The sequence below is a fragment of the Myotis nattereri genome (assembly GCF_964212035.1).
Source record: "Myotis nattereri genome assembly, chromosome: 16".
NCBI lineage: Eukaryota > Metazoa > Chordata > Mammalia > Chiroptera > Vespertilionidae > Myotis > Myotis nattereri.
Window position 1 is genome coordinate 34054693 of NC_138091.1, and position 121896 is coordinate 34176588.

A 121896-nucleotide genomic window follows, 5' to 3' on the forward strand; every position below is an offset into this window, starting at 1 on the left:
ATCAGTGCAGCTGCCAATAGTGGTGCTGCTGGCTGGGGTGCTGTGTGGGGGGAGGGGGGGGCGGGGGGCGGGGGTGTAAGGTCTGTTTTTTAAATTAAACTTAATGATGGCCATTAAGGGGGCATCCCCTGCACATAATTAATTCCCCTTTGCAAAAAGGGGCAGGTGAGAATTGGACAGCTCATGATGCTCACCGTGTGCCTCCCCTCGTCCTTCCACACCCTCATCTTCTCCAGGGTCTTTCTCTTCGGCCCTACAATCAAGGCTGATTCTCTATCCATGTGGTGACCTCACCAGAGTCTGAGATTTGTGAGGTACAAGATCCATATCACTGTCCCCCCTCTTGCTAACTCCGTCCTGGTCTCCCAACTCCTCTGCAGCCATACAGGGCCCCAGAGTTCCTCTTTCACCAGACCATCTCCACTCTTACTGGCTTGACATATTAAACACAAGGGTAGAATTTTGCTCACAGGTGCCATGGCTTTAAGGGGTGTGTCAACCCTGGAGCTGAAAACCCAAACCCCAGGTCTTTCCTGTTCCGACCAAGGATGACCAAAATCCCGGGGCTCTGGACTTGGGCAGATCAGGCCATACTTCACTAGCTGTGTGACCCCAGACAAGTTCACTCAGCTCTCTGAGCTTCATTTCCACTGCTCTCAGAGGTGGGTGACACCACCTATCTCTTAAGGTCATGGTGGGGATGAACAGAAACTCTACATGAAAAGCACATAGGCAGCACCTGGTACATATCAGGGCTGGGAACACATTCCCCTCCCTACTACATCCACCGTGTGGGCTCCAGATGGGCTCAAATGGGGCTCATCCTCATTGATCCAGGGATATCTCTGGGTTGCACCAGCCCCCCTCTGCCCTCATTCCATTAGTAAATCCTGGAGCCTAGGTGCTGGGCCAACTTTAATGTGGTTCAACAAACCTCTCATGGGCATCTGTTGTATGCCAGGTGCCCTGACAGTATCTGAAAGGACTTTGTACTCTCAAGTGTGGTGGGAAAGGCACATCAACAATGCATCCTTAAGAATAAGGGATAGAGGAGGAGGGAGGAGGCAAAGAGGTGCCAGAAAATAGCACAGCTTTAGAGACAGACCTGGGTTCAAACCTCGGCTTCATCACTGAGTAACCAGGTAACCTTGCACAAATTACTTAACCTCCCTGTGTCCCATTGTCCTTCTTTATAAAATGGGGGGGAGGGAGGGAATAAGAACTTCAAAGGATGAGGCTTACAGATGTTGTGGGTAAGCACCTGGCACATGTGAAGGCTCAGAAAATGGTGTTATTATTATTAAGGCTTCCTTGCTCTCCTCGAGCCCACCTCACCTCTGCAGGGTCAGGGTCTGAACCGTTTTGGTGGCCCTGGGCTTCGGGGTTAACCAGATGATCCTTTAATACACAAAGAAACCCCAACCAGCTTAACCTCAGCTGAGGCACAGAGGGCCCAGCCACCCAGTGAATGCTGGCCCCAAATCCTGTGCTCCATTATTGCATCTGAAAATCCGTTAAAATTTCACACAATTTCCTGCACAGCAGTGCGCTTCATAATGCTGGGAGCCAAGCCGGCCCAGTAATTGGGACTGGAGTGGGGCAGAGTCCAAAGCAATTAATCCAGCCTCTTTCCTTGTTTGCGCCAGGATAAGCCTGACGGGGTGGGGAGTAATTGGAAAGGAGCGGCCTCCGTCCCCAACTCCAAATTAATATTTTCCTGTCCTGATTTAATTCCGCCCGGGAACAGTGACACAGAGACACGCCATGTCAAGCGCTAAGTAATCCGCCACCAGCCACCTGAGGAGGAGGAAAGGACTTTTCCTTTTCTTTGCAGTTGGTAGGGAGATAGACAAGAATGGCAGCTAACAAGACAGAACCGCAGAAGTTGGAGGGCCTTCCAAGGACATCTGTAGTCCCACTTCCTCCCAAAGCAGGGACATGCCACAAAGGAGGGAGGAAAGCAGGAACTTGAGAAGATGAATGCACCTGAGTTCAAATCCTGATTTGCCACGCCGATGTGTGATCCTGGCAAGTCATTGAACCCCACTGAGCCTTCGTTTTCTTGTCTGTAAAATGGGAACAATCATGCCGACTATGAATAATTGTCATAAGAATTCATTACAGTAAATGTAAGGCACTTAGTGCCTAGTAGATGACTGTCAGTGGTAGCTATTTTCCCCATTATTCTAGGCTTTATGACGAGGAGCTAAGCATAATGCTAGACCCTGAGAATACAAAGGAAAATAAAATATGGGTCCCAGCCTTTAAGGAGTTTGCATTTTAGTCCCATATATCCTAGGCTGGTACACAATAGGTGTTTAATATATGCCAGCTCCCTCCTTCGGCCGATGGCATCCCTGGGCAGGTGATCATTCAACCTCTGCTTGGTCACTGTATTATTGAGGCATGTGCCTATGTTTCTAGCCTTTCTGTCCCCTCGTCCTGCTGGTTCTACCTCCTCTCTAGAGCTAGCTGGAGAGAGGGGTACAGGCACATGACTTGGACTCAGGAATCTGTAGATTTCTGCTGGTGATCTCCCTGTCCCGACTGAGCCCTTCTCCAGTTGGCTCAATAACCTTCTAGTAGTGAGAAGGACTCCTAACTTGATCCTCCCTCATCCTGGGTGATCACCCCAGGAGTTCAGGTATGTTGGGTAACCTGGGGAACTGGGGTTGAATTAAGTGTAACCATCCACAGGGTATCCTTCCCTGACTCATACATATCCCACCCACTCCCAGATGTCCCTTTCACCTCCCAAATAAACCACTTCCACTGAATTCTGGTCTCGGGGTCTGCTTCTGGGTGACATCGAACTAAGACAACCAGGTATTCTGTAAACCCTGAGGCCTGAGCAGCCCAGCTGTGGGATAACAAAAGGCAGCACCAGGGGACAGAGGAGACAGAACATGCCACCTCACTGCTGGGTAGCTCTGGGCATCCTAAGGGTATGGTGAAGTCGGCAGAGGTGCCTGATAGAAAGGCAGAGGTTAACCAGTGGGGGCAGGGCAGACTTACTGATGAGCACTCTGAGTCCCCATCCACCCAGGTAATTCAGAAACACTTGAAGGCTACTAGCCGGCAGGAATCTTATAGACTCACAAATAGGCAAGAAACTGGGAAATATGGTTCTTTATGCTCCCGTCCCACACTGGGTGGAAAGAAAAAACCAGGGTAGGGAGGGAAGAAGATGTCTCATTGGGCTCCAAACTCCCCGAATAAAAACCATTGAAGCCAAAGCATGAAGTTACCAGAAAAAAACGTGTGTTCGACAAAACTGCAGGGAAACACTATGCAAATGTCAAAGTGATGAGGACAGGAGGGGGGAGAGGGACAGGAATAAACCAAACATTAAATCAAATCAGTAGGAGAATAATAGCTAAACTCCTTCTTACTTGTAGCACTCAATTCTGCAGTCGATATGGTCAGGAATGAATGAATGGCCTGCTCAGAGCCACATCTAATTCAATGTGTGTAGCACCCCAAACACCACAAGGAGAGCCAGCCAGGAGTAACCCTTCCCCACCCCACATCTCTCACCCACAGAGGCAAATGGGCACAGGGAGGGGGCCAAATCTAGCCCCCCAATGCAGCTGGTGTGTAGTGGAGAAGCCCTGCTTAGGGACTGGGTGGCATGGGGCAAGTCACGTCCCCTCTCCGAGACTCCGGGAAGCCTGGTGGTGGCTTATCATCAAGGTAGTGGGCTTCCTTGTCCTCCAGGAGCCCCCTGCCTCTGTAGGGTCAGGTCTGAACCACTCTGGTAGCCCTGGGCTTTGGGGTTAACCAGATGAAGAAAGGGATGAAGCAGGTCAAACTGGGCCAGATGATTTGTGTCCTGTCAGATTTTATTTTGCTGTGTGGATCCAAAATGAGGGTTTGAATTTGGTTGGGTCTTTCTGTTTGTTTGTGTTTTAAGAAACTGGAATTGGAGATGACGGGGGGAGTGCTGTCTGGAAGGAGAGAAGAGAAGCCCAGTGTGTGATTGGTTTGACTAGTTTGGAGTGTGACATGTGACGTTATCAACTCCCCTGTCTTTCCATGAAAACTTTAGTGAAATCCACTCTGCTCACCTAGGCTTTGGGGATGGATATACATGTGATGCCTGCTGCAGAGTGAGTGTGGGTAGAGTAGAGGCTGAAGGGGGCCCAGCTGCATTCGGTTCCCACCTGTGGAGGATCTCCCAGTCGATGCTCCATTACTCCATTTCACAGCCATCTGTGGACCACGGACAATGCCCAGGCATGGTGCTAAGGCTGGGAGCAACCATGTACATGATGTGGTCCTGCCCTCAGTGAAAGGCCAGAGGTGAGGATACAACAGGCATATCCATTCAGAACCTGGGAGAAATTCTGCAAACAAAGCCAGGTTCTAGGGCCAGAGGGCAAATGAGTCTTCTCTGAGCAGCTTCTCACTCAATCTTCAGAAACTTGGCTCAGAGAGTAGGGGACTGGCTCGGGGTCACACAGCTGGGAAGGGGTAAAACTGCATATGAACACAGGTCTGTAACTTGGGAGCATTGCTTACAACTCACCGACCTGCCTGTGTAGAAATGAAGATGCTGGTGGTGAAGATGAAGCACTCTGTCCCTTTGCCCAGGGCAGCCTCAATGAATGCTACATTGCTGTCCCCAAGCTCCCCCAACACATGAAGGACCCCTGGCCCTCAGCCTTGGGCTTTATCCCAACTGTCTCCAAAGTTCTAGACATGAGTTGGGGCCAGAAGAGCCTCACCTCTGCCCTTGCTCTGCCCACTCCTCCTGCCCTTGACCTCAGGGATTTCAGTGGACATCTGTAGCTTTTACTAGTATCTGCCTAGAACAGGAGTGGGCAAACTTTTTGACTCGAGGGCCACAATGGGTTCTTAAACTGGACCGGAGGGCCGGAACAAAAGCATGGATGGAGTGTTTGTGTGAACTAATATAAATTCAAAGTAAACATCATTACATAAAAGGGTACGGTCTTTTTTTTTTTTTTTTTTTTTTAGTTTTATTCATTTTAAACAGGCCAGATCTGGCCCGCGGGCCGTAGTTTGCCCACGGCTGGCCTAGAATCTATCTCTTGATACTGTATCTCAGATTTCCTTTGGAGCCTCTCTCTCTCACTCTGAGTCCATGTGGTTCTCAATTCCACATGGCTATGGGCCTGAAATCCTCCCACTGCCCCTGGTTATAGGGATTGGTTCATGGGTGGGCATGTGACCTAAGCTGAGCCAATGAAATTCAGTCTTGAGAATTTTACTGTCACTATTAGGAAGGAGATGTTCCCTTTGTTGAACCATTAGGCTGTGGGCCTAGTGCTACTGGCAGCCACACTGTCACCATGAGGGAGCATGCCTGAGAAAGAGGCAGCCTCCAGGAAGACTCCAGATAAGAGCTGAGAGGTGAAGACCGATCTTTGGTGTTAGCTGAACTCCTGGATCACACTGCACCTGAAGACTCCCTTGGCCTCTTCAACAGTCAATCACTGCCTTTTCATTTAAGCCAGTTTGAAATTTTCCCCAAGCTGAGAAGAATTGGGACTGATATACTCATCAATATCTTGTGGGAATTGTGCCAGTGTGCTAACCACTGCACACTTTAATCCCCTGGAAGGAATCTCAGATGGATTGAGTCCAAATCCATTTTTGACAGCAGAGGAAACTGCCCCCTCTTTTTTTTAAGTAACATCCAAAGCCACAGAGGCAGTTAGGGGTAGAACAGATTCAAACTCAAACCGTACAACTCATTCCTGTGTCCTTTCTGAACCATCATGTGATCCATTTTGTCTAGTTATGAAAAGGTGTGTGCGCAGAGTATATACATTGTGTGTGTGTGTGTGTGTGTGTGTGTGTGTGTGTTTCTGTGTTGTCAGAAAGATGCCGAGGTCCCTGAGGGCCAGGCTGTGCAACTGAAATCCCTGACATCTCCCAGAGCCAAGTTCATGTGGGAGGTCCCCTCAAGTGATCCCTGGGCTTCCTGAGAATGCCACCCTGACATGCCTGGAGCTGGGCAGTAATGTGGTTCTGGGAGTGACATGCTGCATTCAGGGGAAGAGTTCAAATTCTCTGAGAGTTGGGCTAATGTGATGTTGAACATAATAAGAACTATTCTAGCAGGAGAGATAACTTACATGAGTTCTCTCTTGTGAAATAGTAAGATACTTGCTAACAAGAAAGCTACTGTGTTCCACTTTAAGAAAATCAATACACAAAATATAAACTTACCCTCTGAATTTAGAGGATAAAGGACAGTTTTATAAAAGAATTCTCTTTCACCAGACACCAGTTCCATTGAGGAACCCTGGCAGGTGTTTTCAGGCCTCCCTCCCCGGCAGGGAGGTAGAAATGAAGGAAACAAATCATTATGAGGCAAAGGGCTGAAACCATGACCATTGAGAGGAAGGCCAGGATCTTGGAGTAGATAGAGGAGGTCAGTGGACAATGGTCATGGAGACAGTAGTGTAATGTGTGCACACCTGTGTAAAGCAGCAGCACCATTCCTAACTGAGCTAGGCCAAACCCCTTGGTCCATCCAAGCAAGGTCTTGGACCCCAAATTCTGGAGTGGCCTGGGCCCAAGCCCAGGAGGCTACAGTACAGTATATTACAACATCTACTGCCATCTCTCCCAACCCGTCCCCGAAGGCTCTCCCTGAGGCCCACCTCCTGAGGGAGGAGTGTGCTTTCCACTCCACTGACTTTGGACTTGATGCTATGACTCCTTTGGGTGAATGGAATGGGAGCAGAAGTGACATACACTATGTCCAAGCGAAGCTTTAGAAGCATCACATGTTTCCACCATCTTTCTTACTCTTTTCCCTCTGCCACCGAATAGCAGGTCTTTGACTGGGGCTACTTGGTCTGTCTGAACCCCAGAATGAAGACAATCAGAGCTGAGCCACAAACAACCCACAACAGGTATGTACCATGAACAAAAAACAAACTCATGTTGCCACTGAGATTTGAGGATTATTTGTTATTGCATCATAAACTAACAAAAGCTGATTAATACAGAAGTCAACATTCACAGCTTTAAGGCCACCTCTGACCACCCAGTGGGATAAGTGGCTCAGCTATATGGTGTGAGATCAATGGGTACAGTGGTTTATATCCAACATATGGGACACTTAGTAAAATGCAGATTCCCAGATCCCCCTCCTGAGATTTGGAGCCAGTTCATCTAAGGAGGGACCCAGGGATTCATATTTTCAACAAGCTCTGAAGATGACACGTGGGTTCTCAAAAAAACAGACTTTGAGGAACCCTGATCTGAGGAGTCCAATCTTTTTTGTATCCAGAGAGGCACAGTGACATGCTTAAGGTCACACAGCAAGGTGCCAACAGGAAACAGGTCTCCAACTCTTTCCCCTGAAGCATACAGTCCTTCCCCAGAGAAACAGGGGCGGGGGGTGGGGGCAGAAGGGAAAAAAGAAACTCACAGGTTGAAAATGCAGCTCCAGAGAGAAAGACCAGTAGAGCCTAGGAACTCAGGTTGGGCCATCATCCAGGTTCCAAGCTGAGAAAAAGGCTACCCTGCCATGGATGGCTAGGGGGTCCCTGGGGCCTTCCCTGGAAGAGTGGAGGTGGAAAGAAAGGAGTCAGATTACAGAGCAGGGAAGCTAGAGGAAAGAGAAAGAAAAACAGAAGGGGGAAAAAAAGTCTTCCGGCCTTGGTGAGCCCAAACATCCCCAGCATCACTGCAGGAACCGCCCCAGCCCGCTTCGATTTTGATGTACAGTTTGAAACAAATCAATAGCGGTATAATAATACTCAGCACGCTGTGTAATTTTTATATCATTAGTTTTCATTTTCCGCTCCCCATGCATCAAAAAACTTACAACGGGCTCGTAAAGTTTATTTAGTATTCCATGAATTCCTAATCAGTTTCATTTCATAATGATTCAGGAGCCGCCCGCTGCCTAGGCCCCCATGTCAAAAAATCGATAAAACCAACACAGTTTTCCTGATGGCGGCTGCAAAAGGATCTATTGTAGGGAATTATGATTTATGCCCTGGCCTGAGCCGTGAGCAGCAGCCTCCACCCGCAGCTCAGGGCTGAGGTCTTCGCCAATAATGATTTATGCACCTTCTGCTGGCCCCACCCTAGATCCCTCCCTGCTCAGCTGGCCCCTGACACTGGGGGGAGGGAGCAGGGCCCAGCTGGGAGGGAAGGAGGAAGGCCAGAGAGGGAGGCCCGCCGGCTGTCTGAGCTCCCCTGCATGGGCCCAGCATCCTCCTCTAGGTCCAGTCACCCCCAGGAAGGCCTGGGCAGAGAAGTAAGGTGTTTAGGGAGCCCCTCTAGGCCCAAGGAGCTACAGAGGGCACAGGACTGGGACAGGTGTGCATGAGTGGGGTGGGGGTAACCTGCCTCTCCAACTGGAACCCTCACTCCCGTCCAGCCTTCTTTTCTGACCTCGCAGATGAGCTCTTGGCCCCCACCTCAAACCATGCGGTCACCTCTGCCCTCACGCTGGCGCTGGCCCAGGGAAGCTGAGTGGGAAAGAGGTCCCAAGAGGCATGGAGGCAAAAGGCCCTCGTTGGACCTCATGGGATGCAGACACAGCAGGCTTCCAGGAATTCTGAGGCTGGAATGGAAGTTTGCAAGACTCCCAAAAGGGAACAGGGGGTGGAGCTGAGTATCTCTGGCCCCTTCTCTTCTCCATGAGGCAGCCTGGGGCTTGGTTTTTCAGAACCTTCCACCCCCACCCGCACCTCCCATCCCCTTTCCTCCACTGGTGGGTGATTAATAGGTCTGAGAGACATGTTAATGGGATGAGCATTTGGGCCAACAATTGGTTTAATTAACAGCAACTAACCTAACCCAGAAAGGGAGATCTCAGGGTGACTTCATAGGGGAGAGAATGCCATCATGTGACAGGCAGCCACCGGCATCTGGGCCGCCAGCATGTGCACCCTGCCCCCAGGCTATCAGCTGGATCTCTTGGCCTCCACATAGTGTGTGGGGAAGGCAGGGATCTGACTCTTTTGAAGGGCTGAGAGATTCAGGGGCTGGGTCCCTGCAGCACCTCTGTCCCAGATCTGAGGTAGCACTTTAGCCTTAGACCCAAGTTAGAATAAATGGGCTTCCTCCTCACACCTTCACTTGCTTTTTTATTCAATCATTCACCAAATATCCAGGAGACAACTCACAGCCACTCCATCCATATCTGGCCTAACGTTCCCCAGATGGAGAGTGGCAAAGCCAGGGTTCTAACCAAGGTTTTCTGGGCCTGGATACTAGGGCTGCCTGCCTGCCCTGCCCTGCTTCACCCAGACGAATCTCCCCACTCCTGGCCTGTGGCACTCTCTTCAGACCCAGTTGGAGGGTGGCTGCTCTCCCTCCATCCCCACTCTTAATCGCATGCACACAGCAGCATGAAAGAGTCCAGATTTGGGGGCCAGACCTGGATTCGAGTCCTAGTTTTTACCACTACCAGATGAGCACCTTGGGCAATTCAATTAACCTTTCTGAGGCTAACTTTCCTCACATGTAAAATAGGGATAATCATTTCTGCCCTACAGATGCTGATGGTCAAAAGGGCAGGTACATCAAATACCTGTCCCCTGGTGTATGCTTCCTGCCCTTCCCCCACTCCCTCAGGGCCTCTCAGCCTCACTCACTCCCCACAGAAAGAGGGCCTGGATAGGTACCCCCTCCTCCCAGGATAATCAGGAAACCAAAACCCAGCCAGGACTTGGGCATCAGTGGGCTCCAGGCTGGGCCACTACTCTGAGCTGGGGCTGAAGGAGGTGAGCCCAGAGCCATCTGGGCAAATCTGAGCCTTGGTTTCCCCATCTGTGAGACAAGGGCTGATTCCTTCGAGGCTGATGCCTGGCAGCCCACTGTCCTGGGCATCTGGGAACTAGCAGCTCCTCCCAGGTCTGAAGTCAGAGGGTGGGAGGGGCTGGGTGAGGAGTGAGAGCCCCTGGATCTGGGTGGGAGAAGAGGAGGGATCCTGGCCCCTTCCACCCCCAGTAGGGACCTGAGAGGAAACGCTGCCCCCCCACCCCTCCGTCCCCCAAGGATGCAGCTTTGCCTGTCCTGCCAGGTCCCGATGTGCAGCTCAGGTCAAGCTGCCCCTGGGCTCCCGGGTCTCTTTCCTTCTCTCCTTGCTTCTGTCTCCCTGTCCTTGTGTCTCCAGGGAGTTTCCAATCCTTCTGCCTCTTCTCTGCTCCTTCCCTCCACCACCCACTTCACCCACCTCACTCTCTAGGCCAGTGGTTCTCAACCTTGGCTGCACATTAGAATCACCTGGGAATCTTTTTAAAATCCTGATTTCTGGGCCTCATCCTCTGGAAATTCTGTTTCTTTGTTATGGGGTGGGGCCACAACATGAGTAACAAAGAAACAGAATTTCCGGAGGATGATACCCAGAAATCAGGATTTTAAAAAGATTCCTAGGTGATTCTAATGTGCAGCCAAGGTTGAGAACCACTGCTCTAGGCAGAGGGATTCTAACGCCTCCCCACCCTGACAGGCAGTGCTAAAAGCCCTGAGATTCCCAGGGAACCACCTCTCTCCCCTGCTCCCCTCTCCACTGTCCCCCCTTTGTCCCCTCAACTGTTCCATCACCCTGGGGCTCAGTGTCAGTCCCACTGGGAAGGTAGCAGACCCATGGCCGACCCAGGCCCAGAGCTGGACACACGCCTGCCCACCACAGCCTGGCTCCCACAGCTGAGGGCACTTGAAGGGCCAATGGATCTCAGTCCCCTTCTTCAGACGCCCACAAACACACACCAGCTCCTCCACCCCAAGGAGCCAGCTCCACATGAACTTTGCTTCCTCCATACCCTCCCCTCTTTCTTTCTCTGTCCCTGCACTCACCTCTCATTCTACCACGGGCCAGAGCCAGACAGACAGCCCAGTCTCAGCTGCTCCAACTCAGCTCTCTGAGCATCAGCTGCTCCACCTGGCAATGAGAGTGTTCCTGTCAAAGGTAAGAACCAGGATTGGATAATGTACCAGGGGCTGTGACTCCTTTAACAATCCTCAGATGCCACTGCACAGAGCATGGCCCCCAGGACTGTGCCCCAGCAAGCACTCTTCCCACAGCGACACCACAAGTTACAAAGCTCCCCAAACTGGCAGAGTCCCTGGAGATCAGAGGCTGGTTCAGGGACACAGAGGGTCACAAAGAGACTAGGACCAAAAAGCATCCATGTCCCACAGGACGAGGGGGAGCAAGGGGTCCAGGGCAAGGGAGAGATTTGGCCACCTGTCAGTGGAAGGGTTATGCACCAGGTATTTAACCTCTGCTCATTTGTAGGACCAACAATAACCCTGGGCTCCTAGGAGCGCCCTGTGGATTCAACAGGAAGTGAGAGGATGGAAGGAATGAGAGATGGGGCTTTGGAAACAGAAAGCGGATTCTAATCACAGCCAGATGACTATCTTCCCATGTGACCTTTGGCAAGTTTCCTAAGAACTTAACGCTGCACTGTCCTCAGCTGTACAGTGGGGTGACCATCACCTCTCTTGAGGGTAGCATGGGTTGCAGGTATCATGTGGCATTTAGAACACAGAGCTGGCACCCAAGTGCTACTGGTAACTTTTGTGTCATGGGCACAGTGCCTGGCAAAAGAGAGGGATTCAATAAGTGGGGTTTTTTTCAATTTATTAGCAGGGAGTGAGGACAAAGATTATTATGGGGGGCCCATAAGGGACCCCATGTGAAGAGGGCGGGGGTGAATTTGGTGTGCTCATTTCCAGGCATCTACAACATTTCTAGCCATTGATGTCTCTCTGGCCCCAGAGCAGAGCAAGGACTTGGGTCCCATCTGGCAATTAAACTGAGACTCAAGGAGGTTTAGTGGATTTTCCCCCAAGATCTCACAGAAAGGATCTACCCACCACTGAGCTCTACCACTCAGCAGTACCCAGGCAGGACTCCAGACTCAGGAAGTCGCTGATGCCTCCGGCCTTCTCAGACAAGTCCTAACAGTCATCACCACGTACTGGTGATTTCAACGTGCCAGGCATTTGCCTAAACACTGTAAAGGGTTTATCTCATTCAATGCTTGAACCACCTATGACGCAGGTTTCCTTATGCTCTCCATTTTACAGGTAAAGAAACTGAGGCACAGGAAGTTAGGTGGCTTTGCTTTTATGTCCGCACAGCTGAAGGTCAGATTTCATTATACCAAGAGCCATTACAACCAAAGTCCCAGTGCTACCAAAATATTACCAAAACCAGGCCAGGAGGCAGGTAGCCAGCTCAAATAGTGCCTCCTCAAAGAATTGGGCAGAATGGTGAACTGCAGCCCTAACTGGTTTGGCTCAGTGGATAGAGCGTCGGCCTGCGGACTCAAGGGTCCCAGGTTCGATTCCGGTCAAGGGCATGTACCTTGGTTGGGGGTGTGCAGGAGGCAGCTGATCGATGTTTCTCTCTCATTGATGTTTCTAACTCTCTATCCCTCTACCTTCCTCTCTGTAAAAAAATCAATTAAAAATAAAAAAAGAATGGTGAGCTGCATGTTCCATTTCACAAACAGAGAAACTGAGGCTCCAAGAGGGCTTCCAGAGAGGAAGGGGTGAGTCATCCACGTGGGTCTGGCCATGAAACCTCCAAGGCTCTTTCCATCCCTAGCCCTTCCTGAGCCAGACCCTGACACAGGTATCTGGGGCAGATGCACTGACTCACTCTGAGAGGGACACACACAAGGGGGTGCTGATATTTATGCATCCTGGCAAATTCACATGGCACGGTGCTTCCCCCCATCCACATGCACATGGCACACACCCAGCCACACATGCACACATACTCTCACAAACTCAACACTGAATGCACACTGGTGTCATCTAGGGAGCTTTTAGTCACACCTGTGTCCTGCCCCACCCCCAGGGATGCTGATGAAATGAATGTATATTAGTCATCATTGCTGCATAACAAATTACCGCCCCAAAATGCAGCACCTAAAAACTACATTTCTCCTCTCATGTGGTTTCTGAGGGTCAGGAATCTAAGGGCAGCTGGCTGGGAGGCCCTGACTCAGGATCTCTCATGAGGATGTAGTTCAGGTGACTGCCAGGGCTGCAGTCATCCAAAGGCTTGACTGGGGCTGGAGGATCCGTTCCCGGGATGACTCAGGTGGCAGGATTTCTCAGCAGAAGGCTTCAGTGCCTTGCCACATGGGCCTCCCCAAAGGGCTGCTTGAGTGTCCTCATGGCATGGCAACTGGGTGAGTGATCAAAAAGAGTGCAAAGAAGAAACCTAGTGCCTTTTACACCCTAACCTCCTAAATCACACACTGTCACTTCTTCTTTGTTTGTTTGTAAGAAGAGCCCCCATTCTAGGGGAAGGGAATTTGATTCCATCTTCAGAAGGGAGAAGTATCAATGGATTTGTGGGTATATTTTAAAACCACCACTGTGTATGAAGTGGGGCCAGGGCACTGGGAATGTAAACACTCCCCAGATGACTCCAAGTCAGGCTGAGACCCACTGGGATGCAAAGTCACCAACTGGAGCAGGTAGAGGAGGGATACTCTGTTGGGCCTGGCTTCAGGGTTGAGTCAGTCTGCAAGTCCCCCTTCCCCAGGGAAGCCCAAATCTGTAGCCTCAGCCCAGGCCCTGGGTCCCAGTTCCCACCCCTCTCGGGTCTCCCCCAGAGGCCTTCTCAAAGACCCTCACCCATAGACTCCGGGCCAGACCCCCAGCCCAGCACCACCCCTGCACCACCCTGCTTCTAGGTCTGGATTAAGGGCTGTGCATGTGTGTTGGTTTTGGGGGACATGTGTGTGCGCATGTGTATGTGCATGTGCCCACAAGGCTTGTCTGCTCACAGACCAGGGCTTCCTGACAGGAGGACCTCAATCAGTCTTCTCTCCCTCCTGTCTTCCTTCCTTTCTTTCACTTTCTCTCTTCTCTTCCCTCTCTTTTCTTTTCTTGCTCTTGACTCTTACCTCCTCCCTGTCTCTCTTGAGTCTCTCTCTCCCTCTTACTTGTCAGGAGGCCCAATGGATCCTTTAAATATTTGGATGGAGCAACAAGTACAGAGCAGCCCAGAGTGGAAGGGGAGTGGCCCTGGACTTCCCTGCCAACCTCCAGAAAGCCCAGCCCCAGCCATGCTACATTCCTACGTCATCGACTCCCATTCAAGAGGGCTGAAGGGTGGTAGGTGGGAGCCAGAAAAGAGCCAACGCTGGGGCCATGTCCATTGCCCAACTCCTCTGTTACTCTCTCCCAATTGCCCCTCTGCCATAGGCCTGACCAGCCGGCCTCCAGAACCCTCCTTCCTCTCCGTATTCTCTCTCTGTTTCTCAGTCTTTCTGTCTCCAGCTCCCACTCTCCCTCCCGGTTTCTCTGGCTTTTTCTTGGAGAGAAGCAGGCCTGGCCACAGCTCCGAAGGCTGTGGAAATGAAAGTGCTGCACCTCACGAGGAGAGCAGTTCTGCCCTAGTAATGAGGAGGAAAGAGAACTCTTCCAGGGAATTAATGAGACCACCAAGAACAAAAGAGGCGACCAGCAGAGGCCAGAGAGGCGGGGCCCAGCTAAGCCGTCCCGCAGAACCGCAATAATAGAGTGAGGAAAAATGGAGTAGAGATCCCTGTGGTAAAAACTATTAGAGGAGGCGAATTATAAAACTATTAACCAGAATGTAACTCCCAATTAAAAGATGATTTAACACTGGAACCTGATGGATGAATTTTGATTAAATGGAGAACTATTAGGAGCCCAGGGATAAGACTGCTCCTGCCAGTTCTAAAAGTTAAAAGGCAGTTTGATATAAAAATTTATAAATTAAGGTTAATTACTTTAAATAACATGGCTGGAAGCAATGAAAGAAAATTTGTCAGAATCTCCAGAGTTTGGGGGCAAGATGGATACAGATGTTCAGCTGGCCCCAGGGAATCCAGGGGTCAGGGCAGGGGCAGCCGAGGCCAGCAAGAGGGCAGGTGAGGTCAGCACACTGGCCAAGCCCACCAAGAAGTGAGGGGCTGGCCGAGGCACCAAGCGGGGATGCCTGCATTGCCCTCCACCCTGAGGCCGCACCAAGAGACCTTGGTTCTGGAAGACGGACAGGAGGAGACCTCAGGGCCCCAAGCCCAGCCTGGGGAGCTAGGCTAATGGAGAAGGCATGGCCCCGGCCTGGTGAACCCTCCCTCTGTTGGAGGGGACATAGCAGGGATTTCCAGTCTGTGACCCACTGTTTACTGAGCACTCAGCAGGGGGACAACTCACACTACCTTGGTCCTGTCCCAGCTGAAGGGGTCACCCACATCCCCACGCCTGACCTGCGAGCCCTGCTCTGCACCCTCCACCCCATGGCAGGACAGGGCCCCATAAGGAGAGACTGCAGGGTCTGGGTTGCTCTTCACCAATGCCCCAGAGTGGGGGGCCATAGCCACACAGCAGGGCCACCCCCTGCCCAGGCTCTGGGTCTTCCCTGAGCTGAAAGCCATGCTTCCAGGAGGCCCAGGCATTGCCCATACCCAGGGTGGTTAGAACCCTTTACCTCCAGACAGACCCCTTAATGCTCTGCCCTGGGAAACTCATCCCCTCTCCAGCCCTCACCCTTGACAGCAGGATGTCCCCAGCATGTCAAGGGGACAGCCCTGTGATTGGCCCTGTCCTTGGGAGGACAGGACCATGGCAAAGGGTGTCCACTCCAGAGGACAGTACTGGGCTCGCAGCCACAGCCACACGGTGAAAGGCCGTGGCCCAGGAGACATTAACGTAGGCTGGCCCGATGGTTGGGAGCATAGGAACTCCAGCCACACTCGGGTTCAAGCTCTGGCTCCAACACTTACCAACCTACGTCTGTAGGATTTACCTCTCTGGGCTGACTTCCTCGTCTATGAAATGAAGATAACAATCCCGCCCTGGAGGATTGCCAGGAGGACAAAGGTGGAGCCGTAATGCTTAGTAGGTGCTCAATAAATGGTAACAATTCTCAACTCATGTCTGTAAGTCTCGCCTCCTAAGAAATGAAGTTACCTGGCAGATCGCTACTGAGGTTCCTAGCACAGGTGCACAGGAAAACTTTGCCGGCAGAAGGTAAAAATACCTTATTTTATCTTCCAAACACCCTTTAAAGTCAGTCGTGTCAATCCCATCTCACAGAAAAGGAAACTGAGGAACAGAGAGGTTTAGTCACAAGCCCGGGCCCCAAGCTGGCAGTGGGCAGTCAGATCTTTCAGCTCCTGACCCCAACCTCGCACTGCCCCCAGGGCCCTGTGCTGAAGACTTTTTCATTAGCCTTTGCTGCACCTTTATAACCCTCAAGTAAACCATTTGGAAGCAGAACCAGTGGGAAAGGAAGGAGGGAGTGAGGGGGTAGAGGAAGGAGTGGGAGGAGAAGGGAAGAAAGGAAGGAAGGAGGAAAAAGGAAAGGGAAAGGCGAGTATATTCCTTAACAAACCCCTGTGGGTCAGAAGTCAGGAGAGTTTCACTGGTAACGAAGGATGCACCAGGGAGATTCTGCTTCGGATATGGGTGCTGCTTACACAGGTGGTTCTACTTTGTAAAATGTGTCACTCTCTGCAATGATTTGTAGTCTTTATGTAAAAAATTATTACAATAAACAATTTTAAAATAAACATAATGATCAATGAAGTTTGTTATATAAGTTATACCTCAATAAAACTGTTTAATAAAATAAATACAGAGGAAACCAAGATGGTGGCATAGGTAAACACCGGAGATTGCTGCCTCACACAACCACTTCAAAAATACAACTAAAAGACGGAACGGACATGACCCAGAACCACAGGAAGGCTGGCTGAGTGGAAATTCTACAACTAGAAGGAAAGAGAAAAGCATACTGAGACTCAGAGGAGGTGCGGTGCGGAAGTAAAATACAAAGATGCGGAGATGCGTGCAGAGCGGGCTGGCGGCTGAGGGCGCGGTTGTCTTTTTCAATCGGGAGGGAGTCTCAGACTCTGGGCTCCAGTTTCGGGTGAGTCTCTGGGGACCCAGACTCAAACGGGAGAAGCGGGACTGTCTGACATCGGTCGGAACTTGAGGGCAGCTTTCTTTCCGAGGTACTTGCAGTGGTTGCTGGGACACTGCGAGGCAGAGCCTCTGAGGAAGGGACTGAGAGCAGCCATAACTGCTCGCTCCACCCGCCCTATTGATCCCCTGGGATCCGCCCTGCCCAAGCCTTGCACAGAGGCATTTGCTGGATAGCCTCAGGCAAAGGCTAGATTAGCACCTCCCTAGAGGACAGAAGTTCTCCCACTGCAGACACAGCTGATTCTCACAGCCAGTTGGCCTGGAGGTCAAATCCCCCCCAGTGTTACCTACAACAACCAAGGCTTAACTACAACAAGACTGCGCACAAAGACCACTAGGGGGTGCACCAAGAAAGCATAAAAAATGCAGAGACAAAGAAACAGGACACAAATGACAGAAATGGAGGAAAGCAAAATGCTGGATATAGAGTTCAAAACCACACTTTTAAGGTCTCTCAAGAACTGTCTAGAGGGGGGGGGGGGTTGGGGTTAATGGGGGGGATGAGGACACATTTGTAATACCTTAACTAATAATAATAATAAAAAATAACAACAACAAAAAAAGAACCGTCTAGAAGCCACCGATAAATTTAGTAAGGTCCTCGAAAAGACTGGTGAGACCGCCAATAAATATAGTGAGATCCTCAAGAAATCTAATAAGACCCTCAATGTTGTGATAAAGGACCAACTAGAAATTAAGCATACACTGACTGAAATAAAGAATATTATACAGACTCCCAACAGCAGACCAGAGGAGCGCAAGAATCAAGGCAAAGATTTGAAATGCGAAGAAGCAAAAAACACCCAACCAGAAAAGCAAAATGAAAAAAGAATCCGAAAATACGAAGATAGTGTAAGGAGCCTCTGGGACAGCTTCAAGCGTCCCAACATCAGAATTATAGGGGTGCCAGAAGATGAGAGAGAGCAAGATATTGAAAACCTATTTGAAGAAATAATGACAGAAAACTTCCCCTAACTGGTGAAAGAAATAGACTTACAAGTCCAGGAAGTGCAGAGAACCCCAAACAAAAGAAATCCAAAGAGGACTACACCAAGACACATCATAATTAAAATGCCAAGAGCAAAAGACAAAGAGAGAATCTTAAAAGCAGCAAGAGAAAGAAACTCAGTTACCTACAAGGGAATACCCATACGACTGTCAGCTGATTTCTCAACAGAAACTTTGCAGGCCAGAAGGGAGTGGCAAGAAATATTCAAAGTGATGAATACCAAGAACCTACAACCAAGATTACTTTATCCAGCAAAGCTATCATTCAGAATTGAAGGTCAGATAAAGAGCTTCAGAGATAAGGAAAAGCTAAAGGAGTTCATCACCACCAAACCAGGATTATATGAAATGCTGAAAGGTATCCTTTAAGAAGGGGATGAAGAAGAAAAAGGCAAAGATACAAATTATGAACAACAAATAGGCATCTATCAACAAGTGAATCTAAGAATCAAGTGAATAAATAACCTGATGAACAGAATGAACTGGTGATTATAATAGAATCAGGGACATAGAAAGGGAATGGACTGACTATTCTTGGGGGGTAAAGGGGTGTGGGGGATGCGGGAAGAGACTGGACAAAAATCGTGCACCTATGGATGAGGACAGTGGGTGGGGAGTGAGGGCGGAGGGTGGGGTGGGAACTGGGAGGAGGGGAGTTATGGGGGGAAAAAAGAGGAACAAATGTAATAATCTAAACAATAAAGATTTAATTTTAAAAAAAAAGAGGTTATAACCATTACACACAAAAAATAAATAAATAAATAAATACAGTGCACCAGAGAGAGTCTTGCCTTTGCTTTGCACCGTGTATAATATGAACCACATATTGTAAGACTGAGAGATGCAGACTAGCCCGTGGTGGGCTATGGGGTGAGTCCTTCTGGGACGGCTTCTCAGAAGAAGGGTGTTCTGTGGAGGTGAGGTGTGGAAGAGGGGCAGAAGACACAGGGTCCCCGTCTCACCACACACCCTGGCCACATCACCTCCCCTCTCCACGCCTCTCTCATCTTCCTCAGAACAAGGTCAGTAATCTGGTTGTCCCAGCCCCTCCCTCTGCACATCTCCCAGAATCCACCACCACCACCACCATTCCCTCCCATTTCAGACTTCACAGGAGGACTTTCCCAAGCTAAAGAACCACTGTCATCAGGGCTCTGCTGGCTACGGAGGCCTGGGTTTGGGCCACCTTTGACCCTGTGGGCAGAACTAAACTGATACAATCATTTTCTAGCCTAATGAGCCCCCTACATCTCCTACAACAAGAAGCACCCTAAGATATAGTTCTGGAGTTAAAGGTCAAGGGTTAAAGGTCTAAGTTAGGATCAGATTCACCGTTTTCCTTTTCTTCTTCTCTCTCCACTCAATGTTCCTAAATTCTCTAAAACTTCATTTCCTCATCAGTAAGATGGGATTCCTAGCTCCAACCTTGCAATGTTACTGTAAGAACTAGAAACAAGGTAGGTGAAGGAAGCTCCAGGCCCCAGGGCAGGGGGCCCCCAATGACAGCATACCCATCTAACTCTGGGCCATCCCGTGGCCCATCTCCACAGTGGCTGCATTCAGAGAAAACAGTCCATTGCCCAAACACATGAAAATACAGTTCCGGTCCTTAGCAGGCATCCCAAAAGGCACTTGCATTCCTAAGACGGAATAACACTTCCTAGAGGTCTCTTTGTCCAACTGCACTCCCTCCCACAGCTCAGTCACAGTGCCTCAGTCTCCCCTCACCTCCCGCCACACCCAGTCCCTGCAGGTGCCTGGGTCCCCTTGCTCTCCCTCCTGCCTTTTATCCTCTTCTATCCTTTTCGCCCAGGAGGGACACTCTGCCTTCTCTGAAGGAAATTAATCTGAGATTTCTAGGCTTCCTTCAATTTTCCAAGCCAGAGCAACTGAGACCCAAAGAGGACCGAACACAGGTAAAGCCTGGGGATCCTTGGGTACAAACTTTTTTAAGTCATGCACTAGGCAGTTGTTATTATCAGGTATGTCAACACATGATTATTGCCATCCACAGCTTACTCCTCCAGGAGCTTAGAGTCGAACTGAGGAAATAACCTGAAAGAGACAACCTGAGAATCTAAGCTGCACAGAACAGACATGCTGTTATGGACTGAATGGTTGTGTCCCCTTGAAATTCATATGGTGAAGCCCTAACCCCAATCCCAATGTGATGGTATTTGGACGTGGGGCTTTGGGGGGGGGGGGTAATTAGGTTTAATGAGGCCACGATGGGATTAGTGCCAATGTCACCACCTGCAGGCCAGGAATCAGGACCTCACTAGGGAACCAAATCAGCCAGGGTCTACCTGGGACTTTCCAGAACTGTAAGAAGAAAATGCCTGTTCTTTAAACCACCCAGTCTATGGTATTTTCTTACATCAACTTGAGCTGACTAAGATATATGCCTTCTGGAAGGAGTGGTCAGGGAAGGTGTTCCAGAGTTGGAAAGACTTGAGGTGAATACACACACACACACACACACACACACACACACGGCCTTTGACTAAGGGATGAGCAGGGGCCTTTCTTGAGGGCACAGGGGTAGATAAGAAAGGGCACCAAGAACTGACCAATCTGGAACAGGAGAAGTTGATAGAGGCAAGACCAGAAAGTCAGGCTGAGATCTGATCATATTGGGAGCAGGCTGGGGGTCTTGGTTGTACTCTCTGGGTCATGGGGAGCCATGGAAGGTTTTGGAGCATAAGAATGAAGCAATCAAATCTAAGTTATAGGAGGCTAACTGGTGGCCAGTAGAGGAAGGTGGGGGAAGGGGATCTGGGGTAGGATCAGGTTAGAAAGGCTGCAGAGGTCCAGGCGAGGGGTACTAAAGGCCGCCGAGGGCAGAAGCCATGGGGCTGGAAATGAAGGGCTGGACTTGAGTGTTGGTGGTGACCACACAAGAGCAGAGGAGGAAAAGGGAAGGGGGAGGTCTGGCTCTGAGTGACAGCTGCATTCCCAGCCTGGCTCTCATACTTTGCTGGCAACACTCTAACTCAGTTCATCTCAGTGGCCCCACTTCTTTCCCAACCTTTACCCTCCATCCTTCTCTTTGGGGACCCTAGACACTAATCTGTGACATCTCTCCTCACCAAAACTCACTGAACTCACAGGTAAATCAAGTCTGTTAACAAGAGTTGAGGGGTAAGAGTGTGGGCTTTGGAGTCAGACTGCCTATATCTGGATCCTGACTGCCACCTACTAATTGTGTGACCTTGGGCAAGTTAATTAACTTCCAAGACCCTCAGTTACCACATCTGTTAAATGGGGGTGCTGATGGTACTTACTTCATAGGACTAGTCTAAGACCAAAGCAGTTAATAACATGTAAAATGTTTAGCACAATGCTAGGCACACAGTATTTATAAATGTTGACTCATTTTTATATAACAGGTCCTGTGCCAGACACTTATACATATAAGCAGGGATCCCTGCTTTCACAGAACTAACAGGATATGCAAATAAATAAATGTCTTTTAGTTTGGAGAAAAGAAAAAAAGGAAAAGATACCACCCATCCTCAGGGCACCTCTAGTCTGGAGGGAGGTACATAAGGGCTCAGTCCATTTTTAAAAGCTTAGAGTCTGAGAGGGGAGACATAATCATCCCAAGGCCTTCCAGCCTATTGGAAGGTATATCAGGGTCTCTCCTCAGGGGCTGCCCCTTCCTATTTGACCACCTGGAAAACTCCTAGTTTTCTCCAAACATCACCTCCTCTGAGAAGCCTTCCTTGGTCCTCATCAGACACCAGGAGGCTCCCATCCCATCCCCAGAGTACTTTGCTCCCTCCTCCATCAGAGCACTTCATACTCTGCACTGACGGAGATTGTGTGTCAGTGTGTGTGCGTGTGTGTGTGTGTGTGTGTGCGCGCACACGTGCGTTCACGCACATGTAAGCCTGCTCACATGTGCACACTTGGGTGTCTGTCTCCAGGTGTCCTGTCCCTGGGCCACAAACCCCCAGATTTGTGAAGGTGGAGACCAGGGCTGCCTCTGTGGTAAGAGTCCTGGCCCACTTCATGCACTGAACAAGGATGTGATGGCTAAGTGATTGAACGGATGGATGGATTAGCTGATGATGACAGAGACAATCTGGAAATACTGGTCTGTTAGGGAAGACGGACACTAGGGCAAGCCATGTATGTCTCTTTGACACAGAAATAAGATGAAAATAACACCCCCAGGGCCTCTGAGAAGGACCAGGGCTCCAAGGACAATGGGGTGTACCCCGGCTTGCCCCTTCGACACATGCCAGCCTGACCTCTGTTACCCACTCTAGATAGCAGCAGCAATGCCCTCCATCCTAGGACTGGCTATCTTCCCCACCTGGGCAGCATGCCCTGGAAAAGTCACCAGGAATATAACATAAATCCATCATCAAATGAAAAATAGGGGCATATAGCCAGAAAATCACAAGAGTGTCCCAAAGCCTCTAGAAATAGAGCGCCCCCTCTCCGCCCATCCTCTGGCTGGTTCACAGAACCAATAGCAAAGTAGGTGTTCAAAATGCCTAGAACACATAAAGGTCTGAGGGTCCAGAGGATGGAGAGCTGGCTGGGCTCCCTTCCTCCTAAAGAGGCTTCTCCCAAGAACCCTGAGGGCAGCTCAATCTTGGACAAGACATCTGGCCTCCATGAGCCTCGGCTTCCTCATCTAGAAAATGGGTATGACCACAAGTAGGCTAAGAGCTGCAATAAGAATACATATGAGCTTGCATTTGGAAGAGCTTTGTGAAGGATAAAGGGCAGCACAAACAAGAGGCTTAGACCCTTCAAATTGTTTTCATTTATTGTTAATTAGCCTAGAAGAACAGGGACTCAAGCCAGTGACCCTGAGACCAGTGCTGTGGCCCCCAAGGGGTCCCTGGCATCTGCTCTGAGCTGGATTTTCTAAAACAAGGTCCAACCAAGGCATGAAATAACTGGGAAGAGGAAAAGGGAAGAAAGGGTAAGTGTGTGCATACGTGTGTGCATGCATGTGTATGTGGGTGTGTGTCTGCGTTAGTGTGTGTGCATGAGTGTGTGTATCTATCTGCCCCAGGTAGGGAGAGGAGGGGATGAAGGGAATAAAGGGAGAATTGAGAAGAAAAGAAGAAAAGCAGAATAGCACAGGGAGAGAACTGAGGTATTTGGTTACATGATCTAAATTCTAATCAAACATCATTTAAAGCGTGTTTTATTTCAGCCTCGGGAGAGCCAGTCCCTCCTGGCTGCTCACCATGGCAACGGGCCGCTCATTTCAGAAGTGTCATGCCACATTATCGTCCTGCCGCCTCACACGCTCTCGCCGCCTGACAACTTCGCTCTGCCCCTTGCGACAACCATCCCCGCTCCGCTGGTTTATTTTTGGTGTCGGCCAGCCCCCCTTCCCTGCCCCCTCCCCATCATCAGTGGATTGAAAGACAACCCAGGCCCTCCAGCCCGTGAGCACCACAGTCTGTTTGGTGATAAGAGATAATTTGAGGAGATATTTGCTTACATGTGTATGAACAATTTACTGCATTAAGACAATTCTGCCTGGTGCATGGGGAAAGGGAGGGGGTGGCCTTTGCTCAAGCTGACAACACCCCAGGAAACGGGAGGGAGGGGACACCCCTCACTTCTCAAGTCTCCAAACTGGGGGCCCTATGAGATTCTCATCTGGCTGCCTTCTGCAGCGTCATCTGGAGACAGTAGGCCTACTACTGATTTGCTGTGTGACCTTGGGCAAGTCATTCCCCTTCTCTGTGCCTCCCTTTCCTTATCTATCAAAAGATGATGTTGGACCAGCTGGAATCTGGGGTCCCTGCAAAGTGTGGCACTGTGGGGCAGCAGAGGGTTTGGACCCAGAAAGAGGACAGATCTCAGGTGTTACCAGCAGTGTGAAGATAGAAGAAGGCAGAAAAAAAGGTCAGCCTGACAAAGCCTACATTTGACCGTGTGAATATCTGTTTCCCTCTCTGGTGGAGGCTGGAAAAATCTCAGCCCTAGGATCAGATCCTGGCCTGGGAAGGGCTTTTCTGGGACATCCCTTCCCTGCACTCCGCCTGGCCTCCTTCACAGGACAAGAGACATCTCTGAAGCCACCCACCCGCTCTCTACTATGTTCACATGCCACACACATGCCCCCACATGCATTTCCCCAGATCAAGGCCAGATGGAGGTGCAAAGGCAGATCCAGAGGAAGGTGGGAGGGAGAGGTGTGCCCTGAGACCCCAGGTAGGAAGATGGGCCCTTGGCATTCAGAGTCCTGCAGAGAGATAAGATAATGGCCTGAAAGGCAAGGTAGCCCCACCTGACACCTCCACCCACTGAAAGCCAAGAATAATAAGAGCTGCATCTGCTGAGGGCTTTAGGAGCCCTGTGCTGAGATGTAAAGGGTTTGGAGCCCCCTCTCCACATGCTGTGCCCTCCTGCCCCTCCCCCCTGAGGGTGGGGAGCTGGTCTGGGAGAATCTCAGCTGAGGGGCGCCTGTGCCTCTGTTTACTCATCTGTTCCCACTGCATATAGTGGCTGTTTGGATTACGAGAAGGCTTACTTGGCTGGTGTGGCTCAGTGGTTGAGCATCAACCCATGCACCAGGAGATGGTTGAATCCCCATCAGGGCACATGCCTGCGTTGCAGGCACAATCCCCAGCAGGGGGCGTGCAGGAGGCAGCTGGTTGACATTGATGTTGATAATTCTATCTCATTCTTCCTCTCTCTCTCTAAAAAAAAGAGCACAGTGTGAGGCACATAGTGAGTGTTAATAGTAACTGGGGTCTGAGGAACTAGGATTTTCTGATATTGGGCCTCACTTCCCCACCACGGCAGCAGCTGTGCACCTGGGCCCAGTGGCAGGCTTGGCTCATACCCAGGCCCCGTCCTAGGAAGGAAGCACTCCCTGGGATGTCTATACCTGCCTCCCAACCCCAACCCCAAGGAATGTCTCTACTTGGTTTTTTTGGCCACTCCGGGAGTGCTTCAGACCATCAGAGGTGATCTCCCTCCCACCCCAGGCCCCATCCAAGGCACCTCAGAATCCACAGCCTCACAGGTCACAGCCCACAGAGTGACCCTCTCCTGTTTACCTAGGGTTGAAAGTAACCCTCAACCAGGAGCCCACGGAGTAGCCGAGAACTGAGACCTCCACTTACCTCACCCAACTACCCTATGCCGCGACCCAGGCTCCTTAGGAGAGCTGGCCCAGGGAAAACCACACTAGGAAGGTAAGTGCCAGCCTTCTCTCCCAGAGAGCTCTGGGTGGGCTCTCCTAGGCCTCAGCAGTACCCCCTGCCCAGGACACGGTGAGTAGCGAGGCGGCGGCTACAGAGAGCAGAATCTCTTTAAGGCCGATGGAACTCAGGTCCAACCCCCAGCTCACCACCTGTCAACAACAGAGTCTTAGACCAGGGGGCCTAGCCTCAGTGCTCTCATCTCGAAAGTGGGGATAACAACACATACTTCACAGGATTGCTGGCATGCTGAAAGTACACCGAACACATAGTAGGTACCCAATAAGAGGCAGCTATTATGAATAAAAACGACCAAAGCTGCCCCAAGTGGAGCCACGGAGCCCTTTCCCTTCCACCCACTGAGGCCTCTGTGTAGACTGGGGGCGCTGAGTCCTCCCCCACCAGCTAGGACTCACTCCCTGGGCTGCTCTTCCCCCACCTCCTCCCTACCCTGCCTCTCTCTACAGCCCTGCCCAAGCCTGGAGAGTGATGGGCTGGGGTGACTCTACCCTGTCATGACCCTACTCAAGCACTGCACACATGTCCCAGCCTGGCCCTCTTTGTTTTTCCCTCTCCATCTCAGCAAAATAACAAAATAAGTCAAATAACTCATCTCAACAATCCATTCGCCGTGTTTGACTCAGAACTGGGGGTTTGGGGGCCAGGATAGGGGGCCGAAGGGACTCAGCACTGTGGGGTCTCAGGAAGGAATCTTTGGCCCAAAAGGAGGAAGGGGTAGAGTGGTCAACATGAAGGGTTACCTAACCCCACCATGTGTCTGTATGTTTTCAATATGAAGAGCGTGTACTGTTTTGATTATTTGTATAACCACACACCAAAGCAGTGGGAGGTCTGCTGGATACCATTTCCTGCACCCACAAGCCCCCCACCCCCACCCAGATTCCAGAGCTCTTGGAGGTAATGTCTTGGGGGCAAAGGGGGCTCAACACAAGCTGGGGAGTCACAGACACCTTCCCTGCCTCCTGGCCTCCGGCAGGTCACTTAACCTCCTGAGCTTCAGTGTCCACACCTGCGCTGCCTCAGGGCCCCTGTGAGGAGCTACGGAGATGGGAGGTGTGAGCCTCCTGAAGCCCCTTTGGGAGGAGGTCGGGGCGGGCATCATCCTTGGCGGCTCCTCCGAAAGGAGGGGCTGCGCTAGGGCCCCTCCTCTCGCACCCGGCCCTGGGCTGGGCGCCGCCTCGCTGCGGGGATTCAGGGCCTGGGCGGGTCTGGGGAGGTGAGCCCCCCATCCGCAGCCGGCGGGGCCTGGGGGGAAGGGAAGGGGCCGGCGCCTGCGGCTCACCTTCTGACGGTGAAATGTGGCCATTTACCTTCACGCTCCAGTGCCAGCACCTAAATCACTGTCTCCGCGCCCGCGCTCAAGGTTGCTCGGAGCCGCCGCCAACAAAGCCGCCCCCGCTGCCTGGGACCCCGCGCCCCCCGCCCTGAGGACCCCAGGAAGGGCCTCGCTGCCCCCTCCGCCTTTCTCTTCCCTTCCGTTCCTTCCCGTCCTTGTTCCTTCTTTCTTTCTCTCCTTTTTCTTTTTTATGGGGTGGATCTCAAGGACCTATCTCAGGGACCAGGTGGCCACGGGGTCCCCACCCGAATCACCGAGAGCCTAGAGTTTGGTTTTCCATCCCAGAACGAGGTCGCTTGGGGACCTCTGCCCAGCTGCGTGCCTGGTGTGCGCGGTCCATGAACAGTTTTTAATCCAGTCACTGCCTGTGACTATCACTCGCAATGCGCAGAGCGTGTGCGTGTGGTAGGAGTGCTCAGTGGAGGAAGGTAAACATTGAGCCCATCTCAGTGACTCAGGCTTCAGGAGCCCTGCTCCCTTCTTTCACCTCCTTTTCCTTCCCTGATCCCCCTCTTCCTTTCCCTCAGGGACCTCCACTTGACACCATCCGGAGGGGAAGAAGGAGAGAAAAGGGGGGATACAGGAGAGACCCCAGGTTCTGGCACACAAAGCACGGGAGCCTCTTTGGGAAGAGGAGCAGGGGGAGGGGCAGGGGGTGAGGGGGCAGGTGTTGGTGCAGAGAACCAGCCCATGAGGAGCAGGTCTCCATCCTCACCCTGGCCTGAGCACCTGCCCACTGTGGGAGGGGTCAGCCAAGGGGAATAAGGACAGCATCAGCCTAGGAAGGGAGAGGAAGGCATCACCACACACACACACACACACACACACACACACACACACTCTGCTTGGGCCCCTCCCCAATCTGGCCCTGCGGTGCTGGACTTGCCTTGGGCCCAAGTCCTGCCTCCTCCTCCGAGCACACTATCTGCAGGGTCCATTCACTCTGCCTGGCATCTCATTCATTTGCACCTTATTTCTGTTTTTCTCTGTGTGGATTGGTGGGATTGGTGTCTCTCTTCCATCTGACAGGCTGATCCAGGACACAAACTGTTTTCCTCACCAGACTAGAGAGCCCCCCTGGGTAGAGGTTGTATCCCTCCCATCAGACTGGGGGCTCCCCAGAATAAGGGCTGTGTCCCCCATGTGCCTGGGAGCTTCCTCTTGGCAGAAGATCTGTCCCCTCATCAGACTGGGGGCTCCCCAGAAGAGGGGCTTCTATCTTCCCCAAGAAACTGAGGACTCTGCCAGGTCAAGAGCTGTGTTTCTCCCCTCCTGACCAGCAGCCCTGCCGGGACTGTGTTTGACCACAGCTGATCCAGTGTCCAAAGCCCAGAGTCCTGCCCCACCATCAGGTACTATGGTTCTCGGAGCCCTCAGGTCTGGGTGCAAATCCAGCATCATCGAGCTTTAGCTTGGTGACCTTGAACAAGACACATGACGCATAGGGAGAATACTGCCACTACTAGGGGTGTTGTGAGGCTCCAAGGAGCAAGCATATGGTGAAAGGGCCTGGCATATAGCAGGTGTTCAATAAATGCTGTCTCATTCTACTCCCTTCATCAGTCTGAGACGTTCAAAGCCCGATCTGCCAGCTCAGGCTGAGAAGACAGAGGGGAACCAGAGTTGTAAAGGAGCACCCACAAAATACGCACGCAGACACCCTCCCATCAAGTAACTGGGTAGTGGCCTCCTTCGTTAGGGGATGGGGCGGTGGCAAGGAGTTAAATGTATTAAGCAATTTACAATTAATATAGAAGTCATTCCAGAGATAGCTACTAGAAAGAGTACAACAGGGCAATTAACCCACTAATACACTAGGCTATTACATCGCTATGTCTCTTATTTTAGCCCGAGGTGATTTGAAACGCATTGGATTAGAGGATATTACAGGAGATAGCATGAAAAATAGCTTAATGTAATGAGCCATCCCGTGATGTCTGCTATTAAAGATGATTTGCAGTTGAAAACTACAACATACAGTAGTTCAGCTATTTGAGGACCGAGGGGGTGGGGGCTGGGGTGGTGCTGTTAACCCTTCCCTCCTTCCAGCTGCCCCGACCCCCAACAGGCCCTCTGCTACCTTCATGCCAAGATTATCAAGTGCATCTTATTAGACGACAATGGCTTCATTGGAAGATTAGAGATTGGGGCCTGAGGTTGATAAAGAACCAATAATCTGCTAATAACCTTTAAAAAATAGCTTCCCCCAGGGAGCTGTACTAATGGGCTGATGCTCGGGAGGGAGGTTGATTGGCAACTGGGCAGCTAATGTAGAAAAGGGTGTGGGATTAGGATGGGGGGCGGGGGAGGTTAACATGCCCCCACCCCTGGCTCCCCTGAGTGAGAAGTCAGGAAGGTGTGTGGGTTATGGACTGTTGCTTAGGGGGTATGCCTAGGTATATGTGTGGGAATAATTACAATACACAAATCTGACTTTATTCTATTTAGCTGGTCTTTGTATGGTGCATCCCAGCTTTTAAAGGGCATTTCTCATGCATTAGTTCTCTGGACTTTACAGGCAGGAATATAATACCTGCCTTCAGTGTACAATAAGCATCTGACCCAGAGAAAGCAAGTAACTTACCCAAGGTTAACGCAGCCAGTTAGTTATGTAATGAAGCAGGAATCAAAGAGAGGTTTTCTGATTTCAAAGCCTATGCTTAAAGCTGTGCAACTTCAACTTACAACTGTGCTCTACCTAAGAAACCACTTCCTACCCCAAGGTCGCAAAGATCTTACATTTCTTCTGGAAGTTGTATTGTTTTTACATCTTACATTTAGGTCTGTGATCCATTTTGAGTTACCTTCTGTGTATGGTGTGAGGTAAGGGTCAATGCCGATTCTTTTTTGACAATGGCTTCACTGGGGGATTGGAGATTGGGGCCTGAGGTTAATAAAGAACCAATAATCTGCTAATAACTTATTCAGGTGGACTATGAGTGCATTTGCACACCCATGTGTAGGTACATGTATATGGAGAAGAGTACACATACGTGTGCTGGCTGCTGTGCAGAAAAAGTGGCCTAATCTAGGGGCACATACAAAGAGACCATCTAAGGCAGATTCACATAGAGATACACTGAAGGTCAAGAACAGGCATGAGCAATGGGCATGAGGAGGGAGTGAGTACCTGGGGTGGGTGTGTGAATGCAGGCTGGTTTTGGTGAGTGTACGTGTCACATGAGTAGGTGCTGGCATGTGTCTCTGTCTATCTCTGTACGTGTTGGTATATGTGTGTGCATGTTGGGTGTGTTCCTGGGCATGCATCATACTATGTGTAAGTTCTCAGCTTGGGTGTCCCTGGGCATATATATGTGTGATCAGTCATTCATTGTTGTGTACATGTCACTGTGTGTGTGTCAGGTTGTTATCTGGTACTGGGTGTTTGTGTCTGCATCTGTGTGCACGTGTGTTGGTGTGTCTGTGTGTGTGTGTCACTGTGCCCATGTGTTGCTGTGTCTGTGTCTGCCCTGGTGCTGCCACCTCTAACAGCTGCAGAGCCAGCCAGGGACAGCCCCCCTCGCTGCTGTCTTTTATCATCATTTGCCACGAAAGGGAGCCCAGGAGGACGGTGATAAATAAGGGCCACTTAAAATACAAGACGACCACTCTGACTTTGGGGAATATTTCTTCTGTGGAGCAGCTGGTGCCGCCTCTGTCCTTGTGGAAAGGGGCCCCAGGGGCCGCCAGCCCCTGCCCAGCTTCCTCAGACTCCCCTGCTCCCACCCTACTAGCTTGGGACTTGGAGGCCTTAGGAGGCCTGGGGAGGGGGGCCCACCAGAGGCCATTGCAGGCAGGGCAAGGGTGGCCCTCAGTCTGCCTTTCTCGGGTGCTCTGTGGAAGATGGGTTATCATGGGGAAGAGGTGATGGACCAGGAAGAGGCTAAGAGGACACTGGAAGATACAGGGCCTCAGCCTTGTGGAGTTCCCCTACTAATACCCTGCTAATTCATTCCCTCCTAAATTCAGGTGAGGGAATGAATGGTTGGGGGGCTCCAGAGAGCTGAGATACACACAGAGACACAGATGAACACACATAATCTGGTCACACAACTTTGAGCACCTACTGTGTGGCATGCCCTAAGACAGCGATTTTCATATCATGGCACACAAACTAATTATGAAAATTCTGTGGCACACAAAAAAAATGTATTGTTTGCCTGACAAAAAATAGGTATCATTTTGATTCACTCACACTGGCTAGCTATTGTTGTATCATTTTTTTAATTTGACAATCTAAGGGAAAAGAGGTCAGTGTCCCCGGCTAAATAGTCAGGTATTGCACATTTTAGAAGTTCTTGTGGCACACTAGAGTAGCTGAAAACCGCTACTCTAAGACACAAAGACACACCCTGTGGAAGAGATAATAATGTACACGTGCTACACAGAGACACGAGCAAACATGCAAAAGACGTGTGTAAGGCTTGTTCTGGGAAGAGGAGGAGAAGGCAGAGGAAGAGAAAGAAACTGAAGAAGAAAGGGAAGAAATATAAAAACATGGATGCCAAGGATGTGCACCTGCATCAGGATAGAGGTGGCCCCTAGGTGGGAGGGGCTGAGCAGGGGGTGAGGGGGGGGGGAGGACTGCCTCATGTGGGTGTGCAGGCTGCTCACTGCACAAGGGGGCAAGCAAGAGCTAAAGTCCAGCCTTCACTCTACTGGCCGGGCCATGCCTTGGTCTGAGGCTGTGTCCACCAGAGGAAGGATGCCCTTTCTCATTCACGGAAGAGCCCTCAAGCAGCTACACCCTGCACCCACAGTGCTAGGTCCTCCGGGAGGGGCCTCCTTGTCCAAATTCTCACAGAAGCACAGAAGCTAGCCAGGTCCTGAGGGAGGATCTCTTCCACTATGCCCGTGAGACATTATTTCCTTAAAAACAAAAAAAAAAAAGAAAGGAAGAAAAGGAAAGGATGTAGAAATTGAGACAGAGAAGAAAGAAGAGACAGAAAAAGAGGGAAGGTAGGAAAGGGGAAGAGAAAGGAGAGGAAGAAGGGAGAGGAGGAGTCCAAGGAGCGGGGATCAAACACAGAGGCTTTTCTAATCAAAGCGCTTGTCACTGCCACTCTGCCCGTGAGGTGCCAGGACTGACCTGGGTGTCCCATCATATTTGGGGGTGGGGTGAATAGGGAATAGCAGGTGGCACTTGATCTCTCTCTCTCTCTCTCTCTCTCTCTCTCTCTCTCTCTCTCTCACACACACACACACACACACACACACACACACACACATAACCGCTTCCGCTCCCACACGCCGCCCATGCTCTCCTTGTCTCCCTCTCAGTCCTTCCCAAGTGGCCAGAAACCTGTCATGCCTCATTTCCTTCTCCCAGGACTAGAGATGGGAGCCGGGGGAGAGGTGAGGGAGGCCCACCTGAGCTGGCTCTTTCTCCTTCAGTTTCCCTCTCAGCCATCAGCCATGGTGCACTGACACCCTCATCTTCCAGAACCCCCACCCAATACACACACAGCCGTGTCACCCCCATCAGGGGCTGTCCCTGGAAGGAACAAGGGTGGGGCAGAGCTGGCCTTCTTTCTCATCTACAGCTTTTGATCCCCAAGCCCCCTAGATGGGGGCCCTACAGCCCACCCACAGCCTCTCCCCTTGAGCTCCAGCTCCCAGAGGGCCTCCCCGACATTGTCCACATCCCTGGAACACCTTTGCGGCTTGTCCACCTTGAGGAAAGGAAAGTGGAGGGGCACTAACCTTGATGGAGCACCTACTGGGTGCCAGGGACTATATAACTTGATGCCCACAAGAATACTTAGAGGTGAGTTTTTACTCAGAATCTCTACTCTAAGATGCGGAGAGCTCAAACCATAGACAGAAAGCCTCACAGCTTGAAACTAGGACTTCGGAAAACCATGGCAAGGTCTCTTGTCTTCAAGTCCTGTTCCTTTTGCCAGAGCATCAGACTCCTTCCTTCCCATCTCACTCTACCTGGTCCTCTCGATGTGATCATCTGAGGGCATACCGTGTGCCAGGCACTGGGTTGAACCAGTAACCACTTTATCTCCTTCAACCTCACACTCACCCATGAGGAGGACTCTATTAGTATTACCATTCCACAGGGGAGGAAATTAAGGCTCAGAGAGGTTGTGTGACTTGCCCAAGGGTAAACAGCATGGGAGAAGCAGAGCCAGAACTCAAACCAGGTCTCCTGCTTCCTAATTAACGCACTTTGCCCCATATGGTGGTAACACAAATTTTGTCACTACCCCCTGCAGCCCGCAGCAGGACGCCCAGTCCAGGGGCCTCCACTCCCCAGGGCCAGCAGAGAAGAGTTGAGGGTGGGGTGCTCTGGTCTCCGCAGACAAAGAGGAAGAAAGTATGGGGGTCGAGCACTATGCGTCCTCTATCTTCCCAGAAGCCCCGGCCCCATTGTCCCCACAAGTGCCCTCAGATTGTCAGAGCCAGGGCCTCATCTGGCCCTGAGAATATATGGCTGCCACTGAATAATATGCCAGTTGGGGGAGGAGGGGGGGAGGCTGGGATGAAGGGGCAAATGAAGAAGGCTCCGCACAGCCCCCAGAAGAAAACTTAATAGTCTGGGGGCTCCCTTGGGTCCTTCTCATTAAAAAAAAAAATCTCTATTTAAATGCAAATTTGTGCTGGAGCTGGGATGGGTTGGTGGGAGGCAGAGAAGCAACCAGACACTGACACAGACCAGCCATTGGACACTGCTCCCCAATGTCGTCTTGTACCCGGGGGTCCTGTGCCCAGAAACTAGCTCCATGCTCAAATATCGCCCCCTCCCCTCCTCCCAGCAAAGCCCTTTTCAACTTAGCCCCTCACCACCTCTCTGACTCTCTTCGTCTGTCTCTCTCTCACACACACTCCCTCTGAGCTCTAAATAGAAATGTGTGGTGGGGGTGAGGGTGGCAAGCTGTAAACCTAGATTACAGTTTTCCTCCTAAATCCAGTAAGGGGAGGATTCTAACCTTGCACCCCCAAGGAAAAAACTTCAGTTTGAAGAGGAGCAGAACCTGAAAAGCAGGTAGCTAATTTGGACCCACCATCTATTTCTCCTATCCCTCCCCAAACTACAAAGCCCTTGAATCTCTCTCTCTCTCTCTCTCTCTCTCTCTCTCTCTCTCTCTCTCTCTCACACACACACACACACACACACACACACATACACACACACACATACACACACACACACACACCCCAGGCTTCAAACTAGACAATAGAAGACAAACCAGGCCCTCAAATCTAATTCCTGTGGGAAAAGCAGACATGGGGTGGGGGTGAGGGATTGGCACTTACACCTGCCGGGCACCCACATCCTCTCCTCTCATCTACCTTCCACAGAAGGGTACATCCCTCAGCTCCCCCAGCCTCAACAAACCCCTCACCCTGAGCTCTCTCCCCACCCCCACCTCTCTAAGCCCATTACCTCCAGGGATAATTATGTGGGTGATTCGCTGGCCCTGGAGAGCTCTTCAGTAGCATTAACTCAGGATGAGGGAGGGAGAGGAGGGTTGCCCCTGGTTACCACCCTGCTCTCCCCTGGCCTCTCCCCCCACCACTGAAGGTGTTTAATTTTGGGGAGTATAAAGAAGGTGCTATATAAATCTGCCTAGGACACTGATACAGATGCCTGTCCCCAAACTGTATTTTATACTTCCATTTCTGGCTTTGTCGAGGGAAACTGAGTCAAGAGCCTCACCCTAAGGGAGGCACAGATGGCCTTGGGGTTAAGAATCCCCAACATTCCCCCTCGGTCCCACCTCCTCCACAGCCACACTCTCCCTTCTTGCTTTCTCCTTCTGTGGCTCCTCCCCCCCTTGGTGACCGCGCACTGTTGTTGCTCCAAGTTGGCTAGGATGAGCCATCTTTGCCAGCACACTGTATGGAGACCACAGGGAAAGGAGGTTTAGCACTGGGGTGGGAGCTCCCAGGAGACCCCATAAAACTTCCCAGGCAAACCCAAGTTTCAGGAGTGGCCTTGGCGCTGTTGAGAAGAGGAAAGAGCCACAGACAGTTCACCCACTGCCTGCTTTCGATGCTTGTGGCCTGCACTGGGCTCTCTCTCCTCTGGACCCAACGGGGCTCTTGGCATTGGGAGGAAGAGTGGTCAGAGGAAGTGTGGGGACCGTGAGTGCCATGAGACACAGCTGGGGCTGGAGGTCAGGAACGGGAGAGACCCCTCGTGCCTCCTTCTGAGAAACCGTAGGTGAGAGAGAAGCAAACCGCCAGGAAGAGAGAAGGGAGGACTCACAGAGAGCTGGGGCTTAGTAAATCCTCCACTGAGAGAGAACTGGGCCCAGAGAGGGAAAGGAGTTGCCTTAGGTCACAGAGTCAGAGTTGGGAGAAGGCTGGAAGCCACCAGCTGACTTCAATTGGATGGAAAGGGTTTCACATGTGTATATAAATTAGCACGCCCATGTGTGCAAGCTGTGCCCACCATGTACAAGAGCCCACATGCATTTGTTCACACAGTTGAGTTGGGTCTGAATGTGGAGGTTTGTCTGCCTACGCGTTTGTGGGTTTGTGGGTGTGAGGATGTCTGTGCACATGGGGGTGGGTCACGAGTATAGGTGCGTGTGTGCAGGAGGGCAGGGCATATGCCCCTGCCTGCAGGCTGAGGAGCAGAGGCCTCCCTGGCCCTGCCTGCAGGTGTCGCTGTGTCCAGAGCATCTCCTGGGATGCTCCCCAGGAGCCAGCTGAGCCTGCTGGGCTTGTGCAGACCCCACCCTCCAACATGCCCCACCCCAGCCGGTCAGCAGCTTCCTTCCCGAGGACCCTCCTAGAGATGGTGCTGCTTTTCCACACACCTGAAATGATGGCAGAAACAATTAACTGGAAGAGACGGCTAATCCCCAAAGGAAAACATTCTAGGTATGATATTACAACCTTCCTCAAAAATGGGACTCTGCCATGAGGAAATACAGTTTATTAGAAGACACCTTTTCTTTTAATTTAATTATAGAATCTTTGGTTTTAAAAGAAAGTGGCATGGAGTGGGGGGAGGGGCTGAGATGTTGAAAGCAACCCTCTGCATTCCTTGTGTGCCCCCTGACCACCCCAGCACACTGGTGCAAATCAGAGGGGAACTGTGGACATCCTGAGAACGGGCCAGACCCATGCCTATCCTCGAGCCCCCACAAAACACTGTCACAGAGGAGGCAGCTTCAGGAACACACTGGGCAGTCTCCCAGAAGGGAGGCCACCGGCCAAGTACTGCTACCTTGGGGGACAGTGGGGGCCCGAGCCTACCTCAGTGATCCCTCTCACCCACCAAATCAGGCCGTGGCACGCTCCTACTGCCCCCTGCCTGACGCACACATACGCACAGACTCACACACACCACACACACACACACAATCTACACAGTCACCTCACTCACACTCACAGCCTGCACAGTCACCACACACACCACACAGTCACCTCATACTCACACCACATACATTCACACCAGTCACCTCATTCACACTCACACACCAGTCTCCTTACTCACACAGCACACACACATAACACATAGTCACCTCACACACCACATACATTCACACCACATAGTCACCTCATTCACACTCACACACCAACCTCCTTACTCACACTCACAGCACACACAGTCACCACACCCACAACACATAGTCACCTCACTCACACACACACAGAAACTTACACCATGGAGTGGCCAGTCAAGGCCAAACAGTCACCCAACAGTCAGACCCCAACCTATAAACGGAGAAGGAAATAAGACTCTTCCACTTGACCATCAACAGACTGCTTGTCTTTGGGAAGTTGCTGACCTCCCCAGACCTCAGTTTCCCCATCTCTCAGGGAGGTGCACTCAATAGCTTCTAATCCTTCCCAGCTTTAAGCCCCAGTACTTGCCCCCTCCTCCTGGGCTTTCCCAAGGGGTAGGAAGCAGGCCCTGGCATTAGGCAGTCACAAAGTCCAATCCCACCCAATGCTTGTGACCCAGGGCAAGTGACCACGTCCCTCCATGCCACTATTTTCCCACCTGTAACTGATATGCCATCAGATACCAGCCAAATGCTCTGCCATGGTACATATGGAATTCATGGTTTCCACATACCCATTAGTCCCCACGGGAGACTGTGAAAGGCCCATGAACCTCCCCCAGAATGAATCCAGCAAATGCCAGCAGAAAGCAGACAAGTTAACAGGAGACCCCCCCTCTTTGGGGACCCCATACCCTTTTTAACCTACTGCTCAGCTGTGGCCTCATCCATCCTCAACCCATAACCACTGATCTATTTACCCCATGGCCGACGCCAACCACTTCCTCCCTTGTCCATCCCCCTATCCAGGTCTAGAGAGCACAAGGGCAGCCACAGAAACCTAGGTGCCCATGTCTCCAGCCCAAAGTGCCCCACCTGGGCAGCCCCAGGCAGCAGGCAGCTATGGCAGCAGCAAATCTCCCCACTTAGGTACTAATGTAGGAAGTCCTATCAAGACACAGTGAAACGCAGTGTAATTTTTGCAGAAAACAATGCAGGTGATGTATGCCTGAGACTGGCACACAATAAAACTGTAGTGGAGCGCAGAAAAAATGCACCCAGTCAATACAATAAAATCAGCACAAATACGCCGTGTAAAGCAAATAAATCTCCCAATCCAAATATTTCACACTGCACGCACCACAAGGTGAAAAGTATGTGTGTGTCTGTGCTGGTCAAGTTTTTCCCAGAAAGCTCCAGGGGAAATAAACAAAATGACCAGTGAGCCCTGCCTCCCTCCCCCACCCCCACCCCGGAAATAAATAAATAAATAAATATGAAGGAATTGGGGGCTGGTTTGCATTTCTGGCCTCAGACATCCTCCACTGGCGAGGCAACCAGGGGCTGGAGGCCCCCAAATTACCATTCATCTGGCCTTGTTGTGGAAATTTTCAAGGGATTTGCAGTAATTATATGACAAAATGCTTGCAAATCTCACTCATTGCTGAACAGAAACAGGCGGGTCAGGGATTGAACACTTTCAGCTGGGTAATTTGTAAATGTCAATCAGGCAACAGGGCAGAGAGAGAGAGAGAGAGAGAAAGAGAGAAACCAGAAAAATACAGTAGCAACCTGAATGTGAGAGGCCTCTTCATCCTTTCAGAACCCAGAGGCAAGGCAGGAGGGGGCAGAAATGGATGCAGGAGGGGAGGAGAAGAGGAAGGGGAGAAGAAGGAAAGGGACAGAGGCCAGAAACACACAGAAAAGAGGATGGGATGAGAGGGGAGGGGAGTTGTGGATGGAGAATGAAGAGAGTGAATCAAGAAAAACAGTTTAAATAAAACCAGGGGAGATCAAATTAACTGATACATACATTCCAAGAGGTGGGTCGAGGGAGCAGCCATAAATACCAGCTCCCTATCTCCCCTGCTCAAGACAGCAAGGAAAGCAGAATAAAATTAAAAGATATAACAATAAAAATTACAAATGCACCTTCAAGGCCCTGTACCAACGTCTGTAATGGAAGCACTGAGTAGGGTTGGGGCACAGCCCTCACTCAAGACAGGGGAGCTTCTACTAGTAGGCAGAAGCCAGGGGACCCTTTCCTTTCCTACAGGGCTGGTCATTCTGTGTCTCCTGTTTCATCCAATAGACTTGCAGAGTGCCCACTGCATGCACGTGAAGGATTCAAAGGGTGACAGTTACCATGACAACTGATTTGGCACTTGTCATTGATAAGGTTTTTCCTGGTCATTACCACCCCTTGAGGGAGCTGGGGTTTATTCCACCCATTTTACAGGTGAGGAAACTGAGCTTGGAGAGGCTGTAATTTGGCTCAAGATGACTTGATAGCTAACAGGTAGAGCAAGGCCCCCTGACTCCACACCCTTTCCACCACTGCCCTCAAGGAGCTTATTCTGCTAGTTTCACCTGAGAAACTGAGCACACTTTCTGAGCACGTGCACGTTACACCATGGCCATGTCACATGAGTGGTGAACCTGACAGGTCGTGAACAGAACAAGACAGCATCCCCTGAAGCAGGTGTCCAACTCTTCAGATTTTGAAGATCTTTGTTAGCATGCAAAAGTCACCCGATACCCCAACATCAACACACACTCAGGAGCACACAGGTGGGTCTGCTTCTAAACATGTGTAAATTAAGAAAGTGCCTAATGACCCAAAGCTATAAGAAATCCAGGCACACTTGGGTGTTTGTTTGTTTGTTTTTTCCAATTCTCACCCAAGGATATGTTTTTACTGATAGAAAAGAAGGAAGGAAGGAAGGAAGGAAGGAAGGAAGGAAGGAAGGAAGAAAGAAAGAGAGGGAGAGAGAGAGAGAGACATAGATGTGAGAAAGAAACATCAATCTTTTGCATCCTATACACTCCCCAACCAGAGATCAAACCTGAAACCTTTTGGTATAAGCGATGACGCTCCAACCAAGCCATAAGCCAGGGCCAGACACACGTTTAAAGGAATTTTAATTTTACTCATCATCATATTCTTGGGGAGGGGATTAAAATACAAATATAGACAAGACGGAGTCTCTGTTGGTAGCAGTGATAGGCAACGTGGGGATCAGAAGACTCCGGTGCAAGAATTCCAGGGCTCCCTCCCCCACCACCAGTCCAGGAGCCTCTGACTAAGATAGGCCCTTTGAGGTTATGGCTTGGCAAGAGCAGCCCAGGAAGACTCCAAGAGGGTTGAAAGAAGAAGGTGTTTCTCTTACAAGTTCAAACTGGAGTCTCCCCTGGCCCTCACACCATTCACTCAGCAGAGGAGCTGCAAAGACACTGGGGCACCTACTGTGGCCAAGCACTGCCCTCACCCACCGTCATGGAGCTCATTGCACATTCATAATCTTCTCAGTCTTGAAATGACGTTGTGAGCAGCACAATTATATACATTGTCTTTTGTGAGTTAAAGCATTAACTGTGGAATGTAAATCAGATGACACGTTTGTAGCCCTGTTTGGCATTTCTTCATTTTTATATGTGCTGGAGCCTCAGAAATGGTAGAGGCCCACAGGCCCCTAGGAGACTCGGAGCAGGGCAGGGGGAAAGCATGCGATTAAAGCCATCCAGCTCCCAAACAGTAGCAGCTGCCCTCCTGGATGCCAGAGGTTCTGAGGGTGACACTGTGGAGGGCACTGGCCCCACCATCCTCTCCACCCGCAGCTGACCCACGTCTTCTGCTTGCCCACCTCCTCTCGCAACCAAGATCACAGCTCGGGAATGAAGAGCCGCTGTTCTGAGTGGTTTATCTTCCAGACTATTTGCTCTTCCCACCCACCTACCACCACCACCACCCCCAGAAAATAAAATTCCTGGAGAGAGAAAACATCAGAAGATTTTGCAAATAATCCACTTAACTTTGCAGTTACTGCGAAGTATAAAAGTCTTGAGTCTCTCTGTACCTCAGCTCTACCACTTACTGTACAACCCGGAGCAAATGGTTTAATCTCATGGTGCCTCAGTTGCCACATCTGTAAAATGGAGCTAAACACTAGTAGCTACTCTAGCAGGGCTGTTGTGAAAACTAAAGGACACAAAGCATGTGCCCTGTAAATGTTAACTATTATGATTATACTCTCCCTCTGAGGCTCCTAACAGGGCATAAAATTGGGGGACAGGAGGGAAATTGGGGACAAAGCTTAAGAATACAAAGCTATTTCTGGGAGTCAGCAGAGAGCAGTGGGAAGAGGCCTAGACTCTGGGGAATAAGAAGACATGGGTTTGCCTGTCCCTATTTCTGTGACGGCCTCTCTGTGAGCCTCAGTTTCCCTATATGTACAATTGAGGAGGTTGGACATCTGGGCTGGATGTGTCTCTGGTTCTAGGAATTCGTGTTGGAAAGAATGAGAGAGGGCCCAGGACAAGCACAGGTCAGACGCTGTCCATGACCAAAGGTGGGGTGACTCTGGAGGGTGCCTGCTAGGAAATAGGAGGGGTCTCTCAGGCAGGTTCTCTTCAGAAACCCCAGGCCCCAACTGAGAGAACTAAGCCACGATCACCTCACAGACCCATCTCCACCACCATCATGTCAGTAAAGGCCCAGTGCCAGAGAGGGCAGGGTTGGGGGGTGGGACCCTACCTGCTGGCCTGCCATCTTGGAATCTGGTGCTACTCCTGTCATTAGTTCTACCCTCAGCTGAATTTAATGAATCTGAGAAAAATTATGAAGTCCCATAAAGCCACAAGTATCATAAAAAGTATAATAAAATTGAGAAAAGCTATTAAGTTATAAATACAACCAATGCATGCAACATCACTCAGTCAGGGAGGAAGTTGCTATAAAATAAAGTCATTCCACAAGTGACTAAATCTCTTAATTCACAAGGCACACGCTCCGCTTTATGGTGCCCAACCCTGTTGTCCCCGCCAGGAGTTTGAATAACAGGAGCTTTCCGTGGCAGAGAGCCGTGGGTGGGGAGACAAGAGAGGCCAAACTAAGATGAGAGAAAGAGAGAGGCAGACAGACAGACACAGCTGGGAAGACCTAGGTGGAGGCCTGGGAAGTAGGAGGTACTGTGGAGTCTGAACTGTGCCGTGGGGCCGCCTTTAGATCCCAAATCACTCACTAGATACTTTGCCAGGTAGTCAAGGCGAAAGGAAAGGAAAGGAAAAAAGAAAGAAACAGCTCTGGCCGGTTTGGCTCAGTGGATACAGCGTAGGCCTGCGGACTGAAGGGTCCCAGGTTCCATCCTGGTCAAGGGCATGTACCTTGGTTGCGGACACATCCCCAGTAGGGGGCGTGCAGGAGGCAGCTGATAATGTTTCTAACTCTATCCCTCTCCCTTCCTCTCTGTAAAAAATCAATAAAATATATTGTTTTAAAAAAGGAAAGAAACAGCACAGGAGGGAAGTTTGTAGCGGGTGTTCTGCAGCACTACTGATGCAGCTGGCTTGTCCCTCCTCGGAGACCAGTGCCCCTTCTCCCACCCTCCCCCACCCCCAATCTTCCCTTGGTTTTCCCAAGCCTAGAGCCACTCCTGCGCTATGAATATTCATAGCTATAATTAAAGAGCCCATTATGGTTATTGTGCATCCAATAAAAACAAACACGCTAATAAGAAGCTTTAATTTGGGGCGGGTGGGGGTGGGGGGAGACCCTAGTGTGTGGCCCGAAAGAGGGAGGGGAAAGAGATTGGGGGAGGAGGCTAGGGAGGAAAAGGAGGGATCCCCAAGATGAAGGGGGGAAGAGGGGAAGGAGAGGGGTGGCAAAGGAGACCAAGGGGTGAGGGGGAAAGCCAAGCTCCCATGTGGCGGAGTGCATGGATGAGGGGGTTGAAGAGAAGGGGTAAGCGGGTACCTAGAGGCCACCCCAAGGCCTTGGGCGGTGGGCTGGCTCCACACTGGCAGAGAGAATGGGACACACATTTGTGGTGGGAGCCTGGGCTCCTGGAACACCAGTGAGTGGAGGTACCCAGGCCCCGGCCCAGGCTGAAATTCGTTTGGTGGTTGGTGCAGATATGCATAGGACCCTAGCACACAGCTCCTGGTGTTGAAGGCAGGCTGTGGAGGGAAGAGGTGAAGAGCAGGTGACAAGGCAGGATGTTGAAACAGAAGGGACTTAAAGTCAACTGAGTGACCTACTAGTGCCCAAAACTACTTCAGTGGAAAAGGTAATAGAGTAGAGGGTAGGGAGCCAGCAGAATCAGCCCACCATCCAGTGACGCTCCAGGCACCCCTGAAGGTCAGCGTTATCACCCCACTTCACCTGCGGCGAAAGCTAAGGCCGCAGTAAGTTAAGGAAATGTCCACAGTCTTGCTCCAGCAAGTGCGAGCAGGTTAGACGGGGAATGTGAGACTCCACGGGCACTGGGCCTGCAGGCCTCCTTGTTTATCTGGGGAGCTGTGAAAGGTTGGATTCTCCCCGAGTCTGGGAGGCAGAGGGGCTTCTCACTGAGTGACTGCGTGGGGTCTGAGGACCCTCTTTAGGAAGAGGGGAAGGAAGGTGGGAAGCGCCAATACTGACTTCCTGTTAGCCCGGCGCACACTCTCACCTGAGTCTGGCACACACAGTAAGCGCTGCGCTAATGCTTGTTCAAAGGATGAAGGAAGGAAGGAGTGGATGTGGGAAGGTGGGAGAGTGAAGGAAAGTTCTAGAAGAGAGATGGGGAGGAGGCCTCGAGCAATGGGTTCTCATGTTTTTAGGATGGTCAGATTAAAATAGGGATTTCTTAGGTTCATGCATACAGAATTTTATGTCCATAATTCATAGCATTGTTACGATAGCCCAAAAGTGGAAACAACCCAAATGTCCATCAAGTGGTGAATGGATAAACGAAATGTGGCATATGCATACAGTGGAATAAAAAGGACTAGGCTACGACTGATACATGCTAGCATAGGGATGAACTGTGAAAACATTCAGTGAAAGAAGCCAGCCACAAAGGACCACATATTGTATGATTCCATTTATATAAAATGTCCAGAATAGGCAAATCCATTAGAGATAGTCAGTAGCTTAGTGACTGCCTAGGGTTGAGGGAAAGAATTTGGAGGTGACAGCTAAGGGGTACAGGGGTTTTTTTTTTGGGGGGGGGAGATAAAAATGTACTAAAATTAATTGTAGTAATGGTTGTACAATTCTGCAAATATATTAAAAGCCATCAAATTGTATGCTTTAAATGGGTGAATTGTATGGTATGTGAATTATATCTTAAAAAGTTGTTAACAAAACAAAACATGCTAATAGTACTTTTAAGCCAGACTTAAAAGATCACCCAGAATAGTCATATCTATAGAGACAGAGTAGATTCATGGTTGCCTAGGGCTAGAGGTGTGGGGGGCGAATTAACTAGATACCAGGGGTCCTAGTAGGGTGATAGAAATGTCTATAACTGGGTCGTGGTGATGGCTGCACAACTCGATAAATTTATTTAAAAAAAAATAGTATGCTTAAAACGGGTGAATTTTATGGAATGTGAATTCCACCTCAATAAAGTTGTTTTTTAAAAACGAAGATTGCTGGCTCCTGCCCCCCAAGTTTCTGATTCAGTAGGTGTAGGATGGCTGGAGAATCTGCGTTTCTATTAAGAGCCCAGGTGATACTGGCCAGGGGACCTCACTGGGAGAACCACTGGTCTAGGGAGGTGAAAGGCCAAGGACAAAAAGGGGGTGGGGCCTGTTTTTATAAAAGGAAAGAAAAACTTTGGGCACCAGCTTTCCACACCACCCACCCACTCCTCCAGTGTAACCGGGTGGATAACCAGAGAGGCTGTGCTGAGCAGCAGGGAGCTGGCTGTTCTCTGAGCCCAGCCGAGCCCGGCAGACATTCCTCCGCAACAGTCAGCATCACAGTTAATTTCAAGACAGCCTCTCCACCCTCAACTGAAATTGGCAGGGTAAATAGGGACCGATGTTGATTTGCCACTTACCTCTGTCTTGTTCCGCTTAAATACTGCGGGGAAACAGGAGCCATTAGGGTCAGAAGAAAATTACAAACACGCAGCGTCGCGGTGGGTGGGTGAAAATGATATTAGAGATTGGGGTGGGGGACAGCAAAAAAATAAATGGAGGGAGAAGGGAAGGAGGGTGGGAAGGGGAGGAAAAGCTGTCTTGCACCATCAGAGCATGAAATAAAAGAAAATTAAATAAAGATCTGTTTGGTGGGTGGGGAATCTTCGTCCCAGAAAATCTGGGTGGAGTTTGGGGGAGGGGGAGAGTTCTGGAGTTGTTTGCAAAGCCAGACCAGGAGCCTGTAAATTCTAATTTCTGTTTTCTGGCCTGATTTGCATAGTTTGGACTGATTCTCTTCCTCTGAGTCACCAGGAAACAGGTCTGTGGCCCTCATCTGGGGGTATTTCCCCCACTTCTGTGGTCTTGGAGCTTCCCTCTTCCAAGGGACTTCACACCCAGAAGTGGGTCCCCTTCTCCCCACCTGCCCCAGTCCATGGCCGCATTAATTGGAGGCAAAAGGAGTACCACATTTATTACCTCCCCTCCTGCTCCACACTAAATCTTGTGGCAATGCTTCTAAAAGTCAATAAAACGAGAAGGAAGATGCGATAAAATTAAGGTGGAAAGTGCGATGGGGAGAGGAAATGGGAATCTTCTTTTTAATTTAGGTTTAATTTTAATTTTTTGTCACCTCTCCAAACAGCCTGCGTGCTGCCACAGCATGGGGGGCTGGGCGAGGCCTGGCCTGGCTTTTGAGGGACTGGAGGAACTGCACACTGGGCCAGACCTTGGGGGGGCACGTCTTGGGAGCATCACAGCTGGGGGAGGAGGAAGCTGCCTGTTAAAATCCCACTCACCCAGAAAAAAGGCATCCTTCCTTTGTGCTCCCAGAGCACATTGTGTAGCTGACTTTGTACTCCATGAGAGCAGGAACTGTGTCTGTCATCTTTTTAAAATATATATATTTTTATTGATTTCAGAGGGGAAGGGAGAGGGAAAAGAGATAGAAACATCAATGATGAGAATCATTGATCAGATGCCTCCTGCATGCCCCACACTGGGGATCAAGCCTGCAACCTGGGCGTGGATCGGGCATGTGCCCTGACCAAGAATCAAACCGTGACCTCCTGGTTCATAGGTCAATGCTCAACCACTGAGCAACCGCGGCCTGGCTATCTCTGTCATCTTAGTCATCTCTTTATCCTCTGTGCCTGACATATAACAGGAGTAGTGGCAGTAATGATGATGACAGCTAATAGTTACTGAGCAACAACTATGTTCCAGCACACTTTAAATTTACTATCACATTGTATTCCTCCCATCGATACTATGAGATAGGTTATTATAATAGCCCCATTTTACAGTGAGGACATTGAGGACAGAGAAAGAAAGCACCTCGCCCACGATCACAGAGCTTATAGGTAAGTGGGAATGGTATGCGTGAAACAGATCATGGGTCATTCTCATTTATCTAGTGGATGAATTAATGAATGAATGAAAATTACATAAGAATACTGGAGCCCTAGCTGGTTTGGCTCAGTGGATAGAGCATCAGCCTGCAGACTGAAGGATCCCGGGTTTGATTCTGGCCAAGGGCATGTACCTAGGTTGCAGGCTCAATTCTGGCCCTGGTCGGGGGCGTGCGGGAGGCAACCAATCGATGTGTCTCTCTCACATGGATGTTTCCCTCTCTATGACTCTCCCCCTCCTTTCCACCCTATCTAACCAATGGGGGGAAAAAATTCTTGAGTGAGGATTAACAAAATATACACATATATATGTGTGTATGTATATATATATGTGTAAATAAAATAAAAATAAGTTAATAAATAAATTAAAAGAACACTGGCAGTTTGCTCTCTTTCCATGTGATGGAGCCAATAATCTTCATCTTCCTAAGTGGGTGTATGTCTCAGCCCTTGATGATGGCCCTCCAGGAGGCGGGCAAAAGAGAGGGGCTGTTTCCTCTACATATAGATGGGGACACTGAGGCTCAAAAGAGTGCAGAATGTCTCCAGAACCATGTACTAACACTGACATTGGGCTCTAGTTGCGCCCAATGAAGGATCTGGCTTTTGTCTATCCTCAACTGAGTGTGAAAAACAAACAAACACTTACGGGTTTTCAGAAAATACTTTTCTCCATGAAGCTCAGGTTCTGAAGCAGCCCCGCCCCCTTCTTTGCTGCACTTCCTGTTTCACAGGTGCCCACTGAGTACCCTGCCCCATCCCAGCATTGCCCTCTCTGGTCCTGAAGGTCCCCGGCCTCTCCAAGGAGGAAGCAGAAAAGGAAGGACTTCTTTTCTTGTGGGCTCCCTCTAGCCCAAAATATTGTTCTCCTCATTAAAAATAATATTTTCAAATATTTAATGGCATAGAGAAGTGTACATGAAGTATTTGCAAGTTTAAAAAAAGTTACCAAATACCGTGCAGAATATAATCCTAATTATGTGGTTTTTTAAAAATATAGTTTATGTCTATATTTATGTGTACACAGAAGACTACAAGGCTATATATCAAAATCTTTACAGTGGTTTTTGTTTCCTTCCTTAATATTTTGTTTTGTTTTTCCCTTCCTTAATAAATTTTTTCCAAATTTTCTATGGGGAACATGTGTCCTTTTATCCTATATAATAAAAGGGTAATATGTAAATTGACCCTAACAGCAGAATGATCAGAACAACCACTGGACCAGTCACTATGAGGTGCACTGACCACCTCTTGGTCCCTTCCCCCGGCCGTCAGGCACCAATAACCCAATGGCAAATGGGGAACCGGGGGTGGGTGATGGCGGGGGGGGGGGAGGGGGGGCTGGCTGCGGGCAGTTGGGGAAGATGGCCCTGATCAAAGGCCAGGCCTAGGGACCATACCTGTGCACAAATTTCATGCTCAGGGCCTCCAGTAATTGTATAAAAGGAAATTGTAAGTGAATTTCAAAATTATGCCTTATTAGGTTCAAGAACAGTTCACTCGTGAGTGTGAGTGTGTGTGTTTTTGGGGGGGAGGGGCCAACTCCTCCACACTCTCCCAGTGACGGCTGTTCATCATAACCAGGACAATTAACCATCCCCTTATTATTCACACGTCATGATTACTAATCACCCTTATTAATATCCATGCTTTGCAAAACCAGGAGGCAGCTTAGCTCAGATGCTTGGAACGCCACAGGAACACAATCCTGACCCCAGGCATGTCCCTTCCTGCTCTGTGTCTTCACCTCCTCCAGATTGGGAAGTCTGTCCCTCATCCCTCTGGTGACCGATGCCCTCTGCTTCTCTCCTTTGTCAGCTCGTAAGACACACACACACACACACACACACACACACACACACACACACACATAACACGAGAGCTATCTAAGTTCCCAACCACATTCACCAGCTGAACCACCCACCAACCTCCCTTCCTCTGGAACTGAAATAGGGTCTCTTCCTGTCGTTGATCGCTTTTCTCAAATTATCCACTTTGTTCATAAAAAATGTATGCTTTATCCCAGACATATTATGTATGGCTAAAGACTGAACTTTATGGTTATGCCATTTAACCCTGTTCAGTCTTCAAATCTTGTTACCTCTTTTGGGAAATGTATTAGTTTCATGTTAAGCCAGCTGTTGATAACATTGGCCATTTGGATGGTTTGGGAAGAGGGAGTCCAGCTTTGAAGATTCCCCCTGGAGGACTGGTGGCCCACTGAGGGCTGACTGGACTTTGGAAGAATGGAGGAAGACAAAAATGTCCACCCACTGCCTGTCCCTCAGAAAGGACCAAAGCCACACTCAGTAACAGGGCAGGAGAAATCCTAAGCTCAGTCTGAAATGAGAAGGAAAGAAAATCAGCCCCACCTGTGCAGCTCACGGGATGCACAGAGGAGCCAGAGGAGTCACCTAGGATTGAAGGAGTCACCTGGGATTTGACTCATGGAGACAGAGGGGAAGAAGGCAAAGAGAGGGGGTGATAGATGAGAGCAGGGAGGGAAAAGAGCCCAAGTTGTCTCCTCCCTGAGCCCCTGTTCTTGCCTTCTGCCTGCTGTCTGTTAGGAATAGGCTTTGCCAGCCCACTCCCGAAACAAGAAAATAAAATAAGCAGCTCTATTATCTGGCTACCTCCTCCTCCTCTCTCTCCACCTCTCCTCTTGCCCCTTCTCCTCTTCCCTCTCCTTCCATCTCTGCTGGCCAAACACCATCTCTCCTTTCTTTGGCATCCATTTGAAGAATGAAGAGGGTTGTGAGCCCAATTTGATGTAAATCATTTGACATGCATATTTCTGGCAGAGAACAAGATCCTCCCCCATGTGTGTCTGCCCTGGGACACCTCCAACACAGGCCATCCCTCCTTATCACCTGAGGACAGTTGGGGACCACCTGCTCCCCTCTCCCTCGTCTTCCTCCTGCAGCACTTTCTTTCTCTGAGGAGTGGGAATGGGGTTAAGGACACAATGTGAAGCTGAGAGAGATGAGGACGAAGAAGGGAAAGGAATGTTCTTTGGGGTATATTTTCCTTCAGTGTTGTTTTTTAATCCTGTCATTCTGGAGGGGGAGGGAAAAGGAGGTGAGCAGTGTAAACCAGGGATTTGAAAGAAGATTTTAGTAAGTTGCAAATAATTCAGCTTCTTCCCAGTGTATTCCACCTTCGTTTGACTAATCCAGGAACTTGGGACAACTCCCTTTCAGTTTTTATCTCACTCACCCTTTGCTCTAGGAAAGCAGCCTATCTGCAGCTTTGTGGATGTGTGCCCAGCCTTCCCACCTCCAGCTTTGCCAAGGCCATCCCTTCCATCAGCACCCCCTTCCATCAGCACCCCCTTCCCTGCCCACCTGTCAGCCAGTCAGAGCCATCTGAGAAAACTTGTTTAATAGCACTTCCTCTTTTACGAGGTCTTCTTGGAATCTCCCAGCCAGAAAAGCTCCTTTTTTTTTTTTTCCTTTTTTTTTTTTATCTCTGCTATCCTAGAAAGGAAATAGACTCTGGGATTTTCTGCTCAGCTCATAGCCTACCCCCAACTGAATGGCATCTTGCCTTTCCACCTCCTCAATCAATCAATGAGCTAAGAAAAGCAATTGGGGCAGAAGGATGGGAAGCCACAAAATTGCCCAAATCCCAGTTAACTGACCCATCCACAAAGCTTGGATTCAGAGTCTAAGGCACCTCAGACAGGTTATCCCATGAAAGTTGCACATCCACCCTACAGATTAGGTCCTGTTACCATCCGTCTTGCTAGTAGAGAATTGGAACCCAGGCTGGCTGACCCCAGCACCCATGCTCTTTCTACCCTACTACACTGCCTCCTACAGCTCTTTTCCTGGGGGAGAGGAAGCTGCCCCCAACTGAAATCCTCCAGATGGGAGACACATCTCTGGGTTCCTTGCCTCTTCAGCCCCTGTCCAAGCTGAGCCCTGGTCGGCTTCACCACTCAGTCAGCTGGTTGGGCAGGTGGGGGTTGGGGTGCCTATGCCCTAGGGAGGTGCAGACACAAAAAAATCTCTGGAACAGAGCCCCACTGTATTATTTTTCCCTAGGTTGTTTGGTAGCTTGGAGACAGGAATTGGGCCTGGCGGGAATGGTTAATGGGGAAGGGGAGGTTCATGGGGAAAAGGAGGTCCATAGAGGGGAGAGAGGACCCCCTGACCTCAGCAGACAGACCTGCCCAGTTCCTGGCCAGAGATGGAACAGGAAGAATTATTTCTTGTCTTCCCAGGCCTTTGGAGAAATGCCACCCTCATCTCCACACCTCCACCAATGCCTAAATTCCAGTCCCAAGGCTCTAGGAATAGACATCCTGACAGGAAAGGCCAGGGTACTGCACGTCCATCTGACAGCTTACCTGAGCTCAGGCCACCTGCAGGATAGATGGCGCACAAATCCTGCGGTCCTTCACACACACACACACACACACACACACACAAGCATACACAATTTAAATTGACCCTTTCCCATGAATTTTCTTAATTGGTTTGAACCTCACAACAGGGTCCTGTAAGGTGGGCAGGGCAGATGTTATGAACCCATTTTTTTAGATGAGCAACCCAAGTTTCAAGGAAGGTGAACTATTTACTCAAGGTCACACTCTCCAGAACTAGTGGTCACAATAAGACTAACAAAACCCACAGCAGTTCATTCCTTCAATGCCAGGCCTAGTGCTAAGCACTTTCCATGCATCTAACATTCACAGCAGTCCCATGAGGAGACATTATTATCCCATTTTACAGATGATGAAACAGGGACTTGGAGATGTTGGGCGATGTGAGGAAACCACTTGGAGTCAATCCCTCAGCATCCTGACTCCACGGGCCCTCCCTCAGGATGGGGATTTTTGTCTGTCTGGGTCCCCTGAATCCCCAGCACCCGTAGCAGTGCCTGGCCCCCATACGGTGCTCACTAAACATTTACACAAGGTTTGTTGACTAAGTCTGCCCCACTGCCCTTGCCCTTGACTTACTCCTCCCAGACCATTCCTGCCCTTCTCTCTCCTGTCTCCTTGCATGTCTCCAGCCAACCTTTTGACACCCCCCCCCCAAGTTCAGGGTAACAGATTCCCTAGGTCAGTGATGGTGAACCTATGACACGAGTGCCAGAGGTGACATGCGAACTCATTTTTTTGGTTGATTTTTCTTTGTTAAATGGCATTTAAAGATATAAACATCAAAAATAGAAGTCTTTGTTTTACTATGGTTGCAAATATCAAAAAATTTCTATATGTGACATGGCACCAGAGTTAAGTTAGGGTTTTTCAAAATGCTGACACGCCGAGCTCAAAAGGCTCGCCATCACTGCCCTAGGTCCCCTGAGGAAATCATTTGCCATCTTACTCCTTATACCTACTAGCATTCAGGGATTCCTGGTTTCTCTCAATGGTTCTCCCTTGCCTCAGTTTCCCCACCTGTACCAGATATAAGGGAAGTAGGCAAGCAGACTGCTGAAAAAGAGTCCCTGGGCAGGTCTGCCCCTCTACTTCCTTCCACCCCAAAGGAATGCTGGGGTTCTCCTTTCTCTCTCGATCTGACAGGGCCCCAGATATACACAGAGGGGCCTGCAGGGGGTAAGAAGACCCAGGACAGGTGTGTGGCGTGGTCAGGCCCAGCTCCAAGGTGAGCATTTCTACTCAGGGAAAATGCTGCAATCTCAGGGCAAGGCTCTCTCAGGCATGGTTCCCCATAGGGTGAGGGTTTTTTGTTTGTTTGTTTGTTTGTTTTTGTTTTATTTTTTGGTTAATCCTCACCCGAGGATATTTTCTCCACTGATTTTAGAGAGACTGGAAATCAGGGAGGGAGGAATAGAGAGAGAGAAAGAGAAACACTGATGTGAGAGATTGGTTGCCTTCTGCACATGCCCCTACTGGGGCTGGGGATTGAACCTACAAACCAGGTATGTGCCCTTGACTGGGAATTGAACCCATGACCCTTCAGTATACAGGCCGACACTCTCACCAGAGAGCCACACTGTCCGCAAGGGTGAGGGTTGAAGGCCCCTTTGGAACACTGCCAACACTAGCGGTCTCCAAGACCCCCCTTCCATCTACACATCCCCCACTGACCTGGCACTGAGAAGAGGCACAAGATGCCACTTCTGCGAACAGAACAGGAGGCGTGCCTCGTGTTGGGCGAACTGACTGCCTCTGTGTGCGTGATCCCATGTCAGCTTCCCAACAGCTCTGAGAATTATGACCACTTCACAGAGAATGAAGCAGAGGCCTGAGTGGCTTGCCCATGGTCACATGGCTAGGACACAGTTAAACAGGGACAAGAATCCACAGCCTTGGGTCCTGGTCTGCCCCTTGCCCTCAGTTCCCTCGCTGACATCTCCCAAGGCTTCCTTTAATAACTGGAGGCATTACACACATCGCCCCGTTCCCCAAGCTCTTAACCTGCTCCGAGGTCCAAGGGCAGGTAAGTGATCAAGCCCCACCTGCAGGTGGACCCTGGTTTAGAACCCTGGGCTTTAATGGTCAACGAGAGGACAACCTTCCCATGTCACCTGGCTCATTATAAGCCACACACTGCTGTGCTACTCTGCCCTCATCCCCTCACCTCTATCCCAACACAGCACCTCTGGTCTCTCTGTCCCTCCAATGACTACAGTTTCAGCCCCCACTGCTTGGGGGCCCATGGATGACCAGGAGTCATGAGTGGGAGGAACAGTGCTCCTGACCCCCAGCCTGACTTCTGACATCTCCAGTGCCCCCCACCCCCACGCTTACTCCAAGCCCCAGGTGTCAGGTCTAGTGAGACTGGCTTCCTCTCACTCATACCCGACCCTCCAGCCCCTGCACATCTTGGTGCGCAGAAGATTGAGCAATATCAGAGCGCCACCTAGCGTGCCCAGCGGGCATGTCAGCCCCTGCCTGGTCCAGTCACTTTGTCTGGGGCAGGGCCTCTCATGGGAGTGAGTTGGGGGGTCAAGACAAGCTAGGGTCTCTAGCCTAGACTCATATCTACAAAGGGCCTCTAATCCAGACTGCTGATGTTATGTCTGCATAACACTATTCCTCCAGCCACAGGGAGACCCCAGAATCCAGTGAGGACAGTACCTCACAATTTGAAAGCTTGGCCCTATCACTGCCTGCAGATCCCTGACTTAATCATTATTTGGGAGGCTTAAAATTAGCTTTCAAACAGCCTACTCACATTGCATTATTTTGTGTTCATTGCTAAGAAGTAAATTTCCCAAATTAGCCACAATTTTGGGGTACCCTTCTTTGTTAAGCCTTTTTTTTAATGTTTTTATTGATTTCAGAGAGAGAAAGGGAGAGGGAGAGAGAAAGAAACATCAATGAGAGAGAAACATCATCGGTTGGTTGCCTTCTGCACGCACCCTACTGGGTATCGAGCCTGCAAACCAAGCATGTGCCCTAACCGGGAATTGAACCATGACCTCCAAGTTCTGAGCCACATCAGCCAGGCTGGCAAGCCTTTTTTCATATATATATCCTCACCCAAGGATATTTTTCTTTTTTTTTTCTTTTTTTTTTTTTAATATATTTTATTGATTTTTCACAGAGAGGAAGGGAGAGAGATAGAGAGAGTCAGAAACATCGATGAGAGAGAAACATCGACCAGCTGCCTCCTGCACATCCCCCATCGGGGATGTGCCCGCAACCCAGGTACATGCCCCCGACCGGAATCGAACCTGGGACCCCTCAGTCCACAGGCTGACGCTCTATCCACTGAGCCAAACCGGTTTCGGCCCAAGGATATTTTTCAATTGATATTTAGAGAGGGTGGAAGAGAGAGGGGAAGACAGAGAGAAATATCGATGTGAGAGAAACACATCGATTGGTTGCCTCCTGCATGAGCCCCGACAATGGCCTGGGACAGGGAGGAGCCTGCAACTGAAGTACGTGCCCTTGACCAAATCGAACCCGGGACTCTTCGGTCCGCAGGCCGATGCTCTATCCACTGAGCCAAACTGGCTAGGACTGGCAAGCCTATTTTTAATAAGAGCCTCAGAAATGTGGCTAAGGCAGACCTCCAAGAGGCCCACCCTGTGTTCAGAGCCTGCACTCCCTGTTTTGTGGTTCTCTCCCTTCTGTCCTTCCTCTCCGTTCCTCCGTCCATGATCTGAAAGGCTGCCTGATAAGGTCAAACAAGCACTGAGCGTGGGCAGGGATATCTGACAAATCTGGGTTTGAATCCTTTCTCTGTACCAGCTGTATGACCTTGAAAAATTAACCGAAGCTTTCTGAGCCTTACTTTTCTCATCTGCAAAATGGGGTTGTAATGAACATCATGAGCTAACAAGTGAGATACTCAGCAAAGTGTCAGCCGCTTACCAGAGGCTCTGTAACCATCAGTCTTGTCCTCCTTGTCCCCCTCAGAGCTTTATGGTGGGGTCTGCTTCCACAGCACCTCCAGGCAGTCTCCGTCATTTTCTTGGTCTGAGAGCACTGGTCACACTGCATCTTGCACGTCCGTTTTCTGTAGCTGCGTCCATCTCCTCCCCCAACTTGGGGCTCTGTTCCTCTCTGGAAGCCCAGCCCAGTCCAGTACCAAGCCAACGGCCAATGTGTACTGGCCACACCTGTCAGGAGAGCCCGTTCTCCAGACCAGAGGCTGGCCCATCCCAGGTCCCTAGTCCTGGCAAAGCATGTGTTTACTCAGCGCCTCAGTCTCCTGCTCTGTAAAGTGGCATTGAAACTAACTTGCACAGTTGTTACAGGGACTAAAGAGAGGACATTTTCAAAGACACTTGTAAAGGGTGTAACACCCGGGTGCGGGGGGGAACCTCAATAAAGAGAATTTATTATGATAGCTCGGGAGGTCCAATGGGTATTTGAAGCCATGTGGAAGGAAGACAGGAAGAGCAGTATTATCCCAATTATGCAACTTCAACAAAGACATTGGGGCACGGAGGCAGAAGGCAAGATGGGGAGGGTGGGAGACAGTTAAAATTGGCAAAAATTAAAACCCAGTCAGGGTCTTAGTCAACAACTTATTTAAGAGTAAGGCTTCCCAGAGGCCAGGGTAATTGGGTGGGGGAACATCTCTTTTCTCCAGGGTAGGGATGGGGAACAGGCCAAGCGGGTGGGGGATGAAGGGACAAACAGCCTCTTTATTAACACAATTATTTTATTTGCCAAAAGGTAATCATCCTAAGTGAGGTCAACGCGCTGGCACGAAAGGCCCTGCAGGCGGCCTGCCCAAGTTGCCATGGAGACAGAGCCATCACTTGCAGCAGCAGCAAGGGCTGGAGGCTCCTGAGAGAGGAGACCCCTGATCTCTCTCCTTCCCCCAGAGAAGGGCTGAATGAGACCTGCGGGTGTTTGTGCTCCCCCTCCCAGCTCCAAGTGACAGACCAAGAGTCCCTAGGGGACACCCAGCCCAAGTTCCCAGGGGGTCCATTGTAGGTGAGAAGGGTCTCTGCATCCATCACCTCATTTCATCCCATCATAACCCTGCAAAGAAGGGACTAAGCATCTGCTGACCATTCAAAGGGAAGCTGTGGCTCAGAGAGGCTAGTGATCTGTCTACAGACACACAGCACTTGAGGATTTGGGGGCTGCAATCTGAAGCCTGAGGCACCATTTGCAGTTACCTCAGAGCCAGGGGCTGTGACAAGGACAGGGAGGGACTAGACCAAGGTCTTGATTCATCAGAAAAACTGCTGTGGAGTAAAATTACTAACCTATGCCAGTAAGTCAGAGAGGCCTGAGCCTGAATCCCAACTTGCCCCTTCCCAGGTCTCGTCACCCTCAGCAAAGTTGCTCCAAACCTTGCTTTGTCTGATGCCTCCTGCAGCCAGTGACGTGCCAGTCTCTGCAAGACTGTGCAGTGGCCAAGACATGTCTCCATCTGTGAAATGGGCCAACCAGGCCTTGCCTCAGTGTCCAAACATAAGAAGCTAGTTCTGTCATTTTCAGCCGAATCTCAAAGAGTGTTAGCTCTGCAGAAAAAGGAACAAGCACTCCCTGACCCCAAGTCCTCCAACCTGAAGTCCAGAAGACTGCACAGGAGAGGCAGACCCAAGGAGGGGTGCAGCCAATGTGTGTGTGTGGGGGGGCGGGAATCCATTTTGCTGGTGCCCACAGCATTATTGCACTCTGGTGGGGGAGTGTGGCACACAGCCATAAAGGACAACTGTGCAACAAGAGGGAATTCAGATGGGGTGGGGGCGGGACAACAGATGTGACTGGGAGCATCAAGGAGGGCTGGGGAGGTGGTGATACTTAAACTGGGTCTCCGGGAAGGCAGATGGACATGGGGATGGGAGCAGGAGAGAAGGCATTGCAGACCATGGAAACTGCCTCCATAAAAGCCTTCAGACTGTCAGGCGCTAAGGGAGTCTGGAGGGGCCCAAAAGGAAGTAGGAACCAGACTAGGGCAGACTGTAGACAGCTTTGACCAGGAGGCTAAGAAGTGTGCACTTTATCCTGGAGGCAGCAGGAGCCATTGAAGGTTTCAGAGCAGGGGCAGGATATGATTTGATCTGCATTTTAGGCATATTGTTTGTAGAGAGAGTGGAAGCAAGAAGGCTATTGGAGCCACCTCCTCGCACACACTGTTACTTAACAATAGCAACACCTCAAGGCTTGGCTGGAGACCTCACAGACCCGTTTTTTTTTTTTCACCACTGCACACCAGGCCTCTAGCTGTGAGCAAAGGCAAGAGATAGCAGGAAACTGTTCAGGATGGGGTTCATGCCCCACTGCCCCAGGCGACCCCAGGTGTGGATCTGTCAGCCAGGAGGACTTTTTAAAAATTATATCATCTATTTATTTATTTTAAGTATATTTTTATTGATTTCAGAGAGAAAGGGAGAGGGGGAGAGAGATAGAAACATCAATGATGAGAGAGAATCATTGATCAGCTGCCTCTTGCACGCCCCCTACTGGGGATTGAGCCTGCAACCCGAAACCCGGTCAGACTGGGAATTGAATCCTGACCTCCTGGTTCATAGGTCACTTGGGCCAGGCTAGCCAGGAGAACTTCTGAGGAAAGGGTGGGGGTGGAGAGGAGAGTTCTTGGAGGGTCACTCCCTCCTCTTGGTTAGTCATACAGAGACCCCTCCCAGGTGGGCTCCTCAAGGATGACAAGGGCAGCAGGTCTGAGGAAGGCTCCCGGACAGACCCACAGAGGAGGGATGGCTGTGGTTTCACAGCGGGGCCTGGCAAGCAACGCCCAGGGTGCTGTCACACTCCAGCCAGGTAATAGTGCCAACTCAGGCCTAAACTTGAATCCATGGAGGTAAGGCCTGGCCACAGTCAGCAGCAAGGAAGATCATCAGAAGCAGTGCCCCCATTCCCCCTCAGACCAGGCTGTCCAGAGGGATGGACGGACTGGGTCGTATCCCCACCCGCAAGTACTCTGGAGGAGGCTGGAAAGGAGGAGGGGACAAATGCTATCAGCTGCCCAGCATAACTTATTAGCATCCAGGCGAGATTAATCAAGCCCAGAAACCTAGAGCAGACCCCTAATTAGTTGCTGCTGATAACTATATTTGTCATGCTCTCCAATTATTCCACTGTAAATTTCAGAGTTTAATTGCACCTTGTTCTTCATTGAAGTGTCACTGTTTGCACACGCTCCCCTAATTCTTTAGCAAATTTGACAAAATTCAGCATTAAATATAGATTATCTTTAGATTTCCATAATTAACACAACCAAACTGTCTCAGGCCTAAATATTTCTCCCAGTGCCATAAATCTGGCCTGTCCCCGGGACCCAGAGAGCTGCTCCCAGCTCCCCAGCAGAGGCTGCGGGGAGAACACGAACGCACACCTGTGTGCCTGTGCAGGGCTGGGGGTGTAGCAGGCGAGGCTTCATTAAGGCCACATGCCCAGAGAGCATCCTACCTTCAAATGTGTAGGAGGCTCCATCGAGGCTGCTCCCTGGGGCACCTCAGCTGTGTCCCAGGGCTTAGAAAGCCACCACAGTTGACCCCGTCCTGGAAGGTGGGCTAGAGGCAAGTGACCCCACAAAGGCAAAGGGCCCCTGTTTGTGACTTTCCTCCCCATTAAGGCTGATCTTGACATTTGACATTATGCTAGGAACACGGCCCAGGCAGACAGGAATGCCCTCTGTGCCTCACCCTCACTGCCCAATCTTCTCTCCCAACCACTCTATCTGACTCACAGATGACAATAACTCCATTCAACCCTAAATACAGCCACCTGGGCTCTTAGTTCAGACTGGAGGCAGGGGAGGAGTTCATGCCCCCTCACCCCAAATCAGGTTGCAAATCTTTTCCACCAACCCCCAAACCTCAGATCTAATAGCCCAACAGGATCAGCACAGTGTCCACTTTCAAGGTGACAAAGGGTTGGCAAAGCGGATGGGAGAGGGCAGAGAAGCTGTGCTCCTCCGGGGCCCTGCCTAGCCCTCGGCCCTTTGGAACAAAACCATATCTTAGGTTTCTCCCAGATCAAGCCCCTTCCAGAGTTCAACTGCCAGCCAAGCACCACCACCCCTGCACTGTATTCAGGTAAACACACACACACACACACACACACACACACACACACACACACACACACACTCTTAGACATACACACATATACAGGGAGAAATAGACACAGATGCACAGAGACATACCACTGATACCCATGGACTCACAGACACACGCAATCAGATACTGACGTACAAAGACAGGCATACACACACAGAAACACATTCCCCTCTGCCAAGTCCAGGAGATGGGGCAGCAAGACAGGGAAATGCTCACTCCCCAGAAATCAGAGGCATATCCAGAGTTTGGCCATGCTGAAGGGCCAGAGCAGACTGGGGGGCCCAGCAGACAGCTCCCCCAGCCCTCTCCCCCTCCACGCTGACTGCCGTCTACCCCCCTGTGTCCCTGGTGAGACGAGAGTGGTGGCTGAGGGGCTGAAGTTGGGAACAGGCAGTAATACCAAGGAGCCTCAAGGTGTCCTCGCAGCAAATTTGGAGGAAAACAATGGCATTGAATGAGATTTGATTTTTTTCCACGATGGGCGAGGCGGGGCTGGTTGTTACGTCGGGGGTCTTTGGGTACAAACGGGCAAGGAGATGCTCCAGGCCACAGGGTGCAGGGCTGGGAGGAACTGGGCAACTAGGAGTGAGGAAGCTCCGGGGCCAGCGGGGACAGGCGGGGACAAAGAGCTAACAGTCAGGATACAGGCTGCCATCCAGCCCCACCTGCCCAGCCCAGAGAGGGCCCCCAAAGCTTGGGTGTCTGCCATGGCCGAGCTGGGTTTTGGATTCAGGAGTCTGGATTCCCAGCCCCCAGATGGAATAGGGGCTGAGGTCCACACAGGTCAGCGGTGAGAAGTGGTCACTGGAGGGTCAGGGGTGAGCAGCCCACCCAGGGTCATTGGCTTCAGAGAGTGGTGAGAGGCAGCTAGTGAGTTAACTCCGAACACTGCAGTTCACTGAACACCTGCCAGGCTCCGGGCACCTGTTATTGTCATTCTACAGAAAACCCTGCAAGAGAAGACATGGCCCCTTGTTCAGATGAAGAAAATGAGGATCAGAAAAGTTAAAGAAATTGCCCAAAGCCAGCCAGCTAGCTGGTGAATACTTGAGACAGCACCTGAACTAAGGTGGGCCAGGCTCTAAGTCTGTGTTTCCTCTGTTCTGCTCGTAAGCGGCACCTCACAGGTGATGGAGCCACACCTTCATCTCTCTCCCCCAATTCCAGCCCTGCCAGAACTCCAGGGTCCTTGGGTCAGCTGGGTCAAAGCTTGGGTGCAGGCTCCAGGATGACAGGGAATCTCCTCCATGGCTCAACCCCAAATCACAAGATTTCCCCAAGCACAGAGGAAGCACTTGTCAGCCGCAACACAACCCACTCCACCCCACCCCCTGGCTGAAGCTTTGAGCTCCCTCCTTCCTTACTGAATAATAGAAGAAATCAGAGGCCATAACCCAGCCTTAATATCCTCTGTCTGAAGGATCTATGCAACATCTTACCTGGATTGTCATCTGAGTAGTTGCATTCCTCTAGTGACAGAGAGCTCGCTGCCTAAAAAATACCCTATTCAACCTCTGGAATCCTGCTAGATGAGTTACTATCTGCCATCCTAAGTCTCCCACTGGCCCCATTCCTGCCCTCTAGGTCACTGCTCTGCCCCATGAAAGCCCCTCTGTAATTTGAATACCATAGCCACTGCCCTCATCACCTCTCCCACTACTACCACCACCTAATGGGCTTCCATTCTCCTGGTTAAACAATTCCTGCTTTCATCAACTATTGCGTACTGTCCTACCCCATTCCCTTTCACCCACCCAGAAGTGTCAGCAGAAGTGACAGCAGAGAGTAACGGTTAAAAGAAACCATTCTGAATGGACTTGGCAATTACCTTTTTGGATATGACAAAGAAAGCACAGGTATAACAAAGCAAAGGAAAGCAAAGGAAAAACATAAATGGGACTACATCAAAATTTCAAAACTTCTGTGCATCAGAGAAGTTTTCATAATCAACAGAGTGAAAGGAGACAAAATAGGAGACAAATTTTGCAAATCATTATTATACAGGGTTATATCCAGAATATGTAAAGAACTCCTACAATTCAACAACAATAAACAACAAATAACCCAACTAAAAACTGGGCAAAGGGCTTGAATAAACATCTCTCCAAGAATGATATGTACTGGCCCACAAACACATGAAAAGATGCTCAACATGACTGATCACAAGGGAAATGCATATCAAAACCACAGTGAGATGTCACCTAATACCCAATAGGATAGTTACTATTTAAAAAAACAGAAAACCATAAATGTTGGTGAGAATGTGGGGCAATTAGAACTCTTGTGCACTGCTGGTGAGATTGTAAAATAGCGCAGCCACTATGGCAAACAGTATGGCAGTTCTTCCAAAATTTAAAATATGATCCAGCAATCGCACTTCTGGGTATATACTCAGAATAACTGAAAACAAAATCTCAGAGGTATGTGTACACCCATCTTCACTGTAGCATTATTTATAGCAGCCAACAGATGGAAGCAACCCAAGTACCCATCAACCGATAAATGGATAAACAAAATGTTGCATGGACACACAATGGAATATTATTCAGCCTTAAAAAGGAAGGAAATCCTGTTACATGCTACAACATGGATGAACCTTGAAGACATGCTAAACGAAATAAGCCAGTCATAAAAAGACAACCACTATATGATTCCACTTATATGGGTTTCTAAAGCTGTCAAATTAATAGAAACAGAAAACAGAATGGTGGTTGTCAGGGGCTGGGAGAAAGGAATGGGCTGTTGTTGCTTATAGAGTTTCAGGTTCGTCAGATGAAAAAGATCTTCAGGTCTGTCGCACAACAATGGGAATATACTGAGCTACTGTACTTAAAAATGGTTAAGATAGCGCTAGCTGGTTTGGCTCAGTGGATAGAGCGTTGGCCTGTGGACTGAAAGGTCCTGGGTTCAATTCTGGTCAGGGGCACATGCCTGGGTTGCGGGCTCGATTCCCAGTAGGGGGCATGCAGGAGGCATCTGAACAATGATTCTCTCTCATCGTTGATGTTTCTGCTTCTCTCTCCTTCTCCCTTCCTCTCTGAAATCAGTAAAAATATATTTAATTTTTTTTAAAAAAAATGGTTAAGACAGCAACCAAACTAAAAAAGGAAAAAGTAAATTGATGCACAAATTAAAAAAAAAAAAAAAAAGGAAAAAGTAACCATTTTGGAGTCGGGCAGAATTGGGTTTGGGTCCCAGCTCCACAGACGTGGGGCACATGCCTCCGAGACTCAGTTTCCCCAGTTCTACAACAGGGCGACGGCAGAGTCTGACTCACAGGATTGCTGTGAGCATTATCGCATGGATTTTTGTGGACTTGTTCACTGCTGCATCTCCAGCTGGTACGTAGTAGGTGCTCAATAAATGCTTGTTACATGACAGCATGAGCTAATAATAATAAACCTTGCCCTTTTGTCCTCAGAAGCCCTCTGGCCCACCCCCACTTTCATCCCTAGCAGGGTCCACTCTCAGGTCCTGGCAGGAGAGAGGGGAGCCCAACTCCCCAAGCAGAGCAGCCCCAGGCTCCCCAACTGCCACTCCGTCCAGCCTGGGCGACAATTCTGTCCATCAATATTGGCCTCCAGCAGCCACACTTGAATGCCCACCCCAATCGATAAGCAGCTGCTGTCATCGATCAGCCCCTGGGGTATCAGAAGCCGGGGGAGGGGCCAGGAGAGGGACAGACAGGGTGTGGAGACACAGGCCCAGAGAGGGTGCAGCAACAGGGAGCCCCCAGTGACCTGGCCACAGCAGGCAGACAGGACAGAGACGACAGAAAACAGAGGCAGAATGAAGAGGGAGAGGAGGCGCCAGACCCAAGCGAGGAAGGGCAAAGAGGCAGCAGACACAGAGTAGGCCCCTGAGGAAGAGGGAAGGAAGAGGCAGGCACGGCCCTGGGAGAAAAAGGGTTTGGGCACCATTTTATAGGAAAGAAACCAAGCTGAGAGATGTAGGAGCAGAGCCAGGACTTAAACCCAAGTCTGGTGTCTCCGAGAGGTGAGGCCTTTTGCTACATCCCACAGTAGCTCTGAGCTATCACTTCTGGCCTCCCTACCTGGGCATACCACCCACAGCTTAGAGGGGAGCTGGTGAGGTGCACCCCTGCCCCTGGGATGACCCCCTGAGAGCTACTCAAGATGCTTTAGGAGTGGGGCGATGGAGGTGGGGGTTGGTGCAGAGGTGGCTGGGCCTCGTCAGCAGCGGGCCTCCCAGCCGCTGGACTGGAGGTTCCCTTCCTCCAGCCCCAGCTCTCCACTCTCCTCCTCCCTCCCTCCTAAACCCTTCTGATTGCCACAGCATGACCTTGGGCAAGTTACTCAACACCTCTGACCCGTTTCCTATCCCTAAACCAGGGGTGGGCAAACTTTTTGACTCGAGGGCCACAATGGGTTCTTAAACTGGACCGGAGGGCCGGAACAAAAGCATGGATGGAGTGTCTGTGTGAACTAATATAAATTCAAAGTGAATATCATTACATAAAAGGGTACGGTCTTTCTTTTCAATAGTTTTATTCATTTCAAACGGGCCGGATCCGGCCCGCGGGCCGTAGTTTGCCCACGGCTGCCCTAAACCAACGGTAGTAACAGTGTCTACCCCCCTAAGCATCAGCTTCCAAGCACATACCCACCATGGGGCTCTGATTTAAACAGGATCCAGCCCCTTGCAGGGCCTGGCCCGTGGCTAGTACCCCCATCTGTAGGAGGGGCATCTGCGCAAGGCCTGGATGCAGATGGGCCTCAGCAGGGTGAGGGCTGAAGGGTTCTACAGAGCAGCCTCTCGGCCCTCCCTCTGTTAGCTCCTTTGTTTCAGAGAAGCAAGAGCAGCTGTGGCTGGGGGATCATGTGTGTCCTGCCTCCTCGGAAAGCTGAAGGTCAGTGCCAGCTGGAAATGTGCTGAGAGGTTTGCCCCTCCAGCCCACACAGTGAAGAAGGGGGGGAGGCAATTAGTCTCCAACCCCAGGACCCATTTGCTGAGCTGTTCACTCACCCTTATTAAACCCTCAGGATGTGCCTGGCCCTGTGCTGGGACCTGGGACTATACAATGAGTCAAACTAATTCACACACTGATTGTCTAAAAGAGGGGGATGGGGCTTAGTGTCTGCAGAAGCCTGTGGGGGCCAAGGGGAAGTTACAGGGGGCAGGGGGCCAGTGTGGCTACTAGCAAGAAGGGACCTAGCCCACCCTCTGACCGCCTCCCTCACCTGCTGGTTTCTGCCTTGGTTTCTTTTTTCTAAAGGAAACTGTTCAATTATTTTATTTTGAGTTACAGATAAACCACAGAAGGTGCCACTTTTCATGGAGTCTCCCTCCTGACCCCACAAACTTCAGCAAAAAAGCTGCGGTACCTGAGGAAGAGAGGGGTGCAGAGGTGGAGGGAGAAAGCAGACGGGCCCAAGTTCAGCCAGGGGCCTGGGCCCAGCCCCTCCTCCCTGCCCCAGGCAGCTGGGGAAAGGGGTCCTGTGATGGAATATTATGGCAGAGAGAGCACAACGGGGAGGGGCAGGGGGCGGGGCGGGGGGCGGGGGGGCATGTCCATAAGAATCCTTCCTGGAGAGCAGTGGAGGGAAACCTTGTGTAGAAGCAGCCTTCGCAGAGCCCAGTATAAAGCTCCTGATCCTAATTCGACGTCCAGCCCCACTCCTTTTCCCAGCCCGGGGAAGAAACTGGACAATTCAAGGACAGAGCTCCTGCCCTTTCCTGCTTCTCTGAATGTGCCATGGTCCTGGGGCTCTGGCCCTGCTCCCCACCCCACCCCCCACCCCCCACTGGTTAAACAAGGTTTTGCGATTTAAAAAGATAATTCTGAGCAGTTGTATCTGTAAAATAACAATGGCCGCCTTGACAGAGTTTACGATTTACCAGGCCCTGTGCTTTGCTGCTCGGGTATGGTATCCCCGTTCAAAGAAGAGCAGTGCATATCCTAGAGCAGTGGTTCTCAACCTTCCTAACGCCGCGACCCTTTAATACAGTTCCTCATGTTGTGGTGACCCCCAACCATAAAATTACTTTCGTTGCTACTTCATAACTGTAATTTTGCTACTGTTATGAATTGTAATGTAAATATCTGATATGCAGGATGTATTTTCATTGTTACAAATTGAACATAATTAAAGCATAGTGATTAATCACAAAAACAATATGTAATTATATATGTGTTTTTCCGATGGTCTTAGACAACCCCTGTGAAAGGGTCGTTTGACTCCCAAAGGGGTCGCGACTCACAGGTTGAGAACCGCTGTCCTAGAGGCTAACAACTTGCCTTAGGCTATCCCACTAGGAAGAGGTGGGTCAGGATTAGAACCCAGACCATGCTGTTCATGCTGATTTGAAGGGAAGTGGCAGTGGGGATGGGGGGACTAGAACCTCTGAATGAGGTTAAGGGGGGAGGATAAAGCAAGGGGTGGCCCCAGGTGCTATGCCACCTGACCAGGCTTCCAGGACCATCCCTGGGAGAAAGGGATGGTGACATCCTCCTGGCCAGAACTGGCCACTTCTCCCCACATAAAACTCTATGGGCATTCTGAGCCCAAACCTAGGAGGAGCACTGAGCTCTGGGCTGGAAAGGAGGCAGTGAGAACTTTCTGGGGCACCTCCCCCAGCAGGATGAGCTGAAGACCACCAAGGAGGTGTTAATGAAACAGGGAAGCTGCGAACAGACCCAGGAGTGATTCCAATCTGACACCTCTACCCCAGCCCCCACCAGTAATGAGCTGGGACCTGCCCTGCTCCCGAGAGAGGAGGTGTAGGGGAGGAGGGGAAATCCTTGGGCATCTTTGTAGTTTCAGATGCCTCTTTTCATCATCTTCACAGCGAACACACATTTATTGAGCATCTACTGTGTCCCAGGCACTGTGATGTCATGTTTCCATTTTATAGATGAAGACACTGAGGTTCAATCAGGTCAAGTGGCCTGAGGAAGAGCTAACATTTAGACCCAGGACTGTCCAACTCAGAAGTCTGTGTTAATGCTTTTGCTACTGTGCCTCTGACATGGACCCATGCTAGGTCCTCAGCAGGAAGGTGGGTAGGGTGGGAATGTTCCCATCTGGGGATGGATCCAGGAGCCTAACCCTGGGGGCACTAGGAGTGGGCCCACACTTCCACGAAGGGAGGTGAATAAAGGAAGCACACCCAGCCCACCACCTGTCCTGAAAGTTCAGACCCGGGAAGGAGGAGCAGGCTCCCTGTGTGCTCTCTTCATCTTCCACGAGTGTGCAAAGACAGTGGGGCAGGGGGTCCAAGGAGGGGCCTCCAGCTCTGCCCACTGCCTGGAAAGGGGATGCAGACTGGAGAAGACTGAAGTAGTAGTGGAGGGGGGTGTACTAGGAAGACCCCAGCCTCCTGGCCTGGGAGGGAGGGGCCGAGCAGCTCTGTTGAATGGAGCCCCATGTTTGTAAACATCAATTATCAGGGATTAGCAGATGGGCATGCTAATTGCACCTGTGGAAGACAGAGACCTCAAGGTTGATTACATTTACAAACTGTGAGGCCCCCCTGGCGCCTGGCCCTGCAGGAGTGTGTGTGTGTTTGTGTGTGGGGGGGTCTAATTTAGGACCCCAGCGGGGGGGGGGGGGGGCGAACTTGGCAATTTAGCCTCCTGCCAATAGAGAAGTCCAGCCCTGGAAGGAAGCAGGGGTGTTGGCCACAATTCAGCTGCTCTGGAAATTCTAAGGCAGCCTCCAACCCTTCGGGGACCCTCCCCATCTTGGCTGTGGAGCCCAGACAAGGAGGATCCTGCAAATGCCATTTCAGCCCCTCCCCTCTCCAATTCGCTCTAGTGGTTTTCAGAAGTGAATCATTGAGTGTTGCAGCTGAAAGAGACCCTAGAGCAGCGGTTCTCAACCTGTGGGCCGTGACCCTTTTGGCAGTCGAACGACCCTTTCACAGGGGTCGCCTAAGACCATCCTGCGTATCAGATATTTACTTTACAATTCATAACAGTAGCAACATTACAGTTATGAAGTAGCAATGAAAATAATTTCAAAGTTGGGGGTCACCACAACATGAGGAACTGTATTAAAGGGTCGCAGCATTAGGAAGGTTTAGAACCACTGCCCTAGAGCCTATGGGGAAATTGAGGCTGGGTTGGTAGGAGAGAAGAGCCCAGTGCCCTGACCTCTGGGTCTGCACCTGGGTACTGTGAGGACAGCCACCATGTCCCAGGCACCAGCTGAGGTCTTCACGCGCATCATCTCATTTCATCTGCACCAGGCTCCTTGGAAGTAGACACCACGGTTATCCCCATTTTATTGATGAGGGAAGTTAGACTTGGAAAAGTGAAGGGACATGTTCACATTTACACCATCGTCAAGGCACAGAGTTGGGACTCAGCAAACTGCCCTGGCCTCTCGTGGCTTCATCCCGACCCTGCCCTCCAGGGATGGACCTGCGTCCAGCACCTTCATTCCCTGTCACAGCCCCTGGAGCTCCTGGGTATGGACCACACCTGGTGCACAGTGTCATGTGTCAGCTACCAGCGGCCACGCCAAGGAGAAGCAGGCCTCATCCTGGGCCTTGGGACCTCAGGTGCTTTCTCTGTTTTGAGAATGCCTGGTTTGCATAACAGAACTACATCCTGGCTGTGTATGGCAGGTAATTACAGCCTCAATACTTCTGGTTCAAGTGAACCTATCTTTCCAGAGACCAGCCAGCCTGCTGCCCATGGATGAAGCAGGGAGGAGCCCCCTGTGCCTGGCTATTAGCCCAGGAGAGTGACCCCTCTAGATGGCCCAGACCACAGGGACCCAGCAAGCTGATAAATAGCATGCTCCAAGCAGGTCAGATAGGGTTCCAGATACTAGAGGAGTCCATGGGCAAGACTAGGGGCTCTGGACCCTGAGTACCCCCAACCCCAACTTCTAGTTTCCATGCTGGGTTTGGGTCCCTACATGGAAGAAACTCCAGGACACCTGAGTTTATGTCATCAAATCTGTTAGTCTGGGTTCTTCAGAGAAACAGAACCAACAGAAGACACACACACTTATCTATTTATTTATTACTAGAGGCCCAGTGCACAAAATTTGTGCATGGGTAGGGTCCCTAGGCCTGGCTGGTGATCAGGGCCAATCAGGGCCTTCCTTCCCCTGGCTGCTGGCGTGACCTTCCTTCATTCTGCGCCACCCCCTGGTGGTCATCACACATCGTAGCGAGCAGTCGAACACCCGGTCGAACTCCCAAGGGGACAATTTGCATATTAGCCTTTTATTACGTAGGATAGAGAATTGGCTCATGTAATCATGGGGGTTGGCACCCCAAGTTCTGCAGGGTGAGTCTCATGCTGGAGGCCAATGATGTCATTCCCATCTGAAGGCCAGCAGGCTCGAGACTCCAGAAGAGCCCGTGTTTTCAGTTCCAAAAAAAACCAGGAAGAGTTCTCCTACTCATGGGTCAGGCTTTTTGTCCTATTTAGGCCTTCAACTGATTGGATGAGGCACACCCACATTAGGAAGAGCAATCTGTTTTACTCAGTCTACCAATCTGAATGTTATTCTCACCCAAAGTCACCCTCACAAACACATTCAGAACGTTTGACCAAATATCAGGGCACCATGGCCCAGTCAAGTTGACATATAAAGTGAACCATCACACTGATGTTGTGTGCCAGTCCTTGGTGCAGAGTTCTTTAGTTTACAGAACTTTTTTTGTTGTTAATCCTCACCCTAAGGTATTTTTCCCACTGCTTTTCAGAGGGAGTGGAAGGGTGAGGGGGGAGAGAGAGAAACATTAATGTCCAAGAGGCACACTGACTGGTTGCCTCCTGCACGTGCCCTAACCGGGGGTGGGGAGCGAACCCACAACCCAGGTATATTCCCTGAAACCCTTGGGTGAGCAGGCCAACACTCTAATTACTGATCAACACTGGCCAAAAACATGTTTTACTGACATGCTCTCATCTTATTTTACAACATCTCTGCTGGGGAGGGGGCAGCTGGAGCAGGTGCTGATGGTGCCATTCCCATTTTACAGGTGTGGAGACTGAGAAGCCATCTAGGTAAGAAGCCATGGAGCCAGGGCTAGAGCCAGCATCTTCTAAAAAACTTTAGGGACAGATGAAAGGTTGCCTAGCGTGTGCTTCCAGCATGCCCTCAAAAGCACGGTGTGAATGATTTGGTAGAGGTTTCTTGGATATGAGTGGGTAGCTGGAGGAACAGTGATTCTCAAACCTGTCTGCACACTAGCAGGGGAGCTGCAAGAAATGCGTATACCTGGCTTGCTCCCCACAGATTCTGATTTCATCAGTCTGGTGCCTTTGGGATCTGGAATATTAAAAGTTATCCCCCTTCCCTGATCCCATGACTCTACAGTGCAGCCAAGGTACAAAGCCACTCTAGGCTCTTGGCCAAGAGCACAGCAGAGATGGAGGAAACAGGTAGTATGTCCAAGGTTGACTTGTGCCAGCGGAGGTCAGAGCCTGTGTGCCAGATGGGGACGGACAGTTCAAGGGAGGATGGAGAGTGCCAATAAAGTGGTTATCTGTGGAGTTTATGAAGGGGTTTCTTCTTTTCTTGAGAGGATCAACTTTGACTTTAAAGCAATCTTAGGCCCTTTTTATTTTTTTCGTTTTTCTTAATATATTTTTATTGATTTCAGAGAGGAAGAGAGAGGGAGAGATAGAAACATCAATGATGAGAGAGAATCATTGATTGGCTGCCTCCTGCATGCCTCCTACTGGGGATCGAGCCCACAACCCTAGGTATGTGCCCTTGTCCGGAATCAACCCTGGGACCCTTTGGTCCGCAAGCCAACACTCTATCCACTGAGCCAAACCAGCTAGGGCTAGGCCCTTTATAAACAAATTCAAATGTCTTTCTAAATTGTCATTACCATTAGAATTCCAAGATAAATGCAGTCCACAGAGAAAGGGCAGTACTATTTACTGAGCACCTACTATGCGTGAGGCACCGAGTTCCTGGTGTCCTCTGAATCCTCCTAGCAATCCAGAAGGACAGGGTTACCCCCTTTCACCGAGGAGGGCACTGAGGCCCAGGCAGGTAAGGAACTTGCCCCAGGTCACACAGCAATCAGGATTTGAATTTAGGGTTGTTGTCCTCCAGATCCACACTCCAGAGCAGTGGTTCTCAACTAGGGGTGACTCCCCCACCCACCCTCCAGGGACATACGGCAATGTCTAGAGAGATTTTTGGTTGTCACAACTGGAGGAAGGGGGCTGCTACTGGCATCTGGTAAGTAGAGGCCAGGGGTGCTGCTAAACATCCTACAATGCACAGCACAGTCCCCACAACAGAGAATTATCCAGCCCAGAATGTTAACAGCGCTGAGGCTGACAAACCCTCAGCCTGGGCTGCACATAACACCTGTGGTGGGGAAGGGGAGGCTTTACAAATCCTGATGCCCAGCTGCACCCTAACCAACTAACTACATCAGACTCTGGGGATCGGTCCCAGTGTCAGTTTATTCTTAAAGCTTGTCAGGTGGTTCCAATGTGCAGCCCAGACTATTCTAAACTACTTACACCTGTGGCCTCTGTTCCTGAGGGACAAGTACCAAATCGGTCCCAATAACAACCAGCAACCCTATCCTCGCCACCTCCCAGAATCAAAGGCCAGGCTTCATTGGTTCCTTCCGTGTAGGTGGACTAACTGCTGACTCACCAGTCAGGGGGACTTGAGGGCCAGTGGGGTGGGAGGTGTTTGCTAACCTTTCCCTTGCCTCTTGGAGGCCACTGCCAGGGATCTCCCCAGCCGACTGCAAGAGCTTCCCGAAAAGACCGTGGACTAAAGAGCAAGGCTGCCACCTAATGGATGAATCGAACAGAATGGCCCACCAGTGGAGGTTTTATTTGAGCCTCACAACAGCCCTGAGAGGGAGGTGCCAACAAGGGCTCTGAGGCATATAAAGATGAAGTCCGTGCTCAAGGCCCCGCAGTGGGGCAGGGTGTGAGCCTGGATTTGCACCTGTCTGGCCCACAAAGAGCCCTTGGCTCCCTCTACATTCTCACACTGGTTCGAAGGAATAGAATCCCTGGACTGTGCTGCCCAGCTCCCTTCTGATGTTTAGACTTCCCCTTGATGTCCAGGCAGGACCTGGGAGGAAACATACCCTCTCCACTAGCACTTAACAGGCTACCATCTCCAACTGCAAAACTCAAAACAGGAAACAGGACTTCTTCTGGTCTCCACCGCAAAGCTCCCTGCTTCCCAAGACAGTGATTACTGAACAGAGCCTGGTGCACACTCAAGTAACAGATTCCAACACACTTCACCATGTGGATGCGTGGGCCACCTATCCCCTGCCCTCCAGCACATACACATCTTGAACAGTTCAAGTCAGCCCCCGTCTTGCCTCTCTCTTTCTGATCCTGAGGACAGTCCTGGGTGCTGAGGCAATCTGGGCCCTTCAGCCGTGGCTGAGGGTTCTTGGGGGTCTCGGAGATGTTTCCCTCTCTTCCCATCTTCCGGAAAACCCTTCCTCTGGCTGCAAATGGAGTGAAGAAGAATACCTGCAAAGACAGACAGAATGATATGGGGAAGAGAACCGAGAAGAGGAAGGACCATATGCCAGGCACTCCCTCATTTCATTCTCAAAAGGATGTATTTTCTGCATTTGGCACAGAAAGCAATGGACATGGAGAATGATTGAGAAACTTGTTTAGGATGAAACAGCTACACATGTGTGATCAGAGGAAAAGAAGTAAGACTCACCTGCAGCCACGGAGACATTCAAGGACTCCAGTCCAGGAGGCAGCTGCCGGCCAGGCAGGATGGTGAGGAGGAGCTGGCAGGAGGCTTGCACCTCTGGGGACAGGCCAGAGCCCTCATTCCCTGCAAAGCACAGGAGGGGGGAAAGGGCAGAGATTAGGAATGCCACAGCTGGACAGGCAGGCACTCAGGAAATGAACAGCTGAGCACAGAAAAGCAGGAACATCTACCTACCCAGCACTAGGAGAGTAGGCTGGTCCCAGAGGAACTCCAAGCAACTAGTGATGGGGATCTCAGAGGACCCAGAAATCTCAGGCCCTGGGCAGCCCACCGTGCCAGCCACGAGCCAGCCCTGCCGGGCTTTGGCCTGAAAGGGGAAAGAAATCATATTCTAGCTCACCAAACCTTCATCAGAGCCTTGGCCAAGGAATAGCCCCAACCTTGCCCATATATATAGGTTTACAGTTGTGAGCACCTGAAACAGCTTATTCTTGTGTTAATATTAATTATTGGATTATTTTCCATGTGAACAATTATAAACCTACTTTTGCCCCACCCTGTATGCATTACCTTGGTGAGCCATTCAATTCAGTCAATAATTAATAAGCACCTAGAATGGGAAGACTCTGTTCTAGGCACTGGAGATAGGGCAGTGAACAGCAACCAAAATCCCAGCCTCATGGAAGGGAGGGCCTCACTGAAATGACTTTTGAGTGGAGATCAGAAGGAGATGAGGAAGCACGATGTAGACATCAGGGGGAAGAATCTTCTAGGCCAGTGGTTGGCAAACTGCGGCTCGCGAGCCACATGCGACTCTTTGGCCCCTTGAGTGTGGCTCTTCCACAAAATACTGACTTCTGCGCATGGGCCACGAAGTTTCAATCACACTGTACATGAGCACCCGCACGTGGTATTTTGTGGAAGAGCCACACTCAAGGGGCCAAAGAGCCACATGTGGCTCGCGAGCCTCAGTTTGCCGACCACTGTTCTAGGCAGTGATCAGTAAATGCAAAGGCTGAGGGATGGCTGCTTACCTGCTATGTGTGAGGAACAGCACAATAGCAAGGTGGCCATGGGAAGGGAGCCATTGAGACAGGAGAGGGAACAAAGGGCTACATAAGATAGAACCTCCAAGGCCACTGGAAGGACTTTGGCTTATACTATGAGAGAAATGCAAAGGCTTTTAAAAACTCTGAACGCGTGGTCTGACTTATGCTGCAACAGGATCTCTCTGCCTGTTGGGTTGACAGCCAATAGCAGAAGCAAGATCAGGTAGGAGGTTTCACAATAATACAGGCAAGAGACGATGGTGGCTTGGACCAGAGTTGTAGCAGTGGAGAGAGAAGAAGTGGTGAGAATATGCAAATAACTTTATGGTAAAACCAAAAGGATGCAATGACAAATGGGAATGGGTGTGAGAGCAGAAAAAAAAATCAAGGGCGATGCCAAGGTTTCTATCCTAACCACTGAAAGGATGGAGCTGCCATCAATTGAGCTGGGTCTCCAGAAGGAACAGGGGCTGGGCTATGGAACTGTTCAGTTTGAAATGCCGATTAGACAGCAAAAGAAAGCTGTTTTGTTTTATAACCCCTTTGAGATGCTTTTATTTATTCATATTGGAATCATTCTGGGTTGAGGACATTGAGCAGCTTTCTAAAATCCCATCAACTATTATTTACCTTGCTTTTTTCAAACCAGTGTTGCTAGTTGTTTGAAAACAGAGCTACTGAGTAGGTAACTAGATACGTGAATCTGGGATTTAGGAGCAAGATCCAGGTTAGGCTATACATTTGGGACGCATTCAAATATAGATGCTACTTAAAGCCGTGAGAGTGGATGAGGCAAAAAGAAAAAGAAAAGAGAATGAATGAATGAATGAATGAATGATAAATAAATATATGTGTGTGTGTGTGTGTGTGTGTGTGTGTGTATAGATATATATATATTTGGAAGGAGATCCAAGAAGTACTGAGACTTGGAAGAGACCTGGAGATGGTCAGTGGAACGGCCACGTGCAGGGCAATACTGCCCCCTTGTGTTCAGCAAGAGAACAGCGGGGGGGTTTCTTTACTAAGGTTTGCTCCCCAAATGTTGTGGGATTTTTGTGTGGTAGTGGGGGTTGTTTTGTGTGTGTGAAAGGGAAGAGAGGAAAGGCATAGACTAGTCCTTATTAAAGAGCCTTTCAAGCAGACTAGAAGGAGTCAGTGGGGGGGGGGGGGGACATATGTAATACTTTCAACAATAAAGTTTTTTTTTAAAGAGCCTTGCAAGCTATGTCCCTAGGGAGGGACTCGGGACACGTTTACTGAAGGCCTACTTAGCAGGTACTGAGGCCCCGTGGCAGACCTGGAGCAGGGCAAAAAGGTATGCCTGGAGAAGTGCAGTCAAGGGAACGAGGCTAGGACATCTCCAACTTCAGATTCTGTTCCCCTCATGGTTTTAAAAACCCGGGGAGCCTTCCCTCTTCCCGAAGGGATTCAGAGAAGCACAGGAAATGCCAACATGCTCTCTTCTCCCCCTTCCTCCACCAGTTCCTGGTTAAGTGGCCTGAGAGGTTGGGCGTGGCTCATTTCTGCTCCTTCCCGCCACCCCAACCCCTCAGCCCTCACCTGTAAAAAGCCGCCCAGGTCATCGGTGAAGAATATGTCCATCACCTCCATAGCCCCCGCGCTGGCCTTGCTGACCACCGGAGTGAGCGGGCAGCTGCAAAGTGACCCCATGCCCCGTGTCAGGCTGCGTCATCTCAAGCCCGGCGCCCTGCCCTGCCCTCCCCCCTCTCCCGGCCCCCAAGGTTTAGAGATGAAAATTCTGGAGATCGGGAGACCTGCCTAGGGGACCACCAAAGGGTCAAGGTGCTGAGGAACTCGGCTGTCCCTTGAAATTGGGACACACGGGGAATAACGAATGTCCGTGCCTGTTTCTGCGGCTGGTGATGACCTGGTCCACTCCGAGGAAGTGAGCGGAGCGCAGCACGGCCCCGAAATTCCGGGGATCCTGGAGCCTCTCGAGGACGAGCCACAGCTGCTGGGGGTCATCTCCGGGCCTCGCCTCCCCGGCCTCAGTCCAGGGCCGGGGCCGCAGCGGGCTCACCTCCATGCAGACGCCCTGGTGCACCTGGTGGCGGCACAGGGCGTCCAGCTTCTGCCGCCGGGGCCACAGAACCGGAATGTCCCGCGCTTCCGCCTCCCGGAGCAGCTCTGCCCGCTCTCCCCGCACCCCCGACCGGCCGGCCTGGAGCAGGAGCCGGGCCACGCGGCGGCGGGCGGCCCGCAGAGCCAGGAGGCACGGGGACAGGCCGAACAGGAGTTCCCGGCCCCCGGTGGAGCGCGGGGCAGGCGCCAGGTCATCCAGGAGCAGGCGGCTCAGCTCCTCTCCCCCGGGCCGCTCCCCGGGCCGCGCCGAGCGGGAGGACTGACGCGCAAGTTGGCCGGGAAAACGCCAGGTCGCGCCCCTGAGGGCCCGAAGCAGCGCCATGGCCGATGCCCTTAGCTACGTCCTCGAGAGCTGTCGCTCCAGACGGAGCCTGTGGCACCCATCCCGCCTCCTCAGACAGAGAAACGAACAGTCCAGACTCCCGGCCGGAAGCTGTCTGAGGCAGGTAGCCGGGCCGCGACCGCCCCCTTCCCGACCTCGCGCGGGGTGCTCCGCTTCCGAGTTCGCGCGAGCCCGCTTCCTCCCCGGACGCATTGCGCATGCTCACCCACTAGGCCGTCCCGACAGCGCCGCCTGCAGGGCTGGCTGAGCAGCGACCTCCACCGCACGGCAGCCGGCAGCCGGCAGCCGGCAGCGATCAGCGCTGAGCTGACCCTGCTACTGGCTTCATTCTGCGCCCTTTGAGGTCCCAGGAAGCTGGAGGGTCGCATTCACCCAGGCACCAGCAAAAACCACTTTACAGAGATGTGTTCAACTAGGTCAGTCGTGGTGCTTCCCTTCCCATTGGATACTGGTGCTTCTCCTCAGAAGTTTCTCCTGCATCCAGCCCCTCCTCTGCGTTTCTACTGTCTTTTCAAACCCTGAGCACCAGTTAGCAGGACTCAGCAGTCACTTCCTACCCTGTGGCGGCTGAATCTCTAAGCCACTGCTCGGTGCCTGTCCCGCACCTGCTGACAAGCCAACTGATGCCCTTGGCCCACAGGTAATGGCCAAACTCTTTGCTCAGCATTCAGACCTCCCGGGATCCAGGCTTTTCAGCCCCATCTCACTCCTGCACTAAGTTCTGTGCTGTTCCCACAGCACTGCATGCTCTTTCTGGCCTCTGAGCCTTGCACATCTTGTCTTCTTTTCTGGCTGGCAAATTCTACCAATTTTCAAGACCCAACCCAAAACCACACCTGCTACCCGAAGGTAATCCACACTCCAGAAGTGAGGCTCTAAATTCACCCACTTTCCACTCACCTGGAAGAAATTCTGAGAAACCACCACCCCAGATCACAAAGAAAGGGGAAGAACTGAAAGTCACTCACAAAGCCAAGGTGGGTTGTTGCAATTTTTCTTTTTTAATTATTACACTGAAATCCACTTGGGAGGTAGACCCTGGTATTGTGCTGCCAATCAGAGTACAGTGATGACCCCCACTGGACTGGAGAACTAGGTGCGGGAAGGGGGAGGAGAGAAGGGATGGAGGGGGCTTTGGGGCAGGGAGAGGAGGAAGCTGGAGCCCTCCATAACCACTCAGATAAAAGATGAGGAGTTCCCCCTGCCACCTCATCCCTGAGCAACAGGGGGTGGAGTGTAAGAAGATAGGGGGAAGCCACCCTTCTGGCCAAGGTCCTTCCCCAAGTCAAAGGGAAGAGACCAAGGACAGCAAACAAAGGCCAAGGAGCCCAAGAAGGGGACCAAGAATGAATTAACAGGTAAAGTAATTAGGGACACCACCTCCTCTCCCCAGCCCACTTTTCACATTTGTGGTGGAAACAATTGGACTAAATAGAAAAGACCTCAAACATTTTCAAACCCCTGGGAGGGACGGAGAGAGGAAGTGGTGTCCAGGATCCAGAAATTAACACCTACAACCCAAAGGTCAGCAGCAAGCTGTGAAGATCCGTGAAGAGAAGAGGGGGCGCTCCCCACAGGAAGCTAGGTCACCTGCTCCGTGGGCCTCATCTGGATGTCTCCGATCTGCAGAAGGCACAAAGGCTTGAGGCAGTCAGGACACTGCCACCCTCTTTAAGGCCTCTCTGCTCTCCTCCTCTGGGGATGGTTGGGCTTCTCCATGGGGTGGACAGCCAATGCCAGACTTACCTGGACATGTGGGGGGGTGCTGAGGACATAGATGATAGCCTGGGCCACATCTTCAGGTTTCAGACACTGAGCACCAGGGAAAAGGGGGATTAAGATGAGGACAGAATGGATCCAAGTTCCCTCCCACCACTGAGGTCCTCTCCAGCATCCACATTCCCACCCCAACCCTCTAGGAGTAAGGCCTGGCTAGAAGGACAGGTTCCCTTCCCTCTGCCTTCACTTAGAATGAGGGAGGCCCCACCTTTATGTGTTCATAGGTGGCAGCTGCCTTCTCAGGGTCCTTGTCATGAAGTTTGAAGGCGAACTGTGTCTCCACCAATCCTGGAGAGATGCACTGGGCCGACAGAGAGGGCCTGCTCAGAAACTGAGCTTTGCCCAACCCCAACCCCAATCAGAGGCCAGGTTTTGAGGAGGTTGGAGAGAAAGGACGGAAGCCACAGGGCCCCAGCTTCACAAGGTTGGCTGTCCCATGTCAGCAGCTGCCTCCTGGCTCCAAGGCTGCCACTGGTGATGATCACAGTGATATCTACCGCCTACAGAGACCTTACTAAAAGCCAGGTAAATGTTTGACAAAATGTTCTCTCTTAGAAAACCTCATAACCTGATTATCATCTCTGTTTTACAAATGCAAAGACTGAGGCTTGGAGAGGTTGAGTAAGTTGCCCAAGGTCATTCTGCCTTCAAGGGCAGAGCCCAGAGTCCTGGTTTCCTGCCACTGTGCACCTGGTTTCCCACAATCCCTTGCTTTCCCTCAGTCTCACCCGCCATGTTCCAGTCAGGCCAGCCCCCTCCTACCTCAAAGTCAGTGAAACGGGACACTCAAGTACTGAGCAGGGCCATGCAAGTAGCAGCAGAGCCCAGGAGCTCTGTGCCCAATATGCTCGCAGGGGTTCTAAAGCAGCACATCCTGGACATGGGCTCCCTGGGCAGCAAGTGTGGGGGTGGAGAGGGCCTGTGCCTATCCCATCCCCACCAGGGCCAGGCCACACCCTCACCGTGGCTCGGATGTGGGTCTGGGCCTCCCGAAGCTCTTGCCTCAGTCCCTCTGTCAGTGCAGTGACGGCATACTTGGTAGCACTATAGAAATGGGCCACAGACTGGGGTACCACTCGGTGGCCAGACATGCTGGGTAGAGGGAGGGAAGGGGAAAGAAGACAGTGATGCTCCCGAGAGACCAGCAGTGCCCCCTGCTGTACCAGTCAACCCCACCACCTCGATGCTACAGGGAAGCCTTCTAAAGGGGACCTCTGGAGGCCATCCTTGCGGCCCACTAATCTAGCTGTTATTCAAGCTGCTCCTGAAAACCCTACTCTTCTAGACGTCTTCCCTACAGTGACCACAGAATTCCCCTCTCTTGGTCACACAGGCTGTCAAAAATCTCTTAATTTCACCTGCACATTCACTGATATGGTTCTATTGGGAGATCTCTGAGGGCAGAGGCCATGTCTCCCCACTCAGAGGGGAGGCTCCCCAATGATACTGTGTAGTCTTTCTTTGTATCACAAGGTGGGGTTCATTCCAGGGCCTGAGGAATGGAGAATCTCAGTGCCAGCAGAGCCCCTAGGCTTCCACTGCAAAGACAGGGCTGAGCCACCCATCCCAGCCAACTAGGGGCTGGCACTTGATATACACTATTCTTCCCCTCACCATAATCATGCCATTGGGTGTTAACTGAGTATTAAATCCCTACTTTACCAAAGAAGCAGGTTCAAAGAGGTCAAATAAGCTGCAACAGATCACCCAGCTAGGAGGGTGAGTGGTGATCTGCTCTCTAGCCCTCGGCCACCTGTCTCACCTGTTGATGTTAATGATGTGCCCATCATCCACATTCCGCTCCTTCATGGACTGGTAGGCTTCCCGCGTGCAGATGCTGAGGGCCAACACATTCACCTGCAGGCCAGGGAGGGCAATGGGATGTCTCTAGCTTGGGCCCATCTGAGCAGGTGATGGAGCCACAGAGAACCCCCAGGAAGCATTCCAAAACAGTGCCTAGGTCCTACCAAAGACCAACAACAGACCCAGGGCACTGTGCCTTAGAGGTGCCCCTCCCCCTAAAGCTGCCAGCCCCCGCTGACAGCAGAGGCAGCTTCTCTCCCTGGGTGACCCTCAGGTTCCTGTGAACAGGAATAGAAACCCCCCAAATCCCATACACAACCCAGGAACCCTCTGTATCTTGGCTGTCTCCTCTCCAAATAGTAGAATCTCTGCCTTAGGGAACCATCTCCTTTTCTTCTCCAAATACCCTCTTCTCTGGGACATGCCCCTGATCCTGCTCTCTCCTAAACAGCCTCAAATCCTTCCTAAAATGGGTTTAAAAATCTCTCTCCTCAAACACACCATGGCCTCTCCCCACCTTACCCAGCTATTCTCTGCTCCTTTCTTGTCCCCTCCCTTGAGAGTACTAGTAGAAAAGGTCTGATCCTCCTTCCTTTAACCTCTGTTCCATCTACAGAACTAGGCACAGAGACTCTTAAGAAGGTGGGTAACTTGTCATGGAAGGCAGGGGACCTCCCAAGGGGCCTCCTGCCTTCTGCCCTCTCCTCCTCGCTCTGGCAGAGGTGACACCAAATCCCCACCACCTTTCATGGAACAGAGGCCTGAAGAAGTGTCTCTGCTCTAAAGCTCCGGCCCAGCCCCACCCCTAGCTTTACCCAGGAGGACAAGCAGAGATAAAGCTTTCAACAGGTCCTCATGTCTCGCCTCTCCAGAAGAGACGGGACCAGCCGGGAAATTAGATGTTTGTCCTTATCAGGTGTCAGAGCCAGGCATCAGGACAGAACACCTTGGGTGTGAACCTGCCACAGCACTCACAGCAGAAGGACACAGGAGGCTCTCAGCCCTGTTTCTGGTCCTCTTAGCAGTGTGGGTTTGTGGGGCAGAGAACTCAGCTCCTGAGGGCAGAAGGAGTAGGAGAAACAGGTCCCTGGATGTCAGGGAAGTGAATCTCCTAGGTCTGGGGGTTAGGGATGGGAGTGGAGAAGATGCCTCATAGGATGACCCTAATAGAATTACATAATGTTCAAGCTGGAAGGGGCCTTAGGGATTTAACGTAAGTCCCTCACTTTATAGAGGGGCAAGTTGAGATCCAGGTTGAGAGACCCACCTACTGCAGGTGAGGGCCACAACTCAGATCTCCCAGAAGGCTCTGTGAGGGCAAGGAGAGTGCTTCACTTTCACTGTTCATTGTTTTAATGGTCATTGTTCATTTCCTGGCCCAAACACCTGTTAGGTGCTAAAGCTTCTGTGAGCAGATATGAAAAGAATTGTGTGGGGCCCGGCTGCTGTGGCTCAGTGGTTGAACATCGACCCATAAACCAGGTCACAGTTCGATTCCTGGTCAAGGCACATGCCCAGGTTGTGGGCTCGATCCCCAGCGGGGGGCATGCAGGAAGCAGCCAGTCAATGATTCTCTCTCATCATTGATGTTTCTATCTCTCTCTCCTTCTCCCTTCCTCTCTCTGAAATCAATATATATATATATATATATATATATATATATATATATATATACATATATATATATATATATATTTTTTTAAAGAATTGTGAGGGGAAAGACACATTGCATATACACACTGCTTTCAACTTCTCAGAATAATTTCATATCCAATATTGCCCCATAATATAGTCCAGAAGTTGAAAACCCATGTCCTACAGGCTGTGTTTGGGCCACACGTAGTTTTAAAGCATTTTAAATTCATTTCCAGCATGTATTAGAAGGTTTCATTCATTCAAAAAATATCTATTGATTGTTTCTAAACTGAGGCTTAAGAGAATAAAACACACAAAAATCCTTGCCCTCGTGGAATTGAGATTTCAGTGAATGGGATGGACAGAGTGTCACATAAAAACACAGGCTCCCCACTTCTCTCATAAGATTTGGCCACACTGGGCCACATTGCCCCACAGCAGTGACACTGGACGCTAGCAGTGGTTGCCCCTGTACATGGCCGTGTGCTTTCTCACTTACTGCAGACCCCACCTGACCTGCCTCACTCTCTTATTACCTACCTGGCCACAGGGGACATTAGAGTTAGTGACCCCAGATACTGATGGTATAAGTATGTTCATCCCAATTAAATGTGACAAGATGGAAGCTCAGAAGGGGTAACTACCTGCCTGAAGCCACATAGTTGCTGGCAGGGCTGGTTAAGAACATCGTCTCCTGTCTCTTTGCTCCTTTCCTTCCCATAAGACCATGTTCCCAAGCACCCATAGTGCTGACATATGGGGACCTTCAGTAAACAGCAGCTCTCTCCCCTACTGAGCTTTCTTCCGATAGAAGGAAATCAGCCTAGACTTTAAGAACTATGCCCAGGGCCTCAAAGGAAAGAAGAATGGAAAAGAAATGGCCATTCATCCACTCACTATCCCTCTGGTAGGGAAAGAAGAAAGGGGACAGTCAAGGTGCCCCAGGAAGGAACCCAAAGCTCCCTCTTGCTATTGTCCCATCCGGAGCAGTGCTCTGGCTCACCACCTCTGGGCTCCCCGCCGTCCTCCCAGCCCCCCTCTCCAGGTCTGCAGCCCTTACATTAAACATGTCCTTCCAACCGCTGGTGCTGCCTGAGAGCAGGGTGTCAGGCCGGGCCAAGCCAGCATTGTTGATGCAGATGTCCACACCGCTGTGCTGAGAGCGGATAGCCGAGAACATAGAGAGGATGTCCTCTTCATTTGACAGGTCACATCTGTAGGGGATCAAAGTCCCGGGGTAGCCTGCACTCTTACATTCGGCAGCCAGCTCCTATGAAACCCAACAGGGATCTAACTGGGGTGAGCTGCTCACTCCCACACCTCCCCTGCCAGAGACAACCTCCCTCTGCTGTCAACGATTATAGAACTCTCTCCTTTGGTGGCCACCTTTTGGTCACACTGATGTTGGGACTGCCCATCCCCTAAGCTTGTCTTCTTTGGTCAAAGTCCAGGGGATGAGAGTGCTCCCTGATTGAGGGAGGGGAAAGTTGAGATTATCAATGGAGTAACTTCACAGATAAACTGGAGTCTTCAATTCTAAGAAGGGGGCCCAGGGACTGGGAATGGAGTGGTTTTTCTTTTCTTCCTCTCCCTCAATAGAACACCTTCTCTGCTCCTACATAAGATGCACCTCTCACCCCACCCCATACTTCCACCGGTTCCACGAGCCACTGAGCTGGTTATGCCAGGGCTTCCATCTCTTCTCCCCCATCACCTCATCCAGAAGGCTTATATCTGAACTATCACCCTCCCTCCGCAAATTGCACACGTATTTTTTCGATCGAGCCCATTTGCCCATCTTCCTTCGCCCTATATACAGGGTCAGGAAGTTAGGACAAATTCTTTCTCTGTCCCATGGTGCACCACCCTCCACCCCAAAGTTTCTCTGGAAACTCTGAGGCAAGTCAGGTGACAAGTGACATTGGCACTCCCTGTGTACTGACAGGGCCCTCAGCACTCTGAAGAGCCCTGAGGAAGGGGAAGACCTGAGAAAGCAGAGCCACTGAGATCCCTGTAAGGAAAGCTGACATTCAGAAACAGGGAGAAACAAGCCATGTGGCCTTGGAGGCCAGCGACTGGGCACCTGAGTCTCATGAAGGTGACTGTACATGTGCGGGAGGGAGAAGATTAGAGGGTACGGGGTGCCCTAGAGGAAAGCTAGCTTAGCCAGCTGCCTTGGCCTGCAGCCTCCCTCCCCCCAAACCAAGCTGGGAATAAATGGCCGGATCAGGTGACCTAGGAAATTCTTTTCTGCTTTAACTTTCCAAGTTTAAAAGGTATAGTCGTCTGGGACTCAGAAGCCCTTCACCCAATCTTACCTACTCATGACCACCTCAGGAAACAGGGTTTCTCTCTCTAGGAGGCCAGAACTCAAGCTCTGTTTCACTATTAATCAACCCATCAATAAAAGCAGATTATGGGCAAGGTAACCTAGAATTCTCCCCACCTGGCAGGCAACTTGTCCCTTCCTCCTCCAGACTCAAAGCCCCCACAGGAAAGCCAGAATAGAAGGACTGGAAATATATTTCTCCCTGTCCCTGTCCTTTCATGGTCCCACCGGTCCTCCTGGGGCTAAGTGATCTGCTTGGAGATTCCCTTGGGGCTCAGGGACTCCCTTTCCTGGCTAGTTTAGGGCAGGGCAGTAGGAAGAGAAGACAAGGGTGGCTTTAGACTTAGGGAATCCACTGGTCTTATCACTGGCCTAACCCTCTAGGTTCCAAGGCTCCTGAGCTCCAGGAGAAAGGGAGGGGCAGAGTCGGGCAATGGTGTAACCAGGTGACCTTGGGACTATCTAAGAGGCTATAAAATATACCTTAGGGCAGCAGCAGGGGAGGGGACAGCCCTCCTTCCTGTATACCCTCTCCCTCTGCCCCCACCCAAGGCTTCCTTACCCTTGCCCTGCACAGGGACGCTGAGCAATGGTGGAGATAATGCCCTGCAGCTAAGCACTAGCGTGACCCCTGAGAGTGATCTTGCTGGGCAAATCCAGGCAACATGATGGAAATTTCTCCTCTTCTTCCCCCATGCTCCAACATGGCCAACTTCGTTTCATTGGTCTCTGAGTTCCTGCTGCTCACAACTCTGCTCCCAACCCCACTTTAAGAGGAAGCCCGAGTTCCATTTCTAGTGCTTTGCCCCCCTCAGGGCTCGCATGTTCAATGCCTATTTCACCTCCTCAGTCCCACCTAGGACAGTCAAATTGGAGAAGGGTCTATCTATGAACACCCACTGTCATTCCTTTATGCCCACTGGGTAGGGGGTTAACCCTCAGATTTGGCGGTGGAGGGGGGACTAGCCCGTTTGTTTTTGTTTGTTTTCAGAAAAACCACTCTGACCTCAACCCCAACCTCAGACTCGGGTTTAAAAAAAAAAAATGATCACCAACATAACCTCTAGCTTCTGCTCATCTGGCTGACCAGCCACTTTCCTTGGCTTTGTGGGCTAAGTCTTGGGACCAGAGAAAGCAATCCAGTAGCCAACGTAGCCACTGAGTCCAGAAAGCTTTCTTTCCTTCTCCCTGGCAGCCTCGCCAGCCGGATCTCTGGTTCCCCTTTCCCGAGCCTACCCGAGCAGGCAGGTAGGAGGGAGAAAGATGCCAGAGGTTTGGTACAATGGGGTAGGGACTGTTCCTTAAACGGCTCTTTAAAAGAGGGCATATCAGAGGCCTGCCCTACTAGGCATCACCTTGTCCCTAAACCCGTGACAAATGGCCCGGGGGTGGCAGGCAAGTGAGGGTAGCGTCCCAGCTCAACTCCGGTCACTCCCCCTCCCCCACCGGGGCCGGACCCCGGCGAAAACGACGCCTCCCAGGGCACCCCGCTCCCCAGCCAGGCCTTACCTCTATGTTGCCTACGGTGCGGGCACAACCCACCACCTTCAGTCCCTGCTGGACCAGGGCCCGGGCCACGGCCGCGCCGATGCCCCCCGAGGCGCCCGTCACGAGTGCGAGCCGGTCGCGCCACCGCTCCATGCCTCCCCGGGCCATCTCACTGCGCGAGCTGGGCACCTGGACGGCGGAGCTCGGCCCCAGGTCGCAGGGGCTCGGCCGTTCCCCTACCGACACGGCAGCCGCCGCCGCCCGGCCCGCCTCGAGTCCGCGCCTGGAACTGCCTCCAACCTGGGCGGCCTGCGGCCGGGACTCCACCCTCCTTTCCTCGACTGTCGGCCACATCTCGCCGGAGGGCGTAGCAACCCGGCCGTCCCGCCCCCCGCGACGCCGCGCGGCATGGCCCCGCCCCTTCCGGTCCCGCCTCGCCCCCGGCGCAGGGAACTGTCCGTTCTATGGGTGAGGGCCTGCGCTGGAGGGTCCCGGGGTTATGTGGTCCGGCTTCCCAGGTGAGCTCTACCCTTGGGGCAGGGAAGCCGACGTGTAGCAGGAGTTTGCTCCAGGCCCGAGGATGCACGTACGTACCCTCGCCGCATGCTCAGTAGCCCTTCCTGTTCCTGGGCCAAGGCCAGGAAGAGAAATTAAGGGCACTTAAGGTGACTCCAACGCCCTTCTAAACCAGCCGGTGGCTGATGGGTGACCTTGGGAGGGACTCTCAATCCTACTAACCAAGAAGTGATGGTTAGAAATGGAAACACCTCCAAGTACATGTGCACTGGGGGATTCTATCCCAATGGACTACTTCCAACTGCCCTAGACCTTCTCACTCTCATTGCAGCAAATATATAGATGAAACCAATAGCTTTTATTGGGCATTTACGGTGTGACATGCACTTTTAAGCATTTTAAATATATTAATATGCAGAACAGCCCTATGAGATAGTACTTACTAATACTTTCATTTTTGAGATACCTAAACTTAGTTAAGACAGAAAGGGGTAAAGCATGGTTTGGACCACAGAGGATGTGCTCCTAAAGTGCCTTCACTCCATTCTCCCTTTTGTCTCTTCCTGGGTTGTTGGTTTTGCTACTTAGGATATATTTCATCAAAGCACTGAAAGCTGCCTCACTTCTGCATTCTTTAAATATATATATATTTGATTTCAGAGAGGGAGAGAAACATCAATGCTGAGAGAGAACCATTGACTGGCTGCCTCCTGCACGCCCCCCACTGGGGATCAAGCCCACAACCCAGGCATGTACCCTTAACCGGAATCGAACCTGGGACCCTTCACTCCGAAGGCTGACCCCCAAACCAGCTAGGGCCATTTCTGCATCCTTAATATAGCCATCCTTCCAAAGAAAAGATGTATCCAACTACTGGAATCCCTCTAATGCAAGCAATGGAATAAGCATGTGGCTAGCTTATTCATTCAACAAGCACTCATGTATTTGGCCAGCAGGGCAAAAATTAACACAAAACCAGCTCTTGCTTTTAGGGATCGCAAGAGGAAACTTGACTGCAACAGGTGGTGGAGGGGGGATTGGGACCAAAGCCAAGGGCTGTGGGAGGCCTTTGGTCAATCTTTATGGATTCCAGGATGAAAGCAACAGGATCAGAGAGGAATCATGACTCATTTTACCTCTGCCCCAATCCCTATACAACACTAAGATTTGAAAAGACAGCTCAAGAGGTGGATCAAAGAAATGCCACCAACTAAAAAATTAAATCTCATTAGGCTTCTGATGTTGCCCACTGAAATTTGATTAGAAATCTGATTACGCAGTAGAAAGCCCATAAAATTCACTCCATCCCCATTGCACAGAGGTATTGGCAGTCCCACCACCTGTATACTGCCCACCAAGTATTAACATGCAGACAACAAAGCTCTAAGCATATGTGTTTATTGAACTACTGACTCAACTTTTTAAATAGCAGCCAAATGGTAATCCTAGGGGAATCTCTCCTTCAGCATTCAGACAGCTTGTGAAAGCAGTGAACTGTAATGCCATAGTAACTTTATTGTTGAAAACCACGTAAGAACATGCACTTACGAAGACCGCAATGTGGTTAGCTCTCAGTGCAGCCTTCTGATCCCAATTCTACCCACTGAATAATTATTTAATCAGGCAATCCTTGCTTGAAATTCTGCCAAATTTTGTTTTCATTCTTCTAGTTCAATATGAACCTCTGAAGTTAAGGTGCTTTGTGTTATGTAAAAGGGAACTTTAAATAATGGCAATTAAGTCTTACGAAAAAGTTAGATGCTGGCCAGTGTTAAAAGATAAATATATAAAAACAAAAGATTGGAAACTGCTTTTCTCGGCTGTCAATTCTAAAGTAAGAATTTTGTCAACAATCTGTCTCTATCCTCATTTGCTCTTATCCTCTCTAACATCAACACTGGCCAAGTACCAAGTCCACAAGTGGCAAATATTAAAATAGTGCCACACATTAAGCAGAAACATGTACACCAAATTTTACTGTGCATATTAATAAATATTCTTTATTTAAATTTTGCACATTGCGCTTTAACAGTACATCCAAACATTTCGCAAGTGGATGTCTACTTTGTAAAACCATATATTCAGCTCGTTGTCATTTCTGTACAGAAGTATAAGTACAACATTACTTTTTGCCACTAAGTTGCTTTAGTAAGTCTCACAGGAAGAGAAACATTTAATGAAAGAGATGGCTTAAATCATATGGCAGGCCTGTGCAGCCACTACAGACACAAGCCTAAAGAAAGAACAAACTAATGAGGTTACCTCCACCATCTCCCAAAACAAGAAAGAATCACATTGATTTAAGATAAAATTTTGCTGTAAGTCACTAAATTAAGAGGTTTTTTGAAAGAGAAGGCGCAGTAGTCATCTTGAGTGTTTCATTGAAAGACAGAGCTATTTTATTTATTTAATTTGCTCCAGCCGTTGTCAACCAGCCACTACAAATGGGCCTCTTGTGATCATTTAAGCGGCAGTATTTATTAAATTTCTCCTTCAGATGCTGTCGGTATTGTTCTCTATTGCTGTAGAAAGACTGGTTATTGGCCATAAATGACTGTATTTCATCTTGTGAGATAAAGATTTCCTCATCTGAAGTACATTCAGACTCATCCTGCAAATTAAAGGAATAATTAAGACTTTGATTTAAAGAATGCAAAATGTTATGCTGATGGAGAACAGCTAAATATTAAAAAGCAGTCTAGCGTTTTAGTTTCAATTCAGTAAAATAAAACCTTTAATTGGAATGTTTACAGAATAAGCATAATGTTATTCTGTCTTAGAAAGTACTAAATGAGAATAAAATTCAACTCAGTTTGATTTGGTTTGAAACTCTGGATCTAACATTTTTCCTAGAAGCCTATAATGAGCCTAGCTGATACCAACATATCTTCTTTCTGCCTTAAAAAAAGTGACTAATTAGAGATGGTTACAGCTAAGTTACCAAATTTTAAATAACCAGACGTATCTCTAGTTGATTCTAAGCTGAAACTTTTATCTCTACAAATTAAGTAAAATATAACCTTTATTAACTTTGTTACACAGCAACAGCATCTAACTTTATAACCTTATGAAAAAGGAAAAAGTAGTATTCTATAGAGCATTTGGTTCCATTAAGATCCTATAGAAAAGACACCACCCTTCTCCTTCCTTCCCCCTCCTCTAAGCCCCACACAAGCTATGCACTAGATCACTTGGAATCAGGTATATATACCTCATTTCAAGTATCAAGAACTAGAATCAATTATAAAAGGATTTCCATGTTCAGTTATGCTTTTATCATGCATGACCTAAAGGGAGTAACCTAAAAATATGGGCTTTTGTTCAGATTCTGGTCTGGAAGGGTGGCTACTATATAAATTGCCACTCAGAAAGGCAATTTCCTTACAATAACCCTCCTCTTGAAGGAGGCAGATTCCTAGACATGATGCTAACTCTACCCTCATCTCCCAACTAGTTTCTTCTACCTTTGAGAGAAAGGAGAACAGGGAAATGTACTTCTGAGTAGCTGCATAAACCATGAGTGGAAGAACAAAAATGAAGTCACCAAAACAATAATGAAATAATGCTCTTAATTTCCCCCACTTCCAACTTTAACCCTTTGCGGTCGTTTGTCTACTCTCAGCCACCAAAGCTTTTTTACCGTTCCGGTCGTATGTCTGCTCTCAGCCACCACAGCAAGGAACCGTACGAATCTTAACTCTATTCATTCATGTATCAGTTCATAATTTCTCTGAAAGCTCTTAAGTGTCTAAGCGACCTTGTCACGAACCAAAACACTGCCCCGACAAATCGGAGATATCGAAACTCAATATAAACAAACGCGGTCGTTCCACACTCGCCATGCAAAACACCGTGGCGAGTCAGTCGCTTTTTGAGAGTGAAGAAATTGACAAGCTTCAGAGATACTTCGCAGAATTTAAAATAAAGCTTTACAAATTACGATTAACTGTAATTAGGCATTCTTGCTTGTTAAGATATTTCAAAATAATACTCCAAAATGGCAAAAAGAAAGTTACCGAAAGTGTACTGCGAATCTGAAAGTAACGATGAAGAGTTTTATTTTGGCACCTTGAATACTGACTCTGACGTAGAAAGTGATAACGTTTGTAGTGATTCTACTAGTAGTGACGTAGTTCCAAAAAAGAATTAATAAATCTTGTTTATCCTTCATAATCTTGCATGTTATGTATCACTGCTCTTTCAATGGAAATTAATTCCGACCAGTACGGCATGTCCAAATTTAATACAACCGCAAAGGGTTAAACCCTCAAAAATTCTGTCCACTCCCACATCTAGCCATGGGCAATCAGTTATCCACAATAAGACATCATGGTTTACTTACAAGGAGTTCAACTAAGCTCTTGGCACCTTTTCCGGAATCAGGACCAAATGACATTTCTGTAGGTTCTGCAAACTGTGGTACATTTTTTCTATGCTCAAACCAAGGCAGTGGCTGCCCACCCTTTTCAGAGCTACAACAGCTTTCAGGATGTGCATCTTTGGTCTTGTCACGGTGGAACACTGTGTGCACGGTATTTCCTGAGGTCTCTCGATTTCCTGGATCTGTAATACAGCTTCCAAGCTTTTGGATCTAAAACCATAGCAAAAAGATTTCCCAGGTAAGAAGGCAGTGATTAATAGCAAAAAGCCCCAATAGTGCATTAAATTTCTAAAAAGAATAATGAATAAAAGCAGCAGCTGAAATTTATTAAACACTGCATACTGGGCACTATTCTAACCCAGCAATATAATCTCATTTTATCTTCACACTAGAGGCCCAATGCACGAAATTCATGCAAGGGGCTCAGCCATCGCAGCCCTGGCTTCGTCCGGAAGGTGTCGGCTATCCAGTCTAATTAGCATATTACGATTTTATTATTACAGAAGATAACTTAATCTGAGAGGGACCTTTTTCTCCATTTTACAGATGGAAAAGTATGATCAAGCAAGCTTTCAAAGTATTATGAAAAGAATGAACTGGATTTATGACAATCATGGATTGTTGGACAAATGACCACATCAGACACACACCCAAATCACAAGATAAGCAACCAATGGAACTGCATAAGATACTCATTCTTAAAAAAACAATAATAGTAAATCCTAGCAGCTAAGCTGCACACTTGCCACACCAAGGAAAAGAGGCTATTCCCCCCTCAACCGCAAAGGCTTCAGAATTACAAGTTATGACACTAACATGTTCATCACATTTCAACATCTTGCTTTTCTTTTTCTTCTTTTTATTTTTTCCTTTGGTGGTGTTCTCTTCGGAATTTGCCCAACATTCAACACAACTATCACCATCATCCTCTTTGTCTTCACAGTGATGAACACAGGAGTCATCACCTGCAGAAATCAGTAATCTCTTATTTAAGTGCTTAAATCAGCCATGTAGCAGAAATAATTGGGAAGCTTAATCTGAACCTACCGTGTTCGTCATGATTACAAATGCCTTCAGTGCAGGCAACATCTGAACCCTCCCGGGAACCTGTTTCACTCCCTTCCATGCTAGATGAATATCCACAATCACTACCATTACAGTGTGGAGATAAGCCTGAGAATTAATTAGGTGACAGTTACAATTAACATACCAATAAATATGTTAAGACAAAATGTGAACTATTTAAGACCATAGAAAATTTTCAAAATTAATGGTTTATTAAAAGTAGAAAGTAAATTAATAAAAACACAATTAGGGATTTACAATTTCTTGTTTTTATCAAATACTAACAAATCAAACACCATAAAGAAAAAGGAAATATTAAGTGTCTGACCAAAGGATACTCTTGGTACTATAAAGCAATTCTTGAATTCTAGGTTACAGCATTTCTAAAAGCTTATATTTAAAAGGAAAAAATAAACTTAAGAGTTAATTTTAAAAAGAAACTGTATTTACTTACCTTTCTTTATTTTAGGGGACCCCAAAAGATTGCCACTGCTAGGACAGGTACATGATGTATTTTCATTGGTAACAATTACTTCTACACAACTATTACCATCTTCAGTGCTGCCACAGGCTTTACAGCTGTTTTCTATGAAGTCTGTTTCCTTTAAGGATCAGCATTAAGAAACAGTTTTAAAAAGGTTTACCCCATAATGGCTACACTTATATTAACTAATTAGACAAGTTATGAGGCTAACAATAAAAAAAACTACTCTCACAAAAAAATATTAATTCACTTCAAGACTTTGAACCAACTAAAAGCAAGTCGAGTTAATGGTTCCTTAGATCAAAACTATTTTCATCGTAATACTAAGATGTAATCTGCTCTTTCACTGTATTGACACACTGATGATACAAAAGCAACAGTGGAAAAAGTTCCTGGGGCTTTAGCAACACAAATCAAAGCAGTGGCAACCAAAGTGTACTAATAGTCACTGTATTCTTCACTTGTCAAGCACTCTCAGGAGACAGATATTTCACTTCTAAATGTCTTTGAAGCAATAAAAATATTAATTTTATTAAATATAAACCCATCAGTAAATGTCTTTTTAAAAGCCTGTGTGACAAATGGGAAGTACACTTGAAGCACTTTTGCTGTACGCCAAAATACAATCACTATCTCAAGGAGAAGGTACTTGTGCCAGTTTCAATTGAAAGCTAAATTAGTTGCTATTTTTCCTGGATCATCAATTTACTTGAAAGAAAGAATGAAGACAAACTATGGTTACTCAAACCTTGGATATTAAAAGACATTTTCTCAAAAATGAATGAAGTTAAAAAACAAAAATGAAGTCAGCCCATCACTTCAAGGAAAACAATGAACAGTATTTGTTGTCAATGATAAAATTCACCAAACTTTCAAACTCAACCAGAATTCTGAAACTTGCATATGCAAGCACAATGAGCTTGAAGCTTCCCAATACCTAAAAATCTTTCTGATGAGATCAGCAGTGGTTTTAACGTGATTGATTATCTGGTATTATATAATGAAATGTCAATACCTGTGGAGATACTCAGTGAACCAGTATCTTTCTTTAAAAAAAAAAATAAAAAAAATTTATTGATTTCAGAGAGAGAGAGGGAAAGAGAGAAAAACATCAATGATGAGAATCATTGATCAGCTGCCTCCTGAATGCCCCCTATTGGGAATGAAGCCCAAAATCCAGGCATGTGCAGATTGGGAATGGAACCATTACCTCCTGATGTGAAAGTTGAAGCTTAACCACTAAGTCACACCGGCTGGGCTGAACCGGTATCTTTCAAATAATCTTGCATTCTGTTGCAAAATCATGCATGAGTAAAAGATCTACTCAAAGTGCAAGACTTTCTTCATATGCTTCAACCAGCAAGAGAAAAACAGCATGAAAGCAGAAGCAGATATGAGAATCCACCTGATTGATTCCTTTAAGCCAAATATTAGAGATTTGCAAAAATATAAAATAATGCCACCCATCTCACCTTTTCTTTTGAAAATAGTTAATTTTCAAAAAATGTTATTCAGCCCTGGCCAAGGGGCTCAGCTGATTGAAGCATCGACCTATACACCAAAGGGTATAACAGGTTCAATTCCCAGTCAGGGCACACACCCAGGTTGTGGGTTTGATCCCAACAAATCAGGGAGCATATGGGAGGCAACCAATAGATGTTTCTCTCTCCCCCATCCCTTCCTCTCCTTCTAAAATCAATAAATACATCCTCGGGTGAGGATAAAAAGAAAAGAAGATGTTATTTATGTTAACACATAATGAAATTATTTTTAAAAGAACCAATAATTTAAAATTTTTCCATTTCAATTTCTAATACTGTAATATTGACAGATACAATCTACATAAAAGATTATGGGCACCTTAATTTTTAAGAATGCAAACAGGTCCTAAGACCAAAAAGTTGAGAACTGCACTAGGTCATGTTCGGAGTTAACTTTTTTAAAAAATATATTTTTACTGATTTCAGAGAGGAAGAAAGAGATAGAAAATGATGAGAGAATCATTGATCAGCTGCCTCCCACACACCCCCAAACTGGGGATCAAGCCTGCAATCCAGGCATATGCCCTGACTGGGAATCAAACCATGACCTCCTGGAGTTAACTTTGATCTAATAGTATACCAAGGTCAGGGAAAAGATAGCCAGTTTGACTCAGCTGATAGAGCCTCAGCCTGTGGACCAAAGGGTCCCAGGCTCGATTCCAGTCAAGGGCATGTACCGCGATTGCAGGCTCCTCCCAGCTTGGGTCCTGGTCAGGGCTCATGCAGGAGGCAACCAATTGATGTGTTTCTCTCACATCGATATCTCTGTCCTTCCCTCTCCCACTCTCTCTAAAAATAAATGGAAAAATATTCTCGGATGAGGATTAAAAAAAAAGAAAACCATCTTTATAAAACAAACACATGACTAAAAAATTTGGCTTATACAGATTATAACAGGAAAAAAGGCAGGAGTTCACATTCTGGAAAAAGGATAGTGAAAATGCCGAAATCTAGCAAAAAGCAATACAATGTATTCATGAGTCAATATTAAGGAATACTACCTTCTCTTGGCTTACTTCCTTTTCCTCTGCTGTTTGGAGGGGAGTAGGAATGTCACATACACATTTATTTTTTCGTCTATTTTTCCGTTTTTGGCGTTTCTTTTCTTGCTTGAGTTCTCTTACTCGTTCCTCCTCTGAAAATTCTTCACAAAGTTGTTCCAATCGGCTAATCCCTTGTACTTTCTCCACGGTCATCTATTACAAAAACAAAAGTTGAAAGTGAATAACTGTGGTCAAAACTTCCTTTATTTTCCATGAACATTCTCATTTGTTAATTTTAAGTGATACCACAAACACAGAAACTGATTATTTCATGCTGCAATTCTGTCAGTAATCCCCACAAAGAATTTCAAATATTAATACCTTAAGTGATGACAGTCTTAAAATCTACACAGGAAGTGAATATACAACTAATCCCTATGGGAAAGGCAGACTTACACACACCAGCATATTCTAATTTCAAAATTTTTTTTCCCTATTTCAGAATTTTAACACAGCAAATTAAGCATTCATTTGGTCACATAATAAGAAGACTATTTAATATTTAACCCCATTAGATGATCTAGTTATTGAAGACACAAACATACAAGGAGAAAAGGAGTAAGAAATCTGTTCAGCAAGAACTAGTACAAATCTCCTCAGACTGCCTAGAACAGTGCTTTAAGGTCATGATGGGCTTCTGAAAAAAGTGTTTGTAGCTTTCATACCATTTTCAGAAGGGACTGGTGAACCAAAGAAAGGATAATAATCATGTCCTACACCAATGATGGCGAACCTATGACACGCATGTCAGAGGTGACACGCGAACTCATTTTTTTGGTTGATTTTTCTTTGTTAAATGGCATTTAAATATATAAAATAAATATCAAAAATATAAGTCTTTGTTTTACTATGGTTGCAAATATCAAAAAATTTCTATATGTGACACGGCACCAGAGTTATGTTAGGGTTTTTCAAAATGCTGACACGCCGAGCTCAAAAGTTTAGCCATCACTGTCCTACACTATAACAAAATATTCACTAGCCAAAAATGTATGTTCTGTAGTGTTTAACTGAAAAAAAGGTTAACAAATCACATGCACTGAACCCAATACCAACATTATAAAGAGCCTTGTGTACTTCTAAGACGTAGTTCTTATATCATGGCATTTTGACAGCATTTACTTCATATTATTGGACATCAGCAAGCATACTAGGTCTCATTAAAGGCTTCTAATTTTGTTTCTTATTTTTGAGCTGCTTTTAACTTTTCATTAGTTATGCTTCATGGCAGCATCTTGTTAAATAATAACCAACTTCAGTTTTCTACTCTGAGAAAATCTACAAAGCCAAGGCAGGCAAAACAAAGAAAAACCCACAAACTTCTTTTAAATTCCAGTTCCCCAGGAAACTTCTTCCCTAACCCCCCAAAAGACAGGACATTGTATCAATGGATTACAGCCCTCTTAGGCAAGGTGAGCCTGATGGCTTACACTAAGAGTCAGTCCAATAACTTAAGCAACCTTGGACACTGAAGCAGCCCATTGTTCTTACCTCAAAACTCTTACGTAAAGCATCAACACCAAGATAAAAAAGCATCTGCCACGTCTGCTCTTCTGCTCGTAGTTTTTGCCAGATCCGATGCAGTCTTTCATAAAGATGAATTCCCAAGCAGGTCAGAACTTCTTCTTGAGCTATATCTATTGTCTTAGCATGCCTTTCTCTTCGCCTATAAAGGAGAATAAATTATACATAACTCCTTTCATTGGAACAGTAAAAGCTGAATAACACATCTGCAAGTTCAGATTTTAAACACAATCTTCCTACCTATTAACCTAATAACAACAAGACAGTTATACATTCAAATTCAATTAATGCATAAACACACAAGCACACATGTATATAAAAAATGAGAAATATACATGCAGGTAGAGCACAGTCCTAATATTGCTAAAAATAAGGTAATTCAGGAACTGGCCCTAAATAGATGGTTTTGGGGCACAGAGAAGTCACACATACAAGTGTCCAGCTCATGGTAGGCATGACAGTTAATCTAACCTTCCAATTACAGCCAATGTCTATTTGGGCTTTGTTTCTTTTTTGAGGGTCAATGGAGAAAGGCAACGCCAAAGTGACTCAATCATGGGCAAAAGCCCTCTAAGCCAGTCTTCCGAAGTGTTCACAGAACTTCAGAGATAAAAGAGTATTTGTATTCTAAATGCCTAACAGAACATAGGCACTCAAATGAAAGTTGCTACACAAAACACAAACAAATGGGTTCCATTTATTCTATAAACAACTTTTCCTGATATTTCACAACAAAGCTACAGATAAAATTTTAGGTTCCTATATAACTTAATAGTAATATACACAGTTCATGAATTACATTAATAAAGTACTTCATAACCCCCTGCTGCAAAGGCCTGACTTCCTATGCAAAAACCATCATTATAAACAACATTTAAATATGAAAATGCATGGATGAAGGAGGAAAACTATCCCTTCTAATCATTTTCAAATGAAAATGATCATCTATAATAATGAAAGCCAAAAAAAAAGTCTGCCTACTTCAAGCAACAAGGAGCAAAGGACTGAACCAAACACCACAGAACACATTCTCCCTATTTTTACTTAGTAAATTAAGAAATGCATATTTTAAAGAAAGCAAATTTTTACAGGCACACTTTAATTTATACATATTATATGTACTGATGCAGAAGGTGATGAAAATAAACTTTCAGTAATAAAATGAAGCAAAGCGCTAGATAGCCCATTCTAGCAAATTACATACTCATACCCTCCTGCGAACTCTGGCTCAGCACGACCCAAAAGATGTGCAATGAAGTCCGTTTCACAGCAAACATGTATGTGTCGTTCATGTGGACAGCACCGCAAACCTTCATAAAGTGCAGCACAATAGCCCTTCTCTTTGCTGCAATCAAGTTCACCAATAAGGATATTGTATGCTCGGAGGACTTTATTTTTGCAATCAGTGCAAAACCTGTTGAAAAGAAAATCCTCAAAATTAAGAACTGGCTGTGTAATTATTTCATGAGGGATATAACAGTGTACTAGACAATGACACAGACCTAACAGTATTTTTTAAAAATTAATCCTCACCTGAGAATTTTTCCCCCATTGAATTTTAGAGTGGAAGGGAGGGGGAGAGACAGAGAGAAACATCGATGTGAAAGATATTCATCGATTGGTTGGTGCCTCAACCAGGGCTGGAGATCGAGCCTGCAACCAGGGTACATGCCCTTGACTGGAATCAAACCTGTGACCCTTCAGTCCACAGGCTAATGCTCTAACCACTGAGCAAAACAGGCAAGGGCTGCACAGCATGTTTTTAAAAAGCCTCCTTACACAATGGACAACACATACATGTAAGGTAAATACAAATTTAGATATTACATGAGTATAGCTAGAGCTCCATTTGCCTAAATCAAGTTCATTCTTAAAGAACCCTTTTGTGCCCTGGTCAGTGTGGCTCACAGTTGGTTGAGAGTCATCCCATGCACCAAAAGGTTGCTGGTTTGATTACGGGTCAGGGCATATGCCTAAGTTACGGGCTTGATCCCGGTGGGGAACGAGCAACATTCCGCTATCAATGTTTCTCTCTCTCGCTCTCCCTTCCTCTTTAAAAATCATCAAATATTGTGTGTGTGTGTGTGTGTGTGTAAAAAGAAGCCTTCTGCAATTCCCATAACTAGAATTCAAACTTCCTCTGTGTTCCTCTGATTTGATTTACTATTCTTACTATAGTATTTACCCTTATGCCGCCATGCATTAGTTTGATACACACATCTTTCTGGCCCAATAGTAAATAACTGTGTTTCCTGAAATGAGTACATGTTAAACTAGAAGCTCTAAGCCCACTTGATAAACAGAGGTAATAACGCTGACAAGTAAAACTAAAAAAGTAACTCAAAATGGGTTAAAAACCTAAACATTAAGACCTGAAACTATAAAACTCCTAGAAGAAAACAAAGGGGAGAAAAATTTCATTGACACTGGAAGAGGCATAATTTATTAGATACTAGAGGCCCAGTGCATGAATTTGTGCACAGGTGAGGTCTGGCCAGCCCTGCCCCAATCGGCAGATCGGGCCGGGCCTGTCAGGAGGAGATGGCAGGATGTTGGCCGGCCACCCCACCCCGAATGGGCCCGATCAGGGCCTGGCCAGCTGTGGGGAGGGGCCACGGGCCGCCTATCAGGGTGGTGGGGGCTTATAGGGGATGGGGCTGGCCGTGGAGAAGGGCTATGGGGTGGGGGGAGTCGAGAGGGGGCCAGCGACCTGGGGGAGGGGCCGTGGGTGGTTGGCCAGCTGGCCCCACCCCTGATTGGTGGGGGGGGGGGGCAATCCGGGCGGAGGTGGCTGGGGGGTGAGGGGCTACAGGAGGTTGGCCAGCTGCCCCACCCTCAATCTAGGTGGGAGAGGCCAATCAGGGGCCGCGGGAGATTGGCTGCCGGCCCCGGCCCCCCCGCCCCCCCATCAGCCGGGGCCACAGTGGGCGTCATAGCAACCAGTCACAGGGTTAAGGTCGCTGGCTTTTTATATATATAGATGACATCAATTCCCCCCAAGAACACCATCTCTAAATAGCTCCCTCACCAGTTTCCTTTCCTACTGCACTCTCCCCTCCCTGCAAATTTCCAAACGTTATTGACACTTAAGTAGCATTCTAAAAAATCTGTACTTTTATAGTACATGAAGCACAGAAATTCCAACTCTATTTTTGTTTTGACAAAAAATGTATAGATTATCATAGAAGAAAATATAGAAAAAGTTCAAAATATTACTAAATTAAAGCTGCTAATTTAACTTTAATTTTGAAAATGACATCATGAAATGCTTCTGTTATAAAAACAAAGAGTAGAGTTTCTAAATTAAGTACATTTTACTCAATTCAATCATTTTGTTTCTTGAAAGGCTGACAGGGAACTAAGATAAAAATTACCCCCCAAAAAGGAGATGGTGGCTAAACACGAAAGCTAACACAGATTCATCCCATAAAAGAATTGTCTACTTTAACGTTAAGCTCTGCCTAGGGCCAGGTATTAATGGAAAGGCTGGAGTACTATTATATGGAGGTCAGTGACTACTCTGGATGACAGCTAAGACACCTTCCAACTATACGATGATGACCTTTACACTTACCTGTGTTTTCGCAGATATGTTTCTAGTGTTTCTAAAAGACAACTAGAGTCAATTAAAACTACTTCATCTCTGCATTCTTGGGACATTAGTTCCCATACGTCCATCCAACAACCTCTGCAGAAAGAAAAAAATATTAATAAGAAGGAGAAATATATAAGGGTAAAAAAAAAAAAAAAAAAGCAGAGTAAAGTATTGCTTGATTTTACCTGGCTGTTCCCTGGAAAGGTCCATAATGCAAAATGATCCTACACTTGCTGTCCTTCCTGTGGTCTTCACTACTTCTCTTATCTGTACTTAACTTCTCTGAACTGACACTGCTACTGCTCCCTTCACTGTAGTACAGTATAGTACAAAGCTTAGTGACACTGAGATTATCTGAAGGAATAATTTCTATAGTCTATATTAAAATCATGAACTTTTTAATACATTAAAATATTAAATGAGTTTGAAAATTTGTATATATAATTGTATATTCCTTTTAACCATATTAAAATGTTAAACATGTGCTTATATCTTTACATAAAAACTCCTGCTCAACTATTAAGTTTACCTGATACAATTTAACATTTATATTTATCAAGGTAGTAACTGGTTAATATACTAAGCATTTTATGAGTAAATGTACTTGGAATGTTTTAAAGTGAAAAGGGCTGAAAAAAATTGTATTCTCACCTATAAACATAGATCAATATTCCACAAATTGAAAATTATAACAAGTTTTGATCCACTCAATGTAATTTTGTAGCTAGTCCATGCAACAAAATGTTTATCTACCTTCACATTTAAGCTGGGAAAGTCACAGATTTACCTAATTATAGTAAACAAATTTTTATAGTTACTAAAATAAAAATAGCATACTAAGATACTTTAAACAGCCTAAATTAGTAATAAGTACTATACAAATAATTTTTCTTAAACTTAGACTCTCCTCCACGGGTTTCAATGTGGTGCTGTCATGCATTTTGCTTAACTGCAATATGCATTCCAAGAGAAATGTGTATATTCCATTCAATGATAGTCTTAATTTTTCATAATTCTGAATAACTGGCTCCCTGTTCTTCTGCAGGTCCTCACTACAGTCCTTGCTTTGGGTGCTTGAGATGAAAAAACCTCAGAATCTTTACTTAACCTACTCTATATAGCTAAGTAGGTATTTTTCAACCACCTGCCCATGTAAGGCCATACATATAATTCAGCTCCCTATTCCCTCTCATAAGGGCTCAGGTCAAGGTTCAGTGCTCCTTATTTTTTAAACATAACCTCAACTCCTGCTCTGCCTCCCATATGACATCCTTCTTCTCTCAACTCCCATATTTCCTTTTTCTAATTATACTTCAGTGATCCATAATCTCCTAAAACTAAATAACTCTTGAACTCAAGTTCTCATAATTGAGGAAAACATTCATGAAATCAGTGCTGCCAAATGACTATTCTACAAATATGTAAAAGCGTTATTCTTAAAAAAGGTTTTTAAAAGATTACAGCTCAAGTAAAGATTTTATCCATAATCTCTCTAGACCAAATGTTTTTATATCAATCCTTCCTTGCAAAATGAAACTTTTTGAAGAAGTCTTTCTACTTCCTTGTTCTACTCCTATACTTTCCACTCACAGCTTAATCCATTACAACCTTACAATGCATTCACTTTTTTACCCATTCCAATCTGGATTCTGCTTCCCCTCAATCACAGAGCTGCTCATCAAGATCACCAATGTCGTCAGCTTACCTCTCTGGCCATTCTTTCTCAAGTTTTCTTACTGACTTTTCTACTACTATATTGAATCCTCAGCGTTCTTTTCTCTTAGTCTACTCTTCCTCTTGGTGATTTTATATCTCATTCTCTAAGGTAACTTCTGATCATCAGCCAGAGGCCTATAACTCTGGCCTAGACCTTTCTTTCAAATCTCAACCTCACTCCCAGACAAAAAAAAACGGGTTTACTTGCATGGTTATGAGAAAACTATCAGGAAGACTAAATTGGATTGTTGCAATTGGTTAGGCTGAAACCTAATCGAATGGATTATACTTTCCCTGGATAAAGTCTAAACAGAAAAGGGGAGGGGTGAAAACAGTGGAAATATATAAATGGAGAATCATCTATATATATAAAAGCCTAACTGACTGGAACCACTAGAATGACTGGTCGCTATGACATGCAATGACCACCAGGGGGCAGACGCTCAACACAGGAGCTGCCTCCTGGTGGTCAGTGCACTCCCACAGCCAACCTCCCACAGTCTCTCCCCCCAGCCGGCAGGCCCTGATTGGGGGGGCCAGTCCCCGGGCTGGGACGGGGAACTGGGGGTGGGTGGCAGGGAATGTGGCCAAGAGTCAGCTCTCTCCTTGGGGCCAGTGGCCAACTGCCCATGCTCTGTCCCTCCCCCCAGCGAGCAATAGGCCTGCCACGATGGCAGCGTATCAGTAAGGGAAGTGGGGGGAGGCGAGAACCCGCACAGTGCCAACGATGGCAATGTCAGCATCCAGCGTCAGTTCCTTCCATGCCCGTGCAGTGACCATCACCTCCTCTCCAGCCCCAGCCCTGATTAGCCTGGCCCCGATTGGCTCTGATGGCCGGCCAGGCCTAGGGACCCCACCCATGCATGAATTTCATGCACCGGGCCTCTAGTAGTATACAATGGCAGTGACCATCCAAAGTGGAAGAGAGGGAGTCTTGGCTAAGCAGACAGTACTCCCTGGTCTGCTTTCCATATATCATGTGGAAATAACTGAATAAGATCAACTAACTGATCTTATTCTAATAGTATGAATAAGATCAATTCATACTATTCCATAACTCGGCAAACAACTTTCTAAAACACTTGGCATTCCATGTGGTGGGCTGTAGGTGAAAGGGGATATAAACTCTGGAAGTTTGTTTTGTCTTAAGCTAAAGGATAGAAAACAGAGCTGTATGTCAACTTAATAAAAGTAACTAATAATACAAAGTCACTGAGAACAAGAGAGATGTAATCCAGAGCAAAAGTGGAAGAACTGGTGTTTGAAGGAAGGTGGCAATGAACACATATAAAAGATGTTGGGTAACCTGTTGCTTTTTAGTACCTTAATGAATATGCACAACAAAACAGAAGGCAGGCTTTTTATTATATCATTCTATTCTGTAGCTTTAGCCAAAAGGTCAGTAAAGGTTACTGTCTAATGAGAAAATCAGACTGAATTCTGCATTCACAAAGTCAGGAATTCTCTAAGGATATTGTTAAATCAGTTATGTGAAATAACAGTTATCCTTAGATAACCACTTTAGTTTATTTACTGGATTCACAGTACTCTCACATTTAGACATCATGTAATGTGTGATTTTTGTTTGGATCCTGATGCTAGCAAATCAAAGTAAAAAGACACTTTTTGAGACAGATGTAAAAAATCTGACTATAAACTAGGTATTGTATTATTACAGTTTATTTTGTTAGCTGTTATAATAGCACTATCATTATGAAATAAAATATATTTATATTTAGAGATACATGTGGAAATGTGCAGGAGTAAAACAACATGATACCTGACTTGTTTTTAAGTGCTTCAGCAAAGAAAAACGTAGATAAGAAAAACAAATGTGGCAAATATTGATAACTACTGCTGAATCTGGGTTAAGGTATTTGGGGGGAAGGAAATCCTTGTAGTCTATTTTTCTATGTCTTTGACAGTTTTCATAATAACATTTTTAAAAAACGTTTGTTTCTGATTACAGAAAAAGTCTTGTTAATAGATTATTAACACCACTTTGGCATCCAAGTCTTTTTATCAAGGGAGGAAAATGTTTATACAACAATGGTATCAATACTACTAAGGAGATATTCAAAGCTAGTTTTTTAAATTAATTCAGAAGTATAGTTTTTACATTATCAAAACTGAAGTTACGTCTTACAAACTCTCTTCAAAATCCATGGCTTCTCCTTACCACCTACAACCCCAAGCAACTTTGTAGGGGGCAACTGTGATATTGTATTAGGAGATGAAGGCAGAAGCAGCCTTGGGCATTATATCACCTAACCAAGAAGAAAACTGCAAATTAGTTACATAAATATTGCTATAACTGATTCAAGCCTTTTTTTTTAATCCTTATAAGTTATTAGGATAAGAAAGACAAGAAAAATAATTTATATATTATGAATATTAAATAAATCAAAGAATGATATCAGTACTTTGAAAAACTTAATATTGGCTACATAAATTTCCACAAACATCTCCACCTCTTTCCTCTGAAACATTTACATAAACAAACTTTTTAAAAAAATCAAATCTATATTGAGAACCTGTATAGTATCAAAAAGGCCTACATAAATAGGAAACATATTTTGACTTTTGTTATGTATAACCAATTAAAGAAATAAAACTCAGTGTTTTCTTTTTACTAAACGTAATCAACATTTATAATCTTAACAATGACAAAGTATCTTGATATTCAATTCTACTTACCCCAAAGGTTTTGGTTTGTGCGTATCTAAGGAGTGCAACTGACATCTCTTGTTCTTTTTACTTTTTGGAATAGCATCTATCATGTCATTTAGTTTGGACCTAATTAAAAATAAACCATTAAAGGTTTGATTAATATTTATTTTTCTTGCCCTGGCCAGGTAGCTCAGTTGGTTAGAGCATCATCCCAATACTCCAAGGTTGTGGGTTTGATCCCTAGTCAGGGCACACACAAGAATCAACCAATAAATGCATAAATAAGTGAAACAACAAATCAATGTTCCTCTCTCTCTCCCCCTCCTCTCTTTCTAAAATAAAAAATTGTTTAAATATATTTATTTTTCTTTAAAATTTCCAAATATCTATTTACCACCTTTTGCTATATTTAAAGTATTATAAACACATCACTTACTTAGAAAATTTCTTATCAAATTCTAACCAAAAAGAGTCTGTACACTAGCCTTCCCATTCCATTCTGTCAAAATGTTAAAGGAGACCTGCTCTATTCAACATACTTTCTCCCAGATTGCATCTGTCTCATTCATCCCCTGCATCTGCACTTTATCTAGCAGTGTACCTGAAATATTTTATTTGATTGCTACCTCTTAGTCACCTTCCCTTGTCCAAACATTATCTAAATATATACTAACTATCCTTGATGAGAAGCCATCAACAGAAATTTTATGCAAATACAGAATATGTACAGCTAACATCCATACCTTACATCCAACTAATCAGGAAAGCCTGGAAACTAACTTTATATGCAGAATCAAACCACTTCTCATCACCTCCATCATCACCACCACCCTTGCCCAACTTCTCCTCTCTAGCTCAGACAATGGTAACAGCTGGCCTCCCAAATGGTCTCTTTGCCTTTACATTCTAAGGCTTCACATTTAGCAGCTGGAATGGTCTTTTCAAAACTACAATCACATTATGTTATTCTCTGTTCAAAAACCACCCAAAGCATTTCTCAGACAGAATAAAAATCCAAAGTCTCTACCACCACCTCTAAATAAGAAAGCCCCAGGGTTTGGTCTTCAGACCTCTTCTCTTTTCCTATTTATACACTTTTTGATGATCAAATCTCATATCATTGTCTTAAATTTTATATGTATGTGTCTGTGTCTAATATACCATAAATTTATATACTATATATTTAAATACTATAGTTATATTTTAAGTATAAATGCACATATATGTATGTTCCTATACATATATGTGTGTGTGTGTGTGTGTGTGTGTGTGTGTGTGTATATATGCTGGTTAAACAAATTCACATCTCTCAGTCAGAGCTCTCTGAACTCGGCTTGGATGCCAAGTTGGTATCTCAAACTTAACACAGCCAGCCCTGGCCAGGTAGCTCAGTTAGAGCATTGTCCTGATATGGAAATGTTGCAGGTTCAATCCCAGTCAGGGCACATACCAGAATCAACCAAAGAATGCACAAATAAGTGGAACAACAAATCAATGTTTCTCTCTTTCTCTCTCTAATCAATCAATTTTTTTTAAATGCTCATGCCTAACCACTTCTTTGGGTCCTTATTTCCTTATGAAGGCTCCCTTATCATGTAAAATTTGCATCAAATTTAACATGTCCAAAAGTTAGCTCTGCAAAATTGCTCCTTCCAGTCTTATCCAACTCAGAAAATGGAAACTATTTGTCCTAAGAATCATCCCTGATACCTTCCTCCCACATCCAATCTATCCAAAAATCCTGTTGGCTCATTCCTCAAAAATACAACCAGGATTCAACCATTTATTACCTGTTATCTCTCACATGGATTATTGAACAGCCTGTTTCTCTGCCTTTTCTCCATCTTTCCATTTATTCTCAACACAGAAGTCAAAGTAACGGAAACTTCAAATCAAAACCCTCCCAAATCTTCCCATCTCACTCAGAATAAAAAAGGCCTCAAGATGGCACTACATAATTGGGCCCTTATTACTCCTCTGACCTCATCTTTTATTACTATTCCCTTCATTCATCTGGCTCCAGCTGTTCAATGGCTTCCTTGCTGTTCTTCAAACATGTCAAGAAACCTCAACTTCTGAACCTTTACACTTGCAGCTCCTTCTCTTCCCCCCAGATATCTACGTTTCACTCACCTCATTCAAGTCTATATTCAATGTTATAAGAGGCCTTCCCTAACCATTCTCCGTATTAATTCTACCCACTCATTCTCTAACTTCCTGATTTTTCTCTGCAATATCATACCTGACAAATTATGTATTTGCTTATGGCCTGCCTCTCCCCATATGAAAACAGAAATTTTATAGTCACTGGCACATATAAGTTACTCAAAATTACTGATTTGGAATCAAGATTTACTCCAACCAAATTTAGAATAAAAGCTACCACTGTCACCAAGTTAAAAAACTTAACAAACCCACTTTTTCCTAATTGATTATACTTACCCATGTACATAAAATAATGTATAAAGTTTCTTTGCATCAGTCATACAGCTTCGAGTTACAGATAAAACTCCCTTGGGCCCTATTGTCAGGGGTTCAAGGGCAGGATTTCCAGACTCTACAAGCTGGGAAAAGAGGCGCTCCACACTGCGACGACAACCAACACATGGGACAAGCTGAGAGAGTGCACTCAGGACTTCACGTGACGTCACCACCATGGCAATACTTAGATCTTGTTGTTTAAGCATACTATGTCGCTGAAAGAAAAATGAAGAATCCTTAAGAAACACATAAAATTACTCTTTTACTACTACTTCTGGTTCCTATCCTTGTGCATTAAGTACAACTTGGGCAAGGCTTGCCATCTCTATCTGCAACTGAGTCAAAAAAAGCAAAGAAGCCTAGCTCGTGTGACTCAATGGTCGAGCATCCACCCATGAATTAGGAGGTCGTGGTTTAATTTCAGTCAGGGCACATGTCTAGGTTTCGGGCTCAATCCCTAGTAGGGTACATGCAGGATGCAGCCGATTAATAATTCTCCATCACTGATGCTTCTGTCCCTCTCTCCCTCTCCCTAAAATCAATAAAAGCATATTTTTAAAAAAGGCAAAATGGTCAGCCTTGTCCATATGATACTGTTTGCTGCATAAACTTCCCTTTCTAGAAACTAGGTTATAAAAAGCTCTGCTTAGGATGTGCCCCAGCATAGCAAAAAGAAGCCCTGCATTTGGAAATTTAGTGTTTATTCAAGTATTAAGTTTAATACTCTTGCTTTAAATTGAAAAAAAAGAGAAAAAAAAGACAGTGCAGCTTTACCATGTCTTCTCAACTTTTAACAACACACTATGTTTAGCTACAGGAGTCAAGTTAGGATGGTGATCATGTAGAACAGCAATTCTTAACCTGGAGGTATGGACAGGTGTGTTATGGATTAGTGGGCAAGAACAACGCCTAGCGTACCTATGTAGGAACCTGCAATGAGTAACTAATATGCTGGTGCATATGAATGTTACCTGTTGGCTATGACAAGGTTGAAAAATGACTGAGAACTACAGCTGTAGAGAAATGGGCAAAACTTTAGTAAATAACTACTACCTGAATGGAGTTATAGTTACACTATAAGTAATGCCTCCAGCTTTACTAAAAAAACCAGATGGAAAAGTAAGTTTACACCTAAAATGGATTTTTCTCACATTTACTATTAACCATTCATTCAAATTTTACTCCAAAGGCAGAAACAGAATTCTGAAATAAAGTAACAATTTATCCTCCATTATCTTAAATATATATAGTGTATTATAAAGTATAATACTGCATAAAAATTAAATAATCACAAATAGTAACACAACACAGGGTTAATTTTTTTTTTACTTGAATAAAAATTACTATAGAAGAAAATCAACAAGTTCTCAATGAAAAGTTGTATACCTTATCTTTAAAAAACAGGAAAGATGACCTAGTGAAATTAAAGCCATATAGACATGTAAAATGTTAACACACCAAAACCTAATCTCTTTCACATGAAAAGTACATAAATATATTCACTGTAGCTATAATAAAAGAAAGCAACTTCAATGTAATCTTAAGACCTAAAGAGCCCTAGGTAAAACAAAATTAATACGGCTAAAATTTTCAATGACTCTTTAAAACAACCCCCCCCCCCCGCCCGCCACACACACACACACACACACACTTTAAAAGACTGGGTTTTAAAACTATTACCTGAATAAACTGCTTTAGTTGTGCACCATTATTTTGATGGCCATCAAGATTTAATACATTGTCAGGAAATTCCATCACCATCTTAATATGCAAAAGAATAAAAAATCAATTATTTTATCTTCTTTGAACACGTTATAGATTATTTTACAAACTCTTAGGACAGAAATAGACACCACCACCACCACCACCCCTCTCGCCCCCCGCCCCGCAACTCAGATTCCCCCACCTGCCATCCTGCTCTCTGCCAAAAAAAGGTATTTTTTGTTTGTTTGTTTGTTTTTAAAAATCCAAGTTATACAAGTTTCTAAAGCCAGAGAGTTATAGCCATTAGGCACAAAAACACTGAAGTCAGGCAGATATGAGTTCAAACCCCAGTTCTGTTGCTTACAATCTATGTCATAATTCTGGGCAAGTTACTTAACCTTAACCTGTCTGATTTTTAGCTTCCTCGTTTGTAAAATGAGATTACATAATAAATTTTAATATCTTTCACATAGTGAGTTGTGAGGATTAAATTATATTTTAAAGTGTTTATTGCGGTGGCCTATAATAGCATTTAACCTGACATTTTACATTAAATACGTTGACATTTTTAGTTATTCCTCTTAACTATGAAATTCAGTAAATCTCATAATGAAATAATCATATATATATGATACATATATCATATATGAATGAGAAGAACTCCGATCAGTACTTGGCACATAGTAAATGTTTGCTCTAATTATGAACAAAAAGGATACACTGAGGTATTTATTCAATTATCAAAATTCCATTACCAGAAGAGAAATATAAAAAAGCTTAAGGAGATTTCAGGATATCAGATAATGGGGAATTAGTAATTAACACATTTCAATGAACTGTAATAGCACTGATACGAAGAAGTACCATAGTTAGGAGCTATTATAACTAGGATATCACCAAATGAAAGAAGCAACCCAATTCCAGAGACGTTAAAAATATGGAAAAAAGTTTGCCTTCAAGACAATGAAATAAAGTAACACATTTATATCTTAATTAAAACATTGTAAAAGGTATCAAACATACTGTGCTAGAACAAACTTCTATTTCCAGATGACAAGACCGCAAACTCCTACACACCCAAAGAGTGAAGTCAGGTTTAAAAGAGACCCATTTGAGGCAAAAAACAAAACACTAAAAAACCCCACCAAGTTGAAAGTGATCTTAAAGAGATACCTCCCTTCAACCAGCAACACAAAGACCTGCTTCTTTAATGGAGGTAACCATTCTTTTCCCTCCATCCTATCTAATAAAAGAGAAACATGGTAATTGGCGTACGACCGCTACCCTTCCCATTGGCTAATCAGGGCAATATGCAAATTAACTGTCAGCCAAGATGGCCGCCGGCAGCCAAGCAGCTTGAAACTAACATGAGGCTTGCTTGCTTCAGTGATGGAGGACTCCAACGTTCCCCGCCTGCCCCTGCAGGCCTCTGAGCTGCAAGCAACTATGTAACAAACATAGAAGCTAAACAAAACCCCAGAAACCTGCCGGGCTTCAGCCAGCAGGATCGCAACATTATAAGCAAAGGCCAGAAACCTACTTTCAGCAGCAGAGGCCTAAGAGCTGGAGCCAAGCCTCAAAGCTAAAGTTGGCCCAGAATAAAAAAAAAAAAAAAAAAAAAAAAAAGGAGCAGTTGGGAGCTTCAGTCACCCCCAGCCTGAAAACAGCCCTCAGCTCCTCACCCAGACTGGCCAGGCACCCCAGTGGGGACCCCCACCTTGAAGGGTGTGTGACCAGCTGCAAACAGCCATCATCCCCTCACCCAGGCTGGCCAGGCACCCCAGTAGGGACCCCCACCCTGAAGGTTGTGACCAGCGGCAAACAGCCATCATCCCTTCACCCAGGCTGGCCAGGCACCCCAGTGGGGACCCCCACCCTGATCCAGGACACCCTTCAGGGCAAACCAGCTGGCACCCACCTGTGCACCAGGCCTCTACCCTATATAGTAAAAGGGTAATATGCCTCCCAGCACCGGGATCAGCGGAGCCGCGAGGCCTCCCGGCACCGGGATCAGCGTGACAGGGGGCAGCGCCCAAACCCCCTGATCGCCCTGTGGCTCTGTGTGTGACAGGGTGCGGCGCCCCAACCTCCCCCCCGCACGGGCCCTGCTCTGTGTGTGACGGGGTTGAGTCATAACCTCCCCATCGGCCCTGCCCTGAGTGTGAGAGTGGTGGCACCCCAATCCCCTGATTGGCCCTGCTCTGTGGGTGATAGAGGGCTGCGCCCCAACCCCCTGATTGGCCCTGCTCTGTGCGTGACAGGGGGTGGCGCCGCAACCTCCCCATCCACCCTGCCTTGAGTGTGACAGGGGATGGTGCCCCAACCCCCCAATCGGCCCTACCCTGAGCGTGACTGAGGGTGGAATCACAACCTCCGATCGCCCTGCTCTGTGTATGACAGGGGGTGGCACCCCAACTCCCCAATCGGCCCTGCTCTGAGCCCGACCAGGGGCTGCACCTAGGGATTGGGCCTGCCCTCTGCCACCCGGGAGCAGGCCTAAGCCAGCAGGTCGTTATCTCCCGAGGGGTCTCAGACTGCGAGAGGGCACAGGCCGGGCTGAGGGACACCCCCCTTCCCCCCGAGTGCACAAATTTTTGTGCACCGGGCCTCTAATATTAGAAATAAGGGCCTTAAAAGATGCTTGTTCTAACAATAAACTAAGAACTGAATAACTAAGACAAGTGTAAAACATATACATAAGACCTTTTTTTCTTTTTAAATATGTTTTTGTTGATTTCAGAGAGGAAGGCATAAGAGGAAAGTGAAACATCAATGATGGGAGAGAATAATTGATAAGCTGCCTCCTGAATGCCCCACACTGGGGATCAAGCCCGCAACCCAGTATGTGCCCTGACTGGGAATCAAACCGTGACCTCCTGGTTCATAGGTACAATGCAGAACCACTGAACCACACAAGTTGGGCAAAACACAAATAAATTTAACTGTCAAGTCACTAAAGAAGTATAAGATAAACTTTTAAAGCCACTTAAGCAAACATTGCCAATCACTCCAAATCTACCATTTAAGCAACTAACACCTTGATTTGCATTTTCTCTTTACTTGATACAAATATATACCATATCACCACATATCAATTGCTACCATACAAAAATATTTTAAGAAAATTACCTACAGCCCTAGCACTGAAGGGTCCTGGGTTCAATTCCGGTCAAGGGCATGTACCTCAGCTGTAGGTTCCCCAGCCTGCTCAGGTTGTGTGCATGAGGCAACCAATCAATGTGTCTCTCTCACATCGATGTTTCTCTCTGTCTCTCCCTCTCCCTTCCACTCTTTCTAAAATTCAATGGAAAAATATCCTAGGACTATATCCCAAGAAACCAGAAACACCAATCAGAAAGGATATATGCACCCCTATGTTCATAGCAGCACAATTTACAATAGCTAAGATTTGGAAACAACCTAAGTGCCCATCAGCAGATGAGTGGATTGAAAAACTGTGGTACATCTACACAATGGAATACTATGCCGCTATAAAAAAGAAGGAACTTTTACCATTTGCAACAGCATGGATGGAACTGGAGAGCATTATGCTAAGTGAAATAAGCCAGTCAGAGAAAGATAAATATCACATGACCTCACTCATATGTGGGATATAATGAACAACATAATTTGATAAAAAAAAATAGATCCAAAGACAAATGGCAGGGGAGTTGGGGGGGTTAGAGAGCAACCAAAGGACTTGTATGCATGCATATTATTATAACCAATGGACACAGACACTGGGGTGGTGGGGGCTTGCCCGGGGTGGGAATGGCTGGCGGGGGAGGGGGGGGGAGGGTTCAACTGGGGAAAAAGGAGACATATGTAAAACTTTAGACAATAAAAAAATTAAATTAAAATTTTTTAAAAAAGAAGAAAAATATCCCCAGGTGAGAATTAACCAAAGAGAGAGAGGGAGAGAGGGGAAGGAAGGAGGAAGGAAAGAAGAAAGGAAGGAAATTACCTACAGTATTTTAAGATCAAAGCTATCAATTTAAGAAATATGCAAAGTGCCCTGACCAGGAATTGAACTGGCAACCTTTCAGTGCACAGAACAATGCTTAACCAACTGAGAAACTCAGGCAGGGCAAATAGACCTGATTACCATGTATTTTCTAGGTTTCATTGGCATGTATATTACTAAATTTTCTCTTGTACTTACTCTGCATTCACAATAAATACCCTGTCCTTGCTTTTCAAACATTTAGGAGAATGAATATTTTACCTTGCAGTTTTCTGGCCACTCACTATATACTTAACATTGAGAGATGATAATAAGAAAAAGGGGGAAAGGGACACAAAGAGGATAGATGCACTATTTCCCCCCCATTCTTTAAAACCACTTCAGACTGACTTAAATGTTCAGATGCTAGCTTACCTAAAGGAAGACAGTCATGCAAAGTATTTTAAGCATGGCTTCAAAGAGGAATCATTAGTGTTCTGCTTCACCATGAGGCTGCCTATCCCTCCTAGCCAAAAATAGAACGAGTCATGGTCCTGAAATTATTGCTTTATAAAGTTTATTGAATCCATTACTCACTTTCACTCTTAAGTATCTGTCCTGGTTTCCACCTGACCATAAATCTGGTTTTTACAGCATTCTCATAAATTCTAATCAACAATATTAAGTTTGTATTTATTAAAAACAAGAGGCCCGGTGCACACGGGTAGGGTCCCTAGGCCTGGCCAGCAATCGGGGCCAGCCTACCTACCTGCCTGCCTGCCTTCCTTCCCTCCCTCCCTCCCTCCCTCCCCAGCTGCCGGCTGGGGCCTTCCTTAGTTCCGCGCCACCCCCTAGTGGTCAGCGCACGTCATAGGGAGCGACTGAACTCCCAAGGGGACACTTTGCATATTAGCCTTTTATATATATACTAGAAGCCCAGTGCACAAAAATTTGTGCACTGGCGGGTGGGGGGGGGGTCCCCTCAGCCCAACCTGTGCCCTCTCACAGTCTGGGACCCCTCGGGAGATAACCACCTGCTGGCTTAGGCCCGCTCCCCTGGTGGCAGATGGCACACCCAATCCCGCGGTGTCTGCCCTGTCTCCCCCGGTTGCAGATGGCAGGCCAGGATCCCGAGCTGGGTTGGGCGGCCGCTCAGATAGTGCTGCCACCCGCCCAGCATGCCCCACACATGACAGGCCCCGAACCCAGGCTGGGGCGGGCGGCGGCTGGAGATCTCGCTGCCACTCACCCCGCCCACCCCACCCCCCACACCACAGGCCCAGATCCCGCCCTAGGGCAGGCGGCAGCTGGAGATCACGCTCCCGCCACACACACACACACACACACACACACACGGCAGGCCAGGATCTCGCGCTGGGGCGGCCAGCAGCTAGGGATCGCGCTGCCGCCAGACCCAGGCGGGGAGGTGCAGCGGGATTTGCCGGCAGTATGCAAATTAGCCGCCATCTTTGTTGGCAGTTAATTTGCATATCATGCTGATTAGCCAATGGGAGGTGTAGTGAAGGTAGGATAGAAGATCATTGTTGCCCAGCCTGAGTGGCTCAGTTGGTTGAATGTCATCCCATGCACTGAAAGGTTGCCAATTTCATTCCTGGCACATATTTGGGTTGTGGGTTTGATCTCCAGTTGGGAAACATACAGATGGCAACTGATCGATGTTTCTCTCACATTAATGTTTCTCTCTCTGTCTCCCCTCCCCCCCACCTTCCTCTCTCTAAGCATGTCTTCAGTGAGGTTTAAAAAAATAAAAATCATTGTCACCTCAGTTTTTTATTTCATCCTCACAACTATTTGTAACATTACCTTTAGTAATACTTAGTAAAATTATTTAATCAAGAGTTAAAACATTAAATACTAAACTTTTAACAAACGCTAAGCACCTAATTTCCAAGAGGATATGCCTAACATTTATCATCTTTTTAAAGTTCTATTAAAAACCCTATCAGAGTTTCTAATCCACTTAGATTGGTTTGAATTAGGAGGGTAAACCTCGTTCCAGAAATGCTATAGCAATATGATAGTATGTATCAATAACTTTATAAAAGGTCCTTATCCTTTGATCCAATAATTGTACTTTCAGAAGCGTGAGAGAAAAAATTTAATGCAAAGGTTTATGCATTATTTATATTCTTACAGTATTAATTTCAGCAAAAACTAGAACCACCTCTATGACCACTAAAGAATGATTAAATTATGGGATCTCACAACGAAGTATTACATGGCCATTAAAGTTGTTTAAGAACAGCCGAAACCGGTTTGGCTCAGTGGATAGAGCGTCGGCCTGCGGACTGAAAGGTCCCAGGTTCGATTCCGGTCAAGGGCATGTACCTGGGTTGCGGGCATATCCCCAGTAGGAGATGTGCAGGAGGCAGCTGATCGTTGTTTCTCTCTCATCGATGTTTCTAACTCTCTATCTCTCTCCCTTCCTCTCTGCAAAAAATCAATAAAATATATTTTAAAAAAAAAGTTGTTTAAGAATAACAAGAGAAAACACTCTCAATATTTAGTGAAAAAAGGCAAGATATAAAATGTTGAGACTACATCTCAACCTGTATCTCTGTATCTATCTGAAGTATATATTTTCCCTCTCTTCATTTTTAAAAGAACTACTCACTTAAAGTTGTAATTTTTCAGATTGCTATAAAATAATTATCTTCTATCCATCTGCTATTTTATAATTCTAGTAACACTGAACAGCATTTTGGCCACATAGCATGCCATTTTCCCAAATATTCCAACAGCTTACTTACTTGGGATTTTCCCAAATACACCTACAGCAGCACTGTACTTGTTTTCAAACCCACTAAACTACCACAAATCTTTTAATATGTGTGTGTGTGTGTGTGTGTGTGTGTGTGTTACTGATTTCAGAGAGGAAGAGAGAGGGAGGGAGGGGTAGAAACATGCCCGAAACCCAGGCATGTGCCCCAAACCAGAATGGAACCATGACCTCCTGGTACATGGATCAATGCTCAACCACTGGGGCACACTGGCTGGGCTTCCACACGAGTCTCTTACATGTGGATACAACATCTATACTAATAAAAGGGTAATATGCTAATTAGACTGGGAGACCTTCCAGACATCCTTTCCGGACAAAACCATGGTGGTGTGGCTGAGGCAGAGGCGGGGGGGGAGTAGTTGGGGGCGAGCAGGCCAGCAGGGGCAGGCAGTTGGACATCCCCCAAGGAGCCCCAAATTGGAGAGGGTGCAGGCTGGGCTGAGGGACACACACACACACACACACACACACACACACATGAATTTCGTGCACTGGGCCACTAGTCCTATATAATAAAAGCATAATATGCAAATCGACCGAACAGCCGAACAATGCTATGACACCCACTGGCACGAGGCCAGCCAAGGCAGGTGCAATGTGATTGGTTGGGGGCCAAGCCATCACCCAGGCCATCACCCCATGATTGCCCCACAGAGGCAGGCCCAGGCCACTGACTGGCAGGCTTCGGTGGGTGGGTGGGACCTCCTTCTGTAAGGGAAACCGAGTCCCAGGTGCCGGCAGGCAGAGGGAAGCCCAGGTCCAGGGTGCCGGCAGCTGGAGGGAAGGAAGGCCTACTCTTGCACAAATTTCCTGGATCGGGACTCTAGTATCACAAAAGAGGAGGCTACTTCTTCACATATAAACCTAGTTTCATTTTACAAATACAATTTAAAATAGTCAGTTTAACTAAGGCTAGAGATTTCAGCATCTGTTACAATGACAAACATTTGTAACTGACTGTACCTGGATTTAACATCTAGGAGCTAACAAGATTCTGAAACTACTAGAAATAAAGATAACACAATGTTTTCTCCTGCCTTACCTATGGACCCTAGGAACAAATACCAAACCAAATGTTAACTTCAGGGATACACTGCTGTCAAACTATCGTGGACCAGTGTGCAGAGAATCAACCTCTGCTCTACCTTCCCTCTTCCCAAACAGGTGTTTGCTTTAAGTAGAATTGGTAGAATAGTTCTGAAAGAAATTTGTTTCCCTAAATATAATGCATTGTTGACAAGAATTTTCACTAATCAGCATTCAATGTCTGCAGAAGTTCAAGACAAAAGCAATAAATAGTCCCACTCATTCCCTATTGACAAAAACCCTTCCAAAACAAAGAAAAATTGCACCTTTTCCTAAATAAAATGCTATTTTAAGATATTTAAATTAAGTAATCCTAAGTTGTATTTGCCTTGGTCAGAAGCTCACAATGCAATAAAAGCAAAATTCAAGTTCAGTAGAAAACAACTTCTCTGAAGAAATAAGTACAATAATACATCACAGTGCAAGGTTTTTCTATGGAAACTAGTTTCATTGTACAGAGAGTATAAAAACACTCCCAAAGTTGTCTATTTTAATGTGCTATATATCAGATATACCAATGCTGCATTAAAGGTGGTTATGTGGTCATAAGGAGAGAAATCAGTTTCTCTCCTTTTTTTTGGTAAATACTCAAATTTATGTTGATTTCCTCTATACTATATTATACACTCAATAGTAATCAATGTCCAAATCCAAAGGATACTTTTTAAACTTCAAAGGCATTCTGGGATAAACATAAAAGGTTGACACTAAACTATGTGCTCCAGAAAAGTTTTGGAGTAGTAGTAGAGAAGAAAATTATTGACAAATGAACTCTTATTAGGTGTTTTCAAAATGAGATATGTACCTTTTAATATAATCAGAGTGCTAATTTTTTAAACTGCTTAAAATACAAGTCCAATATACTTTTAATGCAAAAAGTGCAAAAATCATAACCAAGGCATTCAAGTATTTCTAATTCATCAACACAAATTCTATTTAAATTATAGCAGGCCAAATCATTCTACCTTTTCCCAAGAAAACAAAAATTATCTCAGGTAATTATAGATGCTTTCTCTTAAAAACTTCTAACAACTTGAAACCTATATGATCCTATTAACCAATGTCACCCCAATAAATTTAATTTTTTTTTAAGTTCTAACAAATTAAGTCATTCAATAGCTCTTCTAATCCTTTTTAAAATACTGCAGCTCATTCAAGTCTTAATTGAGACTGGCAAACAGAAGGGCATAGAGTGGCATCTCTACAATGACTTGCACTTTATATAAAATTTGAAAAAATAGACATTTTAAAAAAAAATTCAGGAACAAAACAGATCAACTGCCTTTGAAAAACAAAAAAGCCAAAGAGAAGAAAATGAAGAGACCAGTTACAACTTATAAAAATAGGCAAATAGGCTTCGGCATTATCAAAATAGATTTCAGAAGATATTGTGACTAGAATCATTTCATTTCTTAGGAAGTAGTGGCAAGCAACTGCACTCATTTCCTGTTCAGGTTCAATTCAAATTTCTGCCATTTCCTTTTAAAGGAAATACTACAGCAACACAGGGCAGAAGATCTGTAATACTGCACTACCACCAAATCTAAAAAAGAAAACTACAGAACTGGGTTTTGACATTCAAGATGAACAATCAGCTTTTTTATTGTGCTTTTACACCTTCGATAATTTTGCTTCCTTAAAAAAAAAAGAAGAAAAGAAAACTAAAGACCAATGCCAAAAAGCCCATTTTGAAGAGTCATGGCCTAGCAGTAAAATCATTTCTAAGAGTTTTAATGTAGTAGACAAACACAACACTACTTACAAGGAAATCAGAGCACTTAAGTGGAATTTTTACTGTGCAAGAGCATGTCACTGTGTCCTCAGTCATTATACTTATGCAGTGAGAGCTGCAGCATTAAGACAGACAATATATAGGTAGCAGGGTGGCTGCGACACCGCCAGATAATTAAGCCTCCCCGAGGGTGGGTGGTTTCTGGAAGGCATAGGCCCTAAGTGCCCAAGATCCTTCAACCCCTCTCCGAGGCGCGTGCTTTGGCAAAAGCAGCGTCTCCGAAGGGGACAGGGTAGAGGAAAACGGTTCAAAAAGGAAGGAGAGCCTGGGGACAGGGGCTCCAAGGGGGTACGGAGCGCTAGGGGCCTGCAGAGGTTACCGAGGGACCCACTGCAAAGGCGAGTTGGTGGGGCCTGCCGGAGAAAAGGCCTCGCCTAGGAGTTGCAACACACTCTTTCTCCAGTGCGCAGCGCTCGGCCTGGGGGAGGGGGAGGAGGGAAACAGCTGCCAGGGAGCGGAGAGCCCGACCCGGCCCGCTCACCGTGAGGGTGTCGTCTATGTAGAGGGGAATCTGCCTCCTCTCGAAGGGGAACTCCTCTTCCCCGTCCCTGCACACTGCCACCAGTCGCGCCATCGTCGCCGACGCTGCCGTTGCCACCGTCACCACCTCCTCCCAGCTGCTGCCGCCGCTGCCGCTCCTGCTGCCGGCGCCTCCTCCCAGCTCCTGCCTGCAACAGCCAAACGCCGCGAGCTTCAGCACCCGCCGCCGCGCAGCACATTCGCCACGGGGGGCAGGGAGAAAAGCCGGAGGGGACTGGAGAGTCGAGCTGCGTTTCCCATCACCCGATTCCACACGCGCTCAGCCAATCAGCGCCGAGCGCGGACGGGACCCGCCCCCTCGCGCCGCGGGCCCTCCCCACCCCCCACCGCGGCCGGCCGGCCTCCAGTCAGGGTCCAAAGGAGAGGCGGAAGGGACTCTGCGGCCTCGGTGCCTCCCCAGCCCGTCCCCGGGGCCCTGGCTCCAGAACCACCACCCAGTGGCCGCTCCCCGCCGCCGGAGAGCCCATAGCTGACCCCGTTCTCCCTTCTCTCTTGGCGCGCCCCGCCCAGCCAGTCCCCTGGGCTGCAGTTGTCCAGTGCGACCCCGCCCCTGGGAGGGGTAGACCCCGCCTCGGCTCTGCGGAGTCCGAGGAAGAAGGTTCAGACCCTTTCCTCACCGTTCTCGGAAAAGGCCTCTGGGCTCTGACCTTCACCGTTTTCGTGGTCGCCTCCCTGATCCCCACCTTTGCTCCCCGTTACCGGCTGAAGAGGCCCGCGTCAGGACCAGCCTGGGCGGGAGTGCGGCGCCGAATGCCGTTTCCCCTCCGGTATCAGCCGCTCGCGCCACGGGGAGTGGGGGAGGGAGGGCGGGGGACTGGAGGAGGGTGGGGCCAGGAGGGGCGGAGAACGCCGGGCGGGGCTCCTCCTCCTCTCGCGAGACTGGAGACCGGCACTGCCGGCTCTGCAATTTCAAAACCCTGGTGGCGGGGTTGGGGTGCCCCGCAGGCCATCCGGAGCCGGTAGCCTGCGCCCTCCCGCGAGTGTGAAACAGGAGGGCGTGAGTGGGCCTCAAGCTCTGGCCCCCGCCGCGCGGGCTGGGAGCCGCTCTCCCGAGGGCCGAGGGGCGGAGGGAGCCGGGCCGAGCGGACGCGGGGCCCACCCGAGGGTCAGGCCCCGTGAGGACCTGGCTGCGTGGGCAGGAGCGGAGGCTTCCGAAATCCGGAAGGAGGGACGAGCGTCTGCGGGCGGGGAGACACACTCTGGGCTGGGCTTCCAGGTACTGGACGTCGCTTCCCCAGACGAGCCAGCCGCCTCACTGCTTCCCAAGGGCTGCCTGCGACCCCGCCCAGCAGCCCGCCAGCTCTGAGCGCTGACAGCACGTTGTTGCCGCTGTTAAACTCAGAGGCAAACGGACGGCTGTGAGAGCGGCTTGTGTCCTGGCCAGAGAAACTTCTCGGGTTGGTTAATATTAACTCAAGGGACGCAGACAGGACACCAGCTCCCTCGGGCAAAGTACCGGTACCGGCCAAAGGCCCTCCCTCCTCGCCCTCTCCCGGGGAGCGGAGGGGCCTGCCCTGGACGGTCCGCCCACGCGCAACGCGCCACCGCGGAGTCAGCGCCTATCCGCCTACCCGGAAGGCCTGTTACAAAGCCACAATGATTGTGGGGAGGTATTTTGCCATTTGCTGCTCTTACAACTAATCCTGACAACAGATCTGTATTTCCTGGGAGAATAGAGCTGTGATACTGACCTTTAAAAAATGTTCTGGTCATCACATGCAGTCTTGGAGATTCACAACAAACCCCATAGTGCATCCTTAGCCATGTTGGCTTTTGACATTGTGTGGTCACTGTTAGTGCAGGTGACATAATAAACCGGAAGAACCATTGTTCAGTCCCAAAAGTGTGATTTTCCAGTAATTATTTATGTCTTTTCGTCATGTCAGGAGAGCAAAGCAGTGTGGTTGTTAGCTTAAATCCAGTGGGTAACTAGGATTGCATGCAGCTCCTGATAGGTTAGACCACATAGCCAAGGCATCTTTAGAGAATCTTCTGTTTTATGTAAAAACAATCCTAAAAAGAATACTGTGGCTTTTAAGATCTAAAGGTGCTCCTATAAAGACTATCAATTCATATAAGAACTGAATACCTTTTAAACTTTCTTTGAAGTACGGTAGAAAAGAACATTGAAAATGTTCAAGATAATAGGTGCTAATTTTAATAACTTTTGTAACTGAGTACACACTGGTAACTAGCAAAGAACAGAGAATTTAAATGGAGATTTAAATAGAAGAAAAGGATTTAAAATCCAAATATAAAACATAAGGAAATCACAACAATCTCTTTCCATCTGAGATTACCTGGTTTGAATTTCTTTTGTCATTTAGGTCTACTAAGCACACTGCTAACTATCTTTGGACAATGTTTCACATACTATAGGTACTCAATACTTAAAAGGTGGATAATTTGCTACCTAAGTTGCTTTCTTAAAGAGGTAAGGAGATAGGGTGGGTGCTACAAATTATCAAAATCATATTGAAGGAAAATACTTAGAAAGTTATTTCATTGCAAAACAATTTCTATAAGTTTTAACTATGTATCTTCTTAGTTTTAGAGCAGGCACTCATTTTTATTTTTAGTCTATCTTCAGCTATAACCTATAGTGCTGCAGCAAATACTTCATGACTAAGTATCTGCCTTTACAGAGCTTATCTCCAATTGACAAAATAAGTGATTACTATATAAAAAAACCTATCATTGCCTATTTTTAAATTTCAGTATTGGCATTGTGAAGGCCAAGGTCGAAGGATCTGAAATGCCAAAAAGGAGAAAGCAATCAACAATTATTGCTGGTACCTAATAAAGAACACTTGGAGTGAAAGAGATATGATAAATTATCAGCAAAATGCCATTATTTTTCTTCTTAGGTCCTCAATGTGTGAGAGCCAGCTATAAAAATCAGGCATAAATGAGATGACTGTTCTCCAAGTTTCCTGGGTTTAAAAGAAGACTACAGATTTATTCCTTATTATTTATCTTCATAAACTAAGGAGCAAAGTATTTTTTGTATGATATATAACATTGATGTTCAATAAAAATAAAACTGGTTGTCATCTTCTAAACACAAAGCCACTGAATCATGTATGATAGGTATCTGCTTTATAATTGTGTGAAATTAAAGTCATGGGAATGACTCACTTTCTGAAATCTTAGACCAGATTTTATGCTTTTTTTCTTTTCCCCTCCCTTCTCTGGCCTCAAATATTGATAGTTGAAAATTGTAACTGTCGTTATATTAATCATGTTTTATGTGGTAAAATGTTATTTTTTACCACAGCAGAATATTATTTAAATTACCATGGTTGCCCTGACCGGTTTGGCTCAGTGGATAGAGCGTCGGCCTGCGAACTGAAAGGTCCCAGGTTCGATTCCAGTCAAGGGCATGTATCTTGGTTGTGGGCACATCCCCAGTGGGGGGTGTGCAGGAGGCAGCTGATGGATGTTTCTCTCTCATCGATGTTTCTCTCTCTCCCTCTCCCTTCCTCTCTGTAAAAAAATCAATAAAATATATTTAAAATAAATAAGTAAATAAATTACCATGGTTGTCCAAATCTGTAAATTGATTTTTCTTTTTCATGAGCTAACAGTGGTAAATTCTGTTTACCAAAAGTAGAGATATTTTCCCCACTTACATTTTCTTAAAGGGAAAATGTCAAGTTAAAATGTAAGCCCCTTGAAGGCAGGGACTTCGTCTTATTTTCTGTTCTTTCCCTGGCACTTACCTGTACCTGTTACTTTGGAGCTCAATAAATCTTTGTGGAATGGTCTTTTACTCTTCTATAAAGTAGAATCAAGTCAGAATGGTCATTTTTTACTAAATCTTGTTATGACTGCTGTTTCATTCGTTTTTTCTCACATGAATATCATAATTGTAGGTGGAAAACACACACGGTACACTTTGCACTTTTGTTATGATTCAGTATCTGTAATTGTGAGACATAAACTATGAGATATGTACCACCTAGAAATGCATGAAGGAGCAGTTACAAGCAGCAACAGACCAGTTAGACCACATGCTCATTAAGTCATTAAATAAATTACTATATATATATATATATGTATATATATATATATATTTTTTTTTTATTTATTTTTAGAGAGAGAAGGGAAAGGAATAGAGAAACAACACAGATCAGCTGCCTCCTGCATGCCCCCTACTAAGGATTGAGCCCACCACCTGGGCATATGCCTACCTGGAAATTGAATCAGCAACCTCTCTTGGTTCCTGGGTGGATTGACACCCAACCTCTGAGCCATACCAGCCAGGCATTAAAGTACCTTTTTTTAAATGAGAGAATTTGGAGGGCTTCTCAGCCCTCTTCTGAAGGGTTTGAACATATAAATTGTGGGGGATTAGTCCTGTGACCAACATAGCAGGAAAATCAATCACCTTTCCCAGTCATGCTTAGTTTATACAGTAATATTAAATTTCAAGTCTTCCTTTATCTTTGAAAATAAAATATAATTTTTGTTTTTATAGCTATTTAACCATTCAACATACTGATTTGAGGGTGAAAGTCCTTTCAGTAATAAATTACCTCCAAATATGTATTGTAGTTAGCAAATGTAAAGTGGCACATAAATACTGTATTAGCCATCATCAATGTAAGTAACATACTGAAGTAAACTAATTAGTACAGTAGTCATAGCTAACAAATCAGGGAATAAAATTAATTTCTAATTTAGAATTGGAAAGTAACATTTTTTCATAAATCTTAGATTTCAAAAAGCAGCTTCAAAGGTCTGCTTAGAGTTTTTAAAAGACAAGCTCTCACCCTGGCTGGTGCAGTGGTTAGAGCGTCCTCCCATGCACTGAAGGGTCACAGGTTTGATTCCTGGTCAGGACACATACCCAGGTTGCAGGTTCCATCCCCAGTCTGTGCTAATTACATCAAACAAGTCTGTCTATTCTTAGAGGAGCATTTAACTGTTTTCTGGATTTATAGTATACTAGAGGCCTGGTGCAAGAAATTCATACATGGGTAGGGTCCCTAAGGCCTGGCTGGCCATCAGGGCTGATCAGGGCCTTCCCCGGCTGCCACCTTCCTTTGTTCCACACCGCCCCCTGGTGGTCAACACACATCATGGTGAGTGATCAAACTCCTGGTCGAACTCCGGAGGGAACAATTTGCATATTAGCCTTTTATCTACACTAATAAAAGAGAAACATGCAAATTGGAGTCACTCTGCTATGCCCACCAGCCAATAAGGATGAGTATGCAAATTAACCAAACAAAGATGGTTAATTTGCATATGCAGGTACAGAGCGAAGACTGAAGATGAACTGAAGACTGAAGAGGCTTGGCTTCTCCGCTGCAGCCGGAGCGGAGAAGCCAAGCCTCGCTGCGGCTGGCCCAAAGGCCTGGGTCCCCGGTGCCAGAGGAAAACCGGTGCCGGCAGCCAGGGGAAGGAAGGCCTATTGCGCGAATCTCCGTGCAACGGGCCTCTAGTATATATATAGATTAGTACAGTATTTGATTTTAAACACTTGCTTTCTCATACTAGTATTTATAAAAGATTAGTGCCCCAGTGCAGATTCATGCACATTGAAAGGCTAAGTGTCCGTCTGTCCGACTGGTATCTATGATATGCACTGACCACCAGGGGACAGATGCTCAACGCAGGAGCTGCCATGATGTGTACTGGCCATCCTATATAAGCCTAATATACTAAGTGTCTGAATTAGAAAAAATATTTTAGCATCGCTATTCACATATTGCTAATGAAAAGAAAATAGGATTCTACCAAGTCTCCTATCTACCAACTCTAGAACTTCTGTGAGGATCAAATGAGATGAGGCACGGGAAAATGCTTTACAAACATTTGGTTAAACTGTAAAATGTTTGCACCTGGCTATAAAGCAAGTTGGGTTCCTCAGCTAAGAGGATGCTAGTCGCTAGGGATAGGAAGACGTACTATGTGACATCATTACCCAGTGCCCACAGCCACCATTTCCAAGCTGGGCTGGGCTGTGGGCCGCATTTTGCGCCATGGGGTCTTGGCAGCATTGGCTGTGATTTGGTGGGGTGTCGCTCCTGGGATGATGGCAGGGCCTGTGTCCCACTTGGGGGAAGCCAAATATTAGTTTGTCAGT

General features: G+C 47.7%; 3 protein-coding genes across 6 annotated transcripts; all 3 read right to left on the reverse strand.

Annotated features, from left to right (window-relative positions):
- Positions 1-68262: 68262 nt before the first annotated feature.
- On the reverse strand, positions 68263-74094 carry MRM1 (mitochondrial rRNA methyltransferase 1). Its single transcript, XM_081108779.1, has 5 exons — positions 73304-74094; positions 72999-73092; positions 70624-70756; positions 70393-70512; positions 68263-70190 (listed from the first exon to the last, which is right to left on the reverse strand). The coding sequence occupies exons 1-5, from the start codon at positions 73861-73863 to the stop codon at positions 70018-70020; spliced, it is 1080 nt and encodes a 359-aa protein (XP_080964905.1). The 5' UTR covers positions 73864-74094; the 3' UTR covers positions 68263-70017.
- A 770-nt stretch (positions 74095-74864) lies between these two features.
- Positions 74865-83313, reverse strand: DHRS11 (dehydrogenase/reductase 11). 3 transcript variants are annotated; one of them, XM_081110191.1, is made up of 7 exons: positions 82940-83313; positions 80162-80371; positions 77426-77520; positions 76626-76755; positions 75872-75964; positions 75631-75696; positions 74865-75507 (listed from the first exon to the last, which is right to left on the reverse strand). In XM_081110191.1, exons 1-7 carry the CDS (start codon positions 83270-83272, stop codon positions 75466-75468), a joined length of 969 nt encoding a protein of 322 aa, XP_080966317.1. In that variant the 5' UTR covers positions 83273-83313; the 3' UTR covers positions 74865-75465. The 3 variants fall into 3 exon arrangements, with proteins under 3 accessions (XP_080966317.1, XP_080966319.1, XP_080966318.1); XM_081110193.1 differs by lacking the exon at positions 80162-80371 and having other exon boundaries at positions 82940-83296; XM_081110192.1 differs by lacking the exon at positions 75872-75964 and having other exon boundaries at positions 82940-83281.
- Positions 83314-84823: 1510 nt separating this feature from the next.
- Positions 84824-116600, reverse strand: GGNBP2 (gametogenetin binding protein 2). Of its 2 annotated transcripts, XM_081110666.1 has the most exons (15): positions 116486-116590; positions 115744-115930; positions 105615-105695; positions 103896-104149; positions 101481-101579; positions 97253-97378; positions 97047-97160; positions 94677-94886; positions 93440-93614; positions 91907-92101; positions 89335-89482; positions 88863-88988; positions 88632-88780; positions 87777-88025; positions 84824-86045 (listed from the first exon to the last, which is right to left on the reverse strand). In XM_081110666.1, the coding sequence occupies exons 2-15, from the start codon at positions 115834-115836 to the stop codon at positions 85842-85844; spliced, it is 2223 nt and encodes a 740-aa protein (XP_080966792.1). In that variant the 5' UTR covers positions 115837-115930; positions 116486-116590; the 3' UTR covers positions 84824-85841. The 2 variants fall into 2 exon arrangements, with proteins under 2 accessions (XP_080966792.1, XP_080966793.1); XM_081110667.1 differs by lacking the exon at positions 97253-97378 and having other exon boundaries at positions 94683-94886; positions 116420-116600.
- Positions 116601-121896: the final 5296 nt, after the last annotated feature.

Bases quoted from the DNA above. Each gene is read 5' to 3' on its own strand.
- MRM1 (XM_081108779.1), bottom strand. From the start codon at position 73,863: ATGGCGCTGCTTCGGGCCCTCAGGGGCGCGACCTGGCGTTTTCCCGGC. The intron at 70,513-70,623 runs GTAGGTAGATGT...TGTGCTTTGCAG, and splicing joins GCCTACTCTCCTAGTGCTGG to GGAATGAGGGCTCTGGCCTG. The intron at 70,191-70,392 runs GTGAGTCTTACT...CTGTCTTTGCAG, and splicing joins GAATGTCTCCGTGGCTGCAG to GTATTCTTCTTCACTCCATT.
- GGNBP2 (XM_081110666.1), bottom strand. From the start codon at position 115,836: ATGGCGCGACTGGTGGCAGTGTGCAGGGACGGGGAAGAGGAGTTCCCC. The intron at 88,989-89,334 runs GTAAGTAAATAC...ATTAATTCTCAG, and splicing joins GTCCCCTAAAATAAAGAAAG to GCTTATCTCCACACTGTAAT. The intron at 88,781-88,862 runs GTAGGTTCAGAT...TGATTTCTGCAG, and splicing joins TTGTAATCATGACGAACACG to GTGATGACTCCTGTGTTCAT.
- DHRS11 (XM_081110191.1), bottom strand. From the start codon at position 83,272: ATGTGGCCGACAGTCGAGGAAAGGAGGGTGGAGTCCCGGCCGCAGGCC. The intron at 75,697-75,871 runs GTGGGGCCTCCC...CCTGGTGCTCAG, and splicing joins CCACCTATGAACACATAAAG to TGTCTGAAACCTGAAGATGT. The intron at 75,508-75,630 runs GTAAGTCTGGCA...TGCCTTCTGCAG, and splicing joins GCACCCCCCCACATGTCCAG to ATCGGAGACATCCAGATGAG.